The sequence below is a fragment of the Sciurus carolinensis genome, chromosome 8, assembly GCF_902686445.1.
Source record: "Sciurus carolinensis chromosome 8, mSciCar1.2, whole genome shotgun sequence".
NCBI lineage: Eukaryota > Metazoa > Chordata > Mammalia > Rodentia > Sciuridae > Sciurus > Sciurus carolinensis.
This window is the reverse complement of record NC_062220.1, coordinates 114,874,680-114,991,935: the sequence shown is the minus strand read 5'-3', so window position 1 is coordinate 114,991,935 and position 117,256 is coordinate 114,874,680. Positions and strand designations below refer to the sequence as shown.

Here is a 117,256-nt window from a genome sequence, read left to right as displayed (position 1 = left end):
AGAAATTCTGGAGAGGGAAGGAACAAGGTCCACCACGCACTCAGCAAGTTTTATCAACTAAGCTTTTCCAAGTGCTCCAAAGTAGTGAAATGCATTGGGGGAGGGTGGAGGAGGAGGGAATGGAATGCATTTTCAGCAGAAAATAATGGTATGCTCGAATGTACTTAATCTTTTTAAAAGAAAGTAACATTCACCTATCCCCTGCCATTATCACAGAGCTTCAGGCCCAAAGAATATTTAGCAAAGATTTCTTGATGGTGATATTGAGAACATCTTTTCGCAACTACCAGGAAATAAATAGGACTGTTCTTTCCTTCCACTTCTTAGGTGACCATCTCCTTTGTCCACATCACCCTAACCTGTCCTAAATTTCCTTAATAGCTTGCATCCCAGAATGGGTGGCAAGTTCTTCAGCTACCTGGTATAAGGGACACCTAGGTTTGAGTCCAGTTCTGCTGTTAAACAGCTGACCTCACATAACTGACATTACTGAGGCCTCATAATACCATCTGTGAGTTGAGAGAAGATCAAGGATTTGATCTGTACTCTGGAGTCACAGGCCCTCAGCTTCTACCTGGAGTGATAAGGACAGGGAGTCTAAGTGTGGTGGTTAGGAGATGGGCTTCAGTTTGGGTTTGGATTTGATTTTGTCACTATTTGTCCAACTTTGGACAAGATTCTAACTCTTTGAACCTCATTTTCTTACACATAAGATAGGGAGAATTCAATGAGATCATGTTGGGGAAAACAGCTAAGCCTTGTACATTACTGAGCACATGAGTGCTCAGTAAATGTTAGTATGTTAATGGTTCTGACTACTGGAATGGGCTTCCAGGTAATATTTCACTGGACCTGAGTTTCACGTGTGTGCCCATGTGCATGTACAGATCCACCAGACTAAAGAATCTTTAAACCCCTCTTTAGTATTAAGGTTCTATTATTTCCATAATATTTTCCCATCCAACACTCCATTCTTCCCTAATTTTTCTTCTTTTTAAGCTCTTTCTTTCCTTCCAATAATTAAGTGGCTTCTCTTGAATTTTATTGCTTCTTTTTCCCAATTTAAATACAATATCCTGTTTTTTTCAATGAAAAATGGGAAGATTAAGTCCACATGATCAGAGGCAAGTCAGTGGCTGATAAAAGTAAACATTCCTTCCTAGCTCCTTCTACGAACCCCAAGGGTCCACTCTGTCTTTTGGGCACCACATGGGGACTCAAAGACCCTCAGGCAAAGTCATTTTCTCCAGGGGAGAAAGGTGTATGGTACCTGGGCCACATTAAGCTGCATCAGATGAGCTATAGGACACAGAAAGTTCCTAGGGATAGGAGGAACTGGGCCTGTTCTGCAGACTCCTGAAGATTCCAAGATCCCCAAGGCCTTCTCCTTCCTGGGTACAATGCCAAGGAAGGAAAAAGACTTGTTGAAGTAGAACAAATATACTAAATATAAGAAATATACCAAAAGCCTAGTTTATCTAAGAGAAGAGGTACTTTTTGTTATTGTTTTGGTTGATTTTTCTACAAATGTCATATTGCTTATATAACATTTAAATATTTTGAATGAACTTATTTTAATCAATTATGTTTACAAAAGAAAACAAACATGAACCTAGAAAAAGATGTTTGGGGCTCCCACTGAAAAGTAGCAGGCCCTAGCGTTAAAGGAAGACCATAAAAGGGGGAAATAAAAACATCATGAACATCTATCTCCCTACCCCATAAGTTGGGGTTTGCTGAGATCCTCCAGCTTATGGAAAAGACTGCCAAATGGCACTAGGCAGCTGTGCTGGAGGGAGTAAGGAAGAGGAGTGTGGAGAACTTCCCAGGGATGACTTCCAAGAGCCACCAAGAGGACTAAGGTCCTTACCTAGCAACTGTGGTGATGCAGAATGACCACTCCACAGGAGCCAGGACACCTGGTTTTAATTCTCTGCCACTAACTTGCCATATGACCTTAGGCAACTCAGGCTACTCTCTGGGCCTCAGTTTCCTCATCTGTAAAATGAGGAGACTCAGTTAACTTAAAAATATGTACCAAGCCCTTCCTCCATGCGCTGTCCAGATGCTGTAATAGAGAGAAAAATAAGACAGTCATCTTTTCAAAACACTGAGTAACTATTCCATTCATTAGGCATTGTGGTGGGTGTCAGCACTGTTACCATCAAAACATTTACAACCTGATCAGGGAGACTGTGCAAACAAGTAATGGCCAACCAAACAGTGCAGAGATAAGAGTGGACACACCAAGGGCACAGGAAGGAGCAGCCTTTCTGACTACTAGAGTCAGTCAGAAAAGCATCAAAGAAGAAATGAGGCCTGAACTGAATCTTGGAGGGTCCTTGGTTCCCACTTTCAGAGAGTACACTCAAATCAGGGCTTAGCACAAACACCCAAATGGCTACCATACAAGGCAGAAAGAAGCTACCATAGGAACCCAAATTCAGAGGGAAAAGGAAATTCATGTAACTTAGGCAGGCTAGGGGGAGGGGCAGACAAGGGGCAGCAGGAGGTCAGGAAATGCTTTGTAGAAATGGTACTGAGATAAGCCTTGAAAGACAGTTTTGTGAGAGGCCAGGTGAGCTGAATAGGCATTCTATAACAGGGTCTTCACAAGTAAAGACCCAAACTGGAGACTATCAGGATGTAGTCAGGATAACAAGTAGAAAGGGAGTGGGGACCAGCAAAGTTAGAAGCTAATTAGGCTAGAAGCTACCATCCTGATGGTAGCCATTGGAAACAATGGACCTTAGACCAAGCATTTGACATCCTCATGCCAGCTCTTGGAGGTAGGTTTCCCTTTCTATAAACTGATTCTTTCAGATAAGGAAACAGGTCCAAGGAGGTTACAAGGTCACATGGGTGATAGGTTGCAGAAATAACACTATCTGATGCCCCACTCTGACCTTCTTACCACTGGAATGCCAGGAAGTGGCATTATTGAGTCCTTCCCACATAAATTTCCATTTCCCAGAACACCTGGGTAGGATATATCACTTTAGAAATGTGGGATACTGGTGTTAGTTCAGTAATGGAGTGCATACTTAACATTTGTAATTCCCTGGGTTCAATTCCCAGAGCAAGGAAGGAAGGAAGAAAAAGAAATGGGGACACTGAAAAGTCAATCTTTGCCTGAATCATGGAGACTGGCTTGATTCAGCCTTTTCCACTACAACATCGATGGGACTGTCAGGATCTCTTTCACCATAATAGAGAGGATGGGTAGGACAAAGAATATTAGAATTACTGAGGGTTTTTTTGGTGCTCTGCTGTCTGCTGGTCTCAGTTTATTGTTCAATGATGATGTAGGCTAGCTAGCTTCTAGTTCTCCTCTGGTCTGACTAGTGTTGTGGCCCTGGGGCAGATGATTCTGCCTTAACTAGAGTGGATGGCTTTTCCTGTGAGACTGGAGTTTCAACTGGACTTTGTATATCCGGATTTTATCCAAGTACTGCTGGATGTTCATGGATTCCTGTCTCCAGCGCCCCAGCTTTCTGAGTTGGTCTGTCATAAACTTTTTTTTCAGATGGTCGTACAAATGGCTCATCTTTTTCTTGGTCTTGTCTGAAGCTCTTATCTTACAAAAAATAGAGGTGAGGTTAGGGATTAAGAAGCTACTTCACAGCAAGAAAGGCATCTAGGGCTGCTGATTTGGGAGTGAGAAATGTGCCTGCTGGATCAAATATTCATTCCATAAATACCATGATTCATAGGGAGCCTTGGTTTCCTCATTTATAAAAAGTGGAAAACCTCTGTGTTACATTCTGACAGTGTGCAGCCAAGGAGCCTGATTTTGAATATAACATTTCTGTGTGAAGACCGGTCAGTAAAAATGGGGAATTAGGATTGTGGGAAGAGTGTATCTAGAAAGAGCGAGAAACACCTCTTTCTATAACTCATCACCCTGTTCCTGTTAATCATCTAGTACTTCCCATATATTGTCTGTGATATCCCTTATTATCCCATGAATTCTAATTATTACTTCTATTATATAACTTCTGTCCTATCCCAACAACATCATAAGATCTGGGAAGGCACATCCTGTCTCTTACACATTCAGTTATTTATTCCAACAAGCTAGCTATGGGAAGGGATGCTAAGACAAATCAGCCACAGGTGTTTCCAATAACCACAACAGAGTCAGAAAGAGAGATGTACACACCTAAATATTTCTAAGCTAGGCAGAAAGTAATATAGCCCTAAAAGAAGCACAAAATTCAAAAGAGGGCAGATATCAAGAAAATCTGCAGAGGCCATGGGTGTAACTCAGGGGTAGAGTCTAGGTTGGCATCCATGAGGCCCTGGATTTGATTCCCAGCTCTGCTAGGGAAATGCTGCATGGAGGGGATGGCGTATAAATTGGGGTGGGATTTTGAAGGGTGGGGAAGTTTGGGGTATGTAGAAACAGAATCTGGTAAGAGTTGATCTAACAAGTTTCCCAGGGCATTCAGACAAGCACTAAAATTATTTGAAGATCTGGCACAATGCTAAGCAAAGGAGTTCTTAATAAAGGCTAGTCAATGTTGATATGATTATTTAGCACATCAAGTTAAAGGAAGGACAGTTGACAAAAAGAATGAGCACTAAAAGATATAATTCAAATTGGTGGTCTCTACACCCAGCTGAATGTAAGAAACACTTCAGTTGTTTGATAAAATCACAGACCCCAAAAATTCCAGTTTAGTAGGATTTGGATGGGACCCAGAATCTATATTCTTATCGTGTACGCAAGATGATTCTGATCCAGCCACTGAGAAGTAAATGACTGCTTATACCACTATTTTCTAGTCTACTCCATGACAGTAGGCATTTGGGCTGTCTCAGCTAGTAATTTCACCTTGAGCTTCACTTACCAGAAATTAGATGTTCCTTAACCTTGACACTATTGATGTTTGGGGTTAGTCAATTCTTTATCATGCACATGGTAGGATATTTATCAGTATCCTTGGCCTCTACCTACTAAATGACAGTAGCACCCATGCCACTTTGACTTGTGATGACCAAATATCTCCAGGCATTGCCAATGTCCCCTGTGGGGCAAAACCATTCTGCTTAACAGCCAAGGCTGTAGATGAATGATACCAGCCATTATCCACTGTTCTCAAAGCATGTTCATGGGATTCCTGAGACACTAGATTTTAGCTGTATTTACTGAAACTGGTGTCTAGCCAAAGCTACCTCTTTCCCCAATGTGAATAGTTTTGGTGGGGAGACAGGAATACTGCCACACTATCACTAAGGCCCTTGAATCCACCAAGTTCCTGCAAGTCAGTCTCTGGGCTAGTTTCCAGGTTTATAATAGAGAAGACACTCTCTCTCTTTAAGGAAGAATCTGCACAACGACCTGGCTTGCAATTCTTCACCATGTGACCCAAGTAAAGTTGCTCCATGTCTCTAAGTCTTGATTTCCTGAGTTATTTAAATGAACATAATAATATATAATGGATATCAAGTACCTAAAATGCATGAGGGCTAAATTCTGCTTTAAAAGGAAGCTTCTGGCTGAAAGATGAACCAGCCCTCTAGACAATGCAGAAGTTTCCAGGTACAGAATTTCAAAATTTTTTTGCCCCACTGGCAAGGTATAACATTCCCCATACAGTGGGTATAGAGGTTAGTTCCCAACCTATCCTGAGCCAGCCAGAACACAACACACCACCTAGTCACCATGACTGGAGCAGGAATGGACCCAAGTCCCAACTGGGGCTAACTGGGGTCCTTCTCCAACTGGGGTCCTTGACTAACTAGATCAATAGCAGAAGCACTGTATTTCCTTTGTGGTCTGCATGCCAGGATGGCCTTGTCCTCCAAGGAAAATCAGCCTGATTGTGACAACATTCAGAAAGCAGCAAAAGATGAAGAAGGGGAGTGGAAGACACAACAAGGGTTTTGGAACACCTGGCTTCTCTCATCCCAAACACTGATGACGCTGCCCTATTCATCCTTGATTATGTAAACCCAGCTTTCTCTATTTTGCTTGAACTAATTCAAGTTGTTTATATGACCTGCAACTGAAAGGGTCTTAATAGACCCTTTTACAAATTTCACAAATACGGAAACAGATCCTGGGAAGAACAATTCACTCAAGATTACCCAAAGCTGGCCGCCCATCTCCAAGCCTAAGTCCGGCCTATTTCCACTACACTACTCCACTGCAAATTTAGTAAACACCCAGTCCCTGATCTGCTTTGGGTTTTTTGTTTGTTTGTTGTTGGTTTTTTTTTCACTGTTTTGTAATGCTGGGGATAGAACCCTGGGCATCATTGCACATGCTAAGCAAGTACTCTGCCTCTCAGTTACATGCCCACCTTGGTCTTTGCTTTGGTTTATATGGCCCCCAAGAGGATCTAGTACTCTCTTTTAAGGCTCTCGATTCTTTTCTTTTTTGGCAGTAGTAGGGATCAAACCCAGGGTCTTATGCATGCTAGACAAGTGCTCTATAATTAAGCTACATCTCCAGGTCTTCTCAAGTGAGAACCTCATGGGCCCGTCCAGATTTGACCCAGGAACATTGGAGGGAAGCTCAATAGTCAAGGAGATGAAAGCTCAATTCTGGGATAAATGCTCTGCTTGATGGATCTATCTTATTCACTTGTCTCTTCCTAGTGCCTAGCAATGCCTGTCCCAAGCAGTTCCAAAAGACATGTTTAATGAATGAATCAATCAGGGTCCATGGGGAGCACTGGGTGCCAACACTTGGGCTTCCAAGTATGTAGGTCAAACCCTACTTGTTCATAATCAAAAAGAGCCTCAGTTCTCATCTGGAATATGGGGTTAGCCCCCAGAGTTAAAAAATTGACCAGATAAATGTTCATGTCAATTCAAAGCTCTAGAACCTAAGACTTTGTATGGGAGATAATAAGAATGTATTCATGAATTCCCTAGAGAGGTAATATACTCTGAGAAAAAAATACAAGAGTGAAAAAACCAGGAAATCATTTTCTCTGGCTCCTTCAGTTCAAGAACAGGTATGATACCTTGCACAAGTCAGTAACCCCAATTATCAACTGCCTCCTCTGTAAAAATGGGGCCTGCCCTAGAACATCTTGATGACTCCCTATCACCTTAAGGATCTACTGCCTCCATGATATGAGGAATATGGAATGAATATGGGTTAAGCCATTAACACTGTGTAATGCAAAAACTTGTGGCTACTTTACCTCTGTCTCAAAGATTCGTTGTGCACTGAGGTTGTCACGAATAATCACTCGAGATAAGTGGCTCTTAGGTAAAAATTTGTTCATTGTTGCTTCACTGGAATTCATTATACTGGAAGTGGGAGGGGAAGGTGGTACTGGTTAGAGATGGCTGAGACCAAGGCCAGGGCTAGGGCCTGATTTGATTAAATCCTGGGGGAGTGGCTGAGGCCTCCCCAAGTTTCTTAGGACAAGCATAGCTTCCTCTCCCCGTGGAGTAAGGAAGCAACCATGTTTCTCCTCGTGGACAAGGTGTGTGCTAACAAACTGTGACATGGATACCTGAGAAGGATGTTGAAGAGCCCAGAGCAGTCAAGAAGAGAAGTGTCAACAGGGAATCAGAGACAACCGTCAGGAGCTGTTTTTTGTTTGTTTGTTTGAGTTTTATTTGGGGGGGGGTGATGCTGAGGATGGAACCTAGGGCCTTGCACACACTAAGCAAACACTTTATCACTGAGCTACACCCCCCAGCTCTAGGAGCAGTTACCTTAATGAGAAAAAGCAAGGTGCGATGGAAGGGGGGAATCTTAGAGAAGACTCAAAGTTGGAGAATAGGAGTCAGAGGGTTGAATTTGAGAGAGACTATGGTGGGGGGGGGCAGTTACTGCACAGAATAGATCTAAGGAGAATCTGGGAGTGGGTAGTAAATTAGAACAGAGAAAAATAAAATGAAGGGTTTGTATAAGGATTAGACTGGTTAATAGGGAAATTTTAAGGGAAGAGGGTTTGAGAAAAGCTTACAAATGTGAGGCAAGTTTGGAGTGGGCAGGGTTTTAGAAAACTCTGGAAAGTGAGAAGCAGAAGATGGAGTGAAGTGGGTATGGTGGGATAGTATGGAGCCAGATACTCCAGGTAAAAAATGAGATAACAATTTAGACAAAATGAGGAATTGATAAAAAAAAAATGGATATTGTCAGCCAAGAGAAAAGTTTTCACCTTTTGATATTTTGGTTACATCATGAAGTGGTTTAACAATATATACCTTTAAATGTTTTTGCTCACTTAAATGTTCATATTTGCTAAAATTTGGAAACTAAATGTACAACAAGAAAAGAAATGAATAGCTTTAGTAAGCCAAACACTAAAATGCATGTGATTATGTATAAAACATAGACATCTTAGGTGTATTAGATGGGAGAAAAAAAGAGGTAACTAAACAGTGAACTTTTTTTTTTTGGTGCTGGGAATTGAACCCAGGGCCTTGTGCATGTGAGGCAAGTACCCTACCAACTGAACTATATCCCCAGACCCAACAGTGAACTTTTTGTGTTGTCAAAATGTTACAGTGACTGTCTCTGGTCATTCATTGTCCTGGTCTGTCTTTTCTGATTTTTCCATAAGTGTACATTACTTTCCTAAAAGAATTTTAAAAAGTATTTTTTTAAGGGTAAAACATTTTGAAGGATTAGATTTTTTTTCTAATTCATCTTCAGTCAACTTGTAACAACGGTCTTGTGAATATTTTTATATTTACAAACTAATATTAACAAACAAACATTTCCAGTCTCCCATTTCCATTTCTCTGATTTCTATGCAGGGCAACACAGCATTAGACACGAGGTGATGGAAAGACTAGTTCTGAGGTCAGGGTGCTCACAAATCTTGTTAAAACAACAACAACAAAACAACAAACCTAAAATATTTAAGCACTTTTTTTTTTTTTTTTTTGTGGTGGTGGTGGTGGTGGTGGTCCTGGGGATTGAATGCAGGGGTGATCTACCACTGCACTTCGTTCCCACCCCTTTTCACTGTTAATTTGATAATTTCATTGATAATTTGGTTACATCATGAAGTGCTTAACAATATATACCTTTAAATGTTTTTGCTCACTTAAATGTTCATATTTGCTAAAATTTGGAAACTAAATGTACAACAAGAAATGAATAGCTTTAGTAAGCCAAACACTAAAATGTATGTGATTATGTATAAAACATAGACAGGTGTATTAGACGGGAGAAAAAAGAGGTAACTAAACAGTGAACAAGTTCTCTCTAAACTGCAGAGGTTGGCAAGCAGGCGTAATCAAACCTGATCATAAAACACTCTTCATCTACTTAGCAGTGCACCAAATTTATCAATACAGGAAAGGATTTCTTTTTTAAGGCAATGATTGGAAATATTCCCTTCCAAGTAATAAATAAGGTCCTTTTGAACCAAATTGCCTTCCACTGCCAGACCCCTACAGAAGGTTGCGAAGATGTAGCAAGAGTTGAGACATGAAAACGGGTGGTGGGGCAGGGCGGGGGTGGGATTGGGGCTCGTAATGATAGGAAACAGGCAGAGGAACTGGGGGCTTTTCCAAAATCACTGAGAAACATGGAGGCTAAGAAGACGGGTGCTGAACAGGTTCGAGTCCACGGTGGACCTGGATCTCAACAGGCTCAGGCAGGTTCGGAACTCCTCCCAAATGGTGCGGGACATAGGAGGTCAAGGCTGAAGAACTGACGGGCCGGGAAGATTTACAGGAAATGTTGGGAGACAGGACTCCTGGTTACTCGCGGGAGTTGAAGGCGTTCAGATGGGCCCCTAGGTGGACTAGGAAGAAGCTGGGGTCCGGTTCTTTGAGAAATCCAGATTCCCCTGGGGTGAGAGATTGGGGAACAAGGGCCTCTCGGGATAAGCGTTGCTGGGCGCAGGTTGGGGGTCCGGTCTAAGAGAGTTCGGGGAACCAAGACCGCACCTGAAGAGCACAGATGGCTGCGAAGTTCGGGGGCGCAGGAAGTAGACCTGCGGCTGGACCCCGTGGCCGATTTCTTGGCGGCTGCCGCCCCTATCGCGCCGTAAATTCAAGTTCTCGGTGGTGCCGGAAGTGGTGGTCGCTTTGGAGGGGGACTTGTAATCCACGTACGAGGCCAGATTCCAAGAAACCGAGGGCCTACTCGACTGTGCGGTCGCGTCATCCAAAGTGGAGAACGACTCAGGAATGGAAACCATGCTTGCTACGCTTGCGCAGACACTGAGTGACACGCAACGCAGACGCGACCTGCAGAGCTCTGTGCGTTGCCTGGAAAACACGCGATGGGGCGGGGCCTGGGGGCGGGACGAACCGGGAGGCTGCGTACGCAGCAGAATTGTCCCTCGGCAGCCGCCATTGTGCTAATGGGCGCGTTGCCGTGGAGACGGACTGGGCAAGACGGAGTAAGCTGGGGTGGGTCGGTCGATTGTGCTTCTGACTGATCCAGGAGTGATCGCGAAGCTGGTAACCTGGTAAGTCCGAGCGGGACTGCACCGAGCGCAGAACGGGAACCGAGATTTCTCCGAAGACCAGAGTAGCCGATTCCTCCCCTCGAGGAGAAACCGTTGTTATGGAAACCAGATTGCTGGGCGGGCGGGGTTTGCGGCCCCGGGATCGGAACTGGTCTCTCCCTGAGACTCTTGCCTGGGGATAATCGGTGCAGCTTCTTCATGAACGAACGCCTTCGCACTCCTACTGGAGAGAGGTAAGACCGATGGGATCTTGACGCCGAATTGAAAAGAAGCCTATTCCAGTGCCAGTTCCCCAGGAAACCTACCTAGCTCACTCCTGGAAGTAGAGCCTCGCACCTGTTACTAGGTCCAAGGCTTGACATCTATGCAGCCATTTTGCGAAATAAGTTTCGCTTTCCCGCCCTAGAGAGGGGTACTTACAGAGAGAACAGAAACTAAAATATAAACTCCCCTTCCCGCCTCTCATTAACCAACATACTAGAACGTTTATTTGTTCCGGCCCAGCCCATCGTATGCTATGCTCTTAGGCAAAGGGCTCGTACGACCTTACGCAAGCAGTTCAAAACCCATCCCATAAAATACCCTAGATTTAAGTTCTTTTTACCTCTCTCACTTTTCTCTGAGGAATGGCCTTTGTCAGATCCTGACTGACAAATAAACTCTCTACGTGTTGATTTCCTTGCCTGGTTTCTGTGTTGCTCGTCTGCGTCTCACTTCCCTTTCATTTGGTGCCGTGATTCGGATCGGGTCCCCAGCGTGTTTGCTCCCCTTGCTTTAAGGGTCTGAGCTGCCCTGGGACCCGATCCGACCCTCTTCGGAGACCAGGCCTCCATCTTACCAAGCGCTCTTTCTCCACATCCCGACACTGGCTTCATTTGGTAAGTGGCTCCTCCCCGAGCTTTATGGTTAAACGACCCTTGAGACCTGGGAAGTGACTTTGAGTGTCCGGCACTCCCAAGGTTCTCTGAGGGTCGGGGGAACCCCCAGCCATGGTTCTTGCAAGCTGAATCCTTATGCTAATTGCTGACTGGGGACTCTTTCCTGAAAGGACTGCCACTTGCAAGACCTAGCCTTTGTCCTGGGTCCAGTCTGTCTCTATGAAAGCCCCAGTGCCGGGTGGGCATCCAGGCACCCCTACAGGCCTTTGCCTTGACGCTTACCCTGCAGTGGTGACGACCCCCTGTGTAACTCTCTTCTACTACGTGGCAATAGAGACCAGGAGACGCCTCGCCTCTAGACCCACTAACCCCTACTCTCACTATGGGCAACTTCCCCTCAGTCCCTCCACATACCCGCCTAGGCTGCTTTCTGGCCAAAGTAGGACCACTCCATTCACTCCAGATCTCAAACCCCAAAAACTTATTTGTTTATGTAACCAAATTTGGCCTCAATATACCTTAGACAATTACTCCAAATAGCCGCATAAGGTCACATTGGATCCCAATATCCCTAGGGATCTTTTCGATTTCTGTGAGCATTTGGGAAAATGGAAGGAGATACCATATGTTCAGGCCTTTTCCTTCTTGCACACTAAACTTTCTCTCTGCAGTCCTTGATCTCCCTTGCAGATTCTCTCAGCTCTTACTAATCCAATCCCAAGGCTGAACCACCAACTCCCGAATCCTCTACCTTTAACCCCGCTGACAAAACCCCAGCATATCAGCTCCCTCCTCAGCCAGCTCCTTCTAACACCCCCAATTCCTCAGACACCCCTTGAGCCCCTCCTTTCTCTCTGCCTGCCATGCGATCATGAACAGCCACTCACCAAGTTCCACCCACCCCTTTACCCCCTCTATTCGAGTTCGCTGGAGTCCATGGAGTTGTTAGAATTTGTGACCCTTTCTCTCTATCAGATCTTTCCCAGATAGAGAAGTGACTCAATTCCTACAACTCTAACCCCACCACTTAGATAAAGGAATTTCAATATTTGGCCCAATCATATGATCTCGCCTGGCACGATGTCACCATGTTATGTCCAACACCCTTACACCTGATGAAACAGGTGTACACCTGGAAGCAGGCCAGGGTACATGCCAGCGAAATCCATCAAAACTAATCAGGCCCACCCTCTTGGCACAGCAGCTATTCCTGATCAGGAACCTGACTGGGATTACAATGATGAGGCTGGTCGTCATAGATGAGATGAATTTATTACTTGCTTAAGCCAAGGCCTCCATCATGCAGCCCATAAGACCATTAATTATGAAAAATTATAAGAAGTAATCCAAGACCAAACAAAATCCTAGCATGTTCTTGGACCGCCTTAATAAGGCTCTCCTCCAATACACGGACTTAGATCTGGAGCCCGCTGTTGGTAGGCAACTCCTCATGACCTATTTCTTTTCCCAAATCTTTCCCCACATTAAGGCTAAACTAAAGTGACTGGAGAAAAGACCCCTAACTCCTCCAGCTGAGGTTCTGGCTGTGGCTTTTAAGGTGTATAATGGAAGAGATGAAAAGACCCACAAGCAGAAATACCAGATGCTTACCCAAGCCGTCTGTGTATCTGTGCCAACCCCTGGTTCCACTGTTTCAAGAAAGGGTCCACCAGGGCCTTGTTTTAAATGTGGTCAGATGAGTCACTGGGCCCGGGCATGTCCTAAGCCTCGCAAGCCCCGTGGCCCCTGTCCTAAGTGCCAGCAGGAAGGACATTGGGCCGTCAACTGTCCCCAAGCTCATAGTGGCTCCAGGCCATCCGACCCTCCTAGCCCCTCATTCCAGAGAAGGACTGATGAGGCCCAGGATCCTGAGACCTGACTACTGCCAGGCCTTCATGAGAACCCAGGGTAACTTTGCAAGTTGCAGGTGGCCTATCTCCTTCCTTTAAGATACTAGAGTCGTATATTCAGTCCTCACAGAGTTCTGGGGCCCTGCCTCCCATTCAGTGTCCTCTATTGTCAGGGTGGAGGATAATCCCTATCAACCTCTACAGGCATCTGCACTTATCTGTACCTTTGGTTCTTTAATTTTTACTCATTCCTTTTTTGTCATTTCTAGATGGCCCATTCCCCTAGTAGGGAGAGACATTCTCTCAAAATTAGGAGCCACGCTCACTTTCGCCCCTCACATATGCCTACTCCTTTAATCCTTAACCTCGTCACCAGCCCCCAACCCTCTTTCCCCTCCTGTTCTCTTCCCTTACCCCCATCTGAGGTAAGCTCTATTGTCTGGGACATCTCTAGCCCTTCTCTTGCCTCACACCATGAACCCATCCAAATTTTTCTCAAATCATTTTCCAGCCCAACCCCAATATCCACTTTCTCTACAGAAACTCCAAGTTTTACAACCCATCATTCAAGATCTTCTCCATAAGGGTTTCCTCAAACCTACTCACTCTCCTTATAACACCCCAATTTTAAAAAGTCTAATGGGTCCTTTCATCTGGTTCAAGACCTCCACATCATTAATTCAGCTGTCATACCCATCCACCCCATAGTACCCAATCCTTATACCCTCCTATCCACCATTCCCTCAGGAACCACCCATTTCTCAGTACTTGATCTGAAGGATGCTTTCTTTTCTATTCCCCTTCATCCCAACTCTCAAAAATCTCTTTGCGTTCATCTGGACTGATCCAGCCACTCACACGGCCTCTCAACTGATATGGACTGTACTCCCCCAAGGGTTCTGAGACAGCCCCCACCTCTTTGACCAGGCCAAAACCAAAGACCTAGCCTCCTGGTATTTTGATAGATCCACCATTCTCCAATATGTCAATGATCTCCTTCTTTGCAACCCTCATACCAATGGACATCAAGATATCTGCAAACTTCTTCCTAAACGGGCTTAGGATACTGGATCTCACCTTCCAAAGTACAGTTGTCTTTACCACAAGTCACCTATCTGGGTTTACTCATAACTCCAACTCACAAAGCTATCCCAGCTGATAGGAAAACACTTATTGCTAATCTGCATGCTCCTGCTAAAGAGGAAGTTCTCTCCTTCTTGGGAATGGCAGGGTTACTTCATGCCTGGGTTCCCAACTATTCTATACTGACCAAACCTCTGTATGACACAGCTCGAGGCCCACTTTCTGAGCCTCTTCTACAACCCATTACCACACACGTCACCAAGCTCCAACGGGCTCTTCTTAAAGCACCTGCTCTCCAACTGCCTGACCTTTCACGCCTCTTCCACCTTTATGTCATTGAAAAGCTTAGATTTGCTCTTGGGGTCCTAGGACACATGATGGGACCCACTTTTGTCCCTGTAGCATACTTATCAAAGACTTTAGATTCCACAAAGGATGGGCTCCCTATTTACGGACACTGGTCTCAGCCTTCTTACTAATTACTGAATCAAAAAAACTTACTTTTGAGGCCCACTCACAATCCTGACTCATCATCCCCTTAAGGAACTGCTCACCTACAAAGGACTACATACTCTACCCACTTCCCACATCCTCTCCTTACAGTTGTCCTTAACAGAAGACACCAGCCTTACTTTTCTCACCTGTCTGCCACTAAATCCTACCACTCTTCTACCAACTCCTCAAACTCAAACTTTCTCCTTACCCACTCATGCTTTGAAACACTAGAGGAACTTCTCCCACATCCTACTCATGTACATGAGGGACCCCTGCCTCAAGCTACTCACACCTGGTTTACTGATGGCTCCTCCTTCCTCCTTAAGGGAGTCTGCCTGGCAGGTTATGCTGTAGTATCTCTATCATCAGTTGTAGAAGACTTTTCTCTTTCCAACAACATATCCAGCCAGCAGGCCGAACTCATTGCTCTTATTAGAGCCTTCACCCTGGCAAAGGAATCCTCTCTTAACCTATATACTGATTCCAAATATGCCTTCCACATACTCCTTTCCCATGCCACCATCTGGAGAAAATGTGGATTCCTCACCACTAAGGGTACTTCTATAACCAATGCCACTTTCATCTCTGAACTTCTTCGGACCTCACATTTTCCCACTGCTCTTGGCATCTCACATTGCAGATCTCATCAAACTGATTCTTCCTTTGTCTCAGTAGACAATAACAAAACAGACCTGGAAGCGAGGGCCGCCACCCTCCAACAGGTCCCCTTGTCATCCAACCTCCTTCCATTGCTCTCTCCCCTCCTACAACTCCAACTTCCGCACTCGACACTTGACAAATACTCGCATACCTTCACAACCTTTTCCACCCAAATACTTCATCTCTAAGACACTTTGTCAGTTCTCACCTCAAACTCTCCTCTGAGGACTCACAATTTCTCTTGGGCCTCTCTGCCTCTTGTGAAGTCTATCAAAAAGCCAGCCCCACCTCCAACCTTCATCCCCCTGCCTTCCCCCATTGGATCAAATGAGGGCATCTCGCCGGCTCTGACTGGCAATTGGATTTCACCCACATGCTTCTGATAAACAACACAAATATCTCCTGGTCCTCACTGACACTTTGACAGGATGGGTTGAAGGCTTCCCTGCCTCCAACAAACACAGCCACATGGTAGCCAACACCCTGGATTCGGACTCCCTCCCTTCAATCTGACCTTGGTCCCGAATTCACCTCTCATATCTCACAACTGGTAGCCAAAGCTCACAACATCCCTTGGCACTTCCTTAGCCCTTATCATCCCCAATCCTCTGGGAAGGTAGAACTCAACAATTGTACCCTAAAAACCACCCTCCAGGGACCAGATATGCCTGGCAATTCAAATTACTCGCCATGGACTTTTCCCCTCCCCTACTGCTCAATTCTACCTTCTGCCCAATTTCAGGTTGTGCTAGTCCCCTCACTCTCATCTTTGATTTCTCTAAGGTGAGCAAGGTCAACTGCCTCGACTGGAATCAGTACACAGTAACTTCACATGACTATCATCACTTCTTTCTCTGCTTAAAATCTGAAAACACGGGTTCTTGCATCAAGGATTACTGGAAGGGATGCACATCCTGGTCATGTAATTACCACTGCACTGGCCACTCTTATGGAAAGCCAGGAGGCCACTTATCCAAATTTCCACACAATTCTAATTGGGTACAACGAATCAAACCATTTCTGTCCTTCAGAATACCAGATCCTTGGCACACAAAATGGGAAGTCTCCATCAATATCCTAGTTGGAGCTGGAGTACATCCATGCGGTTCCTTTAAGATTTTTAGAAATTATGACCAAGCTCCAAGTACCTCCCAAGATATGGTCAGCAGTATAGTCAAGGACACATCCTCTTGCCTCTCTCACCAACTATCCCCCCAGCCTAAACTATCAATAAGTGACAACTTAGTGATTCTTCTCTTAAACTTCTTCACCAGATTGTCAATGAAGCTCTGTATCAAAGGAGCTGCTTTGCATGTGCCCCATTAGACCTGTTCCCTATCACAACGGTCTTGCTCTCCAATATCTCAGTTCCCCATAATGCCTGCACACCATACCCACAAAGGCTTCCTCAGAATATCCATGTACACTCTTTGGAATTAACAGGACCTTGCTGGCGCACCTCCCAGGACACCGCCCTCCACTTCCGATGGTCCACCAACATCACTCTTAATTCTGCCTCCTTCTTTAGCCCTTTGGGCACTTACTTCTTATGCTCCCAGTCTTTAAGCACTTGCATTAACTTCTACACTATGGGTCCTTGCATACTGGTGATGCTCTCCCCTCGGCTCACTCTGTATAGCTATCCAGAATTCATAATGATTCACATTCCACCTGCTCGTCATAAGTGTGCAGCTTTCCTCCCAGTTCTTGTTGGTATAACCCTAACCACTTCCCTTATTTCTTTAGGACTGTCAGTAGGAGCCCTAGGACATAGCAATTTGAACAACTAAGTGATGAAGTGGCCAAATCTATCAAAACTTCCACTGAAGTCATTCGCATCCTCCAGGCCCAAATCTCCTCCCTTGTGGTCTTACAGAACAGGCAGGCTCTGGACCTCCTCACAGCTGAAAAAGGTGGAACCTGTTTCTTTCTAAGGGACCAATGCTGTTACTATGTCAATCAATCTGGAGAAATTGAACAAAATATACAAACTTTACAAGATCTGGCCACAAAAATCTGACAGGCAGGCTTCACATCTAGTCTTTCCCCTTTTTCCTCATCCTCTTGGAATCCCTTCCTGTCTGGGCACTTCCCCTCGTAGGTCCACCAATTGCTATATTAACCTTGGCTTTCTTAGCCCCCTGGCTCTTTAGGTACCTCCAGGAAGCCATCTTGGAAAAAAACAAGATCTTCACTAATCAGTCAACCAGATGATCCTTGGGGAATACCAGTGCCATCCAAAAGTGATGACTTCTTATATAACCACCTCCAAATGTTGCCACTGTCTTCAGATTCAGATCCTCACCAGTTTTCTAATGACCTCACACACCCCTAACATCTTAAGACTACGCCCCACTCCAGCTGGAAGTAGCTAGAAGAGCAATCTCTACCCACATCCCCAAGGGAGGCCCAATATAAAACAGAAAAGGGAGGACTATTAGGTCCCAAGACTTGACATCTATGCAGCCATTTTAAATCCTTTCCACCATTTTGTGAAATAAGTTTTGCTTTCTTGCCTCTCATTAACTTACCTACTGGAACATCTCCTTATTTGTCCCGGCAGCCCATCATATGCTCTTAGGCAAACAGCTCATATAACCTTACACAAGCAGTCCAAAATCTGCCCTATAAAATACCCTAGAGTTAAGTTCTTTTTGCCTCTCTCACTTTTCTCCGAGCGATGGCCTTTGTCAGATACTGACTGACAAATAAAACTCTGTACGAGTGGATCTCTTTGCCTGGTTTCTGTGTCACTTGTCAGCATCTCACTTCCCTTTCACCTATCAACCTTGGATTTTGTTCTGCTTGTATAACCCAGAATTTAACCAACTCTTCTCGGTGTTTGCCAGTGTTTGCTGACTTTTCCCACCTATAATGAACCAGAATGCCCAGCTTTTGGACCTTGTGTGATCCTAAACACGTCCTCCCTTCTGTGCCCCACTTTCCTACCTGTGACACATGGAGGTATTAACTCTTGACACCAGTCTGATAAGGTTGCCAAGAAGGTTGAACTAGATGAGGGAAGCCAAAGACTTCTTCATAGGTTGTAAAATGGTGAACCTCAACTGCTGTCACATTGCTATTTCTCTTCCTCCCTCTTGCTCATGCTGAACTATTCTTTAGGTCTCAGGTCATTTTTTCATGGGAACTTTGCAACCCCATAGTCCCAGCCTGGAATGAAACTTTACTCTTCTCTCCCACAACGTGTCACTAACAACAGTAAGAAAAAATAGTTATCATTTTTAGTGTGTTCATTTGGTGCCAGGCTCTGTTTCAACACTACCTCGATTATCTCTTTTAATTTTCACAAAATTCTTATTTTTATTTTATTTTTTGTGGTAGTGGGGATTGAACCCAGAGGTCTTCTACCATGGAGACACACCTTTAGCCCTTTTTATTTCGAGACAGGATCTAGCTAAATTGCTGAGACCAGCCTTGAATTTGCAGTCCTCCTGCTACAGCCTTCTCAGTTGCTGAGATTACAGACTATACCACCACGCCTAGATCACAACATCCTTTTAAGGTAGGCACTGTTACCCCTATTGTCAAAAGGCAAAATTGCAATTTTTTTTTTTTTTTTTTGTACCAGGGATTGAACCCAGGGGTTCTTAACCACTGAATCACATACCCAGCCCTTTTTATATTTTATTTAGAGACAGGGTCTTGATGAGTTGCTCAGAGCTTCGCTAAATTGCTGAGGCTGGCTTTGAACTCCTGATTCTCCTGCCTCCGCTTCCTGAGCCACTGGGATTACAGGTGTGTGCCACTGTGCCCAGCTAAAATTACAACAATTTAAAAGTCTTAATTGGCTTTATCTTCTATTCTAAAATCAGGCAACACTTCATTGTACAAAATGAAAGTGTTCCCATGAACCAAGCAGAAAACATTTATGGTTTTATGGACAGAAAAGCGCTGAAGAAAGCAGAAATGAAAAGCAAAAAGCTTTATTTTTCCTTGGAAGGTGGGGACAAGAAGATAGAACTGTAGAAAAACTGATTGGTTAACATCAAATTACTTTAGGTTACCTTTTATGACAAAAGTATTAAGACCCAGGGAACTTTATTATGCCAGTTGAAACTGACCTGTTTGAGAACATTGGCAATTATCTCTCTAATCCTGATTTCCCCAAGGTCAGATAAACAGCTGTTTCAGTTTGGTAAAGTAGACTTTACCAAACTGTGACTCCATTTTGTGTGACTCCATTTTGATTTTTAGTCTGATCTGTTGAGCCCAGGGTAGGAGCTTAGTTTAAAACAATTTTTATTTGACATTTCCCAGCTCTACTATGTGTGCCTATAATTACCTGTTTAATATCTGCCTCTCCCACTAGACTTTGAGCTTTGTGAGAAAAGGGACCATGACTGTCATGTATTTCAGTATCACCAGCACCTAATATGGTGCCTAATAAATGTTCTTGATGAGCATAAAAATGACTCTCCTCCCAAGCACTACCCTCACTTTCAAGAGTAGTGTCTCTTCCACATACTTTTTGTCACTTAAACAGTACTCTCCTCTGTTCTTCTACCCACCGGACACTGGTTGGGGGACCTTCAGTTAATTTTGAGGGGCGGGTTCTGATGGTGAAAGTTCAGCATTTAGGTTTCCACCTGAGTTTTGGGCCTCTTTCCAGGGTCCTTGTATGACCTTTACAACAAACCAGCCCCATTTGCCCTTCTGGGGTGAACCTAATGCATTTGACCCTGAGGCATTGGCAGGTTGAATTTCCCTCTTCATCCTTTATCATTCTTCTCCAGGAGCCTAGAACCATCCTTATCTCCACCCAGACCCTCCCTGAAATTCTGGAGAAAGATGGGAGAGACCTCCTTTTTAGAAAACTTCTCAGTATTAATTGAGAGTTTTTAACCATTTCAGCAGACTGAAATGCAGATTTATGCCCCTCATCTGAGAATCTTGACTTGGTGGACTTGGGGAAGCGACTGGGTATCTGTATTATTAACAAGTTCCCTGAGTGATTCTGCTGTGATGTTCAGAGGATATCTTTAGAGAATTCCATAGACCCATCCAACCATTTTCCAAAAGCTTCCTGGGATCATAGTATTGAAGTGGTTTCCTAATTCAACCAGTATTCATCAAGCATCTACTTATGGAGACAGAGTCTGGCACTAGTTCGTGATACAATGGACATGAAGATAATTGTACTTCTAAAGGGCTCGTGGTGTCTTGAGAAGACAGACTTTTATCAAATTATCAGGCAACTCAAGGCAAAAACCACATCTTCATTAAGTATTAGGAAGGGAGTGCCTGAGAGATTCCCAGAAGCTAGCATAATGGGCAACAAAGCAACCCCAGAAGCAAGAGCAGAGAAGCAGGAGAGCCTCAGAAAGACTTGCCATACCAGCAACACCATGTCTGCAGCAGGTATATGGCATGTGACCCTGGGAGGGGCAGACTTCTGTATTCTCCTAAGAAATCTTGGGCCCCTTACTTCCTAGTCTTGAACTAAGCTTTAAAAATCACACACCAAAGAAACCTTTGGGAGAGCCAAGATGGCGGACTACAGGGAGGCTACATTCCTTGTCGCTCTGTAACTTGGGTTTCAAGCAGAGGAAAATCTGTTTCTCTGTGAGGCAGTCTTTGCTGCTCTTCAGTCCCCTGCTGTTTATCCTATTTGTCCACCGAGATCACCCACCATCTGCCAGTATATGGCCTACTTTTTGAGTGCAGATCGCTCACTGACTGCTGCCTATCATCCGCCATTTGCCTGTTTGCCTGCCTCTTGCCTGCCAATCGCCTGCCTTTCACCTACCCCAAAATCACACACCCTCTTAGGTCTCACTGAAAAAGGGACATTTGGATTTAGACCATACCTCTCCAGGCCAAAGGGCAGTCTTTCCAGGCACAGACAAATGATAGAACAAACTTTTGTTCCCCTGCTGCCCATAGTTAGGATAAAATAGAGCCCCTCAGCTTGACTGGCAAGGCCATTTGTGGCCTGGCTGCTTCCGTCTCTCTAGACTCCTATTAGCCTTCCTGAAGGGCCTCAGTTAGACTGAGAAACTGACAGTTTCTCTTGACATGTTCTCTCCAACAGAGAGCCTTTATCTCTGCTGCTCTCTCAACCTAGAATCCCTGTCTCTGCTCCTTTTCTGGGGTTGCTTTGTTGCCCATTATGCTAGCTTCTGGGAATCTCTCAGCCACTCCCTTCCCTAGGCTCTCTTTAGAGGCAAGGCACAGGAGAATATTTAGCAATGTAGGACTTTGTTATTTCACATCAGTTCCACATGGGCACATCCTGTCTCTTCAAAAAGATGGTTCTTGGGGAGGAGGAGAGCAGGAACCTCCCTGGTCTTATTCTCCCCTCCAGTGACTCTCAGCACAGTGAGCTCTGCTTCCAAGTCACTGGTTCAGGGTCTCATGTTTTGGGCATATAGTCAGAAGACTAAGAAGGGAGACATTGCAATTGATCCCCGCTTAGAGGGGCTGGAAAAAAGGAGAGAATTCTGAATAGGGGAAGAAGAGGACCTATGTGAGCCTAGATGGAGAGTCAGGCCAGGGCACAGCTGAGGAATTCAAGTTGACCTGCCCAAATAGAGATGAGGGACCCCTCAAGGGCAGCTCCTACTGCCAGGCCAGGGACTTGCCTTTTGTCCTGTAGGGCAGTGTGCATTAGACCACCTGAAAAGCAAGCTAAAATGCAAATTCATGCCCTTTATTTGAGAATCTAATTTGGTGTATCTCAGGAGGGACCAATATCTGGGTATGTGTATTATTGAGTTCCCTGAGTGATTCTTCTGTGATGGTCAGAGGACTGCCTTAGGGAAACCCATAGTCCCATCCATCTATTTCCCAGAAGTCTCCTGGGTTGGCCTGTTGGGCACTTACTCTCTAAACATTCCCTCCCTCCCTGCAGTTTTCCATGGACACAGCTTAGCAGAAAAATGCAGGCCTCATGTGCCACCAACTTCTGACACACCGCCTTGATGACAGCACCCCTGTGTACCTTCCCAGTTCAGTTCCGACAGCCCTCAATCAGCGGCCTCTCACAGATCACCAGAAGCCTGTACATCAGCAATGGTGTGGCTGCCAACAACAAGCTCTTGCTGTCCAGCAACCAGATCTCTTCAGTCATAAACGTCTCAGTAGAGGTGGTAAATACCTTCTATGAGGATATACAGTACACACAGGTGCCTGTGGCCGATGCACCTATCTCAAAGCTCTATGACTTCTTTGACCCCATCGCTGACCACATCCACAGTGTGGAAATGAAACAGGGCCGTACATTGCTACACTGTGCCGCTGGTGTCAGCCGCTCAGCCACTTTGTGCCTTGCCTACCTCATGAAGTACCATGCCATGTCCCTGCTGGATGCCCACACATGGACCAAGTCATGCCGGCCCATCATCCGACCCAACAATGGCTTTTGGGAGCAACTCATCCACTATGAGTTCCAGCTGTTTGGCAAGAATACTATACACATGGTCAGCTCCCCAGTGGGAATGATCCCTGACATCTATGAGAAGGAGGTCCGTTTGATGATTCCACTCTAAATCATCCCCCAACTTCCTGCTTGAGGGTCAGTGTACAGACCTGTTGTTGATCCTATATCAGGATCTGAACTTGAACAATCTTTGTTGATAGAGGACTATACCAGATGATACCTTTTATAAGGGCAAGAAAAAAGAAAGTGATGCCACAGCTTTCACCTCTGTAATCCGTATCTTTAAAGATTAAACTCAGTTGTTAGATGGTGAAGATAAGTTTTCTACCCTATGAGTGGCAGACCATGGCTACTGGCCAAAGGGTGAAATGAGGCAGGTGGTACCCTGGACAAAGAGACCAGAGCCTCAATGCCTGGAATCCTGCTGCCCTTAGACTGAACAACTCAGAAATAAATGAGTCTGTTACAATCCTACTTTGTTCCTTCAAACCCAAAGCCAGAACCTTAAGCATCATGGCACCCCCTGAACTGTTCACAGTAAGTGCCAACCTACTAGATGAGTGGCCTTTAAATAGTGCTCTTGGAACCCTCGGGGCCTCAAACAGCCCCACATCTACCTTCACCACAGTGACCCTACTGAAGTTTTCTAGATCAGATTTACACAGAAGATAATTTTCAAGTAAACATTCCAGTGTTATAAAACTTTTTAAAAATTTTTTCTTGAGTGCTATTGTACGTGACAAGCTCTTAAATTCCCCTCCAGTCTTTAATAAAGGTGGCATAGTCCATTCTCTAGGACATGTCAGTCCTCAAGGGTTCTAACTTGAAAGACTGGACCTGCAAACCAGAACTTAGCCCTGTCACCTACTCTCCATGTGACCTAGGGCCTCTTGGAGCCTCAGTGTCCTCATCTGTGAAGATTCGGCAATTCCATAGCACCAGGCCCAGTGCATGGTCCACGATTAGCTTAATGGACAGCTCTCACTGTGGGTGATATACTCACTCTTTGGACCTCCTGGTCCCAAGTCAAGGCATTTCTTTTGTCTGTGCATAATCCTCTATTGTTTTCAAAGTGCTTTTCCAGAAAGTCATCCCGTGTGGGGCAAAAAGGGGTTCAAATCCTACCTCAAAAGAGGTGTAGGCTTAGAAGACTTTTCAAAATTCCCACTATTTAATCTAGGTGTGACCTAAGGGTCCTGAAGTAAGGGGTACAATTCCAGCTTCCCCCACCTTATTTAGAAGTACTGTGAATTGTGGGAAAGACTTGCCATGCTTGTCTCTTTGGTTAGATGAATAAAACCTCCAGTGTAGCTTGTACCAGATCAATTAGAACAAAAACATAATTTAAATATCACCAGATCTTAAAAACTACATAATGTGCCCCTGCTGATTTATGACTAGACTGCTTAACCAAAAAGAAACATTCTGAAACCCAAATATCAAATGATTGACAAAGGGGTTTGATTTTCAAAAAGCTTTCCTGGAAACTTACATATTTCTTCCCAGGAAAATCCTATATATAATCAGAGGACTCAACCCTGGGTGTGTCTAGTCTTTTTTCTCCTCTGAGAGGTGAGGGTGTCTGCACTTTGCCTTTGCGGTATGTACGCTTTGTTGTCCGTGTGTGTGTGTGTGTGTGTGTGTGTATGTGTGTGTGTGTGTGTTTTCCAGGGATTGAACCCAGGGGTACTTAACCACTGAGCCACATCCCCAGACCTCCCCTCCCTTTTTTTTTTTTTTTTTTTTTTTTAATTGTTTATTTTGAGACAGGGTCTTGCTAAGTTCTTAGAGCCTCACTAAGTTGCTGAGTTGCCAAGGCTGGCTTTGAACTTGAGATCTTCCTGCCTCAGACTTGTGAGCCGCTGGGATTGCAGCACCTTTGTAATCCCTTTAATATATCTTTCTTGTGCCTTTCTTTTCAGTGGCCTAAGTCAAGTTCCTGCCTGGGGCCAAGTTGAAGTCCCACTGCCCATTTGGAGGTGTTTTGGAAGATCTTTGTCCCCAATTCCAATCCAATAAAGAGGACACAGTTTTGAGAAAAAGAAAAAAGAAGTTTTATTGCTTTGCTAACAAAGGAAAAATGCAGGAACTCTGTGATTCTGCTCATCATGGGGAACAGTAGGTTTTTTTTTTTTATTGTTTGTTCTATTTAGTTATACATGATAGCAGAATGCATTTTGATTCATTGTACACAAATGGGGTACAACTTTTCATTTCTCTGGTTGTACATGATGTAGAGTCACACTATTCAGGTAATCATACATGTACATAGGACAATGATGTTTGTCTCATTCCACTATCTCCTCCCCCACTCCTAAGAGGGAAAACAGTAGGTATTTAAAGAAGTGATTCAAAGCCTACATTCCAGTATTCTCTGTCTACAGTGGTAATTCACTTGTTAATTTGGGAGATAGTCATTTCTTAGATCTTCTGGTGCCATCCCAAGTCTGAATTCTTCATTCCTGGGGTGGGTGTATGCTCAAGGACAGATAACTGCCTAGGATGGGGGAAGAAAGGTAATCCTATTCCCCTGAGATTAGGGAGGGAGAGGGGAAGAGGAAAAGGAAGAAACATGTTTATTTTAAAAATAAGTCACAGAGGCAGAACAGAAAAAAAAAAAAAACATGAAGTGGCTCACTTTTTCAGAGGGACCTTCTCAGACTCCTGTCCACTGATGAAGGGAAGCCTCAATATTAGAAGGCTCCAGCAGATACAGACATAGGGAGCTGGGGTGGCCCCATAGAGCTAGAGGGATTGGGGCAAGGGAATGGGCTTAGGGATACCAGAGCATGCAGGGCTCCAAATACCAAGCTGAGGATTCCACTACTTGTCCTGTCTGGGGGACAGAAGGCAGTTCTCCCAGAGCAAACATTTGCTAAGTACTTGTTGTGGACCAGATTGTGCAGTGCTTTGTCAGGGAGCATGCAGTAGTGTGACTGACAAGATCCTACCCAGAGCAGGAAGCTCCCAGACTAATTCCTTGTGGCCCCAAGCTCTGTTCTCAAGTCCTCACTCACTCACTCAACAAACATGCCAACCTCAAAGGTGGCTGCAGTGATCCCATCCTCCTGCTGTTTATGTCTTTGTGTAAGTCAATGTGGGCAAACCCGTATTAAATAGGCTTGACCTGTGTAATAAGATATTAGGAAATCTAATAAGGACAAAGTGTGACCATTGTGATTGGATCCAAAAAGACACTAGCTTTTTGCTCTTTTGAATCACTCTCTCTGGTGGAAGATAACTACCATGCCAAGAGCCATAGAGAGAGACCCACAGGGCAAGGAACTGAGGCCTCCAGTCAGCAGCATTGTTAATGACCCATTTTGAAAGCAGAACCTCAACCTTAGTCAAACTTTTGGAAGACTGCAACTCTGGCCAACATTTTGACTACCACTTCACAAAAAAACAAAAACCCACCTCACTAAGCCACTCCAAAATTCTTGACCCACTGAAACTAGGAGATAATACATATTTATTACCTTGAGCCATAATTCTTGGGAATAATTTTGGTTTAAAAAATCTTAATTGGTTTTTTGATTCTAGGAAAGGGCTATCCTTCATTCTGTACTTAGGAGATTGAAGCAGGAGGATCACAAGTTTGAGATCAGCTTGGGCAAGTTGGTGAGACTCTGTCTCAAAATAAAAAGGGCTGGGGATGTAGCTTAGTAGTAGTAGGGTACCTCTGGGTTTGGTCCCCAGTACAGCAAAACAAACAAAAAGCAAAATAAGTGTTCTGATAGGCGGAGTGGAAGAGGTTTGTCTTATGAACAGAGAAAGACCAAATAAAGTAGAAACAACAAAAAGCTGATTGGTAACCAGGCGCGGTAGCACACGTGTGTAATCCCAGTGGATTAGGAGGCTGAGGCAGAAGGATCGCAAGTTCAAAGCCAGTCTCAGCAATTTAGCAAGGCCCTAAGCAACTCAGCGAGATCCCGTCTCTAAATAAAATACAAAAAAGGGCTGGGAATGTGACTCAGTGGTATGTGCCCCTGAGTTCAATCACTGGTACCAAAAAAAAGCTGATTGATCATGTCAAAGTTACTTTCTTTGTAAGACGGGGACAGGGAGACAGAACATTAGAAAAATAAGTGGTTAACATCAGATTACTTAAGGTTACTTTCTGTAAAAATTAAAAGATTAAATCTCAGGAACTTCATTGTTACACCAATTAAAACCATTTTGGTTGTTTTTTCTTGTCTTCTGAATTCTGATTAAGGTCAGTTTGGTGATGTGGAACGTTAGCATAGGTGATTCCATTTTGATGTTTAGTCTGGAGTATTAGGGCCTACTGCAGGATCTTAGTCCAAAATAATGGCCTCCTTTAAACTATTATCCCAAATCAATACAGCTGACACCTGCTCTGTCCCCAGCACTGTCTCTACTATCATCTACTCATCTGGACCACCACAACAGGTCTCCCCTGGTCTCCCTGCCTCTTGGCTCAAGTCCCTAATTTTTCTTGCACATAGGGTCCAGATAACATTGAAGATTCATTTTTTCAAGAAATGTTTACTGAGGACCATATTTCTTTTCTGCTTACAACCTTTCATGGCTCCCTGTGAAGTGGCCCTCAGTTAAGTATTTTGTACTATTTCAAGAAAGCATTTGCAACTGAGCAGGAACGGTGAGATGGTGGAATTTCTGGCATCCCTGGGATTACTTGGGGGGGCAAAGAAGGGAGTAAGAAGAGTCCTCATTTGCTCTAGCCTCCTAGAATGACAATCCAAGGGCCACCAGGGGAGGGCAGGAAGGGCACCCTGGCAGCTGAGCATGAGACAAGGCTTTGTTCCCAAATCCACAGTGGCAGGATGCCCAGAAAGGCCTCAACTTCCCAGGCTTCCTCCAAGGTGGGGCCAGAGTGGAGGCTGGGACATCCACAATACTCTGCCCTGGGAAGAAGCATGCCCTTGGGGCTCTCAGTATGCAATGGAAGTCAAAGAGATAGGAGAGATAGCCCAAGGAGCTTTTCAGAGGAACTGGGAAACATCTGACTTGAGTGAGTTTGCTAACAATGATTGAGGATCTATGTTTTAGGCACTATCCTTAAGCCCCGGAGAGTCCTTGCCTGTCACATAGTTGCACATGCCCAACTCCAGAATTTGAACCCACGATTGACTTAAGAACCCCTTGACTAGTATAGTAGCCCCCATCTCTTATCTACAATTTCACTTTCCATTATTTCTGTTATCCACTGTCAATAGCAGTCTGAAAATATTAAATGGAAAATTCCAGAAATAAACAATTTGTAAGCTTTAAATTATATTCTGTTCTGAGTAACAAGATGAAATCTCACATTGTCCTACTTCTACTTACCCCAGATGTAAATCATCCCTTTGCCCAATGTTTCCTCACAGTACCTGCTACTCACTTGTTAACCACTTAGTAGGTGTCTCGTTCATCATGGTTATTAGATCGACCTTGGTATCACAGTGCTTGTATTCAAATAACCCTTATTTTACTTAATGATACCCTAAAGCACAAAAATAGTGATGCTAGCAATTTGAATATGACAGAGAGAATGTGTAGTGTTTTCTTTAAGTGAAAAGAATGTTTGCAACTTAAGGAAAGAAAAAAAATTGCATGCTGAGGTTACTAAGCTCTATTGTAAGAATAAATCTTCTGCGAAATTATGAAGGGAAAAAATAATGCTGTTTTGCTGTCACACCTCAAACTGCAAAAATTACAACTGCAGTGTGTGATTAAGTGCTTAGTTAAGATAGAAAAGATTTTTAATTTATGTATGTATAGAAAAAATATGGCATACATATGGTTAGGTTACCATCTGCAGTTTTAGTCATCCACTGGGAGGTCTTGAAATACATCTCCCTTGGATAAGGGAGGATTTCACTACCTACTCCCTGCCATACCTTGTGCTGATGACTGGGGAGAGAGCAGCAGGTCACCTTGAATCTTTATCTGGTGAAGAAGAGATATTGATCCAGTTCAAAGACTGGGATATGATTGGGACTCCACCTGGAGAGGTGCAGGGAACTGGGGTACCACCGAACTGGAGCTTCAAATTCAGTTTGGCATGGCATCAGGCAGGAGTACAAGGAAAGAAGAGCTTCTTCAGGGAGGTGACATCTGTTATCCTGGGGAAGCTTCCTAGCAGGGACTGGATGCAAAGATGGAGACTCTGAGAGGTGAAGCCACTTACCAGAGGCAACAGAAGCTAGTGAGAGGCAAAACCTGGAGGCACAATGACCTTCGCTGGGACTCTCCCCACTGATCTCCCTATGATACTCCCAACAACACTGTGAGGCCAGAAGAGGCCAGTCTGAAATCATACCATGAGTAGGCAGGGCCAGGACTGAAACCCAGGCTTTCTGATTCAGTCCAGTCTCTGTGCCCACTGCTGGGGGGAGTGATGGGAAGGAACAGGCTGTGGCCTTGAGGGCCATACTTAGATACCTGATGGTCCCAAATCTGGTGACAAACTAGCTTCCAAGTCAAGCACATATCTAATTACTCCCCATAAGCATCAGGGTCTGATGTGATGGGGTGCTCGCTCATTAGCCAAACATCCCACCAAGCCCAGGACCCTGAGTGAGGGTGGTGCGGGGATGCTCCTGCTATGGCAGTGGGCCCTCTCAAGTGGAAAAGGGGCCTGAGTCTCTAAGGCGGCTCAGCCTAATCAAAGCCATCCTTCTTGGTTCTGTCTGACCAAGTCTGAGAGTGCAGTCCAGAAGTGCCCAAACTACACTAGGGCTGGGCTGGGCCCATGGCATCTCTGAGTCACAGGGAGGGTGGGAGGCCGGTGACTCAACAAGGTCCATTTTCCCTCCTGCAAAGCCAGCCTGGGTGGAGTTAGGGGCCAGTAACCCTTGTGCCTGTATTCCTAGGCCCTCACCACCTGGCCCCTGCCCAGCCTTCTGCTGACCCTTCACACCACCCCACCTAGCACTGACTGACACAGTGGTCCTTTATGAATTCTGGTTACACGATGTAATGAATGATTCCTCCTTGAACCTGTCCTCCTAGATCCCAGCTGCAGCCTGATTTAGCTCCCCTTCCTCAAGCAAGAAGGACATTTTCCAGGTGGATCTGAAACCTCAGAGAGGGGGAGGTGACTACCTAAGATAGGGACAGAGACAGCTGGCATCATCAATTCCTTTCTCATCCCTGGTCCTGCCCGCTGGCTCCTCCTTAAAATCCTCTTGTGGGGATCATCAGCCCATTTTACAGATATGGAACTGAGGCACAGAGAAGGGAGGGTACCTACCCAACATACATAATGAGGTGAGCAGAGAAGGATTAGGTCCCTGGACTGCAAGCTCCAGGCTGGATCCTTATCATTTTTTAACAGGTGATCCCTGAGAGAGGTAGCTGGGTACAAGGAAGTTAAGCGTACAGCACCAAGAAAAGGCTAAGAGAGGTGATGTGACAAGGCTGCAGGCGCTGCTGATCACAGGGCTCCAGGCTAGCTCTAGAGACTCCTGCCCTAGTTTCTCTGCACGGGAGCCCTGCTCCTTTCAATGCTCTGGGCTAACCGGGAGGGCTCCCTGCTGAGCGCTCCCACTGCCCCTATGGGGCCACCCCAAGCTTTGCCCTGTTCACCCACAACTATGTGGTATGGCCCATTGTCAAGACCCTTTCCTAGCAGTCTTCCTTTTGCTGTCTCTCTCCCTCCCTTTTGAGACAAAGGGGTCTTGCTATTTTGCCCAGGTTGATCTTAAGACCCCTGGGCTCAAGTCATCCTCTTGCCTGGGAATAACTGTCACTACAGGCACAGGCCACCACACCTTTTTTTTTTTTTTTTTTTTAATGCTGTGGATAGAACCCAGAGACTCTCATGGTTTGGTAAGTACTCCACCACTAAGCCACACACCTCACAAACCCCAACCTCGGGGCTTCTCTTTCTCTCTCTCTCTCTCTCTTTTTTTTTTTTTTTTTTTTTGGCAGTACTGGGGGAGTACCTAGGGCACTCTACCACTGATCTACACCCCCAACCCCTTTTATTTTTTTATTTTGAGACAAGGTCTTGCCAAGCTGTCCAGGTTAGCCTAGAACTTGCAATCCTCTTATCTCAGCCTCCTGAGTAGCTGGGATTACAGGCATGCACCATGACTCCAGGCTCCAGGTCTTTCTTTAAAGGCAAGGTATGCTGGTGCACTAGTGCGTGCCTATAATCCCAGTTCAAGACTGGCCTCAGCAACTTAGTAGGCCCTAAGCAACTTAGTGAGACACTGTCTCAAAAAAAAAAAAAATAAAAAAGGGCTGGGGATGTGGGTCAGTGGTTAAACACCCTTGGGTTCAATCTGTGGTACAAAACAAGAAGAACTAGGGATTTCACTCAGTGGCAAAGCACCCTTGGTCAGTACCAAAAAAATAAAGGAGATGTGCATATTTGGACTTTTCCACACAGGAAAAGATATAGAAGGAAGGAGGGTGTGTAGGGGGTACCAGACAGAGGGAACAGCAACAGCAAAGGCTCTGGCAAGGGTCTATCTGGCATTGTGTGAACCTGAAGGAAGTTACTGAGCCTGGAACATGGAGCACAAGGGGAAGAGAAGTGAGGCAGCTGCCTGATGAGGCCACAGGAGCCAGATCCTGAGGGCTGCGTGCTCTCAGGTAGGAAGTTCCGACCATGTCTTTAGAGCAGTGTGAAGCCACAGAGCATGTGTCTTTTAGAATGTTCCCTTCGGGTGAAGGGCCCTGGAAAAAAGGGGACAGGGGAGAGCAAGGAGGAAGCCACTACCACTGTCCAAAAAATGGGCAATAGTGGCCTGGCCAATAGAGGGATTGTAGAAAACAGGGCAAGGTTGGGGGCCTGAACAGGCCATGATAGGTCAGAGACAATGTCCTAGTTCCGGGGTGGATTCCCTTGGCTGTACCCCCAAGTAATGACACAGGTATCCAAGCAAAAATAGTTTATTTGAGGATGGAAGACCCAAAATTGAGAGCCAGGAATGAGGCTGCAGCAGCTGCCTGGAGTTGGCACAGACTACTCCAAGTCCTTGGGGGAAGCGGCAGTGAAGAGCCCTTTCCTGGAACCCCCTCACTGCCTTCCCCCCTAGAAGAAGGATTATACAACTGTCAAGAATCATTGTTGTCATCATAGCACATTGAGATTTTCAAAGTTTGCCCAGCAAATTCAGCATAACAGTTGATCCTAATCATAATAATTAGTCCAACAAGCACAGTGACTATGCCAGGCTTGGACCCACCATCCAGTGGTGGGTGGGGCCTGTGACAGGGTAAGATAGGGACAGGAGGTGGGTCTCTCTGGGAGTCACCATTCCAGCTCCCAGGGAGTCCTTCCAGAAGGCGCCTCTCCTTCTCTTGGCCTGGTGGCTTCCTGCTTTCCACTTTTCTCACAGACATTGGCCAAGACTGGATTCAAGATGAGGCTGTCTTGGGTGTGGCTCTGAGTTCCTCCAGATCTCAAATACCCTTGCCAGGCTGTTCTCTCTGCCACAGCCCCCGGCGGGCAGCCCAGGAGGCCACAAACTCACAGTTGTGGTAAAGGAACATTCCTGAAAGGGTAAGTGCAATGCCCACATAGCTCAGGGTGCTGAGGCGGCTGCCAAACAGGAGGTGGGACAGGATGAGGTTACCCACGACGGTGAGGTTGCCCAGCACATGGACGGTGAGAGCGGAGGTGAGGGCCAGCAAGGAGAAGCTAGCGAGGTTGTAGACCACAGACAGGAAGCAGCTGAGTAGGACACAGGCCCAGAGGCGGGAATCTGTAAGGACGGGTGGTGGTGCCACACCAGCCTCCAGCACCAGTGCTGCACCCACCAGCAGGCAAAAGCTGGGCAGTGAGGTTTCATACAGCAAGGTCACTGCGTCCAGCCTCTCTTCCTGCAACAGGGCACCTGCAATCAGGACAGGGACAATCAGTACCCAGTGTAGTACAGAGACAAGCCCCACTGGGCCAACCCAATGTGGCCTCCATGGCTGATCCTCAGGAAGACTACCCTGACAGTTCATGCAAGGTTAATGACTCCTGCTCTGAAATATGATCGCCAATCACAAGAGTCAAACCACCTGGGTTTGTGCTCTATGTCCACTCCTGACTAGCTGTGACCTGGGTTCATGAGAGGTACTTCACCTTGATAATCCTGTTTCCTCACTTGGAAAGGTGGGTAAATACTAAAGCGTATACAATAACTTTTTTTTTTTTTTTGGCAGTACTGTATTGAACCCAGGGCCTCACACAAGCTAGGCAAATGCTTTACCACTGAGCTACATCCCAAGGCCAGCAGTCCCTCCCTCCCTTTTTCCCTCCCTCCCTTTCTTCCCTTCTTCCTTCCTTTCTCACCAGGGATTGAACTCAAGGGCACTTAACCACTGAGTCATACCTCTAGCCCTTTTTTGTATTTTATTTAGAGATAGGGTCTCACTGAGTTGCCTAGGGCCTCATTCAATCATGGAGACTGGCTTTGAACTCATGATCCTCCTGCCTCCACCTCCCAAGCCGCTGGGATTACAGCTATCTTTATTTCCTATTTTGAGAAAGGGTCTTGTTAAGTTCACTAAGGCTGGCCTTGAATTGTGATCCTCTCTCAGCCTCCCAAGTAGCTGAAATGATATTGTGTGCTACCCACCAGCTAAAAGGATAACTTAAAGTTTTAATAAGTAAGTATTCAGTAAATATTTTAAAAATTAAAAAAAAATTTTCTTAAAGACTTCAGTTGGGTGCGGTGGCACATGGCTGTAATCCCAGCAGTTCTGGAGACTGAGGCTGGAGGATCACAAGTTCAAAGCCAGCCTTAGCAAAAGCGAGGTGCTAAGCAACTCAGTGAGAGACCGTGTCTCTAGATAAAATACAAAATAGGGCTGGGGGTTGGCTCAGTGGTTGAGTGCCCCTGAGTTCAATCCCTGGCATCCAAAAATAAAAAATAAAATAAAAAGACTTACCTACTTCAAACTACTTCCGAAAGGGTGAAACTAATGTATCTGGAACAATCAAGTGATCAATGAACATGAAAAGTGGCTCCAAAAAAATCAAACAAAATCTTCAGGGGCTTCGTAGGCTTTGGATGAAACTGTCTTAAGTTCTTAACCCATCTTTGAAGACCCTGCACCAACTGACCTACCTTTCTTAGCCCTCAGCCCTTATCACACCTGTCAGGACCTTACACTGTAGTTCTGAAGAACTAGCATGGATGGGCCAGCAGAGTGTCCTGCCACTTACTAGCTACATGGCAAAAAGCAGAAGTCAGGGTTGGGGAAGAAGGAGGAACTGGAGGAATAGGAGTGGAGAGGAGGAGTAGGAGAAAGAGGAAGATGATGAAGAAGAAGATAAGATTTTTAAAATAAATGGTTTGAGTCAAAATGGTAGGTTCAGTCTGCTTCATTTACTTACGACAAGAGAAAAAGAAAGTCATCGTTGGCTCTTGGCTCTTACTCATTGTTTATGACTGACAATCAGTATTTTTTGCTACCAACACTATGGTTTGTTGAGATGGATCCAGAACTAAGAGGAAACTTCTACTTTTTTCTTTTTTGGTAGTACAGGGGATTGAACCCAGGGGCACCCTACCACTAAGCCACATTCCTAGCCCTTTTTAATTTTTATTTTGAGACAGGGTCTTGCTAAGTTGCCCAGGCTGGCCTCAAACTTGTAATCCTCCTGCCTTAGCCTCCCAGGTAGTTGGGATTACAAGTGTGTGCCACCAAACCCAGCAAGAGAAAACCTTTTAAGAGGAGATGCTGCCATCTTGCATAGGTGTGTGACTATGTGCTGGTGTGTGCCAGTGTCTACACATGCTTCCATCCAGCCAATTCACAAAGGAAGTAGTGTTGCCGTCAAAGTCAGATACAGCCCAGGTGAAATGACAGTATGTGCATGAGGGCAGTTGAGGTTTGGGGCCTTATCCAAGTGTTTGTGGAAACAAATAAGTAATTGATACAGGTTCCCTCCCAGGGCTTTCTGAACCTCTGCGTGTTTTCTGACACACACTTTCCAAACAGCCACAGACTTGCTTACTCACAGGCTATGCTTAGAATAGGAAATTTTATTCCTTTCTCGATTTCATTCTGTTTTGGCTTTGTTCTCAAGGCAACAGTCCCTCTGGCTCAAGCATTTCTAGAAATGAACAGATAATCGGAATGCCTGCGGCTCATTGGTTCCAAATTTAGCACCATTAGGAGCTGCCTGTGGCCTGCATGTTAAAGGTCCCATAGCAGGAAGGCTTTGGATTTTCAGGTGAATTTCACCCTTGCTAAATTTCAACCTCTGAGGCAGCCACGTAGGAAAGTTCTAGCCTCTCTATCCAGCTCCTTGCACCTGTCCTGCATGCCCAATAACCCTGTAGCCCAGGAAAAGGACAGTGATCCCCTGTCAGAGTTAACTCACTCCCAAAATGTGAGTCTGTCATCCTGCCTTCTCAGTGACCCTTCCCCTGCCAGAAACCAACCATGTCAATTCTCTTCTTCAAAGGCATTTTTGTTTCATCTTCTGAACACATCTGAGCTTCTGCCACATGCTGACATACCAACTGATCCAAACTCTGCCTTCTGCAGTTGGCCTAATCCCCTCTTCGTCCCTTCACTAGCTGTGTGATGTAGTCAGCCTCTCTTTATGTCTTAGTCTCCATGTGTAGCATGGGGAGGTGACAACACCCTCTTACAGGGGGTGAGGTGCTGAGCACAGGGTCTAATGCCCAGTACAACTGCTAACCTGGCAGCTGACATGATCCCCCATGCCCTGCTCCTGCTGGCTGACACCCCATGCCCTGGCATGGTCTGTTTCCCATTCCCAGAATATCCTTTCCAGCTCTGTCCCTATGAAGAGCTGAACATGGTATGGCACCTAGCAAGAACTCAGTAAATGTATTATCATAATTATGCTATGGTTAATATCATGGCTACACACCTCCTACCCTAGGCAGCCTTCTCAGGGGTTCCCAGGAAGAAGCACCTGTCCCTACCACACCTGTGCCCACCTTAGGTATAGAACACAAAGAGTGTCTCCCAGGTCATCCAAGAGCTCAAAGGACAGGAATGGAGTCAGGTTTCTCTGTGACACACGTGGGTACAGTTGAGAATAATTCCAATAGACTGGCACCCCACTTCCTAGTCTTTTTATCGGTAGGAGAGTGGTATTGTTCCTCTTCCCCTATAGCTCCCCTGGGCTTCCACCTGGTCCAGGTAGGAGGAAAACTGGAGTTCTGCCCATTGCTGCATAAGCTCTCTCTTCCTAGACACTTATGTTCTGGTTCCATGGTATCTGCTTTATAAAAGAGTTGTCATCAGCCATCTACACCCTAGTCTAAATCTGGCCTTGACAAATCTGACAAAAGAAACCTCCCTCTTTTCAAAACCTATCTCAGTCCCAGATCCTGTCTCTTCTATCCCATCTTTGCTGGGCTCCCACCTTTATTAGTGGGGCCTCCAGCCTCCTAAGCTTCCTCCTCAACCATACAGCCACAACAGTTTACCAACAGGTTCGTCAGAGCCATCAATAAATCCATCTCTTAAGGAGTGTCTTCCCTGTGCTAGGCCCCAGGCCAGGTGCTGGGGACACAGAGATTCCCCAAACCTTGCCCAGTGGGAAGCAGATAAGTTGTCAATGGTTCTGATGCCCCAGGATGGGGAAAGCAGAGGATACCGTGGGAGCTCAAAGTAAACACCCAACTCATCCAGGAGGCCAGGGAATTGAAACTTGGGAGTAAAGCTTTTAGTAGAAGCTAAGAAGGGACCTGATGCCAGGCATATGCCACTCCATGGCTCTATGCACCAAGGCCTGACCGTCCAAAGCCTCTCCTGCAGATAGGGTTACCTGGGGTCCTGAGTGAGGAGTACAGCCTCAGCAGATGCTCAATGGGCCTTGAGGCTAGGATCTTCCCAGTCTTGTGGCCCTGCCCAGGAGGCCTCACAGGGTCAGGTTTCCCAGAGATAACTTATGCCCAAAGCTCATGCCCAAGTTCAGTACCCAGCTCATGTAACCTGAGGGCAAAAATAGAACCGGGCTTTGGCCCTGCCTCATGGCCTGGGAAAATGGTGACAGGACCTCTGGGTCCTGGCTCCAAGATTCCAGGGCAGGGCTGAGCTCTGACTCAACCTGCCCCAGCCTTAGGTTATCCCCAACCCTAATCCAGTAATCCTGGAAACTACCCCCTGACACTCCCCCACCCCACTGCAGCCTTTCTCCTCCCAGACCTGAGTCACAGGACCTCCAAACTGGAAGGGAGGGAGAATAAGAGGTCCACAGGACTCCATCACCTCTGACCCTTCTCTGATACAGAGAAGATCTAAACCTGCCCAAGATCACCCAGCAAGTACGAGCAAAGGCATGGTTGGTACCCAGGCCTCCCTCAGGTCTCCCTGGGGTTGAGGCACAAATTGGGTGGGGACTGTGTTTAGGAAATGTGCGACCCTGGGTCAACCATAAACTTCTTTGGGTCTCAGTTCCACAACCTATAAATAGGAATGGAGGCAGTTGTTGCCATGATAACTGAGGGTCAACACCTAGCACGAGGCCTATCATCCTGTAGCTCCCACTAAACATCAGCATTTCCCAGACTTGGCCAAACCCCTTGTCTTCCAAATCCCAGCTCAAGGCCTGCTCTTCTTTTCTTTCACTCCCTGTTCCACACTTTTTGGCTTCTTTCTGGGTCTGCTGACTTAGACCATATCACTTGACTCCAGCATGGATTCTGGATTTGAATCTTGCCTCTGCTGCTCACTGACACATCATGGCCAAGGCAAGTCCCCCATCAAATGGGGACAATATGGTACCTGCCTTCATCATGGACAGTATGGGGATTCCCAGAGACAAAAGGTTTGATGAGCCATGGAACACACATCATTGGCAATTATTAAATATTGGCTAAATCTCCAGAACCTGAAATTCACTGAGTTCTTGGCCCTCTCTGAGCCTCAGTTTCCTCATCTGTAAAATGGGATAATGGTCACAGCCTTCACGGAGATATAGAGACCACATGCCCACCCAAATTCCCACTTCCCCATATGAAGACCCAGAAACTCACTCTGCTGAACAGACTTGAGACCTCGAAGGCAAGTGGCTGCCAGCAAGAAACCACAGCCTGCAGGGGGTGCCCGAAACTCTCCTGCCAGGCTGCAGGCTGCCCCCAGGCAGAGTGGGCCCATGGCAGCAAACTGCAGTGGGTGGTGGCGGCGACCCAGCAGCAGTGCAGACAAGGCCATCGTGAACAGTGGTGTGGTGGTAGTAGCCAGCTGTGCCAGGTCCAAGGGCACAGTGCTCAGGCCCACGTTACCACAGGCCATGGATGTGCCAAAGGTGAGGCTGAGCAGCAGGACTCGTCGGCGTGTGCTCCCTGGCATCCGGCGCCGTGCCCCCCAGTGGCATGCCAGCGCTGCCGCCAGCATGTGCAGCGCGGAGAGCAGCAGGGGCCGACCGAAGCTATGCACTGTGAAAATCCACTTGTTGAGGCTTGACATGCTGGCTCCTGCCAGCAGCCACACCAGTGCTGCCACAGCCACCCGGGCCCGGCCAGGTTGCCTGAGGACCTGGGGGCTGCCAGGGGGCCACTCAGGGGATCCAGTCACCCGAGTACTTCCAGTCACTGCCACTGCTTCCGCTGAGGTCATCCTGCCTTCATGTTGTTCCAATGGGCAGCGGCACATTCGCACCAGTGGAGCTGGGGCAGAAGGCAGACTCCCCAGTGAGCAGTTCTGGGTCACCAGAGATACTCACTTTGGGCCAGGCCGGATCCTGGTTCCTTGAACCCAGTGCTGGTCTCAGACAGGTGAGGGTATCGTTTCTGTGTGCCAGGTCCCCTGGGTCAGCCAAGGTCTGGAAGCTAGGCTATCCGTATTCTGGCTCAGATAAGGTAGAGACGAGGTTGTGGCTGCTGGGATGCCAGGCACGAGCCTGGTCTCATAAGCTCCGCGCACCTCTGCCCGTGCCAGATGAAGTCTCCACTTTCCTCCCTGCCCCAAGCCCACGGTATGCTCTTAGATGGAATCCTCTTTCTTCTCTTCAGTCCCTAGGCCGTTGAGGTAGGGATCTTGACTCTCGGACCTCCTGCGCGCTCAGGCTGTGACCAGGCCTGTCAGGGGCAATCCTGGCTCCGCGACTGGTGGTACCCGGGGGTGGTAGCAGCTCGTTACCTCCGATAATTCCCGGGATGTGCGCTGACTCGCCAACCCGCGCTTCCACCGGTGCCAGACGGCGATCTCAGCTTGGTTCTAACAGAGCCGGTGCTACAGCTCGGATTCGGACTCGGAGCTGCTCTGGCTGCGGCTTGGGCTGCGGCTGTGGCTCCAGCAGAGCCTCCCGCCCGGCTCCAGTCCCGCCTAGCCGGTCGGGCGCGGCCCCGCGCTCTTGGCCCCGCCTCCTCCACCACCTCCTCCGCCCGCGCCCCACCCGGAAACTTGGGCCTCGCCCCCCGCACCGCCCCCGATCAGGCCCCACCTCCGGAGCTGGTGTGTGTGTGTCTTGCCCCGCCCTCACGCCTAGGCTCTCAATCCTCCCATCTGGCAAGCAGGCCCGCTTCAGCTCCTCCTCCTCCTCCCCCTTCTGTCTGCCCCTCTGTGGGTTAGAGTCCCCCTATTTGGAGTAGTCAGCCTGTCTTGTCTGCTGTGCCATCAGTGGGGATCAGGTCCCTGTTCATCTAGGGCAAAGGCGAGTCCCCCATAAAGACCAACACGTAGTGCTGGAAACCCTGGGGTATTCCGCAGAGCTTCCCAAGCTATCTTTAAGGAGTAGGGTATTGAAGAGGGACACACAGGCCCCATCCCAGGACCATTCTCAGACCCACCTCATCCCTGCCTATAATTATCTCATGGGACCTTGGCATCCAGCAGAGCTGAGCCACAGGGCTCCCTAAATCCCCTCCCTTATCCCTCCTATCCCCAATATACTCCCCCTTCTCCCAGCCCAGGGCGGTGTCCCCTCCGGACCCGCAGTGGGAAGCTGAATCACCACCGCCACCCACAGCGGCGGAAGCAGGATACGGTCAGCCGGCATCCATTCCTGGTCAGCAGCCCCCGTTTTGGGTCCTGGGCACTCGCAGCTGACTTGTAGGTGAATTTCCTGGGGTTCACCTCCTATTCCCCAACCCTAGCAGGACAGAGCCCTGGGCTTTAAGGCAGAGCAGCTACCGCTAAGTCTGTCCGTGTCTGGATTTCTATTTCCCGTCCGAAAGACAGATGCTCTCTGAGCTCAGGGTTGTGTAAATAGCAATAACCAGAACTGGATAGGTCGACCTGGATTCTAGGCCTGAACCTGGCCTCTCTGATCTCTGGAATCCAGGTGAACAAGGACCAAGGCCTATTTAGGGGCCCAGTGCCGACTGTGAACCTCTTTCTTGTTGTCAGGCTTCCTTCCTTTGTGGAAACTCCTGCTTATCTGAACAGGGTTCACCCCTGCCTTTTCTGACCTGCAAGTCCTTGACAGCTACCTGACTGCAGGAACAAAGACCGAAAAGGGGGACCGCTTAACTTGGCTCCCTGCGCCCTCTGGTGGTCATGATCTCAAATGACTACAAGTGCCTTTAAAGCCTTTCAGTCATCGGTCACGGGTGGAAAGAGCTCAGCCTCACAAGAAACGTGAAATATCAGACTCCTCTATCAGGGGTCCCAGGAATCTACACGATCACGTTTGCCTCTGGTGATTCTGATGCCTGCTGAATAGCCCAAATTGTAGGGCAAGAGGCACAGGTAAGAGGATTTCCAGACTGAGGACCAAAATATGGGGCCATTTTAGGGTTTCTGCAGGAGGAGTTGTGGGAGGGAAACTGAGCCAGACAAGGGGACAACCCCTACCCTATTTCTTGAGAAGGAATCTTGGCCCCCTGTGGGTTTTATTCTTTGGGGGATTTTGTCAGTTTTCCAGTAAGTTCCCTTCAATAAAAAACAATATTAAGAGAATAATTTTTACAAGCAACAAAAACACCCTGAACTTTGCAGAGATGAATTGGTAGGAAATGCTAGGTGGTAAAAATCTGTCTACACTGCCTCCAAAGACCGTAGAAAGGGGCTCCCACCTGCCCTGCCTCGTGAGATGTGTCTATGAGGAAAGTGGATGAATCAAGTGAGACCTGGGCAGATTTTGGTGGAACGGAGAAGGGTATGTACCGCAGGGGTGGGGGAGGCTGAGGGCAGAGCCCAGGGAAGATGACCCAGCAGTCACCATCCCATATGGGAGCCCAGCAGGGCCAAGGTGCTGGAAGACAAAATCTCCGGCTGCCAGGGATAGAGTGCTTTATCCCATCTGTTCTTTGGTTACCCCTGGAGGCAGGGGATTATTCACTCACTGACAGAGGGTTTGGTGAAGGGAAGGAAGCCAGGTACACAGGAGTGTGCAGCTTGAGGGTTGGAAGGAGATTCAGTCCAGATTTGGATGGTTCTAAAACCCTAGCCTTTAACCTGCAGAGAGCAGGGCCCTCAATAAGTTATTTCTGTATGGGAAAATCAGGGTGCCAACTTCATGGAAGCAGCAAGGGTCTCCTTCATATTCCTTGGGGTCCACTGGAAAGCCCAGAGTAGCCTATACTTGTCTACATCTCCCCAAATCCCTCAAATCTGAGCCTTACCTATTAGGGGCCCAAGTACTACTATGGGAAGGGAAGTAGGTAGTGAAAGAGGGACACTGGGATCCCCAGAAAGGAAGAAGAATCCATTTCTAGCCACTGGGTCACAGAGGCTATAGAGTAGTCCTCTCTCTTCTCTCTTTTTGATGCATGACCCTGGACAGATCACCTCTTCAATGGGGCCTCAGTTTACTCATGTATGATCTATGATGTGATCACAAGCATGAACAGGCTGTGTAAACCCAGGCACTATACCACAGTTGGGAAATAGGAAACAGATTTAGGAGCAGAAGTTGTTTGTATGGAGTCATGGAGTTCTAAATGCAGGCTAGGCCAAGCCAAGTCCTTTGAGAGAGCTTCTCAGACCCTGGCTTCTCCAGGTCCCTTCTGATTGTGCCAGACTACAAACTGGCCAGTGGCTTTGGGATACCAGATCAGAAGGTAAGAAGGAATTGGGGGCTTGAATTGGAAGGTGGCAGAGTTCTGGCTAGAGCTTTATACAGAGGAAGCTGAAGAGGAAGAGAAGGGCTGGGGAAGTGTAGGTGAGAGAGCCCTGAACCTCAAAGTCAAGTTCATTACTGTTCTTAGTGACCTCAAGTCAGTGGGCTGGGTCTATTCAGCAAATATCCTTTTGGTGAACAGGGTTCAGTAGCTTCCTGCTTCTCAGAGTACACACACCCCAACTCAGATAATCTCTTCTAGAGGAAGAAGCAAACGCAACTCATAGACCCTTCAGCCTCTCTCTAGCCTGGCCTGAGACCTGCCACAGTCTTTCCCATATGGAGGGGCTTGTGGCTTTCTCAGGTCATGTTCCAGGGGGCAAGGGGCAGCTGAATAGGGCTGTCAAGTGTCATGCACTGGATCAATGGATGAAGATCTCAAATCTGCCACTTACAGATTGTGTGACCTGAGGCAAGCACCAACCTCTCTTAGTCGCCACTCCTCTGGGGCAGGGTTGTAAGGGGAAAGTCACAGGGCAGGCCCAGAGTCCTCCTCCTACCTCAGTTAAAGCATAGCAAGTGAACAAGCACTCCTGTGTTTTGGGTGAAGACTTTTCACTTTAGAAACAGGGGCTGATTTTCACTGACTTCCCGCTATTTTAATGTTTGTTTTCTGCTGTTTTGATGTTTTAAATCACTTTCTTCCCTTGCCTGCCCAGATCCTTAATATTGGAAGCCAGTCCTCTAGTAACAGGCACATGTTTAATCTGTGGCTTCTAGGCCTTTAAGTTCGTCACTTCCCAGTCCCGTGGACCCAGACCTGACGTGCTGTTCATTAAAGGTCCCCTTGGAAGACAGGTTCTCCTTGGTAGGGTGAGATATGGCAGTGTCCCTTCACAAACTCCCCTTCACAGAGGACAGTCCCAAACTTCAGTCCCAACACTTCACTTCACTGAGGCAGGGTCCCCATATCTTGGCTGCTATGGCCTGGGTTGGTGTCCTGAGTATGCTTTGGCTAAAAGCTGAGAGTGAGACCATGAGGCTCCAATTTTAGCCTCCAGTTGAACTGGGGCTCTGCCATGTAATTAGAATAATCACTCAAGTCCCTAGTTTTTAAAAATCTGTTCTTTTTATTTATATGTGACAGTAGAATGTATTTTGAACATATCATATATACATGGAGTATAACTTCCTATTTTTGTGGTTGGCATGATGTGGTCATGTATTCATATATGAACATAGGAAAGTTATGTCTGATTCACTTTACTGTCTTTCCTATTCCCATCCTCCCTCCCTTCCCCCCCACTCTGCCCTGTCCAATCTGATGAACCTCCCCATCTCCCTCTGCTCCCACACCCTCTGGAATCCCTAATTTTTAATGTCTGAGTGGAGGAACCAGGAGGTTGATGAGGGACTTTTTTTTTTATTATTATTTAATTCTAGGGTATGTCTTTTGAAATGGGGTCTCACTATGTGGCCCAGGCTGGTCTCAAACTCGTGGGCTCAAGCAATCCTCCTGCGTCAGCCTTCCAAGTAGCTGGGACCACAAGCAAGCACCACTGTACTCTGCTTAGGTCATGTCTGTCTGTCTCCTAAGCCACACCCCATGCCTGACACTGTGGGAGGCCACAGCATTACTGCCTTGTCTATAACCTTGGGTGAGTCACTTTCCCTTTTCAACTACCAGTTTCCTTATCTGTAAAGCAGAGATGAAACTGGAATATTTGCAGCCTCATAGAATTGCTTAGTAAACAGTAGCCCCTCTGCCAACCTTACTACCCAATACCCAATTAAATGTCCATGTGCCCAACTCCCCCCAGGGTACCTCCCGTTCTCTGTCCTTGCCCCTGTGTTTGTGGAGCACAAGGCACCAGGACACTGCAACATGTACTCAGACAAATCAAGGCTTTAATCATTTCAAGGTGGCATTGAACAGCCCTGCTAAGGCCTTGTCAGCTCTGGGATCACCACCCTGACAGCAGAGTGGGGAGCCAGGGTCAGGGCTACAGCCCCTGGGTCCTGGAGGCCTCCCTGTGGGCCTTCAATCCCAGAGCAGTGGTACTCACAATGCCCATGGTGAAAAGATTTCCTCTACTCCTTCTGCCAAGGAGTCTGAGTGCACTATGTCCTTCAGAACATGGAGCTACATTTATGGGAGGCCTGTGGGCCAGATTTGAGCCACCCAGACTTCCCAAGGATGGTGCCTGGCTTGCTGCTTCAGGGTTGAGTCATGGCTTAGGATCCTCACAGGGGGAGTGGCTGTGGTGATACGGAGGACATTGCTCCAAGTATTCAGGAGGTAGCAGCAAGGTCAGACAAGTGCCTATTACAGGGATATCAGGAAAACAGAAGCCCAGGGAGTGAGTGAGGCTGCTGGATTGAGAGAGCCCAGGGGCTACCAGCTAACCAGCCTCAGCTCAATGGTTTCTCCATTCTGGGGTCTGTAGTCAGCAATGCCTGCAGAAAGAGATGAAGGGAGGTTAACAGGACAAGGTGTCCCATGTCTGACCTGGATCCTCCTCCTGCCCCATTTTGAAGATCCACTCAGGGTTTGCTGGTGGGAAGCTGGGAACCTTTCAGAGCCAGTAGTGAGATTGAACATGCTAAATGAGGCATTTTGCACTGGGGGAGCCCCCAAAGGGCAGGGGTACAGAACTGCATGCTGGATAACAGATACAATGTGAGAAGAACCGGAGACTCTGACAACACCTTATGGATGGGGTCATTATCTTCCTAATACCCCAGGGGTTGTCAGGAAGAGGCACTTGCTCAGTGTGGTCTAGAGGGAGAAACAGGACTAGCAATGAAATCGCCAGGATCTGCCTTTGCTCTCTAAAGAATCTAGGCTCCGGTAGGATACTAGGTTCGAATCCTGGCTCTGTCACTCATTAGCATTGTGACTTTGGGCAACTTATTTAACCTCTGTGAACACTAATGTTCTCACTAGAGAAATGGAGTGGATAATACCAACAACCAGGTTGAGGGTGGAGCTCAGTGGTAGAATACTTGCTTAGCATGCATTAGGCCCTGGGTTCATCTCCAGCACCAGAAAAAAAAAAAAAAATCAGAAATGATATCAACAACTCATGGAGGAGTTGGATGGGTCCTCAGAGAACCCAGGTGTCAGGGAGGTGCCATTACACTGGGCTTGGGACATTTCTTTTCAATGGAGAAGCTATGATCTGAATGTTTGTTTGGCCCCATAATTAATATGTTGAAACAACCCCCCAAGGTGATAGATTAGGAGATGGGTCCAGGAATGGGAACAGGTCCCAATTAAGCCTTTGACATGTTAGGAGAAGTTTGCTGAGGGATTCAGAGATAAATTCTCTCACTCATAAAAAGGGAGTGACCTCAAAAACAAATAGAAGGGTATTTCTGGTTTGTTTTGTTTTGTTTTTATTTTAGTGGTGCCAGGGATCAAACCCAGGGCCTCACCATTGCTAGGCAAGCACTCTGCCATTGAGCTATATCCTCAGCCCTAGAAGGGTCTCTCTGGAGGAAGAAGCCACAAAGAGAACAGAGCCAAAGGAGTCACAGGGAAACAGAGCTGGAGCCCTGGTTACAACACTCCTGATATCCTCACTACCTCTGTATTTCTGATCATACAAGCCAATGGATGTCAAAGTGGAAGGCTGTTTGCACTGCATTTCCTGTTATTTGCAGCCCAAAGTACTCTAACGGATAACATATTCTGTGTGGCTATTATAAAGAAAGAGTAAAATCTACATATACCAACACAGAAAGATGTCCACAGTATATTAAGAATTAAAAAAAAAAAAAAAAAAAAAAGGTTGCACTGGGCATGGCAGCTTTGGAGGCTGAGGCAGGAGGATCTCAAGTTCAAAGCCAGACTCACCAAAGTTAGCGAGACCCTAAGCAACTTGGCAAGACCCTGTCTCAAGATAAAAAATTATTTTGAAGAAGGGGAGATGGGGTTGTTGCTCAGTGTTTAAGCACTCCTGGGTTCAATCCCTGGTACAAAAAAAAAAGTGAAAAAATAAAGGTTGCAAAACAGTACAGAGTTGCACTTGTCAATATGGTAGCCATTAGCCACATGTGATAACTAAGCACTTGAAATCTTTGTACAAGAAAAAAAGAAAGAATGAAAATCATGTAAAATATGTCATTAATAATTTTACACTGAAGCCAGGCATGGTGGCACATGCCTGTCATCCCAGCAGTTTGGGAGGCTGAGGTAGGAGGATCCCAAGTTCAAGGTCAGCCTCAGCAACTAGTGAGGCACTAAGCAACTTAGCAAGAACCTGTCTCAAAATAAAAAAATAAAAAGGGCTGGGGATATGGCTCAGTAGTTAAGCACCCCTGGATTAAATCACTGGTACCAAACTAATTTTTCATTAATTGCCTCTTAGAATAATATTTTGGGTTTATCGGGTTAAATAAGAAATATTATTAATATCAGTTTTGACAACTAGAGAATTTTAAATTACACATGTAGCTGACATTTTCTATCTATTGGATCTCAGTGTTAGAGAGTATACCCCTTTTTAGTGGTATTGGGGACTGAACCCAGGACCTTATACTTGCTAGGCAAACACTATCACTAGCTACACCCCCTAGCTCTTCTTATTTTTTATTTTTAGTTTGCTACATTGCCAGCCTACCTCACTCTCTGGAGTATCTGGGATTACAGGTATGTGCTGCCACACTGAGTCATGGCTCCAGTTTTATTTTAGACAAACTTACATATTTCTAAAAGTTATAGAAAAAATACACCAAAAGTTTAAAGATGGTATTTCTAGAGAGTAAATTATAGGTGATTTAAAATTTCCTTTTTCTTTTTCTTTTTTAAAACCTATTTGTTCTCCTGGAGTTTCCATGATAACTTCCATAAAAATTCTGAGAAATCAGTTAAATAAATTAGATCCAATTTTGAGCATTGGTCATTTTATGAAGGTACAGCCCAGGAAGGTTCAGGGAAAAGATGGGATGAGTTGATGAAGCCTCTTTGCTGGGTTGGGGTGAGGTAGGGGACACATCCAGGGGTCACAGGTCACCAGACTCACCTTGCAGTAGAGGAGTGTCAGGGGCCCGGAGGAGCTGCCAAAACTCTCGGTCTCCAGCTGCTTTCCCCATCACAGTTGTCAGGTAGGGGCCTGACAGGGAGGCCTGTGTTCCATACCTATAAAAGGGAATGATGAAGAGAGAGGAGACTATTGTTCTCAAGGGGAGAATTGGAGCTCCTCCACACCAGCAAAGAAGTTTTGCCCTTGCCTTTAGGGTCAGTACTAGCTAACGCCTTCCTGGACCACCTTTCTACAGGTCCATGGGTCTTACCTCCACCCACTCCTCTCCAGACCCAATAATACTGCCTGACAAGGCTTCACCCTTTCTATGTTGACCATGATGATCATGACCTCCATGAGGGGACACTGCTTAGTTACCAACTCAGGATTCATTCCCCCTCCAGGGACTGATGTTGTGTGGGTCAGGGGTGGAAGTGGAGAAGCAGAAGCAGTCTTGGCATCACAATGAATAGGCCAAGGTGCAATGAGAGAGTGTGAGGCCAGTGGGCAAAGACATGAGACATGAGGAGAGGGACACTGGGGAGCAGAGGCAGAGACAACTGGCAGTGGCACTGGATCTCTCATTCTGGAAGTTTCCATGGCTCAGTAGTATTCCCCTCTTCTTGGGGCTGGGTTGCTCAGTCTGCTCTCTGATTCCACATACTCCACACTCCTTGTTGCTGGAGTGGTTGGAGTTAGATTTCTGACCCTGGGAATTAAGAAATGCTTTATTCACACCTTTCCCACCTTCCCTGAGCTCCTTGCCTCCTACTTTCCTGACTCTACATTTCCCTGACCCGGCTGGATGTCATTGCCAAAGAGTTCCTCTTAATATTCCATGGGTCACATCCTTCCTCCCTCCAAAAATCTTATCGATGGTTTCCATCTTAGACATGGAAGGATTATACAAAAATAAATTTTTTTTGATGGTGCTAGGGATTAAACCCAGGACCTTACACTTGCTAAGCAAGCACTCTAACACTGAGCTACATCTCCAGCCCCTTTTTAAATTAATTTATTTCTTTTGAGTCAGAGTGTCTCTAAGTTGCTTGCAATCTTTCTACCTCAGCCTTCTGAGTTGCAGGGATTACACATGTACACACCATACCCAGTAGATTATTTCAGTTTTAAGAAACAGAAGTCCACTCAGGGTAAAAGGCAAAAGGAAAACAACCATCCCTCCATATCTTCAGGGGATTGATTCTAGGATTCCCCATGGATACCAAAATCCAGGAGTGTTCAAGTCCCTTATATAAAATGGCCTTTCTGCCCAGTCCCTGAACTCAGCTATTCACATTAACGAAAGAACAGTTTTCTCAGATTTGTGTTCATGATGGCTTCTCAGAGGTTCTCGAAGCTCTGAATTTAAAAATATGAAATTCCATTTGTTTTTTATTTTGTTGACAATATTCAAACATGAAACCAGCAGGCTCTGAGTAATCTCCTCATCTGTTAAATTGGGCCTTGCCAAGGTCAGGGAGCATGTGTGTGGCCTATGACTGTGTTGGCACCCAGAAGTATTTCTCTGTGTGCTGCAGGAGACTGGCCAGGAAGTGGGCTTAAGAGTGAATGAAGTGTTGGAGCCAGAAAAAGCCTAGGAAGCTACAGCAGCCTGTATAGACTTGGGCTCAATGGTGGGCTCAAATATAAGGGAGTACTGAGATCATTGGGCCTGCCAGTGTAGCCCTGCACTTCCACAGATAGTCCTTATGTGAATGTTATTGGCTTTTACACTTTTATTTCTATTTAATTTACAACATTGTTTAGGATGCATAGCTGTCTAGATGAAGAAAGAGAAAGGACTTGATATTTGCACCTAAGTATCTTATAGAAGAAGTAACAACCATGGATTTGAGAGATTTTTATCCTTTAAGGGGGTCTTTGCATATCTCTGATCTGAGAGTTTCTGGTCCAGATGACCCCAAGGTGACAACTCTTGGTCCTCCCTGGCTTCAGGACTTTGTTCTCTGTAAACTTCAGTTGGGGACAGGAATTGGGGACTCCTCCAAAGAGGTACATCTTTCTAGGGGAGAATTTAGGGGAAGGGGTGACCTGATGGGACCATGACTTCTCATAAGAAAGAGTCATTCTCATAAAATGAATCACCTTCATCTTATTTAGGCACTGATAGGGCCTGACAGAGAGCAGTCTACCAAACCCTCTTATTCTCAGACTTGTCACATCTCAATGTGAGAAGCAAGTTGAACGGCATTGTCCAACCTCCTCAAGGTAATTAATAACAGGATTGCACCAAGATTATTTAATACTGAAAAGTCTTCTTTTTGGAAACCTAATCTGTATTGAGCCCTTCCTACATGCTGGATCCTATACCTATAAAAGCAAATGGCACAATCTATTTGTGCAGTGTGCACTACTGAGGATTGAAATCTGGGGTACTCTACCCCTGAGTTACATCCCCAGCCCTTTTCTTATTATTTATTTTGAGGCAGGGTCTCACTAAGTTGCTCAGGCTTGAACTTGAGATTCTTCTGTCTCGGCCTCTGGAGTAGTTGGGATTGTAAATGTATGCCACTGTACCCAGCTAAGTGGCACGATCTCTATGAGCCACTCACAGCCTCCTCATAATGGCCCTGTGAAGAAAGAACATCTGACTTCCTCACTGAGTTTTGGTAAATAGCTGTCTTGGGTTCCTACATGGAGAAAGGGGAGCTGGGATCCCAGTGCTGGTGGCTCTGCTTCTAAAACCTGCTCTTTTAATGACAATGTTAGCCTATAGCCCCTTATTTCCATGACAACAAGAGCCAGAAAGGAATGCAGAAGGTGGAAGCAGAAGTTGAGCCAGTACCTCTCCCAAGGGAAACCTCCTCTGTCCCCTGTCCCTTCCATGACCCTGTTTCAGGCAAGAGAGGATGAATGGAGTGAGAACTGGAAGGTGGGGGGAGTCTTACGTGAATCCTCCTAGCTCGTGGGCCTTCTTCAGGACATCTTCCAAAGAAGACCCAGCAAGAACAGAGATGGCTTGTTGATATGGTGGCAAGACACTGGAGACCTTCAGTGTGACACTGATCATCTCTGAGACATGGACGTGTGAAGGGGTCTCAAGAGTTGGAACCAACATAACTGTGCCAGGGAGAAAAAAAAGGGGAAACTGGTATGAGGCTAGGGAGCCTGGGTGTGAGTCCTTTCTTCCTGCAGCCCATCTGGACTGCATCCTTCCGCGTGTTCTTAGCTTAGTCAGTGCCATGACTACCTGCTCAACTGAAACCTGACTGCCATCCCAGCTCCCTTGTCCCTCAGCCTCCACATCCATCCACCACTCAAGATCAGACCCCTTGCTAGTTTTTCTGTTTCAAGAATCCCCCTCCTACCTATCTGCCACATTGTACCCCAGAGGGCTCTTTTTTTCTTTTCTTTTTGGTAGTAGGGATTGAATCCAGCAGTGCTTAACCAGAGAACCACATCCCCAGCCCCCTTTCTATATTTTATTTAGAGACAGGGTCTTGCTAAGTGGCTTAGAGCCTTGTTAAGTTGCTGAGGCTGGCTTTGAAATTGCAGTCCTCCTGCCTCTGCCTCCCAAGCTGTTAGGATTACAGGCATGTGCCAGAGTGCTGACTCCAGTTCTTTTTATTTTTATTTTGAGACAGGGTCTTGCTAAGTTGCTTAGGGCCTTGATAAATTGCTGAGGCTGGCCTCAAACTTGCGATTCTCCTGCCTCAGCCTCCTGAGTCACTGGGACAAGAGGCATGCACCACCATGCCAGGCTCCCAGAGGGCTCTTTCTAGAACAACATACATTTGTACACATTTTTTCCTGTTATCTGCTACCTCTGATGGTCTCATATCTCTCTCTACCACCCAACCCTCTCTTTTTCCATGGCCAAGGATTAAAGTTGAACTCACACATGCTAGGCAAGTCCTCTACAGCCAAACTACATCCACAGTCCTTACCTGCTTTTCATTCAATCTGCCTGCCACTCTTGCTCATTCTCCCAGATTCCACTCTTTTATAAGAACTTTCCCCAAGTTCCCTCAAATTCTTTACTTCTCTGTGCTTTTATTCTTGCTGCCTCCTTTATGCTCTGTCCTCCCTTTTCCCTTCTCCCTTCTCCACTGGCAAATCTCATCACTTCTTCAAGTCTCTTTCCCAGATGATGCCCTGATTCAATGCTGCCAATTAATGCTCATCTTATATCAGAGCTATCTGAAATATGTCTCTCCTCATTCATTTGTTCAAACATTTCTGCACTGGAGTCTACCCAGTATCTTCATATTTGGTATCTTTGGCCCCACACTGTGAGCATCTAGAGACTGTGACCACATTTTAACTTCTGTATCCCACGCCCATCAATGAACTTATGTTGCCTTGGCAAATTGGGACCAAGCAACCTCCCCTAACTGGGACACACAGGTGTAAATAAGTTCAGCAGATTGTAGAGAGTTGTGTTTCCACAAAAGGCTTGACTACCTCTTGGTGCCTGGCAGTCTGGAAAAATGAGATCCATATACGTCTTGTGGTTCAGGACAGGCAGCAGCTGGGAAATCATGAGAGCATTCTGGAAGGCCCCATTCTGCAGGCTGGCCAACAGGGCTGTCCTTGCTTTGAGGCATGCTAAGCCCAGCCCCAGTCTGGGCATAGGGGAGGTCATCAGCAACTGTGACAGGGTGGGGAAGAAAGGAAGGAGGTGGGTCAGCCGGCAGGGATGAGCCAGATCCTCCAATCCCCAACCAGCCTGACCTTCTATGGAGCCCCATGCCATGGCTCCAGTGCCTCTTCCCACCTGCAGAGCCAGTGGGGTGCTGTAGACATTCCCAAAGTAGCCCTCAGGGGTCTGGGCTCTCAGGATCTTCTCCTTTGCTGTTTGGATGGCCATGGTGATCCGTTGTCTCTGATCAGGGTTGAAGTTGGAGCGCTCCAGACAGGTGAAGGCCAAGCCTGCCATGGCCACTGTGTCTGAGGGGATAGGACTTATGATGAGCTTGATAGTCATGTGAAGCCAAGCAGCGCCTGGAGGTTCAGGCCCTTGTGGCAGTGGGCAGCCACAGTAGGACTTGAAGGAATCGGACAACATGATCAGAGAAGCTAGAGCCACCAACCAAGACAATTTACTCAGGATTCTATTTTATGTCTCAGGAAACCTCTCAGTACTGGGCAAATTGGTTTGGATGGTCACTGTACTCTTTCAAGGTTAGAGGTCAGGGGAAGAGACTAGAGGAAGGAGGCCCCAAAAGAATACTACTCACTCCCAAACCTGACTGCGTTTTAGAATACCCTGGGAAGTTTTAAGCCAACTGCTGCCTTGGTCCACACCCAGGTTGTCCGATTTAATTGGTATGGGGAGTTATATAGGTCCTGAGGTTTTTAAAGCCTATCAACCTACTCCAGCTGAGTTTAATGGGCCCTCTTATTTTCTGTAAGTCTCTGGGGGCAGAAAAAGTTCCCTACTGTTAGGGGCCCTGCTGCCTTCTTCTCTCTAGGTACTTACCCCCACCCCCCAACGCACACACACCTTCACTATCTAACCCCCACTGTATGCAAGGCCCAAACTCACTCATAGAATGCCTGGCCTAGATGAGACCTTGATTCACAATGATAAGAAACAGAAATGAAAGCCCAAGTTTACATAGTGAGGAAGCAGATCTAGAAACTCGGGCTCAAGCTTCCCAAGTCCTGTGATACTGAGATGACAGCTATGCTCTCAGATCTTTCTCTATGCCAGGTATGTGCTGAGTCTTTGCTTATAAGGCATCCTATGTGGAGATATTGCTAGGAGGTCATTTTACTTTATTTTTTTTAATATAGTACAGGGGATCAAAACCAGGGCCTTGTGAATGCTAAGCACACTCTTATCTACTAAGCTACACCCCCAGCTCCTAGAAGGTCATTTTATAAAAAAGGCCACCTGACTTCCCCAGGGGCTCCTATAGTGAGTATGCCATGGAGGGGTATGGATTCCAGTTCAGCTTCAAAGCTGGCTCACAGCCACTGCCCCACACACCAGTCCCCACCTCCATCTCACTCCTAAGGGATGTGATAAGGAGGGGTCTCAAAGAGAGGAAAACATGGGGCCAGGACATGAAGGTCTTCAGGTGGGGATGGGGACCAGGGAGATCCAGCCTGGTCAACAGGGTTTGGTCCACTCACCCACAGAGAGGTGACCCTGGTGGAGATGGTGGTCATGTTCCACAGCATACAAGAGCTTTCCCACTACGTTGTCATGGACCCGCTTCTGGTGGACACATAGGGCCAGGATGCTGAGGCCATACTGGTAGTAGCTGGTGTGGGGGTGGCCCTTGTGATCGTGCCCTGGGAGGGAGAAAATCAAGGGGTGAGGGAGGCATGCCAGGCCTGAGGGTTTGCCTCTCTGCCCTCTCCCAGCATGCAGCCCCACCAGCACATGGGATCCCATTGCCTGCACTTTCCAACACTCTCCTTTGAATTCATGAGATCCTTCATTCCTTTGTTGCCTCATCCCCTACTTCCTGAAGTCCTACTATGTGCCAGACAATGTGCTTAAAGATAGGAGTAAAGAGACAATTGTCTGGCACTGTGCAGATAGGGCCTCTGATCATAACACAATTCATCCTTATGAGAGCATGTTTGTAACTAAAACATGGTCTGAGGTCTATGGAGCCATATAACAGAGGTCTCTGAATAGCTGGGAGGTCGAGACAGGATTATTCAAGGAAGTGATACCAAAGGTCGGGGGAGGTAAAGGTAGAGTTGGAATGATCTAGAAGGGAAGATGGGCAGTCAGGTCAGTCTTGATGACTGAAAATCAAGACTTGCCAATAGAATGCATGTAGGAATTCAGGAAAAGCTGAATCAAGCCTAGTTACTGGGAAAGGCTTGAGTCTCCAAGTGAACAATAAGATGGGCAGAGTGAGAAAGAGGCTGCGGAGAAAACCCAAAATTCTGATTCTCACTAAGAATATCATCTTATGAGTTTTCCCAACTGCTTCCCACCCACAGAAGATAGTGTCCCCTCACCAATGGCTCTCTTCTCATCCTCCAGGAACCACTTGAGCTGTGAGACCAGTCTGTCTCCTTTGCGGCCACCGACGAATTCACAGTTAGCTCTGAGAGCGAGCAGGTAGAGGGCCAGCTGGCCCATGGAAGGCTTGGTTTGGCAGCCACTGTTGTAATCACTAGAGGTAGACCTAGGACAAAGTCAGTTAACAACACCCTTGTGAGAAAGTGCCACCTTGCTAAGCCTGGCTTTGGGGGACCCACCCACCCCTGCAACATCACAAAGTAGAAAAATCCTAACAGTTGAAAACTTAGGTGTAGTTAACTATAGATATTTTAAAAGATGAACAATTAAATACAAAAATAAATTCTGAGGGCTTCTGCATCCAAGTCACCTGTGCTTGCCCCACATTTTGGCCATATTTCACCCAAATGCTCTCCCCTTCCTTTCCTTTCCCTACCCTATGTCCATTTCTTTAGGAGTCCAAGTAGGAAGATGTTTCATGAATGCTCCTGATTCTTCACTCTTATTCAAACCCCAGAAAAGGCCTCTCCTTAATGCTCCTTGGAAAGGAAGAACAGAAAAATGCTGCTTCTGAGTTCAGTATGAAAAAGTATGGTAATGGATTAGCTATGTCTGCTTCATGCACAAGAGAGGAGTATAGAGTCAGGTGCTGCTTCTGGGCTCAGTATGAAAGAATGCAGCCATGGATTAGTAATACCTGCTTCATGCACTGGAGGTACACAGAGTCAGGTGTTGCTACTGGGCTCAATATGGTGGCATGGTCATGGATTAGTGATGTCTGCCTCAGGTACAGGAGGGTATAATAACAGTACAAGGGCATCTCTGATGTAGTCCAACCATTATACAGAAGGAGAAAGACCAAGAGAAAGCAAAACTTGCCTAAAGTCTGCCAACTATGCAGTAAAAGGCCCAAACTAGAACCCATGTCTCTTGTCTCTTGGGATGTGAAGCAAGACACAGAAAGAAGAGAGTGCAGCAATACCCCAGGAGGCACTGCTGATAGTCGAGCTTGAGGCTGTGAAGGTAGAGGTCCTCTTTGGTCCCAGCCTGCATGCTGGAGAGGCGCAGGCCCACATAGAGGCTGGGGTTCAAGTGCTCCAAGGAGAGCTGGTCCATCCAAGGCAAGAGGTGCTGGCCCAGCTTCTCCACCAGCTGGCTGTCCATCTCTGGTATTACTTAGGAAAGAAAATGGTACAAGTGAGGTCACAGAGTCATACCACTAGCAAGCTACTGCTTTGACCTTACCATGGCCATTCCCAGGGAATAAATGTCCTCACTCCCATTCTTCACCAAACACATACCCCACTTGAATGGGGAAATGCTACCATACTGAAGCAGTAGATAAAGGGGGAAAGCAGGTGTTCCCAGAGAGCAGTTGGAGCAAGAGAGAGGTGGAAGGCTGAGGGCAAAGGATGCTGTTGCCAGGCAACCCATCAGGAGCAACGGCAAGACTGTATATCAAGCCTGGGGTTTGCCCAGGCACTGCACCCCATCTTGCTTGGCCCTCACACCAGATCTGCTTTGTACAAGAGAGGAAACAAAAGTTCAAAATCATGTTGTATCTTATATGAGGCTGCAGAACCAAGGATGGGTGTGACTACAAATCCCCTGTTTTTGGTACCCTGCTGAATATGTGTTCTACCCATTGACAAAAAATGTCAACCTTAGGCAGCACATGTTACACATCCAATTTTCAAATGCCATGAACTGCCAGCTGGTTCACTGGGGCTGCCTGATGAACTTCTTCCCTGCACATCTCAAAGTAACTCTTTTCTTGCCACCTGTGTTTATGTGAAAATGGCCTGAGAGTTTGAGGCAAGTGACTAGCAAACTGTTATATTTTGTAACTTTATATCTGCATGCCAGAGAATTTATTTGAAGCTATGTAACTAAGATACTAAAATACCCTGGAAGCAGAAGCCTCAGGGAAACTTCCCAGCTCTAGTTGATGACTGCCTTCCTCCCTTAGGGAAGGGACTCAAGCTCAGAATAGGGCAGCTTAGAGTAACTTGTCTTAGAGGCACTTTGGATTTTCCATTCCATTTACTGACTCCCAGATCCTGCTAGTTCCAGATGCCCAACAGTGGCCGCCAGTGTGCCACATCCTAGGATGCTGGGAAGGCCGTTCCTAGAGGACTAAGGAAAAGAACTGCCACAGAGTGCTCCACCTGCCTCCTGGGCCTTGAACACAGCTCCATCTCTCTGAGTTCAGGTCCCACGAATTTATGCCTGTTTTTCCAAAAGTCACGGATACATGCTCCTATTAAGTGACCATTCACTAGTGTGAAACTAAATAATTCTCTGCTGTGTGGAGCCAGGTCACAGTACCCAGCTGGTTTCTCACCACATGTTCATTAAGAGAGAGGGTTTTCAGCCTGGCATGGCGGTGCACACCTGTAATCCCAGGGGCTCGGGAGACTGAGGCAGAAGGATCACAAGTTCAAAGCCAGCCTCAGCAACTTAGCCAGGCCCTAAGCAAGACCCTATCTCAAAATAAAATAAAAAGGGTTGGGGATGTGGTTAAGTGCTCCTGGGTTCAATCCCTGAGGCAGAGAGAGAGAGAGAAAGAAAAAGAGATAGTTTTCTTTTCCTGTGTGAGTGCTTGTATCTACTTCTGTAGCCTTCTCTCTCTCTCTCTCTCTCTCTCTCTCTCTCTCTCTCTCTCTCTCTCTCTCTCTCTCTCTGAGCTTCTCTGGCTCTGTCTGTCTCAGTCTCTCCCATAATCTGTTTCTCCATACTTCTCTTTTCTTCTTCCATTTCCTGAAACAGGTGAGGGAGCCCTCTGGTATTTGACCTCCAGTGTGATGAGTCAGCAGAGGTTAGAAATGATAAGATGAGAAGTGGACTGTAAAGGGAGGCTGACAACCAGTTTAACCTCCCTTAGAAGGAAGGAACTGGGCAGATTCACCCAGGCTAATAAAAGTGGGTTTGGGAAAGCTCTCTCTCCTCTGGGGACTCCTGCTCACAGGGGCATCCTGTGCTTACAACATCCCAGTCCTGCCAGCTAAGGACTGACTGGTGTTGGCATGTAGAAACACAAGAGCCCACTTTGCACTGGTCTTAGTGCAGCAAGCCTATCAATTTCACAAGCATACAGAGCTTTAAGCTAATAAAGCAGGTGCTATAGGATCCTTACACCACACCAAAAAGGAAGGCAAGGGAGCATTCTTAGCCCATTTTTTTGGGTGCAGAAATGAGGCTGGGAGTGACTTACTTGTCAGCAGCAGGCTGCAACCCAAATCCCAGGACAACATTCTCCAGACTCCAAGAGAAGGGAGATCTCGTGGAGTCATCTAATGGGCTCTTTGTGTGGCTAAGGACCAGGCTGGCCAGATGGGCAGGAGGGAAAGTTCTGGCTGGTCCAACCCAAGTCTCTCTGGGGACTGTCTGGACAAGAACCAAGGACTCAGGGATGAGAGGTCTGATTGCCCTTGTGGAACACAGGTCAGAGGCTTCTGGTGCCCAGCAAAGACCCTGGCCTGAAGTTCTAAGAACTGAGTCTGGCAAAGTTCCACTGGGGCACCTTGAGCAGATCACTTGGCATCTCTCACTTCTTCACCTGACACTGGACATGTCTGTACCTGCCTGCCATGGTTTCCTCAGAGACCTGGTATATAGATTACACAGAGGAAAAAAGATATGAATAGCCAGAGTTCCAAGATCTCCTTCCTGCTTCCCACCTAGCCCCAGTGCATGAGTGACCCTAAGTCTATGCACTGAGACTCACGGACGGTCCTGAAAGGTTTCAGAGGTATCTTAATATCCTCCAAGATGCAGCACAGCCAGAGCAGGCAGGGCCTCTGAGGGTTCACTTCCCTCTGCCTAGAATGCTTGTCCCCATTTCCTTCTTCATGGACTCCTTTGGGTTTCAGCTCCCAGTCTTTAGAGATCCTTTCCCAGACTCCCTCCCAGAATCAGTGGACCCCTGGCTCTCTACCTCCACACATGATTGGGTTTTGGGTGGGAAGTGGTACTGGGGATTGAACCCAGGGGCACTTCACCACTGAGCTATATCCCTACGGCTTCCCCCCACCCTTTTAAAACACTTTTAGTTGTAGATGGACACAATACCTTAATTTTATTTATTTTTATGTGGTACTGAGGATGGAACCCAATGCCTCAAAGTGCTAGGCAAGCACTCTACTACTGAGCCACAACCCCAGCCCCCCAGTTCTTTTTATTTTTAATTTTGAGACAGGGTCTCACTAAGTTGCTTAGGATCTTGCTAAATTGCTGAGATTGGCTTCAAACTTGCAATCCTCTTGCCTCAGCCTCCTGAGCTGCTGGGATTACAGGTGGGCTCCCAGCTTGGTTGGCTTCTTTTGTGGAACTCACTATAGCCCAGTTTGGCACTTTATTGCTTTTGTTCATCCCCTTCCCTAGAACATAAGCTCTAGGAGGGCATGGATTGGACCTGTTCTGCTCTTTGTTCTTTCCCCCAAGCCTAACATCAGGCCTGGCACAGAAAAACCTCAATAAATGTGTGTGGGATGAATAAATAAACCTGAATTAGTGGAGATCTTGTCTGGTGGGGAGTTAGACATATAATTAATTTCAACAGTGAGCCAAGGTGGAGGTCCAGTTAAGCCCAAACTGCTCTGGAAGTCCAGAGGGGCAGGTAATTTCCCCCATTTCACCCCTCAGCCTCAGTTTCCCCAGATATATAATGAGGGGGATGGACAAGGTAGTCCTCCCTCTCTGAGACCCAGGAGGAAAAAACCACAAGAAAGAGGCTGGCTACTCACCACAGATCTCAGCAAGAGCCCCCAGGGCCCCCAATAGGAAGAGGAAGGCCCCAAGGTGTCCCATGGCAGGAGAAGGTGGGCGAGCAGCAGGCGAGAAGTAGGGCAGACTCCTGGGGCTGGCCTCTCTTGGAGGCTCCTCTGACCACAGCCCAGTCACTACTCCGAGAGAGGCAGCTTCCTGTCACTGATTAATCTCTCCACGCCCACTGTGCTGCTAAGTCAGCAGAGAGAAAGGAGAAAAGGTTTGTTATTGAGGGGGAAGGAAAGGCCAAAGAACAGAGGAAGGAAGGGCAGAGCAGCTTTCCTTGAGTTAAGGGACAAAAGGAGAGGAAGGGCCAGTAGAGACCCTGTGGGACAACTTGAAGCCAGTCACATTCTGTCCCTGCTACTTAAAGAGCCAGGGACCAGCACAGTGTCTGACATCTGATCTGTCCAAATTCATCCCACTGTGCCTTCTGCTGTCCCCCAAGCTGTTCCAGCAGTGAACTTTCAGGACCGGGGTGCCTACCTGGTGCTCCTCACAGAAGGAAACCCTCAGAGCACCCAGCCTAGCTGGGAACAAGGAGTACAACAGGGAGCTATGGTAGTCACATGAGCAAGAGCTCTGGAGTCAGCTGCTCTCTGCCGGCCAGCCTGCCCAGAGGGCGGGGGCAGTCGCTGGATCCAGATCAGATGGGCCGTTTTTTTAACTAACCCAACAGACCTGGGGTTTCCTGGAGAAGACAAAACAAAACAAGTTAAATAATGAGATTGAATCATTTAAGTTACAAAACCATGGAAGCAGGGTTGCTTGCCAGGACTAGGAAGTAACTTTTAAAAATCTCTGCAGCAAGAAGGAACTAAGGATTCCTCATGTGCTCAACCCCACTGGAGATTTAATGTATATGAGTCAATTAGTGATGGTTGTGTGACATACCCAGGTCACTTCTCTGAGTTTCAAATAATTCCCCATGTGTAAGAGGAGAGGGTTGAACAAGATCATTCTAACAGCTCCCTTTTAACTCAACATGTGAGAATGTTATGATCATAAAACACCTCTAATCATCTTCAAATGAGATTTTTATTGCAATTATTTAAAGGCAAATTGCCAAGGTTCTTGCAAGATAATCTACTTTGTGCCTTTTTATCACAAGTCAAACTTTCAATATAGATAAATATGGAGATGTGGATCTATTTTAAAAAGTACTTGTAAATTGGTGTGTGTGTGTGTGTGTGTGTGTGTGTGTCTGTGCACACGCACACGCATGCACGCACAATGAGACAGGGTCTCACTGTGTTACCCAGGCTAGGATGCAATAGCTATTCATAAGTGTAATCCCCTTGATACTTAGTAAAGACACATAGCACACTGCAGCCCTTGGCTCAAGAGATCCTCCTGCCTCAGTCTCCATATTAGGTGGAACTACAGACACTCATCACTATACCTGATGTTGTAAATTTCAAATAAGATAGATTGTCTAGCCAGCACAGTGGTGCACACCTATAATCCCAGCTATTCAGGAAGCTGAGGTGGGAGAATCACAAGTTTAAGGTCAACCTGGGCAACTTGGTGAGACCCTATAAAGTGCTTGCCTAGCATGTGCAAGGCCCTGGGTTCAATCCCCAATACCATAAAAAAAAAAAAAAAAAGAAAAAAGAAATAGAGACACTAAGTGGTGGTGGAACTGGGCTGTTTTAGGTCACATGTTCAGGAAAATGAAAAAGAAAAATGATTAAATTGTTTGGTTCATAATTTCTATTTGAGGGACTATAGCTCAGAAAGTAAAAATTAGCTTAGAGCTAATTTTTTTGCATGGTGGCTCACACCTATAGTTCTAGGTCCTTGGGAGGTTGAAACATGAGGATCACTTGTGTCTAAGAGTTTCAGGCCAGCCTGGGCAACAAAGCAAGACCCTATCTCAAAAAAAAAAAAAAAGAAAAAAGAGGGGCAGGGAGAGAGACAGAGAAAGTGAGGGAGGGAGAGAGAGAGAGAAGGGAAAAATATTAGCTTGGAGTGAGAAAGAAAAAGTCTGCCTACCCATGCATTAGGCTGGTATAAGAGGCATGAATAAAGCTAGGTGCAATATTAACAGGAAACATTATTTCTACCAAGGATATGCATGCTTCAGCTATAAAATGTCCTAATAACCATGTTATTTAAGTGACTACTTCTTTTTTTACTGAGATTTCAGTTTTTCCTTCTAAATTCACAAAGTATCAGAAATTGGCCATTTGAAAGTATTTTAGTTTGAATGAAACTTCCCACTCTTGCCTATGGGAGCTAAGTCACTGTAACACACTTCAACACAGAGAAGAAACCTCAGAGAAGGAATTTATAGACTCCACATTCCACTCCTATCTTTTTTTTTGCATGCAAATCTTCATAGAAGCTTTATTCATAATGATAAAAACTAGAACAACTTGAATATCTTCTCACAAGTTACTGGTAAAGCAAACTGTAGTACATCAGTACCATGGACTAGCACTGAGCAATAAAGAAGGAATGGATTATTGATACATGGAACACACTGGATAAATCTCCAGAGAACTTTGCTGAGTAGAAAAATGCCAAAACTAAAAAGTGACCTACCATGTGATTCCATTTACATAACATTCTTGAAATGATAAAATCATAGTAGTGGAGAATGATGAGTGGTTTCAGGGGTTCTGGAGAAGGCAGAGGTCACACCTATCTTAACTTTGTAATTTCCAGTAAAACAGGACTCTGGAGTCAGTTTGCTGTCCAGGTCTGAAACTGACCCTTTACACACAGCACTGGTTGCTTTGAGCCTATCAAAAACTGCCTGGTTGACATTGCACCTAATTCCGCCTCCCCTCAAGTCCTTTAATAACTTTTGCCTTTGGGTCCGTAGTTCCTCTGCTGGGTGGTCTCCCTCATAGTGATGGGTCAACACATAGGACTTGGTTTTTCCTGCTGGTCTTAGCTGATTGGGACAGGACATAACCTAAGAAATAATTACAAAGAGAAAATACAGTTGTAGGCATAAAAATGTAATGAGAAGAATGGAAATGTCAGGTACAAAATTGTATTCTTGAGTATAGTATACTGCTAAAGTAATGAAAAATGTACGTTTACTAAAATCTCTTATTTTAGAGGCCATTTGTAATGAAGACATACCAGAGAGGACAATTAACTATTCTAAGGTGACTAATCAGTGACCAAGTCACCTTCATCTGCTTCATGCTGCTCTTCTGAGGAGTCTTCCATTTCTCTATTTTGTGGGTTTTTTTTAAATTTTGTGGATATTAATAAACTTTTTCTCAAAGTTATATGGAAAGGCAAAAGACCTGGAATAATGAATGAAATAATGAAGAAGAAAAAGCTGGACCTACAGTAGCTGATTTTAAGATGTTACAGTAATCAAAATGGTGTTGTATTGGTGAAAGAGTAGACAGATTGATCAATGCAACAGACTTGGAGAAAATATTTGCAAAACATGTATCTGATAAAGCACTATTAACCAAAGTATAGGAAGAGCTCATCAAACACACCTACACAAAAATGAACAACCCAATTTTAAAAGTGGCAAAGAACCTGAACAGACACCCCACCAAAGATGATGCACAGATGGCAAATAGCATGTGAAAATATACCTGACATCTTATGTCATTAAGGACTTGCAAATTAAAACAGCGAGATATCACTAAATACCAATTAGATTGGCTACAATGTAAAATATTGACAATACCAAATGCTGATGAGGATGGGGAGCAACCAGAACCCTTATTCCTTACTGATGAGAATGTAAAATGGTACAGGCAGCATCAGTTTCCTACAAGGAAAACACAGTCTAGCTATCTGATCCAGTAGTCAACCTCCTAACTATTTATGCAACTGATTTGAATACTTATGCCCTCACAAAAGTCTGCATGTGAAAGTTTTGATAACTTTATTCATAACTGTCAAAATATGAAAGCAACCAAAGTGCCCTTAGGAAAATGGAATGTAGGTGAATGGATAAAAAAGTTGTAGTACATCTATACAATTAAGTCTTATTTATTTATTTATTTTGGTACCAGAGATTGAACCCAGGAGTGCTTAACCACTGAGCCACATCCCTAGGCCTTTTTATTTTTTATTTTGAGACAGGGTCTCACTAAATTGTTCAGGGCCTTGCTAAGGTTGCCAAGGTCAGTCTCCTGAGCTGCTGGGATTACTGCAACCAGCACAATTAAGTATTATTTAAATGAAAATGTGATAAAAAGAAATGAGTTATTAAGTCAGAAAAAGACATGGATAAAACTTAAATGCATATTGCTAAGTGAAAGAAGCAAGACTGAAAAGCCTACATACTGTATGATTCTAATCATACAACATTCTGTAAAAGACAAAGCTACAGAGATCAGTGATTGGCAGAGGAGGAAAGAAGTTTGAATAGGTGAATTGAGCTCAAGGAATTTTTTTTTTAGCATGGTAAAACTATTCTGTGTGATAGTATCAGATGGATATATAATGCTATGCATTTTTCAACACCTATAGAACTTTACAGTACATAGAGTAAACCTCCAGTGGTTAGCCTCTTAGCTATTTATGCAAGTGCATGGAAATTAAAAAAAATTTTTTTTTAATCACTTAGAAGTTCAGGAGCTCTTAAAATGGAATGCAGACTGTGACAATCTAACTGTATTACAAAAGTAGAAAAAACTCACTGAAGGGGGTCAGGGGAAAGGGACTGACCTAACTGTGAATATGAGTAGGGTCTGTAAAAATAAAAGAAAAAGGCACTAGGCATTGTACTCTAGTTGATAAAGTTATATTCCATGAAAATATGGGTAATAAATCTAATACTACAGACCTACATATTGGGATTAAGCAATTAAATAAATGATGGCAGAGAGTGGAAGGCAGGATTCTCACTTTTGGAGTGGAAGTTTATAAACAAGGGGAGGAGGCTAGAATGATTTATGTGGTAACAGATTAAAGTTGGAGACATCAGTATGAACTTGTGTTTAGCTTAATTGTAGATACAGATGGTTACATACAGAAATATTTATGGATATGTATGGTACAACAGAATAGAATACACACAGCTCTGTCAGCTGAGTCTAGAAGGAATGACTAATCCTGTAGGGATAAGAACACCCAGCATTTGGATCTTGGTTTATATTATTATGTATCATTCCCTATTAGAAAAAAATCAAGCCCCTTTTTAAAAATGGCTAATACTAGGACTGGGTAAAGAAATATAAAAGATGAGGACAGAGTATCCCCATAAATTATTTAGAATTATACATGGGAACTATATCTCCTCCATTTCAGTCATTTCTCTTCATATTTGATTATTCATTTATAAATGGACTCACTTTATTTTTTGGTTTCTTTTTTTTTTTTTTTTTTTTTTTTTTTGTGGTGCTGGGGATCGAACCCAGGGCCTTGTGCTTGCAAGGCAAGCACTCTACTGACTGAGCCATATCCCCAGCCCCTCACTTTTTATTTTTTGTTTGGGTTATATTTCAATGCTACTTCTTTATTTTCTTGCTCAAATTTTTCTACTTTTGGCCATGGAGGGCTTGTTTTGTTGATTTCTCTATTCCTTCAACATACTTCATCAGTGTTTTGGGGGTTGTGGGGGTACCTCCTTACTTCTGCACCAAAAAAAAAAAAATGCTTTAGGATCAGAGTCTAGAAGTAAACTCATACACATATAGTCAATTTTCTTGGTTTTTTTTTTTCCCCTATGCTGAGATTGAACCAGGCAGATACTCTACCACTGAGCTACATCCCTAGTCCTACCTGTGGTCAATTTTCAACAAAGGTGCCAATGTAATTCAATAGAGGGAAAGACATGGGTCCTCACTTCTGATGCTAATTACAAGTTTGGGGTTTCTGTTTGTTCCACTGCTATATACATCTGCCTTAAGCCTGTATCCCCACTGTCTTGATTATTATAGCTTTGTAATAAATACTGAAGTTAGATTGTGTCTTCCAACTTTGTTTCTCTTTCAGGGATGCTTTGCATATTCTGATCCTGTCAATTTCTGTAGATTTTAGGGTGGACTATTAAAGCATACCAAAAACCCCTGCTGTGATTGTGGTTGGGATTTTGATTTTAGTTGAGTTGGATTGCTGTCTTCAATCTATAGATTGCCTGGTATCTATGACCACATGTGGCCATTGAGCATTTGAAATGTCACCAATTTCAACTGCAATGTGTTATAAATCTACAATATTTACTGAACTTAGAATGAAACAAATGAGTGGAAAAAGTTCATTATTAAGTTTTTATGGTTTACATGTTGAAACAATATTTTATGCAGAGTGAATAAATAAAATATATGATTAAAGTTTAAAAGTGTAGGCAATCTTATGGATTGTTCCCTAGCTTCACAGTTGGAGAATTTTTGCTCTCCCCAATTTCCACCAAAAATAGAGTGGATAAATTATAGTATATTCTGTATAGCGATGAGAGTAAATAAATGTTCACACAACAGCATGGGTGAATTTCATAAAGATGTTTTGAGTGAAAGAAGCTAGACACAAGGAAAACATTGTGTGGGGGATATGAAGTGTCCCTGGAAGTGCTCCTGTGAAAAACCCTAGCCTTCTAGAGGAAGAATCTAAGATGCAGGTAGGAAATGCTTACTTTCATTCTCCCTAGAGCCATTTCACTTTTCATGCACCCTGAGATTTAGTCTGTAGGCATTTGTATAGTTAAATGGTCTTTTCTCCCTAAGAACCAAATGGTTACAATCCAGAACAGACTCTGGGTTAAGTTTCCAAAGTTCCAGGAAGACTGAGCCATCTCTTTCTAGGTATTGACCTACCTAGAGGGATGAAGCTGAGACTTTGGAAGGATTCCAGCCAAGGGTACAGTGTTTAGCCTGGCACTTGGAGTGATGTACAGTCAGCACTCCATATCCAAGGGTTCTACAAGCTCAGATTCAACCAGCCATGGATTAAAAATATTTGGGGAAAAAATTCCATTTGTACTGTACATAGACTATTTTTCCTCATCATTATTCCCCCAAACGAGGCAGTTTAGCAATTCTTTGCATAGCATTTTGCATTGTATTGTATTAGAAATAATTCAAAGTATACTGGAGGTTCTATGCAAATACATAATATGCAAATATATATGCTCATTCTCAGATTTTGGTATCCTCAGGTGGTCCTGGAACCAATCCCCCCACCACCCTCCACCTCATCCTGTGCAATTACAGCAGTTACTGGGGGACAATTTTATTTACATTCCAATGGGTTAGGTAAGAATTCGGATTTTTTCCATTCTTTCTCCAAGGAGCAGAAGTTTTTCTCCCTCTTTTCCAGAGGGAAGGAAAAGACAGCTGCCTCTCTCCTTTATATGTAACTAGAGAAAATATGTTGTTCTGAAGCAGGCCAGAGACTCCCACCCAAAAGACCCTTGCCATAACTAAGCTTCTCCTCTTGTCAGATCAGCAGGGTGTCTGCAGAGGTTATTGTGGTTGGTAGTTTCCTCTTTCTTGTAAGTGCCAGGTTTGTACACAAAAGGTGTGAGTTAGTCTGAAAGCTTGTTGTACAAAAAGATTATTTCTGTTTTCTTGGTTTAAAAAAAAGAAAGAAAGAAAAAGAAAACTGTGAAACCTATGTCTGGTCCAGAGGATGGAACAGAAAGCACTTGTCATGTGAACCTCCAAACCCCCCTCTCCTGCCCCACTGGGTATAAAATTCAAAGCATTGCCAAAATCTTTGTTCAGAGGAAGAATTCTTAGGTGAGAGCCACCTCTGAACCCTGCAGTCAATATACCTGCTTCTTAAGATTCCTTGGGTGTCTAGCCTCTTCTGTCCTGCTTCATTTGGTGACCCCAAAGGGACAGTGGAGGCGAAAACAGTTTTTCTGTCTCTCTTGTCTCCGGGTCTAGCTTCCCCAGGGCATTGGGACGTCAGAGGACAGCACTTCTCCTTGGTGCACCTGTAGGTGAGGTGACTCATCTGGTACCCCAGAGCTGCTGCCTCACAGCATAACAGAACCCACCAGGAATAGGGAATTTGGAGCACTGCCCTACTAAACAGGTAGGATCTAGGTCCATTAGTGGTAGCCCAACCTTCTTCGGGAAGGCACTGGCTATGGATCTGAAAACCTTTCCTACAGTGATGTGGATGCTGGCCTCTGATGTGGATACACATTGCTCCAATATATAGGTGACCCGTTGCTGGCTGGAGCAACCTGAAAAGACTGCATGAAGGAGACACAACTTCTTCTCACTCTCCTATGTGAGAATGGCTACAAAGTCTCACAAGAAGAAAGCCCAAATCTGTCAAGAAAAAGTCAAGTACTTCAGTTTCTATCTAACTCAGAGACAATGGCAGTGGGGCCCCAAGGGGAAACAGGGAGTCTGCTCAATTCCAGCCCCTTCTAGCTGCTGCCAGATTTGAGAGTTCCTGAGTGCTGCTGATTTCTGCTGTATATGGATCCCTAACTTTTCAATCATGACCAAACTCTTCTAAGAGGCCACAAAGGGGGAAAATCAGGATCCCCTAACATGGGGGTCAACACAAAGGACTTCGAGGATATTAAACAAGCACTCGTCAGTGTACCTGGACTAGGACTCCCTGACCTCACAGAGCCTTTCCTTCTGTATGTCCAGGAATGGTTTGAAATAGTTGTTGGAGTCCTAACTCAAATGTTGAAGACATGGCACTGTCCAGTGGTCTATCTGTCTAAATTGCCGGACTCTATGATTCAATGCTGGCCACCTTGTTTATGGACCCTTGCAGTCATGGCCCTTTCTGGTGTTAGAGGTTAACAAACTATGGAACAGAACTAACACTCTGTACTGGCACTGTTGGAATATAAAGGACAATATTGGCTGACTAATGTGAGGATAGTCAGATACCAGGGCATGTTATGTGAAAATCCACATAGCCATGTTAAAGTTGTCTGGACCCCTCAACCCAGCAACTCTGCTGCCCATCAGGACTGAACAACCTAATCACAACTGCATTAGGTCATAAAGTGTTCTCCAGTAGGTCAGACCTGACAGACCAGCCCCTCAAGGACCTTAATATGGAGTACTTCACAGATGAAAGCAGTTTCATCGACGACAGAATGCATCTTGCTGGATACACAGTGGTCACTCTGGACTCCACCATTGAGGCAAAGCCTCTGCTTCAGGGAACTTTGGCACAAATGGTAGAACTTATTGCTCTGACTTGAGTCCTCCATTGACAACAGAAATCAGTGTCAATATTTACACAGAATCAAAATATGTCTTCACTACTCTTCATGTTCTTGAGAACTTAAATGAGAAAAAGGTATTGATTAACTCAAGAGAAAAGGCATAAAATATGGACAGGAAATTTTTAATCTTCTGGATGCAGTGTGGGCACCCAGAAAGGTACAGTCATATGTTGCTGGGGTCACCAAAGGGGAATCACCATGGTTGCTCAAGGCAACCAAAGAGCAGACAGGAAAGCAAGGAAGTGCCTGCAAGAAACAGACAGGAAATCCAGTTCCAGGTTTAAATGCTGTCCTACTGCTTGACCCTCTAACAGAATGGGAGTCAAAATATTCCCAAAATGAAAGTAATTGGTTTAAGACTAAAAAAGGAAGGTATCTGAAGATGGAAATTTTTTGATGACTGCATAACCATCCCTGAGACTCTAGCCCCTGCCTTCATCTGACAATTCCACACACTGGCTGAATGACACTTGAGACAGTTGAGTCAGCATTTCTATGTCCCCTGGCTCACAAGCATCTCCCAGGTGATCTATAAATAAAGTGAGATGTGTGCCTGCAACAATACTTGCCAGGAGACAAGGCTTCCACCAGGAATCCAAACTAGGAAGAACACCTTTTGAGGATGTAGAAGTAGACTTTACTGAACTAGCACACTCACAGGGTTATAAATATCTTTTGGTTTTTTTGGTACTCTTATTCTGGCTAGATAAAAGTCTTTCCAACCTGTACTGAGAAGGCTAAAGAGGAAGCTCCTCCAGGAAATAATTCCCAGATTTGGTATCCCAATAACCATTAGCTCAAACAAAGGGCCAGCTTTTGTGGCAGAGGTGATACAATTATTAGCCAAGAGATTAAATATCAGATGAAAGTTACATTCTGCCTATAGGCCACAGATTCTGTAAACTAAAAGCATAAATGGGATTTTACAGGCTCAGTTAGGTAAACTATGTCGGGAAGTTCAACTGCATTGGGATGAAATCCTCCCTATTGCACTGTTAAGGATTAGTTCAGCTGCTACTAAGAGTACTAGATTCTCTCCCTATGAGCTAGTTTTTGGAGATCTCCCCCACTTATCAGGGGATTACAGGGATATTTAAGAGAAATAGGAGAATTAACATTGAGGCAACAGCTTTAGGCTTTACAGACTCTCAACCAACAGGTCAGAAAAATTGCCAGTAAATTTGACCATAGATGTACACTCCTTCAAGCCTGGAGATTCAGTCTGGGTCAAAGAATGAAATATTCAGCCCCTGAAATCTCTTTTGGAAGCGTCCTTTCACTGTTATTTTATCCAACCCAACTGCAGTAAAGGTTACAGATTTATTACACCAGGTCCCTAGATTTATTACACCAGGCTCAAGCCCACAGCCATGGACTGGGAGTGTACTCCAGACCCTGCTGCACCCCTGAAGCTGACCACCCAGAGGAAGGAAACATCAGAGAACCTTGAGGCTCAGAAGGACGACAGCCCTGTTTTGGCCACTCAGGGTCTGGCTAATCAACACATGGCAGAATAAAAACTAGAAAAGACCTATGGATCCCCTTGAATAAAGATCTAAGGCCAGGAAAAAAAGGGGGTCCATTAGAAACAACCTAGGAGGTCAACAAACTTCAGAGTAAAGATGACTGGCCACCTCAGAAGATTACTGCCACTTATGGTTCTCCTACCTGGGAACAGCATGGGCAATTGGGGCTATAGAATTCTAGTTTATGTGCTAAACTGGATTTTTCACTTACAAACTATACTGGAAATTATTACTAATCAAACTGCTATAGGCTTTGACTTCCTAGCCACACAACAGACCCAGATGCAAGTAGTTATCTATCAAAACTGCTTGACATTAGATTACCTACTGGCTAAAAAAGGGGTAAAAAGTTCAACAGTTCCAACTGTTACATCCAAATAGATGACAATGGACAAGCAATTAAGACATAGCCAGCAATAACAGAAAACTAGCACAGTTCAAACCTGGAAGGCCATTAAAGCTTGGGAGCCAATCTCACTATTTGGAGGATCGTTTTCAACTCTTGGTGGATTTACTAGCTTAATTGGCATGGCAGGTGTTCTGCTATAAACCTGTTTATTACTCCCATGTTTGACTCCCCTGTACATTAAAACTATTGGGTCTACTATAAAAACAGCTGTTAAAAGAAAGACAACAACTAAGATTAAAACATTACATACAGGTTTAAGCCAAGAGGATGATGATGATCTTTGATTTAAATAATTAAATAACAATCATCAAAAGGAGAAACGAAGCAGGCCAGAGACCCCCACCCCAAAGACCCTTGCCATAATTAAGCTTTTACTCTTGCCAGATCAGCAGGATGTCTGCAGAGGTTATTGGGTTGGTAGTTTCCTCTTTCTTGTAAATGCCAGGTTTGCACACGATAGGTGTGAGTCTGGAAGTTTGTTGTACAAAAAGATATTTATTATCTGTTTTCTTGATTAAAAAAATTTGTGAAACTTGTTTGCTCTACAGGATGGAACAGAAAGCACTTATCACATGAACCTCCAAGCTGCCCCCTGCCCCACCTACAGGTATAAAATTCAAAGAATTTCCAAAATCTTTGTTCAGAGAAAGAATTCTTATGAGAGAAGAACCTAAGAATTGAACCCTGCAAACAATAAACCTGCTTTCTGAAGATTCCTTGAGTGCCCAGCCTCTTCTGTCCTACTTCAGTTCTCTATCCTTCATTTATGGGGTATAACCAGCCACTCATGTGGACAGTTTCCATCAGCTATCAGGTATTGACTGTGGGTCTAGAACCGGGGAACCGACCCAGCAATCGTACTCTACCTGCTAATTTGGTTGTATCAAGAACTTTTCCCCTTGACCTAAAAGTCTCATGTTTCTGCAGTATCAGCAAATAAAAATTACATATTCACGCAAGTGAATACCCCAGCCCCCTCACAGTTCTTGTCAAAATGTATTCTGAGCAAAAATAAGCAAAACTAATGTATGATGTAGGAAATCAGTGACTTTCTTTGAGGTAATAACTAGAAGGGATGGGTAATAACTGTGGGGGGCATTTTGGGGTTCTATCCGTAAGTGCTCTCTGAGTTACACCCCCAACCCTGCTCCTATTTTATTTTCCAATCTGGGTGCTGTTTACATGGGCACATTCCATTTGTAAAAAAAAATCATCAAACTGTACATAAATGACTGGTTGTTTTAAATCAGGTCGTCTGAGAAGCAGATGCCAAAATAGAATTAGATGTACAAAGGACTAATTGGGGAGAAACCCTGCAAATGTACCTGGTAAAGGAATGAGAGGGGGGCCAAGAAACCCATGAGTAGGGTGCAGGTCTCACCCTTGAGAAGAAGAGTGGGAAGGAAATAAAAAGTAACAAAGGTCTTAGACTACTGTGTAGCGGTACAGCCAAAGTCAGCCAATAGAGGAGTCCTGCATCTCCAAGAAAAAAGCCTGCCTCAGTAACCCTTGCTGTATTCAGTTATTGGCTGAGAGCAACCTGCAGAAGTGTAGCCACGGCTGGCATTAACATGGTGAAGGATTTCAGAGCATGGCAGCTGGCATTATCAATCTATTGTGATGTCCCCCAGTTGAGGAGGACTTGAGAGATCCACTTTGTGGCCATCGCAGTCTATCCCTTGCACCCCATGTACTTCTCTGTACAAGCTCAGGGAGCAGCTCTATGGGCCTCTCTTCCTGAGTGAAACCTTAGAAAAGGGGGTTATTGGAATGAACTATCATCCCCTCCACTACAATTGATCTTGGGACCACAACAGGTATTCATTTTCTCTCTCCTGTCGTGGGTATTTCATGCAGTCACTCATAGTTGAAATGGGCAAATGGAGTAGCAACAGGGAGCTACATCACCTGGGTTCCACATATATTGTCTCCTGTCCCTATTATATAAAAGTAGCCCTAACAATTCCTGCTAGTCAAGGTCAATTACCCTCCTGGTACGTGATTCCTTTTCATTTCTATTCTCCTGGCTTTCTTTTCCAGTACTGGGCTTAAACTCAGGGGTTCTTTATCACTAAGCTACATCTTCAAACCTTTTTAGTTTTTGAGACAGGGTCTTGCTAACTGCTGAGGCTGGACTCAAATTGCTGTCACACTGCCTCAGCCTCCTGAGTAGCTGAGATTACAGGTGTGCCCCACCATGCCTGGCTAACAGTGACTACTTTTCAAGCACTGGATCTGGGTGCAAGGAAGTAAAAGCACCTAGGTGGCAGTCATAATTAATAGGTCAAAGGGACATATTCTGTGTTCCCTGGAAAAAGCATATGTCCCCTTTGGGGACCAGGATATCCAATCTTGTAGAGCCCTGGGTTGCAGGATTGAGAAGAACAATACCTCCCAATGGGTCACTGGGAGTAAGTGGAATGCATCCCATTATTTCAGATTATGTTCTTCTAGTTGGTACCTAAGCTGTGCCCTTTGGGAGGCTGTTCCAGTATTCTATGATGTTGGCTGTCCTTGGGTATTGCTATACATTATATGACCATTGGGTTCCATGGCTGTGGCCCACTCCTGACTAATGATGTAGCATATTTTCAGGTGCTTATTTGCCATCTTAAAAGTATCTATTCAAGTCTTCTGCTAATTTTCTTATTAGGTTTTTTCTTACTGTGTTTTAAAGAGTTCTTTATTTATTTTGGATATAAAACTTTTACCAGACATGATAGTTAGAAATAATTTCCCCAGTCTGTAGATAGTAATTTTTTTTTTTTTTTTTTTTTTGCAGTGCTGGGGATTGAACCCAGGGCCTTAGTGCTTGTAAGGCAAGCCCTCTACCAACTGAGCTATATCCACAGTCCCTGTAAATAGTATTTTAATACTGCAATATTGTTATTTACCATCCTGGGTAGAAGAATTTCAGAGGTTTCTACTCAGTCTTCCCTACTACAATGTATTTTACCACACAGACCAGCGATATAACATGAGGTGTTTTAGTCCATTTTCTATTACTGTAAAGGATTACCTGAGACTGGATAATTTATTAAAGAAAAGAGGTTAGTTAGCTCATAGTTCTGGAGCCAAGCAACAGCATCTTCTTGGTTTCTGGTGAGGGTCTCATGGTCGAAAGGAAAGCAGGCACGTGACAGGGGTCAAAGGAGCTGACTTGTTTTAAAACAACCCACTCTCTTAACTACTCCTTCCTGTGAGAACGAATCCAGTCTTGCAAAAAAGACATTAATCCCTCTTAAGGGTCTTACCTCCCAACACTGCTGCATTGGCAACCAAATTTCAAAAGGAGCTTTGGCAGGGACAAACCACATACAAACCAGAGCCTGTAGGTTATTCCTGGTAAGTATATCAATGCCAATTATATGCTCATGACTTGGAAAATTACCACTGGGTGGGGCTGCAGAGCCAGTGGGTCCAATGTGAGCTAGACTTCAGCCAGGGTTCATTTATTACCTGGTCACTACTCCAATAGGGAGACCATGATGTGATTGGGTTTCTGAGTATTGATCTCAACTCAGCACCTTTGTCCAATAGTCATTAAAATATCTGGGTATTTCTCTTTCTCCAGCATATAGTCACTTGAGAAAGTGACCATACATCCCTTTGGGGACGGATTGGAAAAAAAAAAATCACAATTTATACACAGCATGTTATTGAAGCATTCTTTTTCCTAGGGACTGGCCAACTCATGAATCAAAGAGTTCCACTTCTGAAAACTGGTTCAGGTCTGGTAACCAATAACAGGGCTGTGACTTTTTTTTGTTCTTAAGTTTTTGCTCCAATTTATTTTACCATTGTTGTTGTTACGTATCACCTTCATTGGACCACTTGACCTACATTCTGGGGATGGGTGGAGGGAGTATTATCTCCATGGATATGAATGAGTTCAGTTCTGCAACCATCCCTCTAAATGACAGCCCTAGTTTTTGGCCTGACACTTAAGACAGGATGTAATGGCAGTTCCTGAGGTGGTCACCCATTACCTGAGTGTACATGTGTGGGTATCTCTATAACTTTTCCAGCACAGTGTAAACTCTTACTTGGTAAGAGCTGGCCACATTGGCAAGCCCAGAAGGTTGGAGGGGGTTTTCCTGTATCAGCACCCTCAGAGATAACCACACACTTACCCACATCCCATATTTCAGGGTCCCAGTTTTTCCCTAGCTGGGCCTTGACCTTAGTATAACAGACTTGGCTGAGCAGTCAAACGTCACTGATCTTGTTCCTCTAATAATTAGAACTTCAATCTTCAGGTCAACTGTGTATGCTCTTCCACTGCAGGAAATAAAGTTCACTTTGTACACAGAGGCCCTCTAGCTTTCACAATTAGCCATAAATTGCTTTTTAATAATCCATGGTCTCTTATCTCTGCAGGTCATCCATATGAGTGGGCAATAACCAGACAACTCTTTTGGCTTTATAGGCATCCTTCACCTGCTTCTCCTTATCTTTAAAATACCTCAATTACTGCACCTGCCACAGAATTTCCCCCCACTTGGATTTCTTCCCAGATCACCATTGGTGAAATCTTTAGCAATTGAGCTATCACCTTGTGGACAGACTCTGTGCCCCACCTTTCAACTATGCTGGCACCCTCTTTGCTTGCCAAGTAGTGAGTGAACCAGCTCCAGATCAGTAAGCATAAAAATATTTGAATAAATAATCAACAAGCTAGGACTTGACATAGGTAGAATGCTTCACCCAAGGAATCTTGAGTACTTACTAGGTACCAGGTGCTTCATATGAATTATTCCACTGTTCCCTTGAAACATGGCTACTGTGACTGAAAAACTTTTATTTGAAATTAATCATTTTAAATTTAAAGTTGTAAGTGGCTGGTGATGATTATATTGAATGATGCAAGTTTAGAGGCTGCATTCTTTATGATTAAAGCCCCAGTAATAATATGGGCAGTTTCTTTCTATTGTTTCTATCATTTTCCTTTTCCAGAATGTTTTAAAATCAAAACTACACAATATGTCTATTTTTCAGACTGGCTTCTTTCACTTAATAATATGCTTTTAAGATTCAACCATGTTTTCCCATGTTTTCTCTAATAGCTCATTTTTAAAAAAAATCACTGAGTAATATTCTATTGTGTCTTTTCATTCACCTTCTGAAAGACATCTTGGTTCTAATTGTTGCTATTATGAATAAAGTTGCTAAAAATATGCAAGTGAAATTTTTTATGTGAACATTTATTTAGTATTCAAAACAGTTGGGTAAATATCTAGAAGCATGGTTGCTGGAGAGTATAAGTTTATTAACAATTTTGTCAAAAATTTTTAAAATATTTAAGAAACTAGTCTATGTAGTTAGTATTGTTCCCATTTTACAAAGGAGGAAGAAAGGTACATGAGGTAAGGTAGCTTGTCCAAGGCTCAGTGGTAAACCAGGTATATCTACCTGTAGACGCTGGGCTCTTCAGCATGATGGTGACAGAAGCTTGGTAATTCACAAGGCACTTTGTGGGTAGACAGCTCTAATGAATTTAAGACCTCTTCATGGAACTGAAATCTGCATGGCATTGTCATGGGACCACAAAACAATCTTTCAAAGACAGAGAGGGATGTAGGGATTGTGTGCCTGCGCCTATCCACCACTCATTAGGCAGTGGAGTGAGAGTTCACCAGTGGACTCTGAAGTCAGACCACTTGGGAAGAATCTCTTTAGCACTACTTAGCGGCTTGTTGACCTTAGGCAAGGACCTTCACTTCCCTGAGCCTTAGTTTCTTTACTTGTAAAATGTGATGCCTATTTTGAGCCTCAGACCTGACTATCCAACTGCTCTTCTGATTACTTCCACTTCTGTCTTTCCCTCACTGCTCAACATTAATGTGAGCAAAACAGCCTATCTTCTTTCTGCAAATATGACCCTTCCTAAGCAGGATCAGCTATGTGATTTGTAAGGGATAGGGTGGAATGAAAATGCAGGGTCCTTTCTTTAAAAATTTTAAGAATTTCAAAACAGTGACGAAGCACTGGACCAAGTACAATGACCCTGGTGACTGCCCTGGTCACATGTCCAGGACACTGGGTCTATCCCTTGTTCCCTTCATGAGCCAGTCAATGCTGCCTTCTTAGGCCATCTCTTTCCTCTTGACCAAACACTTTATGTTCCAGAAATAATGGACTTCTCAAAGTTCCCTGAATCTACTGAACTTCTTTCTGCTTTTGGCCTGAGTGCTCTGCTCCCTCTTCTTCTCTGCCAGCTAATCTTCTTTTGTCCTCAGATTTTGTTGTTGATGTTGCAGTTCTGGGGATTGACTCCAACACCTCAGGCACACAAGGCAAAGCAATCTACCACCAAGTCGCACACCCCAGCAATCCTCAGAGTCTTTATGAAACATTCTTCTCAGTCTTCTTGCCCCAAACACCACATGCCCCTGGCTTTCCTCACATCTCTCTGGCAAGTTCCTTCAACCTCTTTACCAACTCACCCTCTACACCCAATTTTCATTTCATGATTCATTGTTTGTAGAATTGCTGGATTTTATTTTATTAATTTTAAAGTAGAAAACAATATTCAAATTGTTCAAAAGAAGCATTTACCAGTACTTAATGTGTTTCCAAAGGGTGATTTTTATGACCATGACCTTGGGCCAGGCCACATTCACAAGGGCCTCAAATTTAAACTTTCAAAGCCTTCTCCAAATGAAGCTTGGAGGTTCCAAGAAAGAAAACATCAAAAACCATTAAAGTTGCATTTGCTACTAAGACCACACCACCTACAGCTGGTGGTGTAAAAGTTGTTGTAATCAAGTTTGTTGCTGTGAAAAAAAAAATTACTTTTTTTGTTTTCCTTGGTTAAAAACTTGTACAACCCACTGAATATAAATCTCAAAGAAATATTTATGTAATAATCTATTGGGGGACACAATATGGAATTTCCAGATATAAATTGAATGCTCAAATGTGTCAAATACACATTTAAAATATAACACGAATTCTCTAACTCTACTTGGCCTTTCGTCATTTTTCAATGCACCGCTAAGGCTCAGAAAATATAAGTGGTTCCTCAGGTCTCTATACCTCTGAGAGGAAAAAAGGTTAGTTTTCCTCTATTTTATCCTCACAAGATCGAATGAACCAAAGAGAAGTCAAAGGAAACACTGTACCCAGCTCAGCGGCACTTAACCGCGGCCTGGTCTCTGTAGCACAAGCCAGAATCGGACGACACCTAGCAACCGTTGCCATGGCAGTCCAACTCCCGTCACGAACTACCAAATAAACCACTCCTTTCCATCCCAGAAGGCACTGCGCCGTCTCCAGACCTTTCTCCCCCTTCCATCCCAACATGCAACGGGGCTCACATGGGCAAGCGAGCATCATCAGGGTGATTATAAAAATGCCTGAATTTCAACATTTGTTTAAACGCTTAAACTGTCATAACACACGGCGGATGGGAAATATCTCAAAGGAATGCCTTAATGATTTATTTTTGGAGCGCTTATTTGTAAGTCTCTAGGACAAAAGTTTACCCTTTCTTTGGATTTGTACAGGCATCTTATTGGGCAGTCCCAAAAAATCTGTTGGTGCGAGGGTCCTTGGGGCCCTAGTGGGAGGAAGGGAAACTGTCGGATCGGCGCTTGTAGGCCTCTCAACGTGGAGCCATGGGAGGCTTGGAGAAGAAGAAGGTGAGTGAGAGACACGCCAAGGTTCCTAGGGGGTGGGAGACTAGGATCGCGGAGCCTAGACTCCTCTCATTCTCTGACCTTGCCCCTCGTGGAAACAGAAAACGGTAGGATCAAGGTGACGGGAAAAGGGGTTCGAGCATGGGCGAAAATCGTCTTAGTAGTTCGGGAAAGAACCGTGAAGTTCTTTTCTGTTGGAAGAATTGTGATAGTTGAGTTTTCCAAGCATAACTTCACCTCTAAAGTGATGTAGGCCCCCAAAAGACCCCTACCATAACGTAGCATAAAAGCTTCTCTTTTTCAGCAAGATTTTAACTAAGAATGTCTGCAGGATTTTTGCAGGGAGCTCATTGTGGTTTGAAGCTCCTCTTTCTTGTAAAGGGTAGGTTTGCACTCAAGCTTGTTGTTGTGCAAAACAAACAAAAAACTGTTTCTCTTTTCCTTGGTAAAAATTTGTACCACCCACTGAGTATAAATCTGAAAAGAGTTTCCAGTTCTGAAATTAGCCCCTCTCAACCGCTGCAGCTTAAATAAATTTGCTTCCTGCCAATTCCTTGGGTGTCTGACCATAGATTGTTAAATGTGCTGCGAAGGAAGCCAAGGAGGGATATGGGTGAAGACTGCATAAGGATGCTTATTTCAGTTAGTATTGTCTTAGAAGTTATTTTCAGGGCATAACATTTCAGTTGAAATCTGGAAGATCAGAATACCTTTAGTGGGTTCTTGGGCATGGAAGTGTTTAGCAAGCAAGCAAGCAGGGCAGTGGAAACTAACTTCCAAGAGCTAGACATCGACATGTCTGGGATATAGGAAATAAGGAAAAATGGCATCTGGTGGGTTTGGACAAGGGCTGTATCATATAAGACCTATAAGCTACAATGAAGAGCTTGGGATTTATTCCAAGAGAAGTAGAAACCAAGAGTGACATGATCAAGTTTTTCAAGGAGTTGTTCTTGTTGCTATATAGCAAGTCACCTCAGTAACATGAAGAGCTTGGAAAGGAAATTGGGACAAAGAAGATGCAGTTGACTCTGTTGTGTCCTTTGGTTTTAAAGTTTCTTTCGCCAATTTGATTTTAACCTAACACCCTACTGGGCATCCAATAGGTGCCAGCCATGGGGGCTACAAAGATAGAAGATGGAAAACCTGCCCTTGAGATGCAGATATGTGAACAAAACAGTATGCGTCTTTCAAGCTGGGTTTCAGACATCTTGGGACAAAATGGGACAATGGGCTGTGCTATGTATTGAAGAATGTTTAGCAACATTGCTGAACCACTTCCCACTAAATGCCAGTAGCATCCAACAACCAAAATGTAATGTCTGCAGACATTACATTAAAATCATCCTGTAGAGAACTGATTATCCCCTTAATGTTTTAAAGAATAAGCATGGTGATACGGATGCATGTGGCGTAGGGCAATAGAAAACACTACTAATGAAAATTGAACTTGTCAAAACAATTGACGCTCATCTTTGTATCTCCAGTATCTAGCATGGCCTGACCCCACAGACAATTAATCTATGAAAGAAAGAATGAATGGTCTGTTTCATGGATGTAGAGTTATTCACAAACATATCCCTTAGGAGGCTATAGATTTGGCTTTTTAGAGCTGAACCTGGCTGTTGAGGAAGATCTTGTTTGGGAAGGACCTGTGTGGTTAGCATTGTAGGGTGTTTGCTATAGTGCACTGCTTCTCTGTATCAGGGATACAGAGGTGTGAGTGTGAATCAGCATCCTAGCACTGCAGATATCCAGATGGTTGCACAAGACAGCATGCTTCTTGGGGCAGGGAAAGAATAGACCTTTTGTCTTTATTACCCTCACAGCATCTAGCTTAATACTTGAACACAGTAGAGAACCTGCTATTGTGTTAAATGAATAAGGGAAGGAAGAGGCTGTGTGGCTTAGGGCATGCATTTTCAACCCAGATGATATCCCAAATGGAGCACAACTTGGTTGGGGGGTATCTAAGATATGACAGTGGTTGGTGGTCCCCCTCAAAGGACCGCATTACATAAGCAGATCTATAGTTCTAAGATTTCATGGGGATGTGGGGAAAGAGGGGTGGGTGGTGGTAGAGGGTTATAATAGTGGGGAAGGGGGAAGGAATTGAGAAGTCTGGCTTGGTGTTTAGGTGTGCAGCCTCTGGACTCAGACCTGAGTTTGAATCCCAGCACCAGCTCTGAAAAAGCTGTGTGACTTGGCAGTTTATTTCACTGAGTTGTTTCCTACTCTGTGAAATGTGGGGTTCTAATGACATCCACCTCACAAGTTGTGGGGATGAAATGAAATAATATGTGGAGTCACTAATTGTACTGCCAATATTTAGGACTAGTACTAAGTACTTGGCCCAGCATCTAATTCACAACCTCATAGTTCCCAGCATCATGCTGGGGACATGCTGGATATGTGTCCTCTACAGACAATTACAAAGACAGTGCAGAAAAACTCATTCAGACAGGTCAGCTTCCTTCCTACAGCAGTCCCCATTCCAGAAGCATCTTGACCACTTATTCAAACTGATAGTTGCCTCTGGAATTGGTCTCAGAGTTTGATGTCAGTCACTGCCATCATTGCTAATTGAGAATTGTTTTTTCTCTCCCCAAGTATGAACGAGGCTCTGCCACCAACTACATCAGCCGAAACAAAGCCAGGAAGAAACTGCAGCTGAGCTTGCCTGACTTCAGGTAGAGTTGGAGAGAAGCGGGGTAGGGGTCCTTGGGGAACCTGAGCAGTGAACTGCACAGTGAAAACTCAGCTGCCAAAGCTGTATCTGGAATTCTGGTATTCCTTCTCTTTCTTTAGTGAGCTGTGCTTTGCCAAGTGTGGTCTGAGGGGAAGCTGGAGGAGAACTTTGTTTTCAGAATGGGCTGCTGAGTCTTTGCCACTTACTCCCTCCCTTCTGGCAGAAGAGACCTGTGATCCTGCACCTGGGGATTCTCACTCCTTGAAGAGTCGAGTTCAGACTTCTCAACAGCCTGTGGGTCCTGTCATTGGGCTGACCTTGATCTCTGCAGCCTCTTCTGGCCCACTTTTAATCTTTAACACATGCTCATTTCTTTCTGATCTTATGGTCTTTGTGCAGGCTCTTCTTAAATGTTCATCCCTCTACCTTTTATATGGCTGAAAAGTTGATTTCTTAGCCAGGCCTTTCCTAACTTAGGTGTCTGATAGCTCCTGTCAATATCCTGTTTGCTGCTGGGCATGGTAGTACATGCCTATATTACCAGTGACTCTGGAGGCTGAGGCAGGAGGATCACAAGTTTAAAACCAGTCTGGGCAACTTAGTGAAACCCTGCCTCAAAAAAAAAAAAAAAAAAAAGTAGCTCAGAAAAAAGAAGCTCAGTGGTGGAGTGCCCTTGAATACAAAAAAAAGAAGAAGAAGAAAAATCCTGTTTGTTTCCTTTGTGGTGCTTGTGACAGTCTGCATTATATATTCAGGACGTCATGATCATCAGACTCCTGTACTAGGATGTGAGCTTCCTGAGGGAAGGATCCTTGAGCACTGTTGATTTCCAGACCCAGCTGTGGCTAGTGCTTCTCACCTTTATTAACATATTGAATGGTTTCTATTTTCCAGGCGGTTATGTATCCTGAAGGGCATTTATCCCCATGAGCCCAAACATAAGAAGAAAGTTAACAAGGGCTCCACAGCAGCCCGAACTTTTTACCTTATCAAAGATATCAAGTTTCTCCTTCATGAACCCATTGTCAACAAGTTCCGGGAATACAAGGTGAGGCTTGGGCTCTAGTGTCTGGATGGGTCCTCATTGTAACTCTGTGACTCATAAACTGTGACTCTGGGAAAATTGCATGCTCTCTCTGAGCAAGCCTGTATAAAAGAGGTCATTCTACCTCAAAATGATGTCACAAGAATTCACTGAGATTACTGTTTATAAATTATTTGCACAGAACCTTGAAAATGATTAGTGCTTTACCTGTTAACAGTTTTCCCGGATTCTGAAAAAATCAGTTTTTTTTTTTTTCTCTAGAGGCAAAGATAGTGCCTTTTCAGGGGTTTCTGGTGCTTTTTTTGCCCGAGGAAACAGCCTTGATTCTGGTTCCTTCTGAGATTGCTCCTAGGAGACAAAGGCTTCCATTCCACAGATAGATATTTTTAAATGCTCACATGCCACCAGAAGAGCAGAAACTTCTACCAAATGCAGACAGAATTGAAAGACTCCCTTGTACTGCGAGCAGGGCCTCATTGAAGTATGGGGTGCCATCTAGTGACCCACAGGGGACAGGACAGCAGTTGATAGGTCTGGAGCTACATAAACTCACTGTGTAAGAAGTGGACTCATATGGGAGATGGTTATCTCAAAAGTGCTGTTTATAATCTCAGATACTGTTTGAGCTTCTAAGGGATGCTAGGGCCTGAACAAATGTCTTCAAGTGAAGACATCTGTTAGTTTGGAAGTCTTGGCCCCATGATTGACCTTGGCTGCCCTTTTCTGGCTGACTCAGTACTACACATGGACCCACAGCTAGTTTTATGCCAGTGCAGACAGAAGTTGGGAACAAAGACCAGCTTTTCTGACCTACCTCAAAGGCAGGTCACTTGATCTTTCTTTTTAGTTGAAAAATGGGACTAATGTGCCTTGCCTTCTTCCCATGTGAACATACTGTGTCAACACTTTTTTGTGTGGTTATCCTGTGCCTTGTCAAGGGAGTTGCCCTGGTCATTATCATGGTCATTATCCATTTTTGTGGAGTCTAGTGCTCCATGGAGTTGGCCGTTGTGCAAATCCTGGGCTAAGGGGACTGATTACACAGGCAGATAGCATGGCTAGCTAGGAGGTAGTGAGTCTTTCCACCCTGGGTGTCAAGGGGTACCCAGAAGCCCTTTGCCTCACCATCAGTTGTCCCTTTCTGTCTTCCAGATATTCGTTCGGAAGCTCCGGAAAGCCTATGGGAAGAGTGAGTGGAACACTGTGGAGCGCCTAAAGGACAATAAACCCAGTTACAAACTTGACCACATCATCAAGGAGAGGTGAATTGGTGTGCCTCAGAACACTGCTGTCTGTCTGTCACTGCTAGGCTCAGTACTATCACTGAGGGTACAGTGAGGGACAAGCTCAAGACCCTGCTCACAGAGCTTGCTTCCTTTTGGAGGAGGCAGACCAAAAAGCAGATTGACAACTCACTATAATGATTGCAAGTTGCACTGAGTGCCACAAGGGAAGGTATTTTCACTATACCTTTGCCAGGAGGTCTGCCTAATTGCGATATTTGAGCCAGCCAGAAGCTTGTTCCAAGTAGAGACAATGGCAAGTGCAAAGTCCCCATTGTGAGAGTGTGCTCTGGACCGCACATAGGGTATGTGGAAAAAACCAGAAGACATAGCAAGACACCTCTGGTCTTATCCATTTCTCTCCCAGACTTCTAATTTCTGAGAAGTTCACTGGCTAAATCAGTGGACTTTTTTAGCTACATCCCCATCCCTTTTTTAACTTTTATTTTGAGACAGTCTCACTTCCAAAGTTGGAATGGGATACCTTTGGTTTATAGAGAGCAGAGGTCAAGGTTACAGCTAAATACCCTATCATATCCAAAATAACCCCCATAACACAGAACAGTGTGGCCCAAATGCCAGTAGTGTAAAATAGATAATCCCTGGACTAATGAATATCTGTCTTTTCTGGTCTGATGGCCCAGGCACACTTAGCTCCAGAGTTCATAGGCTTGTCTTCATTTAGGTCAGCTATGGGTTATCACTGGAAGGACCCTGGCCTAGGAACTAGACGCTTGTGTTCTCACTCCAGCCCTGTGACCCACGAGCCATTTAGTCAGAGAACTGTTCCTTCTCTGATCCCATTCTGAGCAAGTCCCTGTTACTAACAGATAGATGATGTTAGTTCCTGTGTCATGTATGGCACAGCTGTTAATATGGAGTAGATTTTTAAAAAACACGTAAGAGCTAGGCACTGTGGCACACACCTGTAATCCCAGTTACTTAGGAGGCCGAGGCAGGAGGATTACAAGTTTGAGCCAGCCTTAACAACTAAGTGAAACCCTAAGCAACTTAGTGAGACCCTGTCTCAGAATAAACAAAGATCTGGGAATGTGGGTCAGTGGTTGAGCACCCCTGGGTTCAATCCCTGGTACCAAAAAAAAAAAAAAAAGAAGTACCTGAATTTATACATATACCATGTGGCACCCTGTCCCTTTAGCCAGAATCGGAACTTAAGAAAGAAAATCAGACCCTGAAATGACTGGTGCCCTTTCCACAAAGGACCTTGGTGTTGGATTCTGCAAGGTAGAGAGTTAGGAAACTATGAGGCACCAGAGGACCTTGATTGATGTTCCTGCCTCTGCACCAGGAACCCACATAGCTCTTCTACTGTTTCCTATGTGTCCCTCTTTAGCCCTTTACCCCATCTTGGCCTGGGCTTGAAGATTTGGCACACCTCTCTTGACTTATTGCAATGAGGGATGCCATGTGGGACTGGAATGACCTTGCCAGTGTTTGGTCCCATGTCCTTTGGAGTCATTTATGAAATAGCAAACTCTTCCAAAGGAAACTTCCTGGAAGATGGTTTGGGTGCCAGAGCTGTGGGGACTGCTTTGGCTGGGGAGGGAGACTTTGAAACCCTGCCCAGGGCATTTTAAGGAAGTTATAAGGACCCAGGATTTTTTTCCTTGTTTATTTTGTTTTGTTTTATGTTAGAATGGATTTTTTTTCACATTTTTTTACTGGTGCGTTATAGTTGTAGATAATAGAATTTGTTGTTACTTATACATGCACATAATATAGCAATATAATTTGGAAGGGCCCAGTTTTAAAGCAATAGTCTAGTCTAGTGATGTCATTTTCCAGATAAAGCTGGGTCTGAAAGAGGCCAACTGACCTGCCCAAGGTTACAGTTCAGTGGGACTTACTTGTGGTTCAGTTGTCTTCTCCATTCCCTGCACCCCCGTCTCTTAGCTGGGCAGCCATACAGTGAGTGGTAGCTTTCTCCCAAGTTGACTTGTTTTCATCCGTTTCCTCATCTGCCATAGGATTACTGGAAATATATTCTTGGCTGTGGCTCTTCCTGGTCCAGGTCTCCATTCTAGCATTTTACCCACAGTTCTAATTGGTTCTAACTGATTTTGCCAACTAGACAGGTCTGGTGATACAAGCAAGGATGACAGCCCATTCTGGTGACCTGTGGCCAGGCCTAGACATGGATGCTGCTAGGGGAAACAGCCCCATCTGGCTTCCCAGCCCACTAGGGCAGCTTCCCATTTTTCCATTTTCTACTGTGGACCTCCCAATAGATTTTCTTTGAATTAAAGGTTCCATCTTCAAAAAGAGAGAGCCACTGACTCATATCTTTTACCACAAGATATGAAAGTGGTCAAGACTGGGTTTTTGGTGGGTATCTTCAGGTCCCCCACTGGGATTTCCCTGGTCCTCAGAGCTCTGCATCCTGGTTCAGTACTTCTTAGGACTGTTCCTAGGACTGCAACCAGCTATGGGGAAGCCAGTGTGGTCACATTAGGAGGTGGCAGTGGTAAGACCTGGCTTGGGGAACATGGCCCTGGGGTAGCTGATACGGTAGAGTAAAGAGGTCAGGGCCCCTTTAGAGTCCAGCTGAATGAACTCATGAGCTCTGCCCTCTTGACCCTACAGGTACCCCACATTCATCGATGCTCTGCGGGACCTGGATGATGCCCTGTGCATGTGCTTCCTCTTTTCTACCTTCCCACGAACAGGCAAGTGCCATGTGCAGATCATTCAACTATGCCGCCGGCTCACCGTAGAATTCCTGCACTATATCATCGCTGCCCGTGCTCTGCGCAAGGTGAGCCCTTAGGTTCCCTTCCTCAGCCCCTCCCCTGCCACCCTGTGGTCTTTACCATGCTGTCTGCTCCCTCTCCCCCAGGTCTTCCTATCCATCAAAGGCATTTACTACCAGGCTGAAGTGTTGGGGCAGCCCATTGTGTGGATCACACCCTATGCCTTCTCCCATGACGTGAGTATGCCTGTGAGGAGGGGCTTTTGCTGGCTCCTCAACCCATGTCCATGTAGGGGTGGGAAGGAAGGGTGTGGGGTCTAGCACGTGCTGAGCTTCTAATTGATGACTGCAAATGGGGAATGGGGTGGGATGGGTGAGAAGTGTGCCACACAGCACACCAGCACTCTTCATTACATGATCCATCTTAGAATTTTCAGTGTGATATCTACACTCAGACCTGAACATTAATCATAATTAAGAAGAGGAGCCCCCAAGCCTGCCCAGCTCTGGCACCCATCAGCCAGATGACATTAGATATGTTCACTTCTTTGTGTTTCCACTGTCTAAGCCTTCAATGAAGATTTAAGGGAGAAAAAAACCTTGAAAGTGCTTGGTGCCTGGCTCTTTGGGGTCAAGTGAACAGTGAGCAGCTCTGGGGGAATGTCTGCTGCCTGAACTGTGGCAGAGCCCAGCCCTGCCCTCAGATCTACTGGGGTCCTCATCCCCTTTCTGCTTTTGGCAACTGCAAGATCATACCAAGCTGCTTCACTCCTGCCCTTCCTCCCATGCATAATCCTGGGAAGGGGAAATGCCAGAGAAGCACTTACCACATGGCACTACCTCCTGCTGATCTTTCTTTAAATCCTGGGAATTGTTGAGAGGGCCCCACTGAGAGAAATCCTGGTTTTACCTTCTGTGGAGATATCATTAACTTCTAATCCTCCAGGTTGGTTGGTCTTGGCTGGTCTTGCCAGATTACTTCTTCTTCTGTGGCCTGTACTTGGCTTATTCAGTAAGCAGGAACTGGTGCCTCCACAGAGAGCAGAAGCAGCAACCTGGCTGAGTGTTGGGCTTCCTGCTGAGTTATCATGTGCTGTAGCATGAGCCAGGGATCTGGGCACTTGGGGCTGCTGGAACCTGTCCCAACTGCAGTATGTTGGTGCTTGGTGGTATGGTTGCAGGTTGTGGGTGAGGTGACTTGACCCTCAGCAGTCCCTGTTCCCACTCCCTTGGACTCTGGCTTGGGCAGCCAGAGCTGTTGGCCCATCCCTCTTCCCCTCTCCATCCGTCCTCTCTTCCTCCTTCCTTCCTTCTTCTCTGACCCTCTCTGTCCTTCTCTCTGATGTCCCACCCCCATGCTGCTCAGACTGGTCTTTGTATGTCCTCCTGAGTGGTGAATAGGGCCCTGTGGAAGACCAGCCTCCACACAGCTGGCCCTGGGGGAAGGGCATGGGCCACCCATCCCTCCTTCCTTGGCTAGCTTGTTGCCTCTGCTTCCTCTAAACCGAGGATGGGTGGTCAGTACTGGGTTGTAGTAGGGGCCTGATGTGCTCATTCCCTAAGCAGCCAGAGCTGGGCGTACTGCTATGGAACTTAGTCGTGGGGGCAGAGGGTGTCCTGCTGAATGCTGTGCTGTGAAAAGTGGAGTTAGTGCCCACATGCCCACCAGGCAGATCCTCCACAGCACAGATCACTGCCTGGCAGCAAGATGGAGGAACAACTTTTTTTTAGAGTAATGGCATACCTAGCAGAGTGGGAATATTGTGATCATTACCAATTTTGACCTTGGAAATTCTTCTATGTTACAGGGGTCAGCAGGGCTGGGTCGGCCTCCCTGGTTTTAGAGGGTAGGACCATTTGAGACTTGAGGTACTTTGGTCCTTGTTTTAGATCAGTTTCTCAAGAGCAAAGATAAGTCCTTTCACGCCTCCTGCTTACTGGGTTGGCAGCTTATAAGGATGGCTGTGCCTCTGCCTGTCATTTTCCAAGAGCTCTTAGGAGGCCAAGCTGGGCCAGCCTATTCTTAGGCCTTCAGGCTATACCTTTGTATGGTCTTTCCAGGGTGTACTTGGGCCTAGTCCTACTCACCCACTGTCCCCAGCTGGGCTTGGACTTTCCAGGGCACTTTTGTCAGCTAAGGTTTGTCATGTTTGTCATGCTTTGTCTGGGCTGTGGCCTGTTCTGGCCTTTGAGAGTATTACCCTCCTGGTGTTCATAGTTGACCCTGGAGCAGACTTATGACAGATCATGGGATGGGTGATGGAGAAGGCTTCACTTCTGTCCAGGCTGGGGAAGGTGGTCCTTTCAAGTATAGAAGTCTACACTGAGACTTGAAAGATGAAGGGGAGAGCCAGGGCAAGGGCACGGAAGAGCCAGCCAGTCGTGGAAACAACATGGTCCAGTTTCTTTTTCTTAATTCTGGCTTCCCCTTTCCCACATGGTGGTCTCGCCAACCCCTGGAATCCTATCTAGAGCTGCATTTGCTCTCAGAATGTTCCTTGCAGTGGGTGGGGTGTATGTGTGACTGTACTGCTGATGCTTTCCTGTGTCCCCCAGCACCCAACAGATGTGGACTACAGAGTCATGGCCACCTTCACGGAATTCTACACCACCCTGCTTGGCTTTGTCAACTTCCGCCTTTATCAGTCCCTCAACCTCCACTATCCCCCAAAGGTAGGGCCCTAGCCCTTCTCTCCCCATATGGGCAAGGGGTTATGGGTATCCTTTTCTCTCTGACCTTCTATCTGCTCCCAGCTCGAGGGTCAGACCCAAGCAGAGATGAAGGACGGTGAGGGCATCTATGCTTTGGACTCTGAGAGCTCTATGGAGGTAAGAAGGTTTTCAGGGGCATTGACCCTACATCTCCCCAGAAGGGTGGTCCCTATCCCCAACATGTCTGGGCTCTGACCTGGGGTTGGGGTGGTTTGACTAGGTGGGTGGTCTTGGCCTCCCCTCAGAGCCAGGATGCACAGGTGGTCCAGAGCTGTTGTAGTTCCTCCTTCCCACCCTGGCCACTCATCCGACAAGGTCCCCTACCTTCAAGCAAGCAGCCCTGCAGCCCTGCTTCTCTCCTTTAGAAACTAGCAGCCCTCAGTGCCAGCCTGGCCCGAGTGGTGGTGCCTGCTGCAGAGGAGGAGGCTGAGGTGGATGAGTTTCCTGCTGATGGGGTGAGCATGGCGCTGCCTTCTAGAATGGTGGTGGGACAGGGAATGGGGGCCAGCATCTGGAAGCCGTAGGATCTAGAAGGAAGCTAAGGATGGGGGTTTCTTCCAGTCCCTGCGCTCTAGTGGGGTGGATGGCCCTGGTGCAAGGTCTGGTTCTACCTTGGCAGGAGATGGCGGTGCAGGAGGAGGACCGCAGGAAGGAGCTGGAGGCACAGGAAAAGCACAAGAAGCTGTTTGAGGGCCTAAAATTCTTCCTGAATCGTGAGGTGCCCCGAGAGGCTCTGGCCTTCATCATCAGGTAGGAGGGCTCTCAGGTTGGCCCACAGTGCTGGCCCTGCTGCAGTCTGGTCTTGGTTTTGCCCATCAATAACATCAGATGGTGTATTTCCACTTTTTACAAATCAGTGCTTGGAGATGGCTCCAAGCATGGCACCAAGCACATAGGAAGCATTCAACCAAGGGCAAAGCTGTCATCACGTTATTACCAAGGTCCCTGGTGGGCCAGGACTAGAAGTATCTCCATAGATCTGGAGTGGGACAGGGCACGTGCATCCTAGAAGGGTGAATTTGTGGACTAGGTGGCCAGTGGGTCCCAGGGCAAGCAACTCATGCCTGGGGACCCTTTTGGTCTCTCCCTGTGCTTTTAGGAGTTTTGGAGGGGATGTGTCCTGGGACAAGTCTTTGTGCATTGGGGCCACCTACGATGTCACAGACTCCTGCATCACCCATCAGATTGTTGACCGACCTGGACAGCAAACCCCTGTCATTGGCAGGTAAGGCCCTGAGGCCCTATTGTACATTTTAGGAAAGTTCTATTTCAAAGGCTCTTGAGATGCTTTGGGACCTCAGGTTGCTCCCTTATGACCTATCTTTGATGGTCACTCTGTACTAGGTACTACGTGCAGCCACAGTGGGTATTTGACTGTGTGAATGCCCGGCTTCTCCTCCCCGTGGCAGAATACTTCCCTGGGGTGCAACTGCCCCCACATCTTTCACCCTTTGTGTCTGAGAAGGAAGGAGATTACATCCCACCTGAGAAGCTGAAGCTGCTGGCTTTGCAGCGGGGAGAGGACCCAAGTGAGTGCTGGATGGCAGGGTGGGTGGACTCCTTTGGATGGTCTGGGCCTCTGGGTGGACTCCTTTGGATGGTCTGGGCCACTGTCCATTTTTCCCTTTCCTGTAGAGTTAGCAAGCAAGGAACAGGGCAGAACAGAGTGGAAAGTCCTTTGAACCTATCTTTAGAGGAAGGCATAGGAAAAAGGGACATTTGTATCTTACGTCAAGTGTTACTTGATGTACAGAGGAACTGAGCAGAAAGATCTGGGGTTGTCATCAGTGTTCACATAGAAAGTGGTGGAGTTGAGGACTGGGAGTTGGAGTGTCCTTTGAGGGCAGCTGAGGCTGTGGAGAGGTGTCAGGGGGGCTACAGCAAGGATAGCCTTGAACTGCCTTTGGAATATCTGCAGATGGTGGGGTCAGAGGGTGGTGCTTGGCGCCTGTCCTCACCCTGCAAGAGAAAGAGCAGATTCCCACCAGCTGTTTGTAGGAAACTTGAAAGCGTCCGAAGAGGAAGAAGAGGAGGAGGAAGAAGAGGAGGAAAACAATGAAGGGGGAGAAAATGAAGAGGAGGAGGAAGATGTGGAAGCTGCTTCAGAAAAGGAGGAAGAGGCCCACCTGGCAGCCCTTGAGGAAAAGAGGATGGAGGCAAAGGTACAGCAGTGCTAGACCTGGGGCATTGCCTAGGAAGCAGCCCCACTTGCCAGAGAACCTATACCCATGAGCACCCTCTCTGTGTCCTCAGAAGCCCAAGGTGATGGCAGGCACTGTGAAACTGGAAGACAAGCAACGACTGGCCCAGGAGGAGGAGAGTGAAGCCAAGCGTCTGGCCATTATGATGATGAAGAAGCGGGAGAAGTACCTTTACCAAAAGATCATGTTTGGCAAGAGGCGAAAAATCCGAGAGGTGAGTTCCTATTGAGACTTAGGTATAACCACCAGAAGTGGCCGTGAGGTGAACTGAGAGGCTGGTGGGCTATCCTCTGGGAACAACACTCTGGGTCATTCTTAACCTTTTCCTAAAAGTGTGACTCAGGGATTTCATCCCCTTCTTGTTCCCAGGATTCCCTGTTTCTGAATCTCAGGCATGGGAACAGAGCTATCCCAGCAGACTTGGGAGGTTTTTGTTAAGCTTCTCTATTTTGTTCACAAAGCCACGTATGCTTATTTAAAAAAAAAAAAAAAAAAAAAAAAATTGTGCAGCCATAACTTAGTAATAGATCACCCCTGCCTTAGGGGTGATTTGTTTTTTATTTAATCATAACATGGACTTCATGACATTGTGCAACACAAAACCTGTCCCCTATTGATGGGATTTTATTGTTTCCTATTTTCAGTCATTCTCAATAAACATCCCTGAGAGGTTGCTTCCCTTCTCAGAGTGTTTCTGCAGTCTAAATTCTTAATAGCATAATTGCTATGGTTGTGAAATACCCATTGTCTAGTGGCTTATGGAAAGACTCTTTCCATTGCACTCTCCCTGCCATCTCCTGGTTAAAGTTTGAAAGGTGTCAGACTTGGCTTTCCAGAGGAGCTGAGGGTTCTGAGAGCCCAGGGATTTCTAACTGGAGATTTGTGGGCCCATGAAACTATAATAGAGTTGTAAAGGCAAGGGGTAAGGCCTGTTTTCTTACCCTCAAGTAAATGAGATATTTTCCCGTGGTTATTTTCTTATCAGCTTTTTGAGAAGCTTTGCTTTTAAGGAGTAGTCCCATGTAGGAGGAAGGAGATTCCTTTCCCATGTCTTCCCTCACCCCCAAGTTCCCAACCCCAGTCTGATGTCTCCCTTCCTCTTCACAGGCTAATAAACTGGCGGAGAAGCGGAAAGCCCATGATGAGGCTGTAAGGTCTGAGAAGAAGGCCAAGAAGGCCAGGCCTGTGTGAGTGCCAGTGGAGGCCAGCTTCTGGCAGCTGGACATGACAGAACTGGCCAAGGGACCTGTTGTCATTCTCTTCCTTCTCCCTGTCAGCCCTGGTGTCTTCTCAGTCTCTGACTGGGTTTATGGGCAGCCCTGGCCTTCCTTGGATGAAGCTTTCTGCTGATGGCTGGGCAGAGAAGAGATGCCAGAACCTCATTGGACCTTCACTTGCTGCCTCTGTTTCTGTTTACCTTGCCAGCCCACACCATATATCTGGACCTGTGACTCTCAGGGTGCTGTGATAGGGTGAAGGATGTGAGAACTTTTGTTATTTTGTTATTAAACAGCTGAACTTTGGCAGTCAATTGGTTCTGTATTCAGGATCCTTCCTGGGATTGGAGAAGGGCCACCTGGCACTCTGTACTGTAAGCTGGGCCAGCCCTGGATGTTGACTAAGTTGGACTCAGGCACACTCAGAACTTTCTGGATGTCCTAGGACCCCTCCATTTCCGGAGATACCAAAATGGAGCCACAGTGTTTTTGGGCTTGGTTCACATTCCAGCCCAGGTACTTTGCCTCTGTGAACCTGCTTCCTCGTTAAGTTAGGGGTGGAAGTTCTGGAGCATTCCTGTGTTATAGGGTCAATGGTAACTAAAGAGACACATGTCATTTGTCTATTAAGTGCTTGGTGAACACCAACTGTGAGGGCAGGTATACTCCTAGCTTTCCATTGTGGGTTGGTGGACAGAGTGGCCTCAGTGTGGCCACTTAAGGTAGCCCAACCTGTGGCCCTTGTGGGCTTGTCTTAATAGCTTCCCATCCAATCTGGCAGTGCTCTGCTGATTCCCAGGGGGACCATCCCTTACCTGGGATTGTTCATGTGTCATGACAGAGCCAAAGCCAAAGCTAGAAACCTGGGCTCTGGATGCTCACTCACCCCCCTGCAGCACAGCTTCCCACTGCTGCTCCTGGTGGACTGATTGTTATCAGGAGCAGGAGCTGGGTTGGGGAAGGGTTGGTTTGGAACTGGGCTTCACCCTTCCAAGATCTAGGCGCCTGAGGTCTTAATCTTCTGCCTATGGTGTGCTGGCTCTATAGGGGGTTCTGGGGGTAGTGGCTGCAGACCCAACATTTGCAGGGGAAGAAAACTTGGCAGGCTCTGGCTTGGGGAAGAAGAGAACCCAAGGCCTACATTGGCTGGACCTCACTGGGTGTGGAAGTTGAGGGCTATGTCTCATGCCCACTCTGGCATGCCCATGGCAGCAGGGGTGTGGTGATAGGTGCCTCCAGAGACAGAGGGTCAAGACTTCTGGAGCTAGAGTCTGCAACTCCAGGGGTTGACTAAGGCCTGTTTGGGTGCATTTGCATCCCAGCGCTAAAAGGTCGAGGGCAGGCCCAATGGAAAAATGCCTAGCAGTCATGCTGATGTGGAATTTTCCCCATTCCAGAGTTACCCAGAAATGGCGGGGGCAGTGGGACTTTGATGTGGCCCATGCTGTACTGGGTTCTGTACTGCCCACAGTGGAGCCAAGAATTCCTGGTTCTGGTTCTTGGTTCTGGCCAGGCAGTAGTCCCTATCTGTGGTCCCGCTCTCCTGGGATGAGGAAAGCCTGGGCCCAGAAAGGGAGATGGTTCCTAGATGGGGCACCCACATTCTGCTTGCCCATGTATCAACCCTGATGGGTACCCTGGAGAGGAGGGGGTCTGCTAAGACCTCCAAGCTTAGGACCCTGTTGGAGCTATTCCTTGACTAAGCTCTCCTCAGATATCCTGCCTTCTCTTTCCCGCCCCTGCTTCCATGGGTGCCAAAAAATGTGTCCCCAACTTGAAAAATCTGAGAGCTCATGTTCCCAGTAAAAGTTAAGCAACTACTCCAGCAACTTCCTTTTGCCTCCTTTTTCCCAGAGTTCGGGTCCCCCTCCCCAGCACCACTATCAAGCCCCAGGCATCCTAGAGTCCCCTCCAGGGCTGGGGGCTCGGCTGAGCCAAAGGATCTGCGGAAGGACAATGGTCCCGTTGGCATGTCGGATACAAACGGGCCTTGTTGGTCTGGCGGCGGGGGCGCGCGGCTGAGCCTCCGCACGCTGAATGCGGCTTCTGTGCGTCCGGGGCTGGTGCACAGGGGCCGGGACCCAGAGGGAGGGGGCCCGTGCCTGGGGCACCCATTGGCGGAAGCGCCAGGGGCCGGGCCAAGCCAGCGGCAGCACCTGGCCCGGAGCGGGAGCGGGAGCAGGCGCGGCGGCCGCGGCGCCGGCGGCGGCGGCGGCGGCGGCGGCGGCGGCGGCGGGGCGGGAGCATGGAGCAGGCCTTGCGGAGAGCAGGGCCCCGGCAGGTGCGCCCCGCCGCCCAGTGAGCGCCCGGGCTGCACGGCCGGGGCCGAGCCAGACACGCTGAGTCCTAGGAGGACGGGGACAAGGTACGTCCCAGGGTCCAGCACCCACCGCCAGCTAGCGCCCTGCCTCAGTCTACTCCCTGAGGACTCTGCCCATGCTACTCCAGTTGCCAAAATGGTACTGCGTGCGCGCCCAGGGGTATAAGATTGCCGCATCACCGCTCTAGCAGCTGGATGCACTGACTGGGGCCAGGAAGGGTGCAGGTTGGTGCTAGCCTTGCCCTTGGTTTTTTCCCCCCATGGCCCCCAGTCCCTGAAGGTGGGGTGGGTGGGGCTGGAGAAGGCTGGCTGCTGGCGCTGGACAGGAGCTAATTCTGTTAATGATTAATTTTCTTGGGTACAGTGGCCCGAACCCTAGTGGAGGAGGGGCAGGGATCTCCCCTCTCCCCCCACCAAACCTCCCCAGAAGCGGGCTGTCAGAGTAAGGGCTGGGGTCATGGTAAGGGGAAAAACCCCTCTGCCCTGTTATGGTGCCCCTGAGTGGGCAAGGCCACCAAGTAGAGGCTTGTCAGGTGGAACAAACCGTGGTGTTCACCAGGGGCCCCATACAAAATCCCAGGATACCTGTTTTCTGGTTCAGTGCCCCAAAAGGGGCCTGGCTTAGCCAACTCATTCCTGCCAGGCCAGCGCTTTGGTAACAACACAGAACATGACTGATCTCTTCCTAAGGGGAATGCTCCTTCCCCGCTGCTTAGATCAGGAGAGGTGATGGGCAAACATCTGGCTGCTGTAACCCACTCCAGAGGGAGGAAGGGAGAGAGAGAGGGCATAGGCCTGACACCTGATCTCCAGGGCTGCCATGGTGACAAGTATCATGGAAATCCTCAAGAGGAGAGAGGTGTGGAGGAAGGTCCAATCAGGAGAATCCAACCTCTTTCTCTACTGAGGGGATGACCTGAGGCCCAGAGAGGGTGAGGCTTGTCTAGGGCCACACAGGAAGGACAGGAGGTCAGGCCTGGGCCAGAGCAGCCCCTAAGCATTGCTACTTATCTCCATTATGCACAGGGTGAATTAAGGCTCAGGGAAATAAAGTGACTTGTCCAAGGTCTCACAGTTCACAGGTAGCCAAGTTGACTCCAAGTCACAGGAGTCTTACCTAGGCCCCCACCTCAGGACCCCAGCCCTATCTGGGACCCCTCTGTCCCACTGGGTTTCTAGCCTCTTTGATCTGTCTGGGCTGCCCCAAACCCCCAGCTCAAGACCCCTCCCCCTCCTGGCTCCCAGCTCTGCCTGACACTCGGGGTGGGCAGGCTGTTACCCTGGGAGCAGAGACAACAGAGCCCTGTTCCCAGCTGCCACCTCTGGCTGCTTCGTTCCCTCTTCTCAGGCATGACTCTGCCTGAAGGAAACTCCATGTGGACAAAATATTTGCTTCCCCTTAATGGGGAAGCAAATTTGCATCCGTTTTCCTTAATGGGGTTTATGTCCTCTTGTCACCCCAAAAGGGAGGAGTGTGTCCTCTATAGCCCCTCCCACTAGACACTAAAGGGCTGGATGTGCCACCCAGTGAAGGAGGCAATCATTAACCTGGGAGAATGATGCACAAATGGAGGAATTCTGGACCTGCCTGCAGGCTTGTGAAGGGCTCCCTGTTTCACTTTGACTGAGTGAGGAATATGAACAACTCCTTTTAGGAGCCCTACACCACTCCAGACAGGGCAGGGCTGGTTGCAGCAGAGGTGCCCCTGAGGGTCACCAGACGGGACCTCCGGAATCACCAGGTGAGGAGTAATGGGAAGAAATACACCCAGAGGGCACCTGCTTTCCCACATGCCAGTTCCAGGGCAGAGATAAGGTCCCCAGTGGTGCCCTGACTTGCAGTGGAACCTAGGTTGAGTCTTATCCAAAACTGTGCCTCAGTTTTGTCAGATGTGGAATATGAGGGTCGGGCAGCTTGGATATGGAACATGGGAAATATGGGTCCTTAGACAGAGAGGGTAACTTTCCAGGTGTCTGCACTGACAGGTCCTGCTTTCCCTGTTAGATGAATCTAGAAGGAGGAGCATGGTAGTAAGCAAACATGCTAATATCGTATGCCAGGCACCATGCAAAGGGCTCTGCATGCCTCACATCATTGGATCCTCCCAGCAAGCCTGTGAGAACATGTATGTACTTCCACTCTTTAGAAATCTGAAGCTCAAAAAGAAGTCACTCACCTGAGGTCACACAGCTGGGGAATGGTGGAGTCAGGATGCATAATCAGGGTATCTCAAAGAATCCAGGAGTGGAGAGGTGGGTGAGCATATCCACCTTTCAGCATCTTTTGTAAAACCTTCCTACTCTTACATTATCTTTATACAAATAAGCGCATCACCTTTAAAAGATAATTTCAGGCCTGTTACCAAAGTACAGAGAATGAGATTACCAACTCCTACATACTCACCCCTGGTTCCTCAGTATTTTTGGAGCTAATAAAGAAGTGACTGACTTCTTGTTGAATCTATGGTTTGCTGTTTTGGCTTGACTCAGATCTGCTATCAGGAAGGGTGATGATTTTTGCCTGAACAAGAGCTATGGACTTGCTCCTAGTTCTGGCTTTGCTGTTTAGCCCCTCCACAAGTTACTGAGCCTCAGTTTCCTTACCTGTGGTGCCAGCAGACAACACTTGTTAAATTCATGGGTGTGTGTGGCTGCCCTTTGAAACAGCAGATTGGTGACCCTATAAGATTAAAAGGTGCCTTCTGAATCATCAAAGAACATTGCCCTCTCTCAGCAGCCAAGCCTAGTCCCAATTGGCATCCACACCTATACCCAAAGGGGCAGTGGAGCAGGAGCAAGATTCCAAGACTGACATTTTGGAGGTGGTCTTATGAGCCAGTGAATGCCCTCGTGGGTAGTTCTCCTCAACTCTGTTCCAGCACCCACTCCAGAGGGATTGGGCAAGAAAGCTTCCTGATCCTCACAAGTCATTCCTGGAGGGAGGCCCATTCTCTCTCAGCTATACCTTTAGCTGCACAGCAGGTACTTTCCAGCTCTGTACCTGCTCCTCACCTAGGACACAGAGGTTCAGAGAGGGCAGCCTGCTTGCCTTAGACACACAGTGAGGTGGGACATTAACTCAGACTAGCCACTTTTCCCTGCTCCTCCAGCCAGCCTGGGGTTTTTCAAAATGGAAATATCTTTTTTTTTGCGGTGCTAGGAATCGAACCCAGGGCCTTGTGCTTGCAAGGCAAGCACTCTACCGACTGAGCTATCTCCCCCAGCCCTTGGAAATATCTTTTTTCCCCACTGAAGTAATACAGGTTCCTTTGTGTAAAAGAAAAAAAAAAAGTGTGTGTGTGTGTGTGTTTGTGTGTGTGTGTGTGTGTGTGTGTGTGTGTGAGAGAGAGAGAGAGAGAGAGAGAGAAAGAGAGAGATTTTTTTTTCTGCAACAGGGAATCAAATCCAGGACCTCACATATGTGAGGCAAGCACTCTACCACTGAGTTACAATCCCAGCCCTTTTAATTTTATTTTGAGACAGGGTCTCTAAGTTGCCCCAACTGGCCTTGAACTTGAGATTCTCGTGCCTCAGCCTCCACTTAGCTGAGATTACAGGCATGTACCACCATGCCTAACTTACACATTTTGATTATAGAATCAAAATTTGTTACTGAAAATAAATGGTCCTGCTCTCCTGGGAAATACAACTTCTCTTTGGTAATTTTTTCAGACTCTTTTACAAAGTACAAATGTGTAGCTTTGCTCTATATGAGTAAGTTCATTCTGTCCACTGCATAATCAAGCTGAATATTAGGCAACTTTTTTTAACCTCTCTAAGCCTCAGTTTCCTAGTCTACAAAATTGATATAAAGACCTTACAAGCTTTGGAGGATCTATAACTAATACTTCAGTGACCATTTTTGTGTGTCCATCTTCAGATCTCTTGTCAGACTTTCTTCAAAGATATTTCCACAGGAAGGATTGCTGGGCCTGAGAATGGTCACCATTAGAACACATAATAGTTGCTTCAAATAAGTGCTCTTTTCTGATTTCATTTTTTTTCTTTTGCAATGCTGGATATTGAATCCAGGGCCTTGTGTGTGTTAGGCAAGTGCTCTACCAATGAGCCCCTCCCACACCCCCAACCCCGCTCTCTTTTTTGTTCCACTTTTAAAGCTTCCTCCCCTGTCCCCATGGGATTCCTCTCCAGCTACAGGGAACAGCCCTGGGACACCCTTACCCCACTACCTTCTCTGCCAGTACTCTGTTTCTCTCTGTGCATTTGAGTCAATGGCATAGATGAATGGTTCACAGACCCAGCAGGGCTGCTGAATGTGATGCAGCCAATGGCTTTGGAGGCCCTAGCTGCCATCTTTCTCTCCCTGGGAGAATTTTCCTATCTTGCTCCTGTAAGTGCAGGTTTCCTATCCTTCCTCCCTATCCCTGGTGACTCCATCTACTCCTGTGGCCTCAGGTTCCATCTCTGTGCCAGTGGCCCCCAACCTGCCTCCTTCAAGACCTCCTTCATGTGCTCCAGGCAGGGGATCCCACTGCTTGCTGGACAGCCTATGGATATCCCACATAGACTCAATATTACCTAATGGAAGCTGACGTGCCTGCCCTACCTTCATACTAAATTTGCCTCTTTCTCACCTCCCCAGTTCAGGGCCTCACTCCAGTCAACCAGTCATCCCAAAAGGGACCCTCCTTCTCCATGCCTAGGCACCCAGCAAATGCTGTCTATATCATGGCTTACAGATGCTGCCTGGTTCATCCCCACCTCCCCCTTGGTTCAGGTCATCTCACAGTTGGACAGCTGTAACAATTTACCATCAAGGTCTGTCTGTTTCTCTCCTTCCTTCCCCACCCCTACTACTCATTTTTTACCTAATAGTCCTGTGGGAATCCCATCTCCTCACCCCTCTGCTGAAGACCTTTCCAGTGTTCCCCATCACCTACAGGATCAGGCTATACATTTGGCATGCTTCTCGAGGTCTGTCCATCCCTCTTGCCTCTGCCCTCTTTTTTGGCTATGCCTCTAAGTCTCCCCTGCCCACCCCATCTCATACAGACACTCCAGCCAGGCTGAACAATAGTTTCTCAATTGCCTTGACCCTTTGCACATGCTTTTCTTTCTGCTGGTTTATTCCAGAATAACAGGCACATTAGTTAATAACAGGAACTACTATCACAGAAAAATCCTAAGTTCCAAAAGGCTTAACATAAAGGCAGCTTAGTTTCCATTTTCTTGCAATCCAGTGGGTGTTTGGTGGACAGTTATGCAGAGACCTAGTCTCCTCCCATCTCATGGCTCCACCCACTTCCACATCCTTAAAGATCACCCCATTGATTGGGCAAAGGGAAAGTGGAACACAGAGGAGTTCTGCTCACTTAACCTCATCAGTGTCATTCTGTTCATATTTCATCAGCCAGAATTCAGTCACATAAAGACTGACTGTAGCAGGGTTGGGGTTGTGGCTCAGTGGTAGAGTACTTGCCTAGCATGTGTGAGGCACTGGGTTTTTGATTCTTAGCACTGCATATAAATAAATGAATAAAAATAAAGGTTGATCAACATCCAAAAAATATTAAAAAAAAAAAAAGACACTGACTGCAAAGGATGGGAAGTGTAATCTAACCATGTAACCATGGAGAAATGGGAACTGCCTTTGGAAATTGGAGAACACACAGCAGCAGCTTCTGCCACCAGAGCCCCCTCACAGGCAAAGTCTCCCTCCCTGATACCACCCCTTCCCTTGGCTGGATCATGTGTCTTTTCTGTGCTGCAGCAAGCCCCAGTCAGTTTCCTCCATCGCAGGTTATCTTGCTCCTCTGTCTCCCTCTAGCACTATGAGCACTAGACTGTCTGCACTGTGTCCTGTGTACCCTAGTGCTGGAATCTATAGACAGAAAAAAATGTAAGAAGGTGAGGACCACATCCTTAATGGTTGTGACCATTAAGATGGAACTCTTTTCATCACCTTCTTTATATTCTGTGTTTCCTGAATTTTGTTCAGCGATCTTGTACTGCAATTATCATTTGAAAAAAATTTTTTTTGGTAGAGGGAGAATGAACCAAAGATGGTATCACTAATACTTCTAGAAGAGACCCCCTCCTGGCAGGAAGGAGGGGGGCACAATTCTGTCATCAAGCCTCCCCACTCTGGAAATGTCGGCTTCATTGGGTCTTTACTTGCCTCCCACCCTGGGCACCATCTCACTTGCTGCTGGAGACCCTGAGTGCCACTCCTTCACCTCTGCCCCATAGAGTGGGGATGATAGCCAAAGTCCTCAGCTAGGAATCTGAGGGTGCAGACATGATGCATGGGAAGTAACAAGCACAGGAATGGACACTGTTTGGTTCAGAGCCCACATTCATAAGCCACAGTCACTGCTGTTCGATGCCAGCTCTGCTCTGCTTCACCCCCATAAAGCTGTCTTCAAACCAGCTCATTCTAATTTCCAATGGGCATTAGAAAAAAAAAATAAAACAACTCCAAAGCATGTCCCAAGCCTGATTCTAGCACTTAGAAAAATTATAATTCTCAGCCTGGCCTATAGCAGGTTTAGCTCTGTTGTTTTGTGGGTGCTTGGGGCTTTTCTCAGGTTGGATGGGGTTTTCAGAAAAGAGGGGTTCAGAGCAAGTGTCAGATGCCTGCTGCTCCCTGGGAGGAGCCCGCAGTTGCTTAACCTCTGAGAGTGCTCAGTGAGGATGAATAACTGTCACAACAATTAAGATTATTAACTGATAGTGATCCCTGGGTCTCTAGAGCCTGTAGCCTGGACCAGGATGAGGCTCTGGGTATCAGTGCTGAAGGGGAGATGGAAGAGGCTTTCTAGGCACAAGGGGTCCCTTTGTCCAGGGACAAAGCCAAGATACCACAGACCTGAACCTAAGATTCCAGTGTGGGGATGAGCCCAAGAGTCCCAGGCTTTAGCGTTGGTGTCCCTGGAATTGCCTCTTAGACCTACTGAGGCCCTAGGAAGGATCAGCTTCTGCAGTTAGCCCCAATCCTGCAAAGTTGGTCCAGGTTCTCCATGTGTCCCCAGACCTCATGCGCAATAGGCAGGAGCTGCCCAGCATGGATCCCCTATCCTCTCTGATGAAGGAGCTAGGGATCAGAGAATGAGATCTCTCCAGACTCATCCTCCAAGCTTTGGTCAGACACTGACTTCTGGAAGTCCTCCATGCCCAGTTAGTTGCTCACTCATCAGGGCTCCCGTAGATTTGGAATGATCCTTGGTCCCTAGGTGTGCCTCAGCCCCTTTAAGTCCTGGATCTTGGCAGGTCTTCTGGACTCTACTGTGTGATTGCCATCTCTCTGAGGCTTGGTTTCTTCACCTGGGGAGTGACTGATGGAGGTGCTTGGTGCTTGGGGCAGCTGTGAGACTTAAATGAGGTGTAGTGTGTGGATCAATTAGCATCCTGTCTCCCTGTCCCTCCCTCTGCCTTCAGACTTCTCGTTCGCTCTCTGCAGGGCTCTGCGGTTGCTGTGTCCTTGGCCCAAGGACATCTGGAACTTTGCTGAGCCCTTCCATAAAGGAACTGCCTGGTTGTCCGGATCCAGGGAGAGGTGGAGGACTGCCCAGGGCTGTTTAGCAGGGTGTGGGGGGCAGAAGGCCAGGGCACCACCTGCAGGGTACTGGGATATGCCACTTGCTATCCCCAGGGAGGGAACTCATAAATATTCACACCCACCGGAGCAGGAGGGAGCCAGCCAGGCTGCTGCTGGGTGTCATTGGAGCATTCTTGTCTCCTGGTGACTGCAGAGGCAGCCCCGAAGTTGGATGTGGCTCAGGCTGGGAGAGGAAAGGGCAGCCAGTCACAACTGGAGGTGAGTGTATCCCCTCTGCACTCACACCAGAGCCTGCTTGGTGGCGATGCCCTAGGCCAGGTCTACCTTCCTGAGCTTGGTTTCTCTGTGTTTTAGATGTGAGGATAAGCCCTATTTTTTCTTCGTTTCCTGAGGGGTCTTAGCTGAATGGTCCTAGCTGAATGGGAGGATGCCTGGGCCTGGCCTGCTGTCACTCACCTGCACTGATGGAGGCCAGTGTGACTGGGGTAATCAATCCACAAGGGCAAGGATAGATTGAAGTGGAGACTGGCAAGGGGATTGTGTCCTGTTTACCTGGGTTTGTCACCACTGTGGGCAGTGGAGGCAGAAGACCCAGGTTCCAATTCTATCTCTGCTATACTGTGCTGTGTGACCTTGAGGTTGTCCCTGCTCTTTTAGAAACCTGACTTCCCTGCCTCTCTGTCTTCTGGCTTAGAGATCATGAAACTTATGCTGCACTGAGATTGTCCTTGAACTTGGGACCTTGGAATTGGGGCCATAGCTGCCCACAAGCCTCCATCTTGAGTCAGTGGGCACACACCTTGATGGAGCCAGGAGTGGGACCTGGGAGGGTAATAATAATGATAACAATGGTGGCAGGCCATGCACAGCAAGTGTTTGCTCTGCATCCACTCTGCGCTGGGTTTGTTCCTTGTGGAGTGCAGAGGATCTGTACATCACCCAGTGATGAAAGGGAAGTTGGTACTATCATTTAGGAGGAAAATTTGAGACCCAGAGAGGGACACAAACTTGCCTAGGGCACACAGTAAGAAAACAACAGATGGAATTTAAAACCAGAACCTGGCCTTGAGTTACTGTCTCCATAGGGTTCTTGTGTGTGGCTCTCAAATGCCTAGCTTTCACATGTGCTCTTGTGCACACGTGACCCTCACTAGTATGACTTCCATGTTTAGCTTTCACTCTTGGGAGTTTTTACATACATTCGGCTTATATGCAGGCTCTGACCTGTTTGTCTGTTTCACACGTGAACTATTTCCTATGTGGCTCTCAATAAGGCGTTGGCTGCTTGGACCATGGTCTCATCTACACTCTGGACCAGGGCTACATGACCCCGCCACATTTTCCTCTGAGGTTTATGGTGGTGGTGGGGGGGGGTCATTCATCAAACATTTACCAGGTGCCAAGCCCAGGAAGCACAGGAATGAGTCACTGTCAGGCTTGTTTATCCCCTCTGGGGACAGAAGGGATATCTCCTCTGCACACCCAGGCATTTGAACCAAGACTACACCTTGGCAAATAGTGATGATAATAGCTAATTATCATCACTATTAAAAATTAATATGTATCCATCACCTCCTGAGTATATGCATCCTCTCTTTAGAATCTCACAGACTCAGGACTATTCCCCCTCAAGTCAGCCTTCTGGCTGCCAGCCCACCCCTCCCTGGACCTCAGTTTACCCAGAGGCACTGCCTGTGATCACAAAGAGTCTTGTTTGCCCTGATCTTGCTGTTGTGTGTTCACTGTACACATGAGGAGACTGAGGCTCAGAGATAGTGAGCTTTGTGTCCAAATTCACAGGCAGAAAGAGAATGACTAGCCTTGGACATTCAGGTGGCCAACACAGGAACACCAGCCATCAGGGCCCCTTTCCCTGCTCTGTTCATTCTGGATGCTGGCTCAACCCACAGAAACTAGACCCTGTTGTGTTCCTGGGACAGAACTTCCCCTATGCCTGTGGTGGAATTGCTGCCATGAAAATCCTTTCTTCTTTCCTTCCTTCTTTCCCTCATTCCCTCTTTCCCTCCTGTGGGCAAGGAAGCTGCATGCTGGTGATCCACAGACCTGGACTTGAATTCGTGCCATGCCCCTGCCATGATGAGTGACCCTTAGCAAGTTAGGTCACCTCTGTAGCCTCGGTTTTCTCATCTGCAAAATGGGGCTGAGAGCGAGTAAAGTGGCACCTGTTGAGTGGTAGCTGAATGGAGACAGTTAGATGCTCTGAAGAAGGCCCTGCCCCAGGCCTGGCTGGTAGCAGAGGCTCAAAAGTGGAATCAGAGGGCGAAATGGCCAAGGATGCAGCAGCTGGCAGGGCCCAAGCCAGGCAGGGACCTGGTGAGGTTTGAGGAAGTAAAAATGGGAAAATGTAGGAATAAGTGAATCAGTGATGAAGGGGTGGGGCCAAGTGGAACCTGATTGGCAGTTCAGGAAGGCTGGTCTGCCCCCTGCTGCTTGGTCTCCTGTCTAGACCTCCACCATTTCAGTTTACCAGAGTTCCGGAAAGTACCCTGGTGAGTGGGGCTGCTGAGGCAGGGTGGGCCCTCAGAATATAGACAGGGTGAGCCACAGAATCCTAATTCCTTCACATTTTAAAGCCATAGAAACTGAGGCTCAGGGCTCAGTTCTGAGCCAGAGTGTAAGGCTCTGGCCTGACTTAGGGCTCTGCCCTGCTTTCTGCTGCAGCCCTGGGAAGCAGGAGGCTGATAGGGACACTTGAGGCTTGGGGCAAGTTTGTGCTTTGTGGGCAGTCTAGTGGGCACTCCTTGTCCAGGGATGGCAGCAGACCTTCAGGGGTTCAGGAGAGATTCAGCTTGACTGACCCATCTCAGGAAGTCTCCCAAGGGCACAGCCAGGTGGCTCCCACCTCACACATGAGAAACAAAATCCAAGGAGGTCCCTGGCTTGTCTGAAATCACAGCACTGAATTGAAATAGGCCTGAAGGGTTGGGCCTGAGGTTGGCACCTCTCCTCCTAGGACCCCTCCTGGCAGGTTCACCCCACCTTGCAAGCTTCGTGATTTATTATTTAAATTAATAGCTGAGTGCAATGTATTACCTTTTTGGAATTACAAGGTAATACATTGCTCCTTTAAAGAATGCAACTGCTGAAAAATGCATAATTTAGAAAAATATTCCCATATATACTCTCCCCCAGTTATGCAGAGGACAGCACTGCTTAAATGTAGAATTCAGGTTGAACATTTCTAATCCAAAAATCTGAAATCCAAAATGCTCGCAAATCTGAAACTTTTGGAGTGCCAACATGATTCCACAAGTGGAAAATTCCACACCTGGCCTCATGTGATGGGCCACAGCTAAAACACAGGGACACTAAAAATATTGTATAAAATTATCTTTAGGGTATGGGCATAAGTGAATTTCATGTTTAGATTTGGGTTTTATTCCCAGAATATCTCATTTTATAAAAGCAAATATATTCTGTAATAAAAAAAAATCTGAAATTCAGAACACTTCTGGTTCCAAACATTTTAGGTAAGGGATACTCAACTTGTACTGCCCTCCAATTACTTTCTTCTGGGTCTTCATGTATTTTTACATATTATATAGAGAGAATATGAAGGGACGATTGACGTACATATTATTCTAGAACTTTCTTTTTTCCACACAAACAGATCATGATGTGTTTTTAGCTACATCTTGTTTTCTGTTGTTGTTTTGTTTTTCAAACATCTGCAGATGACTATTTCTATGAGTGGGCCTTGATTTATGTAATGGTTCCTTGCTAATAATCACTGAGGTTGTTTCTAATTTTTTCCTGTTTCTGACCAAGCAGCTGTGAATACCCTTTCACATGCAACTTTGCACATTTGCCCAAGTGTTTCCATAGAACAATGAGAAGTCAGAGAGCTTGCACCTTTGTCCTTTGACATCCCTGTCCTCCAACACTCCCCCTCACCCTCGCCCAACACCCTGTCTACCTTGCAGAGTGAACAGGATGTCATGAGGGAGGTCAGATTCCCTCTTGTAGTACAGTTTCTTTCTTTGCAAATTGCTTCTTCACGTTCTTTCTGGTGAGGAGCTATTTCTAAATGATGAACCAAGGACTCAGAGATTGGTGCCGCCTGGTGGGTGGGCCTGGAGGACCTCTTCTCCAGGAGGAGTCTGTGGGTACCTTGGGTAACTTTTCCAGGGAGTCGTGTATGGGCTCCTACCCAGGTGGGCTCTTCTATCTTCTGCCCCCAGGGACAGTGGTGATGAACCATGCTTGTGATCATGGGACAGCACCAGTTACCTCTGGTGGCCTCAGGGGCTCAAGAGCTTGAAATGGAATGAGAGTTGAAAGTTTTAGGCCCTGGCTTTGCTGCTAAGGGATGGTGGAAAGTCCCCACCCCCAAGCTCTCTCCTCCTAGAGAGATGTTTCAGTCTTCTGTGAATAAGGTTGCCACATTCAGACCAAACCTCCCTCTAAACAAACAACAAAACCCCACAACATTGTTAAAATTGTAGATTGAATAATTTTTAGTGTAAGTATATTCCATGTAATATTTGGGACATACTTACACAACTAAAATATTTTATTCATTGATTACCTGAAATGAACATTTCACTGGGCAACCCTCCCTTTGGGCCGTCAAAGAGAAGGTGCGTATGTGGGCAGAGGTCTGTATAATTGTGTGAACTGAGCCTTCTTCTTTCCAGCTGTGAGCCTCCGTTTCTTTATCTGCCTCCCCTATAGATCCCAGAAGTGCAGGGACTGGTGAGAAGAGAGCAGAAGCCTTAGGCCCTTCTTGGGCAACTTTGAGGGTGGTGCAGGGAACACGTAGGGGCTGGCTTGCCCCTCTAAAAAGTAAAGGATACTCGCCCCCAGAGAGCTCCTGGCTTTTCTGTAGACAGCCCAACCCAGGCCTAGGGACACAGAACACTGAACAAGGATCTTCTTTTCCTTTTTACTTAGAAAAGTATTTCATTATGAAGCCCAAAAAGGTCTAAAAATGAGATAATGAACACTTGTGTCCTCAACAAGCAGCTTAAAACTTAAAACAGAACCATGAGGCAGAAACTTCTCCCTGCCTGGTTTCTCCACCTTTCTTTGAGTTGACTTCCCCTCTCTGTCTGTCTCCATGTGTGTTTCTCTCTGTCCCTATCTGGACCCTGCAGGGGGGTCACAGTGCTGGTAAAGGCAGGTCCTTGCTGCCAGGCCCAGGCAGCCATAGGTGCTCCTTGGGGCCAGCCTCCTGATGCTTGTTTTCACTCTCTGCTGCCCCCTACAGGTGTCTGAGATGCCGCCCACGCTACAGAAGAAGCGCTGGGAGTCCATGGCCAAGGGGCTGGTTCTGGGAGCTCTCTTCACCAGCTTCCTGCTGCTGCTGTACTCTTATGCTGTGCCCCCGCTGCACACTGGCCTGACCTCCACGTGAGTGGCCTAGTTGATCACCCAGAGGTGGGGGTATAGAGGGACTACTCCCCTATAGGGAGGCCCTGTAATTACCTTACCACAGCACCTGCCTGAATGATTGAAGCTACATCCTGGGCAGACATCCTGTACTCTGTATCACGCTCTGCCAGACAGAAACCCCACCACTGAGGGCAGAACTCACCATGTAATCCTGGCCTCCATGTGCTCATCTGTGAAGTGGGGAGAACAGCAGAGCTTGTCTCATGGAGTGGGAGAATCACATAACACCATCTATGTCCAGGGCATGGATTATATTATCTGAGGCTCCAGCAGAGCCACAGGGGAGGGTGTGACTTGTCTAAGAGCACTCAGCTGGCACAGGGCCTGGATTCAAACTCCTGTGTGACCCTAGGCCTGGCTCCTAACCATCCAGCAATCCTGATGGGCAGATGGGTGCAGTGGACAGGTAGAGCTCCTCATGGGGATGCTCAGCACAGATCTGGCACCGCCTGTACCTTTAGTTGTGCGTATTAAGTTGAAATGGAGGAAATTGTCAATAACTGACCATACTAAAGGACAATTTCATGTGGTCCAACCTAATAACTATTTTACAATAAACATGACACTGGCCATGAATGAGACAAGAGCCTTTGTGCCTCATCTCACTTCAACCGCACACTCACATCACAAGTAGGGCCTGTTGTTTTCCCCATTTTACATATGAGGAAACTGAGGCCAGAGAGGCCAAATCACTGGCTCAAGCATCCAGCCTGGACTCAGGCCCATCTGTGTCCTCATCTCAGTCCCCCTGCCACCACTGTCGTCAACAAACCCATGTTTAGGCACCAGGACCCAGGGTTCTGAGTCCCAAGACCTCAGCCCTCTGACACTCTTCCTACCTCTCTGTCCCTAGCAGAACCCCTGAGGCCATAGCACCCTGCTCCCCAGTCCCTGGTGAGTCAGAGGGGGTGACTCTGGCCAATGGCTCATCTGGAGGTTGCCAGCCACAGCGCAACATCGTGTTCATGAAGACACACAAGACGGCCAGCAGCACGCTGCTCAACATCCTGTTCCGCTTTGGCCAGAAGCATGGGCTCAAATTCGCCTTCCCCAATGGTCGCAATGACTTCGACTACCCAGCCTTCTTCACCCGGAGCCTGGTGCAGGACTACCGGCCTGGTGCCTGCTTCAACATCATCTGCAACCATATGCGCTTCCACTATGAGGAGGTGCGTGGCCTGGTGCCACCCAACGCCACTTTCATCACCGTGCTCCGGGACCCTGCCCGCCTCTTTGAGTCCTCTTTCCACTACTTTGGGCCGGTGGTGCCCCTCACGTGGAAACTCTCAAGCAGTGACAAGCTGGCCGAGTTCCTGCAGGACCCCGATCGCTACTATGACCCCAACGGCTACAACGCCCACTACCTCCGCAACTTGCTCTTCTTTGACCTGGGCTATGACAGCGGCCTGGACCCCGGCAGCCCGCGGGTGCAGGAGCACATCCTGGAGGTGGAGCGCCGCTTCCACCTGGTGCTCCTCCAGGAATACTTTGACGAGTCTCTGGTGCTGCTGAAGGACTTGCTCTGCTGGGAGCTGGAGGACGTGCTGTACTTCAAGCTCAATGCCCGTCGTGATTCGCCAGTGCCACGGCTCTCTGGGGACCTGTACCGTCGCGCCACGGCCTGGAACATGCTGGATGCCCGCCTCTACCGCCACTTCAATGCCAGCTTCTGGCGCAAAGTGGAGGCCTTTGGGCAGGAGCGCATGGCCCAAGAGGTGGCTGCCCTGCGCCGTGCCAATGAGCGCATGCGGCGTATCTGCATCGATGGCGGTCGGGCAGTGGACGCGGCCGCCATCCAGGACTCAGCCATGCAGCCCTGGCAGCCGCTGGGTTCCAAGTCCATCCTGGGTTACAACCTCAAGAAGAGCATCGGGCAGCGGCACCAACAGCTCTGCCGTCGAATGCTCACGCCCGAGATCCAGTACCTGATGGACCTTGGCGTTAACCTCTGGGTCACCAAGCTCTGGAAGTTCATTCGGGACTTTCTGCGATGGTGACATCCTGCTGACCTACGGTCCCCCAGCTTACTCACTGCAGAAGGGCTGGGCAGGGACCTGCTGATGTTGGCTTCCTTCAGCCCCTCCTGGTGCCACCCTGGACCCCAGGGTGAGGGGGGGCTCTCAAGGAGATGTAGCCAACCAGGACTGGGCCCCTGGCACACAGGGCCTAATGGGAGAGCAGTATTTGACTAATTATACTATTTTTTATTAAACCCCATCCCTCTATTTCCTGCCACCCCTTAAAGGGGAGACCTCAGAAGTAAAAGGATTTGATGTTGTGTTTTTGTTAATCAGCCTCAGTGGTGGTGACTGGAAGGGCCCTGGGGTGGGGAGACCCCAAAAGAGCACATTAGTCTGTGTGTGAAAGTGTAAGACAGCCCAATGTAGAGCAGGGACCTTATATGTATGTTATATATTGAAGCTCTATGTGGTTCAGTAGCTCCCATGACTTCTAAGACCTGGAAAAGTTTTTGTTAGTATGTGCCCGTGTGTTTGTGTACATGTGTGACTGAGCGCTGGTTATGTGCCTGACACTGGACTAAGTGCTTTGTGACATTATCTGAATTCATCTTCACCAAAACTCAGGGTCATAGGGACTGTTGGTATCTCATGCTAGAGATAAGGAAAGGGAAAATCACCTGGCCAACATCACACTGCAAGTACATGGTAGGACCAGAGCAGGGACTGGTGAGTGGAAGGTATGGACAGATCAGGAAGAGTCCAAGAGTGAGCGAGTGTGTGTGTGTGATGGGGGTAGGGTGGGGAGTGTTTCATTGGGGCAGGCCCTGGGTCCAGGCTAAGAGCTTTTTACTCTGTTTCATTAATCCTCATAATAACCTTTTTTCCACATTTTCTATTGATACACTATAGTTGTACATATTGATGAGATTTGTTGTTACATATTCATAATAATCTTCAAGCCAGGCACAGTTACTGTCCCATATTACAGATGAGAGAACTGACATTTAAATAGGGTAAGGGACTTGCCCAAGGTCACATTGCAAGAATAGCATATCCAGGACTCAAACCATCTCCCAAAGACCCCCAAATCTTTCCATCTTTGTGTCTGTTCACTCTGTCCCTAATAGTCCCTCCTCTGGCTTCCAGTTAGTACCTCTTGTCTCCACCCACACTTCCCACTTCTGCTCACCAAGGCTGCCTCACACATTTGCCCCCTCCACCCTGACATTCAGTTCAATCAATAAAAAGAAAATGATATCTACCTAATACCTATTGCACCCCTAGACCTCATCTGTTCCCAAGCAAACAACAATCAACAAGTTGGTCAGGACCCTTCTGGAACTTATGTCCCGAAGTAAAGATGACCAACAAGCAACCAAGGCATGGTCTGACGTGATTGACCAGGGTGGGGATGCTCCTGGCTCTAACTTCAGCTGATGCGACTGCCTTCTTCAGCCTCTCCAGGAGGACAGTGGCTTTTGGTGGCACAGACTCTCAGGCTTCCAACTAGGAACTGATATCCAGATCTGAATGGCAGAAGCCACAGTCAAGAAACTGTTTATTGGAAATCTATTGTGCCAGGTTTTAGACCAACTACTTACAAACCTTAGCTGAAGTATCTACAGCCTCCCTTCTATACACACCAAAGATCAGAAAGGTTAATTGACCTATCCAAAGCCACACAGCTAATTAGTGCTAAAGTCAGAACTCAAACTAACATGGGTCAGCTCTTGACCCCGTCAGAATTTGTGTTATTCTGTCTCTTGGAAATGAACTTTTGACCAAGCAGGGTAGGGAGGAGTTAGAGTTGATAATTGTCCCAGTTTTTTGAGACTGTCCTAGTTTTAGCACTAAAAGTCCCACATCCCATATTCAGTCCTAGACAACAGGGTTCCATCTCACCAGCTCCCTAAAGTCACCCTGTCTGCACCTTCATAAAGTTCCTATAAAATAATGTTCTTTGTGGCACACCTTAGTAGCCTTTATTTAAATCATATGCAGGAAAATAAGTAAAAACAAAGAACCCACAAAAGCTAAGACTATTCCTAGAAAAAGATATTACTAACCCCAAATCTATGAGAGAATTTTATTAGTCAAAGATAGATATCATTTAGTGTGTAATATGATCCTATCTTGGATTTAAAGAACTTCATAATTTTATCTCCTTAGACCCTGAAGGGCCTACAAGTACCAATAATAAAATTATTATATATTATTGCATTATTTTATTATTATTGTTATTGGCATTTCAAGACCTTTGGGGTCCAAGAAAAGTAAATCTAGCAGACAGCAGGTGCCAGGATATAAATTACTTCATAGGAACCATCTGCCTGATAGGTTCTAAGAGCATTGCAGTTATTAACTCATGAATTTATTTTTTTCACAGAGAAGCAAATTATTTATTTCTTTAAAAATAGGGCCAAAGGACGGGCAAAGAAAATTTAATATTTAAGGGCCTTCTATGTACCTGAGAAGGCACTCTACATACATTATTTATCTTTTCCAAATTTTTAAACATTTTCATTTTTCCACATTATTATTGGTGCATTATGATTATACATAAGGATAGGATTCATTGTTACATTTTCATAAATACATGAGATATGACAATTTAATTTGATCAATATTGTTGCCCAGTATTTCCCTCCCTTCTTCTCTCTCTCTGGTCCCTATTCTCTGCTCTCCTGATCTCCCTTCCATTTTGATGAAATTCCTGTGAACTTTCTTTTCCTTTTCTTTTTCTAGCTTTCACATATGAAAGAAAGCATATGGTCTTTGAGTTTTCTGAATTTGACTCATTTTGCTTAACATAATGTTCTCAAGTTCCATATATTTTCCTGCAAATGACATAATTTTATTTTTCTTTATGGCTGAAAAAAACTCCAGGTATATATGCACTACATTTTCTTTATCCATTCAACCACTGACAAACAACTAGGCTGCTTCCATAATTTGACACTTGTGAATTGTGCTGCGATAAACATGGGTATGCATGTATTGCTATAGTACTTTAATTATTTAGGATAAATACCAAGGAGTAGTGTATCTAGGTCATATGTTGGTTCTAATCCTAGTCTACTGAGGAACCTCCATACTGATTTCCATTATGATTGTACTGATTTATAATCCCACCAACAGCATAAAAATGTTCCTTCTTCTCCTTGTCTTCTCCAGCATTTATGATTGCTTATATTCTTGATGGTTTCCATGCTAACTGGAGTGAGATGAAATCTCACTGTAGTTTTGATTTGCATTTCCCTAACTGCTAAGGATATTGAAGATGTTTTCGTATATGTTTCAGCCATATGTACTTCTTCTTTTGAGAAGAGTATCATTAGTTTATTTGCCTGTTTATTAATAGGGTTATTTTAGGGGGGTTTGGGTGGTAAGTCTTTTGAATTCTTCGTATGTTCTGGATATGAATCTTCTGTCAGACAGGTAACTATCAAAGATTTTCTCCCATTCTGTAGATTCTGTCTTCACATTCATAATTGTTTCCTTTGCTGTGCAAAAGTTTTTTAATTTGGTGTCATCCCTTTTATTAATACTTGTATTATTTCCTTAATGTCCTATTGAGGAAGTTATCATGTTGGTGTGTTGACACTATGTTTTCTTCTGGGAGTTGCATAGTTTCTGGTCTAATTTCTAAGTCTAATTTCTAGGTCTTTGATCCATTTTGAGTTGACATTTGGGTAGGGTGAGAGATAAGGATTTAATCTCATTTTTCTACATACATATGGTTAACCAGTTTTCCAGGTACTATTGGTTTAAAAGGCTATCTTTTCTCCAATATATGTTTTTGACAGCTTTGTTAAGAATCAGATGACTGTATCTATGTGGATTTCTCTGTGTCTTTTGTTCCATTGCTCTATGTGTGTGGTTTTATGCCATTACTATTGTTACTATAGCTCTGTAGCATAATTTGAAGCCAGTTATTGTGATGTCTGCAGAGTTGCTTTTTTTGACTTAGGATTGCTTTGGCTCTTCTGGGTCTTTTATTCTTCCAAATGAATTTTAGGATTTTTTTTGTAGCCCTTTGAAGAATGTCATTAATATTTTCATGGGGATTGCATTGAATCTGTGTATTGCTTTTGGTAATATGACCATTTTAATAGTTTTAATTCTGCCTATCCATGAACATGAGAGGTCTTTCCATATTCTAGTGTCTTCAATCTCTTCCTTCAGTGTTCTGTAGTTTTCACTGAAGAGGTTTCTCACCTCCTTGGTTAGATTCACTCCTAGTTTTTTTTTCCTGAGGCTATTGTGAGTGGAATTATTTTCCTGATTTCTTTCTCAGCAGATTCATTATTGGCATATCATTTTTGTATGTTGATTTTGTAACCTGCTACTTTGCTGAACTTATTAGTTCCAGCAGTCTTCTGGAGGAGCTTTTTGGATCTTCTAAGTATAGGTTCATATCACCTGCAAACAGTGGTGATCGACGACTTCTTTTCCTATTTTTATTCTTTTTTTTCTTCCCTAATTGCTCTGGCTAGAATTTCTGGTACATATCAAATAGGAGTGGTGAGAGTAGACATCTTCTTGTTTAAGAAACAAGTGGACATCTATGTCTTGTTCAAGAAAATGCTTTCAGTTTTCCCCCATTCACTATGATGTCACCTTTGGGTTTATCATATATAGCCTTTATGACGTTGAGGTAAGTTTCCTTCTATCCCTAGTTTCTTCAGTGGTTTTATCATAAATGGGTGCTGAATTTTGTCAAAGGCTTTCTCTGAATCTATTGACTATGTGGGGTTTGTTCCTATTTATATTTATGTGAGGAATTACTTTTATTGATTTGCATATGTTAAACCATCCTTGCAATCCGGGAATGAAACCAACTTGATCATGATATATCTTAATATGTTTTGAATGCAATTTGCTAATATTTTAAATTTTTCCTTTTAAAAATTATTTACTGGTACCTTATAATTATAGTAATAGTGCCATGATCATAGATGCACACGACATAATTTGATCAATCTCATTCCTCTCTTCTTCTCTTGACTGATCCATTATTCTACTTATCTCCCTTCTATTATTATTGTTATTTTAATTAACACATTATAACTATATGTATATGTATGTGTATGCAGGATTCATTGTGGCATATTAATACCTAGACATGGCATAATTTGGTAGATTTAATTTGATAATATTTTTTGAGGATTTTTGCATTAAGTCAATCAGGGATAGTGGTTTATAATTTTCTTTCTTTAATGTGTCCTTACCTGGTTTTGGTATCAATGTCATACTGACTTCATAGAATGAATTGGAAGTGTTCCACCCCCTTTTTATTTCATGGACTAATTTAAGGAACATTGGCATTAGTTCTTTAAAGGTCTGGTAGAATTCATCTGAGAATCCCTGGGCTTTTCTTTACTGGAAGACTTTTTATTACTGCTTCTATCCCATTGCTTGTTATTGGTCTGTTTAGGTTTTCTACGTCCTCTTGATTCAATTTTGGCAGGTCATATGTATCTAGAAATATATCCATCTCTTCCAGAGTTTCCAATTTATTGAAGTATAAGTTTTCAAAATATTCTCTAATGATTCTCTGGACTTCTGTGATATCTGTGGTGATTTCTCCCTTTTCACTCTAATTTTTGTTAATTTGAGTCTCTCTCTCGTTAGGGTTTATCAATCTTCTTTATCTTTTCAAAGAACCAACTTTTTGTTTCATTGATCTTTTGTATTGTTTTAATTCTCAGTTTCATTGATTTTCTTCCTTTCTTCTACTGGTTTGGGGATTAGTTTGTTCTTGATTGGTTTTTGAGTGTCTTGAGGAGTATCATTAGGGTGTTAATTTGGGATCTTTCCAATTTTTTTTTTTATGTAGACACTGGTAGTTATAGTTTTATCTTAGAACCACCTTCCTTCATGGTGTCCCAGAGGTTCTGGTATTTTATCATTATTCTTACTTGATTCTAAGAATTTTTAAATTATTTCTCTCCTGATTTCTTCTATCACTCATTTATCATTCAGAAGCGCATTATTCAGTTTCCTTGGGTTTATTCCATTTCTGTGGGCTTTTAAAGTATTGATTTCTAGTTTCATTCAATTATGATCGTGTAAGATTGCAAGAAATTGTATCTTTTTTGTATTTTCTAAGAATTACTTTGTGATCTAAAATATGGTCTATTTTGGAGAAGGTTCCATGAGCAGCTGAAAGGAAAATGAATTTGACTGTTGGATGAAATATTTTATAGATGTCTATTAGATACATTTGATTTATAATATTTTATGTCTGAAGAGTTTTTACTAAGTTTATGTCTGAATGAACTATTGGTGCAAAAGGTGTGTCGAAATTACCCAGTATTGTTTATTGGAGTCTGAATTGAGTAGTATCTGTTTCTTTGCAATTAAGTGCACCAACAATTGGGGCATAAATATTTACTATCATTATGTCTTCTTGTTGGATTGTTCCCTTTGCCAATATGAAGTGACCCTCTTAGTCTCTTCTAATTAATTCTGGTATGAAGTCTGCTTTGTTGGATAAGAGAGTAGATACTCTCACTTGTTTGAGGGCTTCATTTGAGTGGTATATCAATTTACATCCTTTCACTTTGAGTCTTTGACTGTCTTTACCTGTAATGTGAATCTCTAGCAAACAATATATAGTTGAGTATTGATTTTTAATACATTCTGCCAGCCCATGTCTTTTAATTGGAGAGTTGTAACCATTTACATTTAGGGTTATTTTAGAGAAATGTTTTTTAATTCCTAACACTTTGCTTTATGTCTTTTTAAGAAAGATTTGTCCTTTCTTTTATGTGTGCATATATATATATAATATATATATTATATATATTTAGTCATAGATGGACACCATACCTTTATTTTATTCATTTATTTTTATGTGGTTCTGGGGATCAAACCCAGTGCCTCACACATGCTAGGAAAGCACTCTACCACTGAGCTATAACTCCAGCTCCCATTTAATTTTATTTCTAATATTTGATTTGGTCCTGTTTAATATTTACTTTTCTACTCTTTAAATGAGATTTGCCCATTTGTGAGCTCTGGAGTTTGTTTTTGGTTTCTTTTCTGTGTAGCATTTCTTTAAGTATCTTCTGTAGTACCAGTTTAGTAGTCATGAATTCTTTTAGTTTCTACTTAACTTGGAAGGTTTTTATTTCTTCTTCAATTCTGAAGAATAGCTTTGCTGGAAATAGCAATCTTGGTTGACAGTTTTTTCTTTCAGGGATTGGAACATATCATTCAAAACCCTCCTGGGTTTTAGAGTTTGTGCTGAGAAATCAGAATTAATTCTGATTGATTTGCCTCAAAATATGACCTTACCTTTTTCTTTTAAGGCTTTAAGAATTCAATCCTTGTTCTATAAGTTAGGCATTTTAATTATAATGTGTTGTGGAGAAGTACTTTTAAAATTTTGTCTATTTGGAGTTCTGAGTTCATGCTGTATCTGGATGTCCATCTTATTCCCAAGACTTAGAAATTTTTCTGTTATTATTTCCCTGAAGAAATTATCCATGCCATTAGCTTGCATCTTGCAACCCTCTTCAATTCAAATGCTTCTTAAATTAGATCTCTTAATGGTGTCCCAGAGTCCTGTATATTCTGGTCATGATTATTTTCTGTTCTTTGGTACTGTCTGAATGTTCAAGTTGGCCACTTTGTCTTCCAGTTTTGAGATTCTGTCCCCTGACTGGTCTACTCTATTAGGGAGACTTTCAACTGATCATTTTATTTGATTTATTGTGCCTTTCATTTCCAAGATTTCTGTTTGGTTATTTTTAGTATCTCTATTTCCTTATTGACTTTCTCAATTATATCTTGGATCTCACTTTAAAAGTCATTCTTTTGAGTTCTTAATCTGGCATTTCATCCACTTGAATATCTTTGGAGTCAGTTGTTGGTGAATTATGAACTCTAGGAAGTACCATGTTTCCTTGTTTTTTTTTTTTTCACATTTCTTGTTTGCCTATGTTAGGTTTTGTGCATCAGTTAGGATGGATTTCTCTTCTACTCTTATGTGTGGACCATTTTAGGATATAGCTTTCTCTTGACAAAGTATTCTGGGATATCAGGTTGTTGTGAGATTTTCAATATATTTACAAGTGAGTTTTGTAGTATAGTTTCCCTGTAGTATAGTTATTTGGTAACGATTAGTGTATTTTGACATAGTGTATATTTTTACCTCAGAGCTTAAGGATTCCACTTTCCCTATAGGTCTCACAAGAGTGGGGTCCTTCTTGTAGATCTGGAAACTATGTTGTATATAGCAGGATATGATGGGGTGTACCCTCTATGATTGCTCTTTTTCACTTCACAATCTATATACTCTAAAGGGTTATGGATGTGGTCTAGATTGAGACCCCTTACAGGTGTAGTGTCCAGTCTTTTTGTTAGTTCTGTTTTGTTGTAGGAGTGGATGTACATGAGTGAGACTTAAGCCCTGCCCCCAGCCATTTCTATTTGGGAGTTTGTCATTAGTTTGGGGTTTTTATCTAACCTATTCATTGTGTTAAAAATATCATTGAGGTTTGAGCATGGCTAGTTTGTGTGTGGAGCAAGGTGCATTGTCTCTTGGCTGGGTTTAGTTCAGCAGCAGAAGCTCTACCCTGTGGACTTATAGTGTTCCAGTATATTCCCAGAACCTGCTAGAATGACAGAAACATCAGCAGAGAACAATACACAGCATTAAAATAAATACTGGTGCTTACTATGACATCTACAACATGAATTACCACAAAAACAGGAATGGTGGGGTCAGCAATTATCAACAGCAATGATAATGAATAGCTGTGAACTAGATCTGGTAATAAACTATAGGTGTCAACTATGCAATCCACAGTACTAATAATTGCAACAACATGAATGGTGGGGGTAGGAATTATATAAACAAAATAGTTCTAAAAGATGGTAAAAAGCAGTTCATAAAGAGAAAAGAAAATGTGCTAGAAAGGCAAAAAGAAAGTTTAGAATGTACAAAATGTGAACAGGGAGAAATCAGAAGAGATATAGTCAATGATGGCCAAAAAGAAGGAGGAGAAAAAAATAAAAGAAATGAAGTAGGGAGAGAACAAGA

General features: G+C 45.6%; 6 protein-coding genes across 19 annotated transcripts; 3 read left to right on the top strand and 3 right to left on the bottom strand.

Moving 5' to 3' along the window:
• Nucleotides 1–3,379: 3,379 nt before the first annotated feature.
• C8H5orf52 (chromosome 8 C5orf52 homolog) lies at nucleotides 3,380–10,614 on the bottom strand. The gene is made up of 3 exons (XM_047562163.1): nucleotides 9,877–10,614; nucleotides 7,161–7,269; nucleotides 3,380–3,577 (listed from the first exon to the last, which is right to left on the bottom strand). Exons 1-3 carry the CDS (start codon nucleotides 10,128–10,130, stop codon nucleotides 3,380–3,382), a joined length of 561 nt encoding a protein of 186 aa, XP_047418119.1. The 5' UTR covers nucleotides 10,131–10,614.
• Nucleotides 10,251–66,257, top strand: Dusp18 (dual specificity phosphatase 18). 8 transcript variants are annotated; one of them, XR_007109732.1, is made up of 5 exons: nucleotides 10,251–10,636; nucleotides 18,778–18,892; nucleotides 22,241–22,853; nucleotides 24,691–24,886; nucleotides 66,239–66,257. XR_007109732.1 is itself a non-coding variant. In XM_047560123.1 (4 exons), exons 3-4 carry the CDS (start codon nucleotides 22,311–22,313, stop codon nucleotides 24,724–24,726), a joined length of 579 nt encoding a protein of 192 aa, XP_047416079.1. In that variant the 5' UTR covers nucleotides 10,251–10,636; nucleotides 18,778–18,892; nucleotides 22,241–22,310; the 3' UTR covers nucleotides 24,727–25,440. The 8 variants fall into 8 exon arrangements, 5 of the variants coding, with proteins under 5 accessions (XP_047416079.1, XP_047416080.1, XP_047416083.1 ...); XR_007109731.1 differs by lacking the exon at nucleotides 66,239–66,257 and adding an exon at nucleotides 27,238–28,288; XM_047560123.1 differs by lacking the exon at nucleotides 66,239–66,257 and having other exon boundaries at nucleotides 24,691–25,440.
• Nucleotides 31,624–39,021, bottom strand: Slc35e4 (solute carrier family 35 member E4). The gene is made up of 2 exons (XM_047560121.1): nucleotides 37,708–39,021; nucleotides 31,624–32,586 (listed from the first exon to the last, which is right to left on the bottom strand). Exons 1-2 carry the CDS (start codon nucleotides 38,324–38,326, stop codon nucleotides 32,153–32,155), a joined length of 1,053 nt encoding a protein of 350 aa, XP_047416077.1. The 5' UTR covers nucleotides 38,327–39,021; the 3' UTR covers nucleotides 31,624–32,152.
• Tcn2 (transcobalamin 2) lies at nucleotides 43,047–59,033 on the bottom strand. Of its 2 annotated transcripts, none has more exons than XM_047560120.1 (10): nucleotides 58,908–59,033; nucleotides 58,400–58,610; nucleotides 54,637–54,829; nucleotides 53,651–53,820; nucleotides 52,805–52,966; nucleotides 51,441–51,613; nucleotides 51,128–51,314; nucleotides 49,612–49,783; nucleotides 46,703–46,818; nucleotides 43,047–44,132 (listed from the first exon to the last, which is right to left on the bottom strand). In XM_047560120.1, exons 2-10 carry the CDS (start codon nucleotides 58,461–58,463, stop codon nucleotides 44,071–44,073), a joined length of 1,299 nt encoding a protein of 432 aa, XP_047416076.1. In that variant the 5' UTR covers nucleotides 58,464–58,610; nucleotides 58,908–59,033; the 3' UTR covers nucleotides 43,047–44,070. The 2 variants fall into 2 exon arrangements, with proteins under 2 accessions (XP_047416076.1, XP_047416075.1); XM_047560119.1 differs by having other exon boundaries at nucleotides 58,400–58,613; nucleotides 58,908–59,030.
• Nucleotides 66,258–77,053: 10,796 nt separating the features above from the next.
• Nucleotides 77,054–91,303, top strand: Pes1 (pescadillo ribosomal biogenesis factor 1). The gene is made up of 15 exons (XM_047562801.1): nucleotides 77,054–77,135; nucleotides 79,743–79,822; nucleotides 80,716–80,869; nucleotides 82,019–82,128; nucleotides 84,754–84,925; nucleotides 85,007–85,096; nucleotides 87,416–87,532; nucleotides 87,614–87,688; nucleotides 87,937–88,026; nucleotides 88,191–88,321; nucleotides 88,671–88,796; nucleotides 88,916–89,100; nucleotides 89,570–89,733; nucleotides 89,825–89,986; nucleotides 90,880–91,303. The coding sequence occupies exons 1-15, from the start codon at nucleotides 77,112–77,114 to the stop codon at nucleotides 90,961–90,963; spliced, it is 1,764 nt and encodes a 587-aa protein (XP_047418757.1). The 5' UTR covers nucleotides 77,054–77,111; the 3' UTR covers nucleotides 90,964–91,303.
• Nucleotides 91,304–93,187: 1,884 nt separating this feature from the next.
• On the top strand, nucleotides 93,188–108,521 carry Gal3st1 (galactose-3-O-sulfotransferase 1). Of its 6 annotated transcripts, none has more exons than XM_047561543.1 (3): nucleotides 93,188–93,354; nucleotides 106,059–106,201; nucleotides 107,097–108,521. In XM_047561543.1, the coding sequence occupies exons 2-3, from the start codon at nucleotides 106,068–106,070 to the stop codon at nucleotides 108,238–108,240; spliced, it is 1,278 nt and encodes a 425-aa protein (XP_047417499.1). In that variant the 5' UTR covers nucleotides 93,188–93,354; nucleotides 106,059–106,067; the 3' UTR covers nucleotides 108,241–108,521. The 6 variants fall into 6 exon arrangements, with proteins under 6 accessions (XP_047417499.1, XP_047417498.1, XP_047417497.1 ...); XM_047561542.1 differs by having other exon boundaries at nucleotides 93,354–93,448; nucleotides 107,100–108,521; XM_047561541.1 differs by having other exon boundaries at nucleotides 93,354–93,448.
• The last annotated feature ends 8,735 nt before the right edge of the window (nucleotides 108,522–117,256 follow it).

Excerpts from the sequence above, each read along its gene's own strand:
- C8H5orf52 (XM_047562163.1), bottom strand. The coding sequence starts at position 10,130 with ATGGTTTCCATTCCTGAGTCGTTCTCCACTTTGGATGACGCGACCGCA. Across the intron at positions 7,270-9,876 it reads CAGCCATCTGTGCTCTTCAG|TATAATGAATTCCAGTGAAG; the intron begins GTGCGGTCTTGG and ends TCCCACTTCCAG. Across the intron at positions 3,578-7,160 it reads AACGAATCTTTGAGACAGAG|ATAAGAGCTTCAGACAAGAC; the intron begins GTAAAGTAGCCA and ends ATTTTTTGTAAG.
- Dusp18 (XM_047560124.1), top strand. The coding sequence starts at position 22,311 with ATGACAGCACCCCTGTGTACCTTCCCAGTTCAGTTCCGACAGCCCTCA. Across the intron at positions 22,854-24,690 it reads CTGACATCTATGAGAAGGAG|TGGCCTAAGTCAAGTTCCTG; the intron begins GTCCGTTTGATG and ends CTTTCTTTTCAG.
- Slc35e4 (XM_047560121.1), bottom strand. The coding sequence starts at position 38,326 with ATGTGCCGCTGCCCATTGGAACAACATGAAGGCAGGATGACCTCAGCG. Across the intron at positions 32,587-37,707 it reads TCTCAAGTCTGTTCAGCAGA|GTGCCCTGTTGCAGGAAGAG; the intron begins GTGAGTTTCTGG and ends TCCTGATTGCAG.
- Tcn2 (XM_047560120.1), bottom strand. The coding sequence starts at position 58,463 with ATGGGACACCTTGGGGCCTTCCTCTTCCTATTGGGGGCCCTGGGGGCT. Across the intron at positions 53,821-54,636 it reads TATCAGCAGTGCCTCCTGGG|GTCTACCTCTAGTGATTACA; the intron begins GTATTGCTGCAC and ends ACTTTGTCCTAG. Across the intron at positions 51,315-51,440 it reads GCACCCCACTGGCTCTGCAG|TTGCTGATGACCTCCCCTAT; the intron begins GTGGGAAGAGGC and ends ACCCTGTCACAG.
- Pes1 (XM_047562801.1), top strand. The coding sequence starts at position 77,112 with ATGGGAGGCTTGGAGAAGAAGAAG. Across the intron at positions 77,136-79,742 it reads GAGGCTTGGAGAAGAAGAAG|TATGAACGAGGCTCTGCCAC; the intron begins GTGAGTGAGAGA and ends TCTCTCCCCAAG. Across the intron at positions 88,027-88,190 it reads ATGAGTTTCCTGCTGATGGG|GAGATGGCGGTGCAGGAGGA; the intron begins GTGAGCATGGCG and ends CTACCTTGGCAG.
- Gal3st1 (XM_047561541.1), top strand. Across the intron at positions 106,202-107,096 it reads CACACTGGCCTGACCTCCAC|CAGAACCCCTGAGGCCATAG; the intron begins GTGAGTGGCCTA and ends CTCTGTCCCTAG.